The sequence below is a fragment of the Aquila chrysaetos genome, chromosome 4, assembly GCF_900496995.4.
Source record: "Aquila chrysaetos chrysaetos chromosome 4, bAquChr1.4, whole genome shotgun sequence".
NCBI classification, from domain to species: Eukaryota; Metazoa; Chordata; class Aves; order Accipitriformes; family Accipitridae; genus Aquila; species Aquila chrysaetos.
Window position 1 is genome coordinate 8,463,640 of NC_044007.1, and position 121,896 is coordinate 8,585,535.

General features: G+C 44.6%; 1 protein-coding gene across 3 annotated transcripts; it reads left to right on the forward strand.

The window, feature by feature from the left end:
• The first annotated feature begins 41,462 nt into the window (after positions 1-41,462).
• ST3GAL1 (ST3 beta-galactoside alpha-2,3-sialyltransferase 1) lies at positions 41,463-120,680 on the forward strand. Of its 3 annotated transcripts, none has more exons than XM_030012872.1 (8): positions 41,463-41,631; positions 64,186-64,285; positions 95,216-96,055; positions 105,015-105,211; positions 108,396-108,575; positions 113,268-113,313; positions 115,849-115,968; positions 117,126-120,680. In XM_030012872.1, exons 3-8 carry the CDS (start codon positions 95,744-95,746, stop codon positions 117,297-117,299), a joined length of 1,029 nt encoding a protein of 342 aa, XP_029868732.1. In that variant the 5' UTR covers positions 41,463-41,631; positions 64,186-64,285; positions 95,216-95,743; the 3' UTR covers positions 117,300-120,680. The 3 variants fall into 3 exon arrangements, with proteins under 3 accessions (XP_029868732.1, XP_029868733.1, XP_029868731.1); XM_030012873.1 differs by lacking the exon at positions 64,186-64,285 and adding an exon at positions 94,690-94,910; XM_030012871.1 differs by lacking the exon at positions 64,186-64,285.
• Positions 120,681-121,896: the final 1,216 nt, after the last annotated feature.

Genomic DNA, 121,896 nt, shown 5'->3' on the forward strand with positions numbered 1-121,896 from the left:
AGCTAAGCAGACAACCAGCACCGCATCATCTCCCAGCAAAAGTAATTCCTCAACTCTATTATCATCCTTCATACTGCATTGCTGTAGCCCAGAAATCCACCTGGCTGACTGTCCTTCCACAGATATCACCCAACAGAGTATATCCTGTAGAAAAGAATGTCAGCCTGACATTTCAGTCTAGTTGAGAAAGCAATTAAAAGTTGGACAATGGCTGTAAGCAGCAAAGAGCACAGCCCAAAGCTTCACTTGCAAACAAGGCTGAGCTGGAGCGTGCCCTAGGAGGCATAGGATTTAGTAAATGTAGGATGCATAAACATATTGCAGAGCAATATATCCTATCGTCCCAAATACTACTATCTAGAAAGATAGCAACATAGTGCAGCTACAAAGAAAAGAGGTAATTAAAGGAAGAAGAGTAGTAGGACAACAGTGAGCTGCTGCTTTCTGAGTCACTGCCCCGATCAGTTCAAACAGTGAAGCAGAACTGCCTGCGTGCATAAACACCTTGGCCATTAAGTTTCAGTTCTTTGACCCTCCTCTCTTATTTGCTGAATCTAGTGGCAGACACTGACAATTTCTCAGCCATTTTTTTCTCACCATCCATTATAATTATTCAGGTTACCAGGTGCATCTGGAATAAATATGTCTAGTGTTGTACTTATTATAATAATTAAACATAGTCTCTTCACTATTCCTATTTTTTTCTGTGAAGAGATTGACATAAAAGATGTTTTGAGATTTAAATTCACAATCAGTTTAGATTCAGGTGCTTCAAGATTAAAAGTCTTAAGGAACTGGAAAGATATGTCTGAATTACATTGCAGGTTCTGTCCTGCCATCTCTCTGCAACTAGAGTTATGAAGAGTGTTTACACATGGAGTGGAATCTGTAGCATCCTGGACATACAATGACAAAAGAAATTAATTAAATTAAATCTCTAAATAAGTAACTCAGGAACTGTCCATTATTTTATTTGGAAAACAAGCAAACCCCACCCCCCACCCCTCCAACCCCCCCAAAATCCAACAACAACCACACCAAAAAAACAAAACCAAAAAAACCCCAACCATATTTTATTAAAAAGGGTGGAGATCCTAAATAGAATTCTTTGTCTTGCTGCCAGTTCAGACCCGTTGGGTAGCAGGAACCAGTGAGTCCTTGCTTGCTGCAGCTCACACAACTAGAACCATTTTCTAGGTGAGGACACTGAAGAACACATCAGATTTGTAGTACTTTGGGAAAGCACATGGGAGACTTTTCATTACCCAGTCCCCAAAGGACATATAATTGGTTTCAGTAATCATATGCAATAAATCCTGCTTCTTGGTTATTAATTAATTAACTAACACTTCTGTTTATAATACTTTGCAGTGCCTTTCCGTGTGTTGTTGCAATGGTAGTCCAAGTTTTGTGTGTTGGACTATTGGGGCGTTGACAGCCTGGCAGACTTAGGTATGAAAAGAGTAATGTCTCATACTGAGGCCAGAAGGTAGTAGTCAGGGGAGGTCAGAAAATGCCCTGCATCTTGCTTCTGTGCTGTGGACTGTACAGATGGCAAGGCAAAGCCTAAGGTGTTTCTTATTTTGGGAAGGCACGTGAGTAGGCAGTGTTAGAAACATCCAGGTACAGGAGGAATGGCTGGTTGTTCTGATTTGCTAGTATTTCTACTATCAAAGTAGATCTGTAAAGCAACTTACATTTGTGCCTCCCATTTTTTTCCTCCACCATTCATTCTTAATCATTTCCATACAGAAAATCTCTGTGCATTGCTGTAGACTGTGAAGGGTCTCAGTCACGGGACTTTTAATGGCTTAGGTTTTGAACAGAGAGCTTGCCCATGGATACCATATTCAGGAAAGCAATCAATTCCTCATCATATTTTGTACACAAACAGTCTTGCTAATCAGCTGTGGACTCTAGCTGCAGAACTATTAGGACATTTAACTTGGGCAGCAGATGATGCTGCTAGGCACTGCAGTTCAGATGAGCTGCTCAGAGCAGTTTTGTTAACACAGTGTGAGGATGGTCTGTCTCAATAAGAAAATCATTGTCCTTGTATACATTTTCAGGCCTTGAATGAAAGCACCTGGATTCAGCATGTCTCACACTTGATGTTTTTATCTGTGTCCCTGCAACTGCCATCCATTGATCCAAAAATGCATTAGTCTCAACCTCATCACAGGCTTATTAGATCATATTGTCTGCATCTGGATAGAGAGCGAAAACCCATGGGGCTGTGACAACAAATTCCATTCCCTTGAATCTATCCCAGAGGGGATGCCTGTCATATGCATGTTAGCACTAGCTGTTGGAGAATGGCTGGGGGAAGGAAGGAAGGAAAGAAGGAAGGAAGGAAGGAAGGAAGGAAGGAAGGAAGGAAGGAAGGAAGGAAGGAAGGAAGGAAGGAAGGAAGGAAGGAAAGACAGACCTGTCAGACTTCTGACTTACATTGTGAATTCCTAGGGAGTCCACAGGGCACTGTGCACCATCTTGGCCCATAAATATCTCAGTGCCTCACAGACCCTGGTTGCATGTTGAAGCCCCAGGTCCCGAGGACCTGCTGAACTCCAGGTGAACAAACAACAACGTTTACACACCACCAAGCTTCCCAAGTGGGGTGAAGACCACCCAAGTCACGCTCTGTCTGCTCTTCCTGTAAGGGTTAGGTGGAGCCACTATCACAGAGCAAAACCCCAGCAACCACGGGTGATCTTCAGGTGAAGAAAGAATGGCTTTGCTATGGGCTTAGCCGTTTCCATGTGAGGAATAGTTCCCACCATTGTCATTACACCAGCAGGGAATCACCTCAGGGATCAGACATGAGCAGCACACAATTAGTCAGCAAGGCAATCCTTTACCCAAACAGTGGTTTAGATAGTGGTTTAGAAAATAAAAAAATACAATGAAACGAAGGTTAGATTCAAGAATGTTTCCTCAAAAAGCTGATTCCATGAAGGTTTTGAGTATCCTGAGTTACTAAATCACTTATTTGTAACATTCTGCTACACCTATAGCACGCACTTGCCAAATTTAGGCTAAAAGGTGGCTTATATTTTATAAGAAGTTACAACAGGGCAGGCAAAAACTGTATTTTGGAACTTATGGTGAGTTACAGCCTTAGATGGTTTAAAAAACACCAGAAGATAAATGGATGATACGTGCCTACCACTGCACATCGATCACTGCAACCCAGCTTTGGGAAAGGGTCTCACTACCTCCACTTCATTCTCTGCAGCCCTTTTTCTTTGAATGCTGCACAGCCCCTATGTGTAATAAGAGCCATTCAGAGTGATAAAACAGCAAGAATTTTACTTACCAGAAATCTAATTTATGGCTGCCAGTGGTGCTCTTTCACTAGTGAATCTTTTGTTTAACTTATGTTGGAAAGGAAAGAAATCAACAGCTCCCTGTGCTGCTAGACAGACGCTTCTTTGAAAGAGGGAAGGGAAGGGAAGGGAAGGGAAGGGAAGGGAAGGAAAGGAAAGGAAAGGAAAGGAAAGGAAAGGAAAGGAAAGGAAAGGAAAGGAAAGGAAAGGAAAGGAAAGGAAAGGAAAGGAAAGGAAAGGATAGGAGAAAACTAGAGGAAATTTTGTCTTCGGGGAAGGTATATTAGGGAATTAGTCTCTCCAAATAAGAGCAATATTATGCTTATTGGCATAATATGAAGGACACATCCTCTCTTATTGCCCAGCTGTGTGTGGACCATCAGTCTCCTTTGCTGCCCATTCAGCATTACATTCATTTTTAGAAAAGCCATAGAAGAGCAGCAGTCATATTCTCCTTCAGTATCAGATGCTGCTTTTCCTTTGTTCCTCGAGGCATATAGTTTGGATTTGCTTGCCGTATGTGACTGAAATCACCTAAATGTCATCTGACGCTTCAGTGTGAAATGGGCTGGAAAGACAGCCTTCAAGCACACCGATGTCAAGGGACAGGCAAAGGAAGAAGAACATGCAGCTTCCATACAAGATTCTCATACCATTCATTCCTTGTAGTGCAGCTTTGCAATACGTTTGGAGGTGAGCTGGAGGTGAGCCAGAAAGGTCCTGCCAGGATCCACCTTCAGCCCAGAGAGGAGACCCGTGAGGAAGGTCTGAGTAACCTGGCTCCTGAGCTGGTAACAAGACAGTTGCTCCAGCCTTGCCTTCAGCGTATTGAATGTGCATTAGCAACGGGAAGGCTCACAAGGGCCTGAGCTAGACCCAGTGGTCATGTTGTTCAGCTATATCAGCTGACTTGTTCAGACAAAACCTAAGCCACCTCCAATAACTGGTGGAAAGAGGGGAGGGGAAGAGGCTAAAATGGACCTTGTTTTGGTAAAGAAGTTGAATGTTAAAAAAACAAACTCTGAAGGTTTAGTCAAGCCCAAAGCAGATGGGCTTTCTCCGGACAGTTGTCAAATCCTGGTCCTTTTTTCACATCCACATCAGCAAAGGAATTGTTAAGTGCTGTCATCCGCACCCTGAACCACATCAGTAGGTATCACTTGCAGCATTGCCTCCAGCACCTGAACCAAGCAGATCTGTGGGGAGGTGACGTTTAAGCCTCTGTCTAATGAGCCGTAACAGCAGAGTGCTCCATTTTCTTCAACCATAATCCAATTTCCACACAGAGAATAATCCACTCTGCCTTCAGACAGGAACTTTATCCATCAAGGGGGAGAGAGAGAAGCAGATTATTGCCTTATTGAATGAAGCAACCTATTGCTTCCTAAATAAGCCCTTGTCCATGTATTGCTCTTGCTGTTGGCTGCAAGCAGAGAATGACTCTTTGTCACTGCTGCTGTCCTTTAATGTATGTCTGTATTCCTCTTCCACTGTGATGCCACTGTCACCTATTTCCCAGCCACCCTTTTAATCTTATTGTCAGGAAAAGAGCTTGATCACAAACCCCTAAAATGGATTCTGGCTCCTCACTCAACAGAATTCAGGAAGTTACTTCATCTAGTTTTGCTCAAGACAATTAGCAGAACTTTGTTTACGTATTGGCTAAGAGCCTCTGAAAACCCTCGGACTTGTGAGGGTTGATAAAGTGACTCAATGCTAATAACTTACAAGGTTATTTTATTTTCTAGGGTTGTGTTGTGCACCTGCTGTTCTCATGGTGCAGACATTGCTGTTTGTCCTGGAGTTTATCTACTGCTGTTGTATTGACTTTGTACTGGGCACCAATCAATTACTTATAATACAACAAACACATGCACTCCTATTTATATATCCTCCCTCTGCATAACAGGTGATGTAACTAGGATGTGGAGAGTAATCCAGGATCTTCTCCTTCAAAGAATGACAATGGTTTACAACTGCCAAGAATCGTCTCCAAGAGGCTTTGCTACAATTGCTATAGCAATTAAGACAAGGGCTGTACTGCAGACAATTCTCTTCTTGACAACGAACATAGACACATTTCTGGGGTTTATTTTAAGGTGTCCACAGAGAACTACACCTAAGCTAGTTCAGGCTGTTTCTAGTGACCTGGACGTATACCATGGTTTTAAAACCTATCGTATTCCTTCCCCTTTGTGTATAACAACATGAGTGCAAGAAACCGGTCACTGAACTTTGATTCAAAGAGAGCGTAATACAGATTAAACTTGGTTTGGTGAGGTTCAGTATGAAAGTCTGTCACACAGTTGTTCAGGTTCTTGCACCAAGACTCAGCTACATCCCTGGGAACAGAAGTCCACTGTGTTCTTTTCAAACAGTTAATCTATGTCTTTTGAAAGAAGGGAAGTACTCATAAACTTGGTTTGGGCTCTGTTGGTACCTAGTATGAAATATAGTAATATCCAAATAAGCCAAAATTTATAGACAAGATGGCTGGAGAGACTGAGTTATGAAGGGATGTACAGAGATATGAGCTACATGTATACATACACATAAGTATACATATAGATATTTCTTTTCCAAAATGCTCATAACTTTATTATCAAAGTATGAATTTGATTAGCATCAATTCCCTTGTGTTATAGGGCAGGCTGAGAGACAAAGACCTGCAGAAGGAAATAGGGGAGAAGAGTGGAGGTTTCAGTGACTTCCTGGAGGACATGGAGAGAGTCAGTAACAATCACCTACTTCTCATACTGTGACAACAGGATGATTGTCTTGACCATGAAGCTAATATAGTTTGCAGTTTATATTAGTAAAATTACACTGTGGTTGGGGTAACGTAACCCTGTCCTGATCTAGTGCCGGTAAGTATGAGCAGTGTAGCACACCAACCTAATTAACAAGTGAGAAAGTTTCTCCTCAGTCCATGTGCTTTTTTTACATAGGAACCTGGTCCATGCAGAGTCAGCTGGGCCCAAAGCAGTGGTGGAAGCAACCCTGGCAAGACTTGTAGATGGAAGATTAGATTTAATTAAACGACATTTTGCTTCGTAAAGATCACACAGATGGAGAGGCCTGTTTTTACGGAAAGCTAAAGGTCATGCACCGCTTAGGCAGAAGTGAAATTTGTCCATCCTGTTAACTCTAAAAATAAACTGTTAAGAATATAATAAAATTGGACTTAGGACTGGAGGCATTTTGATTATTTTGAAATGCTTATGCATGAGCCATGTGGGACACATGTACATAACCAAGGAAACAGGGAATTTACATAGTGATTAAAAACATGGGCAAAAAGACTGTAAGTCTGCAAGATAGAAACCACATTGCTGTCCCAAGTCCATCTATAAACTAGGACAATGATTTCATTGCCCCTCATTTAAGACCTCTCAGAACCAGAGCAAGAGCAATGTCGGTAACCTCAGAAGAGTGGGTGCATATGGACAAATCACTGAAACTGGTAAGGTTTATAGGGCCTTGTCCATTGACTTCAGAGGGCTTAGGAAAAAAACTTGTTAGCTATATATTTTTCCTAATTAAACTCCCTGGTAGATAAGATTTTGGATAATGAAAGAACCCAGTCTTCGACCCCCAAAGGAAAATATATGTCCCCGTATCTGCATCAGTTTCAATTAGTTTTAACAGGGAAGACGAGCCCTTCTAAAAAACTGACTCAGGAGTGCTGGTTTCTCTGTAATGGGTAATGACCATGTGATTTGGGTTTGTGTGGTGGGGTTTTGGTAGCGGGGAGGGACTGCAGGGGTAGTTCCTGTGAGAAGCTGCTAGAAGCTTCCCCGGCTCCAAGTCGGACCCACCTCTGGCCAAGGCCGAGCCCATCACCGATGGCGGTAGCGCCTCTGGGAGAACAGATTTCAGAAGGGGAACCTGCAGTGAGTGAGGGGATTGGAATGGGAGAGGAACCCCTCTGCAGATCCCGAGGTCAGTGAGGAAGGCGGGGAGGAGGGGATGCCCCCACAGCCCGTGGTGAGACCAGACGGCAGGCTGTCCCCCCCCAGCCCAGGGAGGGCAGCGGGGGAGCAGATGCCCACCTGCAGCCCGGGGAGAGAGGAGCCCACGCCGGAGCAGGGGGATGGATGCCCCACAAGATGGCCGCCGCTCCGTGGGGAAGCCCGCGCTGGGGCAGTCTGTGCCTGAAGGACTGCGGCCCGCAGAAAGGACCCACACTGGAGCAGCTTATGAAGAACTGCAGCCCATGGGAAGCACCCATGCCAGAAAAGTTCGTGGAGAACGGTGTCCCGTGGGAGGGACCCCACAGTGGAGCAGGGGACGAGTGCGGAGTCCTCCCCCTGAGGAGGAAGGAGCGGCAGAGACAACGTGTGAAGAACTGACCCCAACCCCATTCTCCGTCCCCCTGCACCACTGCAGGGGAGGAGGGAGGGAAAATTTGGAGTGGAGTTGAGGTGGGGAGAAGGTGTTCTAAGGTTGGTTTTACTTCCCATTATCCTTGTTTTGATTTAATTGGTAGTAAATTAAATTGATTTTGTTTCTTCCCCAAGTTAAGCCTGTCTTTTGCCTGTGACCATAAGTAGTGAGTGATCCCTCTCTGTCCTTGTCTTGACCCACAAGTGTTTCTTTATATTTTCTCCTCCTCATCCCACCGGGACCGGACAGGGAGGAGTGAGCGAGCAGCTTCATGGGGCTTTGTTGCTGGCTGGGCTTTAACTACAACACCATGAAAGAACTCAAATCTCACAAAATTAAAGCAGCTCTTTTTCTGAGAGAAATATTTTCAAAGATGCTGCAGCTTGCAAGCATTATTTTAGCCACGCACGCACGGAGTGACCGTATGGATATCTTCATTTCTCATGCGTACTCATCTCGCTTGCCTGCTTCTGAGCCCCAGGAGGGTTGCCAAAGGCACCAATGACACAGGATTTGGTGGGATTGTTGCCTGAGCCACCAGCACAGGTGTCACATGAGTGCCACCTACCTCCTTGCAGGTCCTATAGGGGATGGAAGAGTAGGAGATCTTAAAACAACTCTCACTGTCATAATAAAATATCAAGCAGTCATCACGTGAGGTACAATGCTTACTTGAAGGTTATCAATTTAATGTGATATTTTGAGAAGACCACCTGCTACAGAAAAGCGTTAGATATATTGTATCATCAGAACAAACTTCCACCCTAAGGGAGGCATATTGTTCCCAGTTGTTTGAGGAAAGAATAGCTTAATGCAAAAATAAATACTTTAAGGCCTTTTAATACACCAGCATGAAATGAGGCCTCATCCTACAATACTCCAAGCAAATGCCAAACGATTTTCAAGCCCTGAGGACTCCGGTGAAAGCTAAAGGTCTCAATTGCCTTGAGGAGCTTAGTGTGCCTAAGGAGGAAAGTCACCAGTGTGAGGATGGACATGTGCTCACTGTGGGAGCTTTTGTCATCAAATAACCTAATTTTGTTTCTCAGATGCAGAAGACCTTTTCCTACATAAGCAGGATTTATCCTCATCATGATTTGAAACCCAGGAAGCAAATGCCAGTGAGAGAAACTGGGAAGTACTGTCTTTCAGTGGGGTTTGCACACATCACTGTAGGGAGAAGGCTGATATTTTGAGTGGTACAAAACTGCCTACAGACCTCAAATATACTTCTTTCACCGCATTATATTTTGTCTTGAACTGTACAATTCAAGGAGTCACTTGCCCATGCATGACAGTAGTCGTACCAATCAGACTGTTTCAGGGGCAGGTCTGATGTGAAATGATGTTTGAGATTTGGGCAATAGAAAAGATGGCATCCCAAAGCAATTGCGAATACTTACAAACTATCCAAAGAAGAAATTATACATGGGTAAGTCAAACCATCCCCACAGTTTTGCTGTATAGCAGCAAAACTTACTGAAAGTCTTTCTGTGCACAGCTTCAGTCCGCAGAGCCCAGGCTGCTTCACTGAAAACATCTGGCATTTGAGAAGACACCTGCAGTAACCCAAGGCAAGGCTTTGAGCCCAGTGGGCCTTCTCTGTGTCCCTGTGACCCTGAACACACAAAGCTCCCTTTCACTGCAGTTGATCTTTGCTGTGAACCTGACAAGAACATCAGTCTGGTGGAGAGCAAAAGATTGGAGGGCTTCCAGGTTCAGAAATCATAGTTTTAATCCAGAGTGGACCCAAACACACTAAAAGCAAAACCAAAGAAATTAGAGCCAACAGGAAGTTCTCACCATCAGTTGGCTATATTTATCAGCTCCTCGGGATCACAACACAGATCCTTGCGTGTAATGTAACACTAGTCGTCATCTGCCAAATAATTAGCACAGACAGGCTTTATGTGTTTTGCTGGTTTATGGGGACTTGTATTTCGTGATAAGGATTAGGGCCTTTGGGGAGCTCTCAGACTTCTAAACTAGCAAATTCAGAACTGAATTTAAGTTTATTCAAGACTGGATGTTCCTTATATGATGGAATTGTTTTAGGGTCTTTACCTGTCTGGTTTAATGCAAATGATTCTCTTTTTGTTTTGTTACTCTCAACAAGGCTTTTAGCCCCAGAAGTGTGATTGGCTCTAAGGAAATCAGAAGGTGAACTCCTCAGTCTGTTGGTCAGTTGACAGTGCCCCTACAAACACACAAAAGAAACCTAGAACAGAGAACTAAGATGCATTCCTGTCTTCACCACTCATGACTGCTGCTTTGGGGTGTGAATAACACCCCACTTGCTGTGCTATGCTAGAGCAAAGCATGAGATGAAGCAATTAATTACCAAAGGAAAGATCTTCTTGTAAAACAGAGCCACTTCCTTGCTAACAGCTCCCCACAAATCTCTTCTCCTGGGCTTATTGCTGGGGAGCATGACCTGCATAGAAGCACACCAACTGGCAACCTGTTTACAGGGAACTGGCCACTTGATCCCCTTTTCCCTCTACTTTCCCACACTTGTTCCTCCCTAAACCAGTTAGATCCCTCCTTTTCCTTGACACTGGTTCCTCCCCTAACCCACTCCATACTAGATTCTGTGCAATCAGCAGATGCTCTTCCCCTGCATCCTGTAATGTGTCCCATACCCAGGCAGTGATACCTCTCTGACCTGGGAGGTGAGCTGGGAAGCTGCTCCTGTTTCCCCTGGGGAGGGTCCCACCTCCAGCTCATGAAGCTGAAGCTCTCCTGGGATAGCCCCAGCCCAGCTCAAGGACTTGTGTCTCTGACTGGGATATTATGGGTCCCCTGCTTGCCCTTGTGCCTCTGGGTTCCCTGTATGTGTGGAGATGAGGCTTTCATCACACAGCCTAATACAGTTCTTCCAAAATATTTCACGTCAGATGAAGGAAGATCCCAAGAACAAACCCCTGGAGCTGTCCTACTGCTTGCTGAGCTCTGCATCTGTGTATTGCAGCCTTGCTGTACAGCTTTAAGTAAGAAAGACACTTACTTGGTGTATACCATGGGGCATCATATACTGGGTGAGTGGAGAAGGGTGATGATGTTGTGCACTTTTTTAATGGTTGAGAAAAGGCTTAAAGAAGGAAACACAGAGGGCTGTGTTCTTCCAGGTATGTTAGAAATGAAAAGGAAAGAGAGAGACAGAACTGTCCTGGGACAAGGATACTGTCTGGGGACTTGGGACATCTGGGTTCAGTTAAAGAGTACTTGGAAATCTTGGTCATATGGAAATGATCTGTGGTCTCTGCATCATGGAATAAGCCTCCAGGGGTGCATGGGACAGAAGGCCAGAATCCTGGATGCATGCTACCATGTGCTACCACACCCCCTTTATCCCATACTGCCCGTTTTCCTCATTTTGGGCATTAAAGCCAGGTATCGATGCTTCTTTCATCCTCTCCCTTGAGGCCAAGGGAACGCACTACTACACTTGCTGAATTCATCACTGTGTGCAAACTATATTTATATGGCAGCAAATCTATATAACTTTCCTGTGTCCATTTACTCTGTTGTTCAGCTAGCAAGAAAAGGAAGCCCATCAGGTCCTTGCCAAAGGGCACAGTAGTTGCCTCTTTCTCATGGTTCAGCAAGGATCCTTTGCCCTGCATGAAGCCAGACATCAGAGCAGCAGTTTCCTTGGGAATCTTTTTTTTTTTTTTTTTTCCCCAAAATAAAATGAAAAAAAGGAGCTGGATTCTAACAAGCGGTTGGTTTTCTTTCCCTCAGTAGTTAATCTTTAACTTTTAACAATCAGTCTGGTCCCCCTCTATATTCCATGGTGTTATGGGTTTGTGTGGCATGGTTTTCTTGGCAGCAGGGGAAGGGCCACAGGGATGGCTCCTGTGAGAAGCTGCTAGAAGCTCCCCCGGCTCCAAGTCGGACCCGCCTCTGGCCAAGGCCGAGCCCATCAGCGACGGTGGTAACATCTCTGGGAGAACAGATTTCAGAAGGGGAACCTGCAGTGAGTGAGGGGATCGGAATGTGAGAGGAACCCCTCTGCAGATCCCGAGGTCAGTGAGGAAGGCGGGGAGGAGGGGATGCCCCCGCAGCCCGTGGTGAGACCAGACGGCAGGCTGTCCCCCCCCAGCCCATGGAGGGCAGCGGGGGAGCAGATGCCCACCTGCAGCCCGGGGAGAGAGGAGCCCACGCCGGAGCAGGGGGATGGATGCCCCCCAAGATGGCCGCCGCTCCCTGGGGAAGCCCGCGCTGGGGCAGGCTGGGACTGAAGGGCTGAGGCCCGGGGAAAGGACTCATGTTGGAGAAGTTCCTGAAGGACTGTCTCCCGTGGGAGGGAACCCACAGTGGAGCAGGGGAGGAGTGAGGAGTCCTCCCCCTGAGGAGGAAGGAGCGGCAGAGACAAGGTGTGAGGAACTGACCCCAAACCCCATTCCCCGTCCCCCTGCGCCGCCGGGGGAGGAGGGAGAGAGAACTGGGAGTGGAGTTCAGGCGGGAAGGAGGGAGGGGTGGGGGGAAGGTGTTCTAAGGTTTGGTTTTACTTCTCATTATCCTTGTTTTGGTTTGATTTGTAGTAAATTAAATTGATTTTGTTTCTTCCCCAAGTTGAGCTTGTCTTTTGCCCATGACCATAAGTGGTGAGTGATCCCTCCCTGTCCTTGTCTCGACCCATGAGCTTTTCTTTATATTTTCTCCTCATCCCACCGTGGCTGGGGGGGAGGAGTGAGCCAGCAGCTGCGTGGTGCTTTGTTACCGGCTGGGCTGAAACCACAACAGATGTTTTCCATAATCCATAAGCATGTATAAGCCAGGCAAGTTAAAGGAATGGAAGAAAATTATAACGCGCAAGCACAGCTAGTAACATACATAAGGGAAGGAGTGAGGATCTTGGTCTATCTGTACCTTGCAGTCATGAGGTGATGGCAAAACGTTACTGTGAAGGCAGGCTTTGAGCAATCTAATGGAGTGTTTGTAGGGGCCTGGAAATAGAAGTAATTCCAGAATAGCAATCTAAGACTGTCTGATAGCTCTAGATTGGAAACAGGACTAACAGATCTCAAATTACACACTGAAGACACTTCTGTTCTTAGGAGATTCATAAATTCCTAGAAGACTTCCTAATTTTCCTAGTTGTTAGTCATCTCGGTCTTTACATACCATAATGTAGACTTTAGACAGATAGGACTTAGTGTTGTAAACTGAGTACAACCAGGAGACAATAAAGATAATGCAGTCTATAGAACTGAATTTTGCTAGAAAATGCCAATTTGAAATATCCATGGAAATGGATCTGTTGCAGCAATCTTTCATTAAACTGTAAACTTGCAGGGTATCTTTGAGTTTGGAAACCATAGGAGATCCCAGGGCTCTCTGCTGTACTAGTAGGTACTAAGGTCTTTAATCAAACATCAGTTCCCAAGCAGTTCCAAACCCTTAAAAACTTCATCTTGAATTTTGGTACCACTCCCAAGTCTACTGTAAAAGTTTGGAAAACTTGAGATCCCCATGTTGACATGGGATTTTCATACCTATGCTATCTGAGGTGGATGGAGATTAAGAGACAAGATTCCAATGCTAGGAGCTCTGGAAAAAAAAACAACAAGCCAACATGTGTCCTTGTATAACAGACATTAATTCTTCCCATGTTGCCTGACTTCAGGCTGAACCCTCCAGAAGCACAGAAGCCCTACGTCCCCAGGCAGCCTGGGAGGATGAACTGCCCAAGGGTCACAAATGAATCTGACTGAAAATCATATGCTGGTCAGATCTGACTGGCTGACTTCTGAAGAGCCTCTCTTTCCAGCACACCACCTGCCAGAGCTATTGAAATTAAAATTTGGTAATATCAAAGCAATTGGAAATTCAGTTTCAGCCAGCAGTATTTTTTACCTTGCTTACATCCATTTTACTTATGTTGAGAGAGTCATCCCTGACATCATGATTGGGGAATGATCAGCAGCAAAATCAAATTAGGCTGGAGTTGATTAACCTGAACATTACCCTGATAATTATATTTATTATGTAGCATAACATTGCTGAACCCTTATACTGGATTGATAAATCCATCCTGTGCATAAGTTGGAGATATCTGAAACAGTTTATTTTCATTAAAATTAGTAACCATATCTTTACAATTTTTCTAGTACCACTTTATGGGAGAAGATGCTGGCAGGACAGTAAATGTCTCGCTGTGGAGAGAAAAGCAACAGATGTGACCCAGCAGGCTGCTGATCCCTTTTTCCGCTCCTTGTTATCTTGCCCGTGTCTCACAGCTCAGCAAAGGAGTCCCACACAGACGGGATGAAGCAGAATTTTACTGATGGCCAAATCTCTTCTTATGCAATGAAGAGGACTCAGAGACAGCTTTTCAAAGCCAGTTTTTTCAGTATGAGTTTAGTATCTAAACATCCTGAAAAAATTTGCCCTAAGTATTATTCAAGCTAGTGTGAAAAATGAATGTCAGTGAACCCAAGTGTTAACTTTGGCTTGTTGCAGCGTGTAAGGGGATAGTGTAGTCTCTAAATGCCAAAATAATTTTGGAAGAAACAATACCGCAGTCCCCAAACCTCAGCTCTGTTCACAGTGCCGTCATTACTCAAGGGTTTCCCATTCTGCTCGTTTTCATGAATGATTTTCTCCATTCACCTCACAGCAGCAACAGTTGCAAGCAGGATGGGAGGAAGCACGTTTGCGACAGAGGCAACACAACACTGTAAAGGTGGACTTGAAAGTTGTCATTTAAGGCCAAATGGAATAGTGGAGGCTGAATGGATTTGGACAGTCAGGACCTTCCCTGAAGCCCTAATTCTTCATGTAAAATTTTAAAAAGTGTGCAAGCATGATTATTTTTTTTTTTTGTCCCATTTCAGGATAAAGTACTTCAGCTTGGCTTTACCATTATGGTGACCCCTGAGCTGTGTAGAACCACCATGCAGGGTCACCCCGTCCACTCCCTCTTCCAGCTCCTCCTCATAACAGTTACATGACAAAAGCTCGTCTCCACACACACACAAAGGAGCCCACAGGCACGTGGGAATTGGGAGACCCCCAATACCCCAGAGACACGAGCCCCTGCCCCAACACCTGCCAGGGCTGTCCAAGAGGAGTTTTGGTTCCATGGGCTGGGGGTGGCACCCACGCTATGGGGCAACGTGAGCAGCTCTCTGGGGCTCCTCACTGAGCGAGGAGGGTCGCTGCCTGCGGTATGGGACACTGCGGGATGCAGGGAAAGAGCATCTTTGTATTGCACAAGGCTTATTAAGGGACGGTTAGGGGAGTAACCAAAGGCAGGGAAAGGAAAGTATTAGCAAGGACTGGGAAGGAACAAGCCTGGGAAAATAGAGGGATGATAAGGGGATAAAGTGGCTAGTCAAGTGTAAATGGGTTGCTGGACAGTACGCTTGCCTGGCCATGCCCTGTGCCTCATGAGTGCTGTCTGTTCTGTCTTCTCATTAAACCCTACTTTAAACCTCATTTAGGCCCTCTTTTCCTGGATGAGAGAGTCTCTGTGTGCATGGAGGGGGGGGTGTGCTCCGAGTGCAGCAACTGGAGTGGAACCAGGAGTCGTGGGGCCCCAGTGTCTGTGGTGCAGCAACTGGAGTGGGTGTGGGTGTGGGACTGAGTCTGTGACCACTAGTGAAGATCGAGCTGGACCAGCCAGCAAGTGGGTGACACGGCCTGGGAGCAAGGGGGTGAGGGAGTCTCTGAGGGAAAGACCAAAGGAGACTTGGAGAGTCCGGGGGAGTCCCAGACAGCTTTCTGTGCGAGTGAGATGGTCTGTAATAGCAACTGAACTGCGGTGTGGCCTCAGGGGTTTGTATCTCCAAGTGCCAGCAGCCGGGGAGACTGGGATCCAGGGGCAGCTACTGGGCAGATGGAGTGTCTGAGCCCAGCTGCTGGAGGGATCCAAACTGTACCTATATGTGTGTGTGTATATATATATTCCCACTTACTGACCGTTGTCCTGCTCAGAATGAGAGGGGAGCAGGATGAGGCCATCGGCGCTTTCTGTGTTCATATGAGTTCTCTGTGTGTCTGTAAGCTGTGTGGCCAGCCGTATGTATGTATATATGTATAGTGTGTAGGTGTGCTCTCTGTGTGTGTGTCTGCAGGGAATAAGTGCTGAGCTACTGGTGGGACCTGGGGCATGGAGCTGCCCCAGCTTCACCTCCCTCAGGCTCCCCTAACAGCAACCATCACCACTGACATGACAACACCTCTAGGTACAGGTGGGAGCTGCTTGCCATCTCTGGCAGCCCAACATCACTGCCCCAGCAGAAAAGGCCAAGGAAAGAAGGAAAGGGAAAGCACAGCTATAAAACCCAGGCCATGGTAGCAGCTGTGTCCATCAGCCATGAGCCCACCTGATCTGTGGGTCTCATAGCCCCTCTTCCCTTCCTTGCTCCTCCATCTGCATTCTAGAAAGCTCCTGTCTTCATAAAGGAAAATCTGTAATTACTCCTCAAATCTAGCCAATGCTTTACTCCCTCCCTCCTTCCTGCCTTCTCAAACCTAATCTGTGATCAAATCCACCCACCAAAGTCAGATGTCTTTCCAGGGATGAACTTTCACACAATCTTGGAAGCAATTTTCTAGTTCTGTGGTTGGTGAGAATAAAAAATTAATGCGGCTTGTTCCATGTAGAAGCATCAGTCACGCGTTGTGTGTACACTAGATTCACAGGGTCATAGAAATTAGAGATTGGAAAGCCCAGGGGAGAGAGCTGCTCCAGCTAAGGAGCTGCGCAAAATTGTTCTCTGCATCGTATTAAAGTGAAGAAGGGCTTTGGGCATTCCTGAACTGTCATGTCGTCCTTGTTTTCTTGTCACCTTCTTCCTGAAGCATAGGTGTGGGTATTGTCTTTCCCAGAGAAAGTATCTTATTAATTTTAATGAGCGAGCAAGATGTGTGCTGTTGAGGAACAAGCTCAAATTAAAACATTATTATTACGTAATCTAAAATGAGCCTTTCACAGTGACATTTAAAGAGCCATGTCCTTATTTTTGGTTAAAACCTGCACTGAGCTGGCTTAAGATCCATCAACATTCCTGTCTGAGGATCTGACCCAGGCTAGATATATTTGATTCAATTCTCAGGCTATTATATACTCTTTCATTACAGATCTAGTCTTAATGCCAATCAAATGGTATTGAAAAAGCTCCAAATAGCTTCGGTTGAGCAGGACTGGGCCCTGTTCAGACCATATGCTTAAGGTCAGTGTCTGCTCTCAAGTATAAATCCAGCGGAGTGTCACTGAAATCAATTGAGATATAACTGATTTATAAAGATGACATTGGCAGCAGCAATCGACTCACTGCAAGAATCTGTCTGTGGCCTCAACTCAGCCCAGAGCTCCAGGGATACTCACACAAGTGCTGAAATCAATGCACAACAGGACCTGTTCTCAAGTTATCTTCTGACCCTCGTTTGAGTTCCTTTGGAGTTAATTTTCTAACAAAACAGGCATTGGATGTGCTAATTCTGAGGTGGAACCTCACAATGTGATTGAAAATCATCACGTTTGCTGTAAAATTATCGCCGTACGTTTGCCTCACCCTGTGCAAGTGGCCAGCAGCAGGAAGAAAGTGTTCTCCTTCACTGTGCCTTCCCAGCTGAACGTCAGTCCAAACTTCCCTGTACTTCTGCATGAAAACCAAGACTTGCCCTGTGGCATGGCTGTGCTCTTCCCACCATCCCACACCTTCATTCGGTCTCTGCAGAGATAGTGGCGGTGCCCTGAGATGTTCCCTCTGTTGCATGATGCCTCCTCCAGACTTCCCAGCACAGGGTGTGACTTTGCTGCTCACCTTGTTCATGTCCTGGATTCACCCCCCCCTTCATGGAATTAAAAGGTCAGCAAAGGGGCAGCCCCATGCAAGGATTTAGAAGGTTTCTAAGCTGCTGCTGCAACAAATCTTTCACTCCCACTCCAAGTAGTGGCGTGCTGGACATGAGAAGAAATCCACAAGGAGCAAGAAAAAAACATATTCATTAGCATTGACTTGCTGATGATGTGGTTTCTCTGTCACAACCTGTGACCTGAATTATCACCGTCTGTGCTGCCGGAGGGATTATTGGAAAATAGATAGCTTTGCAGGGAAAAGAAATCAAACTGGTGGGCAGAGCATTTATTAAAATAAAAGGAAAAAACCCCCACTTCTTTATATTGCACATAAGCAAAGAGGACATGATCAGAACATCCTTAATGATGGATCAGGCTGCAGAGTGTAACTGGTCCATGTGAACCACAGGGAAGGGATGCTGCAAACTGCCTTCATGCCCTCTTCAGCTAAAGCCCGCAAAAATGCATTCCCCAGCCTGTGGTTATTTGGATGCAGCTCTAATTTCCAATAAGCTGAGAAAAAACCCAACCAAATAAGTGTCACGGCTTAGGGTTGTCCTCAGACCATGGCCCATTTTTTGTGATCATCCTCCCAATGGGGTTCTGTGGAGGTTTAAGACTGCTGGCGCCCGGAGTCCTTCACTCAGATGATGTTCCTGAGTCACTGCCAAAATACGAGGGATGGAGGAGCTTCTGGAGCAGCTGTGAGCATGACAGCCTGTGTCCTGCCCCACTTCTGGATGGATGCATTGCCAGGAGGACAGTTAACAGACTCAGCCACTCAACCCCCTGGGTCATCTGGAGGTCAGACTTGGGTGACCTGCCAGTCCCATGCTATAAAAGCCATTTAAATCTGACCTGGAGGGCACCTTTGCAATCAGCAGCATATTTATCACTGATGCCAATTCTTCTGTTCATCATCTTCTTCCTTCTTTTTAATCCTTTTCTTTTCTTCCTTCTGACACCAAAGTTCTTGGATTAGTCAGACTCTCCTTTTTATAACACTTCTGCAAACTTCTGACTAAAGGGGAAGTCAACACGCTGCCAGACACCGATGCATTTTGGCAGTTAGAGTGGCCAACAAGCCATGTGCTTGCCTGCTCCCCTCCCAGCAAGGCTACCTTTAAGTCAGCTCAGATGAATCAGAATTTTGTACCTGTGTTTGCCCCTGGTGAGTATGTTTGTTTCATTTCTTTAAAGAAAACAGGGTGGGCTTTTGGCAACAGCAGCGAAATGAGGATCCCAGCCCATCCTAGCTAGCTTCTTGTTTTCCCTGTAAAGAACAATTCATCCTGTCTTTATCAATATGTAGAAGATGCTAAGCAAACTTCACCAGTGAGAAGGGGAATACTAAAACCTGCTAAATTCTTTTATCACAACCACAGTTTCTGAAAACCTGTCCAGTACTGTAGAGGCTTTTTCATACTTCTGGTTGGTCCTATATGGCTTAATGCAGTGCTGTGCAGATATACCCAAGCCGTATCTGAACACACCAGCTCAGATATTGAAAGCAGGCTAACCATGCTAATGAAGTCTTCCAACCAGGCAATGAGCCCTCCTGAAAACAGGATAAACCAGACAGGAAAGGCTGGCTGTCTCATAACTGTTGCAGTTTTTTTATGTGCTATTGCACTGCTTTGCGTAGATACCCTTTGACTTACAAGCTTCATTTATTTCGCTGAAATTAATGCAACAGCATGCAGTTACTATGGTGATGTGGGCTACCTAACTATCTTAGGCTACATCTATACTCATGTGTGAGCTGGTTCTTGCTGTGCCTGAAGTTTGCTGGCTCCTGTCTACAACCAGACTGCAAGCCAACATGTCAGAATGGCTGGATGATCAGGGAATGTGAATATAGCTTAAACAGACACATTTGCTCTTCAGTAACTATGGACTTGTTCGGGTGTCTCTGTGTTCTTACATGTTCCATGTACATATAGGGGACAAGCACAAATGACCTGTGCTCTTTATCAAGAAAGCAGTGACACAACCCATGTCTCCTAGCCTCATTGTTTGTGCACCAGTGTACGCCGCTTCCATTTTGCCAGGCTCCTGCCTTCAACACAGGAGATAAGGGTACTTCTGAGTTATTGCAGTCTCTTGACTGCAAAAGACAAGATTTCAGAGTAGGTGGAATTCACCCAGTGACAAGATCCTCAAAGTCTCTGAAATACCTTGGATGCTGAAACACCTTCTATCTGCAGGGCTTCAGGAGATTTAACAGATACACAGTACTTACATTGGTCTTCTGCATAAAGGGCTCAATTTGTAATTACCACAAGCAAGTAGAGGACTTCTGAGAGCTTTAACAATTTGTCTGTGGCTAGGAAAAGGGTGAACTCAATCAAAACCTGATTGTCAAAAAACATGATTTGCTGTGAGTTACCCACTCAGCTGTTGATGGTGTGTGGCTTTACCCTGCTGCTTGTTCGTAATCTCTGGAGCCTCAGATACCTGAACATTGCCATGGCGATTTTATCTTGCTCAACTTTTTCTTCAGAAATAAATCTTTGTGTCCACTGATGGCTTAGTCAACAAATTTGCTTGCCTGGTGCAGCTCACCGTGCCACACAAAGTTGTGGTGTAGCACACCTGTAACAAGGACGGTCGTCCTGCTAGGGTGGCACAGAAATGTTTACACTGTTCAGAGATTAGAGGACATCTGTAGAGCTTTCTGCTGATAGGAATGTGTCACTTCACAGCAGGCTATTTGCAGAAGCACCCTATCATTGCCCAAACTGCTCTGTCTGCAGCTGTGTGGTGCCCAGAGAAGGAAAAAGAGGTGAGGCCCATTGCACAGTTGCTGTTGCAAAAAAGCAAAAAAGCATAAGCATAGCTCTGGGTAATGGTAGTGGTGATGTTGAGTCTTCCTAGCTTCTGCTTCTGACTTACCTACTGCTTGGAGCACTAATCAGTGTCAGACCAATACAGACTACCAGTCTGGAAACATATTTATGGGTAGATTTTGAAAAGTGTCTATAGATGTAGAAATTTTGCCAAAATTAGGGGAAAAAAAAAAAAGAAAAGAAAAAAAAAAGGAGACTAGGAGGATAATGGAAGTTGGATGCCTAAGCAGTTGGGGATTTTAAAAATCCCACTTTCTTTCTGCATTTGTGGGTATTAAGTAACTTTGAAAATCACAGCTGAGTTTTATGGATGTATGTTGAGGACTTAACCTATGGAGGGTTATATCTTTGGATGTTCTTCCAATTCCCAATGAGTCTGAAGCTCTTCAGGTGCTCTGCGACACCCAGTGCAGAGAGCAGAGGGGGTTGTGAGCCACAGAGACAGTTCCCCGTGGAGACCCATGAGGGCAACAAAATGCTCATCCACACTTACGGGGAGGAAGGGGAATGAGTGGCTTGAGCTGGAGATGGGACAGGGGCGAGAAAGTGGAAAGCCTGTGAAGAGGGGAGGCTTCAACACATCAAGTTTTTTAGCAGCATCAAGCCAACAACCTTAGGATAAATTTGCAGATTGTTTTAACCAGTCTAAAGAAGCGCAGCGATCGTGCAACAACAAGCCCGCTGGGATATGCACTGATGTATCTGAGTTTTCGGCTCTGTCACACCTCTGCATTTCGAAGCAAACAGTCTCCCATGAAACCTCCCCTTGCACAGGATGGAACAAGCCCAGCTGGTTAACATGCTGTGCTCCCTCACACAGGCTTTTCTCTTATCCTTCTTTGTTTTGTTTTTTATTCAACGAAAGAATTTATTTTAATGCCATTTAAGCTGAAGGAATCTGGCGGCTGTTACTGTGCCCTGTAAATCTGCTGCCTTCCCAGCACAGCACAGCCCTCCCCCACCTGTGGCAGCAAAAGAAACTGAGAAGGAGATGGGAATGAGATCTGAGCTACACTAAGAGGTGATTATTTTAAAAAGCTCATTGGGCAGTCCATTTGGCAGTACAGGTGTCACCTGCCATTAAAACAGGAAAGGAATTTGCTCTTTTCTCTAGCACACAACAGTGGTTTTTGTCTCATTGAAATATAATACAGGCAACTGCCCAGTTCTGGATGTACTTGCCTGCTCCCAACACTGCAGATCAGGAGTTACAGCTGTATTTAACTGCTTCAGCAAAGAAAGAGAAAAAAAAGTTCCCCAAAATAAATAAGAAGCAGAAGACCAGACCTCCAGGCAAAAAAAATCCTATGTAACCATGCAATTCCTCTCCCCTTATCCCCGTATGTCCACATTCTTTCAGTGTGAGTGCACAATCACCAGTTCATGTCACTAATACAGCAAATTAGGTAGCTATGACTCTTCATGTACACTGACCAGTTCAACGCACCCATGTCAGAGAAGAAAAAAAGTGAGGGTTTGGTTATTTAAAACACTTCATTGCCATGAAAGTGTGAACTTAAATGGAAAAGCTCATTTTTGAGGTGCAGGAACTAGGCTACAGCTAAAAGGCAAAGTATTTAAAACCCAGATCCAAGCAGTCCTAAAGCTTTCTCAAGGCTGATAGGACTGTGATGCTTGAGAAACCGAGAAGGTCTGAGGAGCCCTGAGTTGGTGAAAGCTTAGCTGGTAGCAAGCATTACGTAGGGCAAAAAGAAAAGTCATAGTGGCAGTAAGACCAGCAGGAGTCATCACGGTCATCACTGCTGAACTCCTGCATAACGTACACCAGTGTTTCACCAATGCTTCCCACATCAAGCCCATGGCTCATGGCTGAGCATGAGTCTCTTTAGGATAACACAGAGTCAGCCTAAACTCTAAGCCTTGGGTAAAGATGTCAAGTGACGGATAACACCCCATTCCTCTCAGGAAGGATACGTTAGAAGGTAGGTTTGGCTTTGGCCTGGAAAACCTCTCAACCCACTATGGCAGGTATACCCACACCAATAAAGACCGAAACTTCTCAACCACTGACAGGAAAGAGTTAAACTAGGAGCCAAGGTGGTGACTCAAGTCATGTACACGGAGTGCCCCAAGTCATGTACCCCAGCTACCTGAGCCCACCAGAAACACCTCATCCAACGAAACACCTCGGTTAAGAGAAGCTTCTAGACCCCTGACCATATATGAACACGAGCCCCGATCCAACCTAGGGTATAAATGGATTCCACTGGAAGACCCCTTTGAGCCAATCTTCCTCAGAGCAGCAGGTCTCCAGTCAGAGACTCTCCCCTTACACCTTAGATCGGGACGCCATCTAAGGAAACTCCCTGGCTTTGAGTGCCTTGCCTTATCGGTTAGTGATATGTGTGTTTTGAATCATCATTCTAAGCTTGGATTTGGCCACAGTTTGTGTAGTGATAGTTCCCAACTGACATCCTGAACATGTAAATAAGTTGTGTTTCTTACAGTGTTTACAATCTAACATTCCTGTTCAATCTGGCTGTTACATCTCAATACCATATAACATTCCTGTTCAATTTGACCATTGCATTTTGATACCATTAAAGAAAATTCACTTTTGAAACAAATCACTGTCAGCCTAGTGTTTCTGTGACACCCACATGACCCAGACTGGACAGAACAGGGAGTTGTGTTTAATTCGAAACTCCCTCGGGCTAAATTAAGGTGAAATGACAACAAATGATCAGTTAAAGATTTTATTTATGACAGAAGCAAACAGAACTTGGGAGGTGTGGTAGTAGGTGGCAGGGTTTCTCACAACACAAGTTGGCATAAGACTACTTCTGTAAACTGTGTAACCATATACATCGATTCAGGGAATAAGGAGAGCCCTCCTGTCGAGTCACGAAGTTCAGAGCAGACGCCCTTGCTTTCCAGACTCCTCCTCAGAGAAGGGTCTAGGGGTGGCTGGATCCACTCTTAGTCTCAGACTTGATCAACAGTTTATGTCTTGAAATGAATGAGGTGTAGGGATTGTGGAAAAGGAAAAGGAAAGAGAGAAGAAGACAGAGAGAGAGAGAGGAAGAGAGAAAGATTTCACCGGTCCTGGGTCCAGCGTTGGTTCAGTCAGCCGAGGCGTCCAGTCCCAGTGGGCTTGCGCACCTGGGGCTTCAGTCTGTGTCCTTTTATCATCCTTGCCCCTCCTTCGGGCGGGCATCCGAACTCCTCAGGTTTGTGAGCCTTTGGGCTTGGGGGTCATTTGTGGAGTAACTTCTCCTTCCCTGCAGCCACGGCCGTTGTTTGATCTTTGTATCAGAACAGCTTATCAGACCAGGGAGCTGCGCACCCTCCAGCACGGCCTCCCCCTCCTGTTGCTGATGCCTGAGCTGATGGGCTTTTCACCTTGGCTCCTTGCTGTGCAGGGTTTGTCTTTAAGCAGAACTTGCCCCACCACAATGTTTGAGACATTAACTCTTTCAGTCTCTCACACCACTCCTCTCATGTCCTAACTAGGACTAACCACCTGTTGCGGTTTAACCCCAGCCAGCAACTAAGCACCACGCAGCTGCTCACTCACTCCCCCCCACCCAGTGGGATGGGGGAGAAAATCGGGGAAAAGAAGCAAAACCCGTGGGTTGAGATAAGAACAGTTTAATAGAACAGAAAAGAAGAAACGAATAATGATAATGATAACACTAATAAAATGACAACAGCAATAATGAAAGGATTGGAATGTACAAATGATGCGCAGTGCAATTGCTCACCACCCGCCGACCGGCACCCAGCTAGTCCCCGAGCGGCGATTCCCCGCCCCCACTTCCCAGTTCCTATACTAGATGGGACGTCCCATGGTATGGAATACCCCGTTGGCCAGTTTGGGTCAGGTGCCCTGGCTGTGTCCTGTGCCAACTTCTTGTGCCCCTCCAGCTTTCTCGCTGGCTGGGCATGAGAAGCTGAAAAATCCTTGACTTTAGTCTAAACACTACTTAGCAACAACTGAAAACATCAGTGTTATCAACATTCTTCACATACTGAACTCGAAACATAGCACCGTACCAGCTACTAGGAAGACAGTTAACTCTATCCCAGCTGAAACCAGGACACCACCTCTTGGCATAAAAATTGGCCTAGTTCCTGTCTCAGAGGGAAGATGGTAGGCCTTGAACTTGTTCAGAAGTTATGCTGTTAGTTGATGTCTTTTAGCCAAGAGAAAAGACTTCAAGTATGTAATGCACCCCAGCCCTAAGGAGTTAATCCTCCTTGAGGAGGATGTTCCAGAGCAGAGGAGGGAAGGGAGAGTGGTCTCCATCCATCAGCCTTGCTAAGGGGCAGCAGCCGATGGCACCCTGTCACAGCCGCTAATTGCTCTTTGTGTGAGTCACTGTCGGTATCAAGGGTGGAACAAAACTTTCTTGGTGACTACTTTGACCTTTTGGTGAGCCTTTGTTCTTTTTCTAAAGCATTTTCAAGTCTTACCAGGGAAAGAGGGAGTGCTGTAACAAACGTTCAAAGATGCTTAAGCACTGAGGGACATGAGTCAGGATCCAGCCTCTGTCCCAAAGGTATGTCTAGCTAGCAGCATAACTCCCGGATTTGTCCTGCTTATTAGCCTTGTTGTGACAAACTTTCACCTTATTTGTGTTGTAAATATGTTTAGGTTCACTTTCCAGACACTGGCCCTCGCTGGGTATGGTGAAGCTGTGGTTGTACATAGGAAGTATAAGGTGAGCTGTGCCTCCAAAATCTACACCCATACCTGGAGAAGGAGTGGTGCAAAAAGGGTGGGTCAAGGTGAATTCAAGAGCTCCAAGGCAAAATCTGATTTAGCTGGCAGGATGTGTGAGGTACTTGGAGCCCTGTGCTTTGTCTGGTATGGTTTCTGCTTCTCAGCTGGAAGCTGAGCAGCTGAAATCTCTCCTTAGACCCTCAGCGTGCAGGCATGGAGCACTGCCCGCTCCACGTGAGCTCTCTGTAGCACTGTGCGGGGCTACCAGTCAGCCCACATGGCTTCAAAGCTGTAGCAAGGGCTGGGAATCAACCTGCATTGGGGTAGTTTTGCTATGGGATGAGGAGGAAGCTTCGCTGTGTGTTGGGTTTTCTCTTGGGTTTAGCGTAGCCAAATGCACTCAAGAGATTCTCACTGACTTCCACAATAATGCCAAATTCAAAACGGGTGAGTCATCCCAAAATCTCCAAATCAATGTTAAAACAACTCTGCATTCAATGCTATAATAAATGTTGGAAAGTTTTGAATTGCCGCCTTCTTTCTGAACCTTCAGGGCACATTCAGTACACATTCTTGCCAAAATTAGAATTAGTATATATAAATAAAAATGCAATTAATATACATTTACATTATATAAAAGCATTCTTATATAAATATAAAAGTTTAAATACATACATATTAATATAGCTCATCAAAGCTAGAAATATTATTTTTCTAAGTTTTGAGATATTCCCCTGTACTGATTTTTGCTGGAATAATGTCAATTTTCTTCCTAACAGGTCATATGCTGCTGTGGTTTTGATTTGTGACCAAAACAGTATCGATAACACAGAAATGTTTTTGTTACTGCTGAGCAGTGCTTACACAGAGCCAAGGCCTTTTCTGCTTCCCACCCCACCAGCGAGGAGGCTGGGGGGGCACAAGAAGTTGGGAGGGGACACAGCTGGGACAGCTGACCCCAACTGACCCAAGGGGTATTCCAGACCATAGGACGTCATGCTCAGCAATAAAAGCTGGGGGAAGAAGGAGGAAGGGGGCACATTTGGAGTGATGGTGTTTGTCTTCCCAAGTAAAGAGTGATGGAGCCCTGCTTTCCTGGAGATGGCTGAACACCTGCCTGTCCATGGGAAGTAGTGAACGAATTCCTTGTTTTGCTTTGCTTGGGCATGAAGCTTTTGCTTTACCTATTAAACTGTTCTAATCTCAACCCACGAGCTTTCTCACTTTTACCCTTCCAATTCCCTCTCCCATCCCACCATGAGGGGCTGAGCTGCCTACCGGGGTTAAACCACAACACCCTCAAATCAGCTATTTCCAGAAATGGGTGATTTCAGTGAAACCTTGATGAGAAGTCCAAGATAGACAGCAGTTCTATGCAGTGTGTTTGCTCAAATAGTGGCAGTGATTTTTCTCCCCTTTAGATTTTGCTACAGATTAAGTCATAGCACAGACCAGTTCTAAAGCTGCCACAAAAATGTTGCATGTCACATCAGTAATTTGAATGCTGGGTATTCAGAAATGACAATTCAGCTTTCTAAAGATGAGCATTAAAAAGTAAAAGCTATTTCCAAAAGTCCAGGCGTAACTAGTGTATGCATTGACATCCACAAATCCAGTGTCAGAGTTAAAATTTGAACTCCATAGTCTTTAATTTGCAGAAACACACTCAGCCTCTGCATATGCTACCTTGGGAGATGAAGATCCATCTGAAAAAGTCTATAAATTTGAAAAATAACTCTCATAAAAACTAATGTGATTTATGTAAGCACATTAAGGGGAAAATACCCTGAACAGTTGGTTTAAGTGCTTAGACTTCCTAAACTTAATATTTCCATATGGTTACATTGTAATTTTAGATTTTTAGTGGCTTCGTACCCTTCTTTGTTAAATTTGAGAAACAAATCAAGGTACTGGCACAAAGAAATTAAGGAACAAAGATGTCTGCAATGAGTGTTTGATTGTTCCCACATGAAGCAATGATTCTTTCTACAAATTCCCCTAATCCTCTAGGAAACATTATTCCGATTGTCACAGGGTTGTTTGTGTGATGTTGTGAGCAGATGATTACAAAAATCTTCTGATATAAATAGCAGAAAAATAAGGGAAGAAATTAACACCCTACTTTTTTTTTTTTTTTTTAAATGCAGGATTATATTAGCTAAGTAAAGATTAGTTTCAAAATACCACACATGGCTTGAATTCTTACTGAATTATTTCATGCCTCTAACACTTCCACATTTATCCCACAAGATTTTCACTTTTGGCTTGTCTTTACTACCCCTGCAATGAACCACCACTAAAAATACTTGTTTTATCTGTAGCTCTCAAACTGGCTTATGTGCCATTTTTTAACTAAAGTTACCAAACATTTTGAAAATGATTATTTAAACCATCACAACCCATTGTGTGAACCTTCTCAAATCAATAGAAACCCACATTATATTGATTTAACTTGATTCCTACCAACTAAAACTAAATGGATACAAATCACTTTTAGAGCAATGTGGAGGGAGACGCAGGGAGGTTTTGCGGTCTCACCTGAATCGTCTTGGCTCACTGACCGCAATAGTGTGCAGCAAAATGTAACAAGAAAAATCAATCCTTTGGAGGAATCTCTTTGCTAGCATGAGTCATTCTTGCTTTCCCAAAAAGAAACCCATGGTGTGAGCACATGAGAAGGCAACATCACAAACGGCCAGTACAATCTGCCTTCATTATCTGTATTGGACCAGTTTACAGGTAAAGATGAGGTCGATGTGAGATGGTACAGCAAGTGTAGGCTGAAACTTGGTTCTCTAACATGGCCTGTACATCTGTGGGGACACAGCCACAGGTAAGAAAAAATGGCAACACTTGTCCAAAAGTGCTGTCCAGTTTCCTGAAAGTGTCTGCAGTCAGAGCTAGTAAACGTGATGGAGGGAAGAAGGCAAGGATCGAGAAAGAGTGGGCAAGACAGAGGGGAGAGGGGGACAGACAGGGATAGGACACGCCTGAGCTGTTCCTACAGTTTGTGGTAGAAGACCCCCAAAAGGGAACAGCAGGACTCTGATGGGAAAACTTCTCATGTCTCCCAGACAGAAAGACGTGCAAGTTCCTACTCAGCCATGCCGGCTGCTCAGGCGAGTAAGCAACATATAATTGTATTATACCGATCATATTTATCACATGAGAGCATTACAACCAGCCGTGCTTAAAACAGGGATAAGGTGTTGGGCAACGGAAAGGGTTTTCATTACATTTCTTTCCTTCAGACCTAATAAACCACTATGGAGTGATGGTTAACACACCGACACTTGAACATGCTTTGTAGAAATTAAAGGGAACCTGCTCAGATACACGAATCCTTTGTCTTTTGTTACAGAGTTTGTGTAATTCTTAGCTCGTCTTCTTCAAGTGGCAGAGAAAAAAAAAGCCATCAAGAGTGTATTCATTGCTCTCTGCTTTATAACTCGACAGATGTAAGTATTTATTTAAAAATAAAACATCTGGCAGCTGTCTGGCTGGGCTAGTGGCTGAGCCTGGTATGATTACATACAGCTGAATGGCTAATGCTGGAAACCAAGCTGGATGGAAGGAGCTGAAGTCTGTGATGCTGTAGGGGTTTTTAGTATCAGAAAAATGTGAAAACAGATATGGAACAAAAATATCAAGATTAATAGTTACATAATCTGGTCTTTTTCCAGGGGGACCGTAATTATTAAGGCGTTTTCTCATCAGTGCCACGTGCATCTCATTAAAAAGGTACAATCAATAAAAAGTACAGGGTATGGACAACATACATATTGAAATCCCACTATACCTCCCTAACCAGATTTTCAGTGAACTGCCCCAGTGTGCACTCCCAGCACTTAAGAGTGAGACCTCCTCATACATAGGCGTTAATGTCATGCATCTGCTGGAGATGCTGCAAAGTCTCATCAGTGTGATGTGCACAGGACGAAGGCAAGGAAATGATTCAAAGCTGGGAAAATGACTTAGTCGAAGAGTCAGATTCATCTTGCCTAAATGCAGAGGTCTATAATGCAGGCAGTGACGTGACAGGTAGTCAGCACAGGCTTCCTTGATTGTTGCCAGAGAGAAATAGGAGTGCTGCAAGGGACATTTATCTGGTCTGTTTTAAACATCCACTTTAAGATGAGATGAACTTCACCCTGGAAGGGCTCGTTTCTCTGTGCTGACTCCAAAGGGATGGTGACTAGTGCTGTATAGCCATCTGTTGGGTAGAAGTTCACATCTGGTCAGATATATCCCACGTGAGAGATTGAAAAAGCTCAATCTACTTAATTGATCAGAAGCAGATCATAGTGCTAACTTGATTATAGCATGGAGCACCTTCAAATGAAGACAATTCTGTTTCCAATGGGCAAATGTATTGGTTTTGTTGGCAAGGTTTTGGTAGCGGGGGGGGTTACAGGGGTGGCTTCTGTAAGAAGTTGCTGGAAGCTTCCCCTGTGTTCGAGAGAGAGAGCCAATACCAGCCGGCTCTAAGACGGACCCGCCGCCGGCCAAGGCCAAGCCAATCAGCGATAGTGGTAACGCCTCTGTGACAACATTTTTAAGAAGAAAAAAAAAGTTGGGACAGGCAGATTCGGCAGCCGGAGAGAGGAGTGAGAACATGTAAGAGAAACAACTCTGCGGACACCAAGGTCAGTGAAGAAGGAGGGGGAGGAGATGCTTCAGGCGCCGGAGCAGAGATTCCCCTGCGGCCCGTGGTGAAGACCATGGTGAGGCAGGCTGTCCCCCTGCAGTCCAGGGAGGTCCACGGGGGAGCAGATCTCCACCTGTAGCCCGTGGAGAACCCCACGCCGGAGCAGGTGGGTTTCCCGAAGGAGGCTGTGACCCCGTGGGAACCCTGCGCTGGAGCAGGTTCCTGGCAGGACCTGCGGATCTGTGGAGAGAGGAGCCCACGGAGCAGGTTTTCTGGCAGGACTTGTGACCCCGTGGGGGACCCACGCTGGAGCAGTGTGCTCCTGAAGGACTGCACACCGTGGAAAGGGCCCATGCTGGAGCAGTTCGTGAAGAACTGCAGCCCGTGGGAAGGGCCCACGTTGGAGAAGTTCGTGGAGGACTGTCTCCCGTGGGTGGGACCCCACGTTGGAGCAGGGAAGAGTGTGACGAGTCCTCCCCCTGAGGAGGATGAAGCGGCAGAAAACAACGTGTGATGAACTGACCGTAAACCCCATTCCCCGTTCCCCTGTGCTGCTGGGGGGGGTTGTAGAGAAGCCGGGAGTGAAGTTGTGCCTGGGAAGAAGGGAGCAGTGGAGGGAAGGTGTTCTGAGATTTGGTTTTATTTCTCATTACCCTACTCTGGTTGATTTGTAATAAAGTGAGTTAATTTCCCCAAGTTGAGTCTGTTTTGCCCGTGACGGTAAGTGATGAGTGATATCTCTCCTGTCCTTATCTCGACCCACAAGCTCTTTGTTATATTTTTTCTCCCCTGTCCAGCTGAGGAGGGGGAGTGATAGAATGGCTTTGGTGGGCACCTGGCAACCAGCCAGGGTCGACCCATCACAGTTATCCAGCAGAGAGAAACAAGAATTAAGGCTGAAGCCAGATACATGCAAAGAGCATAGAAAGTGAGATTTTTTTGTATAAGTGAGACAAACCATTGTCAAACAGTAGCAAGAGAAGATGTGGCTTCTTGGTCTCTGCGAGCTTCTGATGTCTTTCTGAAATGCCTGTTCTGACCAATGGTCCTTGTTCCACTTAATAAGGGTTAACTGAATAAACCCTTATGGACTGTGTTGCTCCAGAAATCAGATCAGTTGACTTGTCCAGATCTTCTAGCTGATACCTGTCTTGAATTTATTTTGAGGCTTGCATACTTTTCTATACCTAAAAGTCCACATTCTCCTCTGTTCTGCAGGGGAAATAAATAAATAAATAAAAATACAGCAGGTTATTTTGTTTGCTAAAAAATAGAGCTAATCCTTTTTGGACATGACTACATTCTACATAGTCATGGGAATGATCACAAGGATTTGGTCTGCACAGATAGGAACAATTTTGCAAGCAAAACAGGACAAGTCTTCTGAGCTGCTGCCCCTGGAAGCAACGGTTCTTCAGTCTTATACCTCCTTCAAATGAGGGTTTGAGTTTGTTTAGCCCCCTTCAGGTAGTACCAGTGTCCATAACCATCTAGTTTCTGATCTAAAGAGAAATATTTGCGCTGAGTCCTGCATTTCAGGCTCAATTCAGATCTTAGAGAATTCCGTAGAACATGTTCTACTGCCTCACGTGAACTGCTGCCAACCAGCTCTTCTGACTGCTCTGTGGAGCAGAGTTAATGCGTCACAGGGGCAGCTGGGAGGTGATGTATGCACTGTGCTCTGTCCTCCTGTCTTTACACATATTGTTTCCTGCTTTGCTCATTTTCCTTGGTGTAAAACAAGAAATAGTTTTGTGGGAAGCTGCATCTCTCTTCTCAGTGCTCAGAGATATAAGAACATCCCATAAGGATGGCATCTCAGCTCCTAATGCAACTGCTTTTTGGGAAGGAGCGGCTGGAGTATGAGCCAGTTGCAGTAGGAAATGTGTGTTTGTACTAAATAGGTCCTTGACCCTTGATGGGGACTGCTAGGAATGATGACAGTGTAAATGATACAGATATCATCCAATGATGACCATACATAGGATTTAATACAGTATAAAGAATGGAAGTGGAACAGAGCAACAGCATTTTATATGCATTAGGATGGGTGTATTTCTGAAGTAAAGAGTTGCAGGGTATATCACTGAGAAAATCTATGAAGATACCATACAAAAAAAGGGATTGTAACAGCCCAGTGTTTTATTTCTTAGACAACTGTATATTTTCAGCTCCTAGTCTACGATCTATGTTCCTATGATGTATATTCTACCTAGGGTTAATACTTGGATGGAACTGTTAATGATGTGAATGGTAGAAGAAAGGAAAGACATAATGAGTGTCCTACAAAATAAAAGATGAAGGTAGATCCTTGGATGGCACAAATCATCATAGATGTATGGAAGGCACCAAAAAGCTGATTTATACTAGCTGAGGATGCAGCCCTTGTGTCCGAAGTTATCGATAGATCAAGTTTCAATGCTCAGGCACACTATGTGGGAGAGTTCTCAACCACGGAAAAATGTCCTCTTAAAGAAATAGTAGAAGACTGGGACAATTGCAAATGCATTGCAACCTTGTATGTATTCATGAAGCTGACTTTGAAATGCATCCTATTTAATTAACAGTGATGAAACTGGAATGTCAGCCTGTATCACAGCAGGTTTTTTTCCTCTCTGTATCTTGAGCAAAACTCATTTTGACTTCTCAAACTGCTCAAAGTACAATCTAAGTAAGGAAAAAGATAAAAAGTACATTTGATGACACAGACTAGCAGTAACAGAGGAAATGGAACAGTAGCTCATGTTATACTGTGGAAACACTACTGTGCTGTACCAGCTAGCTGCTTTTTTTAAATGAAAAATCCTTCCTCCCCCCAAAAGCAAACGTTTAGAAACTGCATTCGGGAACAATTTATCTGTGAGAAACTTTAACGTTGCATAGTATGTGACTGTGTGAACACATTAATAATATCAGATCTCAACAGCACTTCCCACGACAAGCAGCTCCCTATTTTCAGCTTTCTGTGGCCTGGTCATAACCTCAGTACTCTCATGGGAGCAAACCAGGCATCCCTTTGCCCATCTGAGAGGTTATGAACGGGTTGTGGATGGTGGCCTTTATAGAGCCAGCAAAATCTCTGCCAGGCTGTTTAATGTCTTTGTTTCTTACTCCTTTTGGGACAATATAACTGGTGCCACTTGCTAGTGATCCATATCTTTGAGCACATGCAACATCAAGCTACATTTCTTTATACAAGGAGGTGTAGGTCTAATTCTTTAAGGTAGGTTGTTTTCTCAGACAGGAAACCATATAAAATATTCCCCAGGAATGCATCAAGCCACATATGTAAACTTCAGAGGATCTGTTCTCCCTTCTCCACTGGAGGCTTTCTTGCATCTTTTTGTCTCTTTGTATGATCGTTAGTAACATATTTTAATTTACAACCTGAATACCTCCACCTGCAGCTGATACTCGTTCCTCCTTTAGCTGCTATACTTTTCCCCCCTTCCCTGACATTTACTTCCCAATCAATCGAGAGCAATCGGATTCCCCCTCAGCTTTCATTTTGCAAGGCTGAGCAAATCTCATTTGCCCATTTCACGGCTTCATCCTGCTGTGAGCTTAGAGTCATCTTGTACACCACAATCTTTCCTCTCTTTAATTGGAAGCAAGTAAAGAGCTCTTATCTCAAGGCAGATGGTTTTATTAATTCCTAAGGGTGAGGTTCACCTCACTCTACCGAGGTCTAAAGTGCACCTTGACAACTCACTCAAATTTGCTGACTGCTTTCCAGCCGTGAAGCAGGTAACCTCTCAGCCCAGGTAACCCTTCCTACACACCCGAGAGCTGTGCTTTAGCTGGCTACCTCCTCTTCCTGAGTGGTGGGCTTATCTTCTTGCTTGGCTCGGATGACAAGACACCCTTCTGCCTCTGTGATAGCATGGAGATGTGCTATGAGGCATTTTAAACTACAATGGACATGCACCCTGCTCCACAGCTGGGGGACAGACCCATTTCTGCACCCTGGATGCATGCAGAGCCTTCTAGATCAGTTGAGATGCTGCAGTGGTGAAGATGAGCACCTCAACACCAGGCAAAGCTGGTACATCCAATGAGATGGTAGGAGATAGGCAAAAGTGCAAAGGTTCCCATATTCTTAAGAAGCTATTTTGAACCCACTTTCACATAAAGCACCAAAGGCTTTGTCTGTAACTTCTAACAGTTCATGCTCAGCACACATGGAGGTTGGACCACCAGTCTTAGCTTCCAAGAAAACAGCCAATTGTCTGAGTAGCACTATCTTATTTTCTTCATCAAAGACCAGTTAAACTCAGTCTACTACATTAATCTTTTCCTCAGAATCACTTCTTGTCTCAAATAAACTTACAAATTAATCTTGTTTAATCTCCTTCTGGTAAACACAGGATTGCCTTTTATCCCATTTTGTATTTATCTCCAGATCTTAAATTAATTTTTCTTTCTCCAGATCTTAAATTAATTTTTCTTTCTAAATTTACTCTAAGAAACCACACTGTATTCAGCTTAGATTAATTGTTCTCTGATTTTCCAGATCACTTTTTTTTTCAGTTTCGTAGATGTAGGTTATGTTCTGAATGTAGCACCTGTCTGGTTTACAGAAAGACCATTTTCAAGTCTTTGAAACCTTTTGCCCAGCTCTCATCTCTAACCATTAAATGAATTCCTCATTTTACCCAACTTTGCTCTTCTGTAATAGGGGAACTGCATTTGTAGTCTTGCTTTTGTTTATCATACCATGCAACTTCAGCAGAAAAAAGTCATGATCAGTTACTCCAAAGCCATCTTTGATGACAAGCTCTTCTCTAAGCACTGATTTGTTAATACCAGATCTGAAACAGCATTACAGCTGACTTAGTTCTGCTTTAGTGAAGAATTTTGCTAGCTTTTGCACACAGAAATAATGCGACCTAAGTATTTTCCAGTCTACATCTGGGAAATTTATTTCTAGACCTATTTTTTTTTCTCTAGTAACATCTCAGATACTCTGTCCTACACTGTGGGTTAACAGCAGGTTTTCAGCACTACCCCAGCACAACTGCTCACTGTCCCTCCCTGGAGGGATTCTGCCCACACCATTTATCCCTGCCCAGCCCATCCCACCAGCTGCAAGGGACTGCAAAATGTTATTTTAACCTATATATCTAGCAAGAAATTTTTTTTTCTACCCTATCTAGTTTATTATATTACTTTTCTATGATTCCACAAATGCCTTTCCATACTAAATTAAGCTATGTGACTAACATCTGCCAGGTGTGGTTCATTGTTTTACTCATAATTTTCCCAGAGGATGACTTCCACATGCAATTAGTGTTTTGTTTTGTTTTGTTAGTGTATTTAACGTAATGCAGCATGTACAGCCCTTGGTATATGTGCGATGTCCTTTGAGGAAAAACATTTATCTTGAGAACTGCACGGTGCACAGCTTGCGTGCTTCTGTGACATTCAAGAGAGATGAAACGGTTAGCTGGTGCTGATCAGACAAGCACATAAGCCTGACTTTGAAAAGGTTCTTCTGCGTTACTATATTTATTTTGTTTGAGCCACAGAAAAATGCATTCTTGTCAAAATGTTTCTTTAACAGGCTTTGCTTGCCATTCTTCTTGTGGGCTGGAAACTCAAACACAAGCCTAATAGACACTTCAACCTAATCAACAACATTAATTTTCTGAGTCTAAGTCTAATTTCACCTTCCGGTTTATTCCTGACTGCCCTGGGGGATAGCTGAAATGAAATAAAATGAAATTATGCTAATAACTTCACAATCAATTAATGCACACATTTTCAAGTCTTTGCTTGGGAAAAGCTGAGGGTTTTCAGCTGAAGTGGCTGGGAATAGATGCTACTCAAGGCCCTGCAGGGTCAAGATGCACAAAGGTGAATCCGGTGAATTTTACTGTTGTGACTTTCCGTTGGTGACTCCTGAACTGCCAAGAAGGGTCATTTATGTTGGGGAGATTGAACATGCTACATGTGTATGAAACACCTAAAAAGTATACTATATTTGTGCCTCTTTGTTGTATAGTTACTCACCTTTATCCTCATTTTATGTGCTTATGCCATTCATTTATTCTGCAGTAAATTATTGATGGCTGATGAATGTTCCTACATGAATTTAACTTCCTGTATCCTGACAGAGGTACTATGGTTTTATCTATTTTAATATCCCCACAGTGTTTTATTCTTATTTAGTGTTTATTATTCCTCTCAGGCTTTGTATTGTCCTTATAGAAAAAATTGCATTTATCTAAGAGCACAAAAGCAAAAACTGTTTCATAGCTCGGATTGTTTTTTATGTGAGTTTGCTTGAGCTCCAGATTTGCTGAACATTTCTGCAAATCGAGCTTTTGGTGTTTACTGTGTGTTTTTATGTGCTGCAATACTGAAAGGTTTTTCTGACTTTCTCAGATATTTATTGAGAGCAGGTTACGCCATATCACAACCTTCACCCACAGCCGATGCTCCCGTATACAGCACTAATGAGTCCTAGAAGGTAAAAACATCTCTGTGTAATAGTTTGGCCTCAAAAGAACCCGCTCTGATGTCAAAGCTATCTCAGATATCATCCTGCACCTAGGTGCTGCAAAGCAGATGCTGAGAGCACTGCCCATATGTCAGTACCACTGAGCTCTTGCAGCTCCTCACCATTTAAACTCCAAGAGCAAGCAGGGAAGGATGTTGGATGTTTTTTTGTTTTATTTCTCTTTGCTTTTAACACACCTCAATGCCAGAGTGTGGTTTGGTGAAATATGGAGGCTGAGGACGTGATCTAAAAGCCCATTTTAAACCTCTGAGCTCTTACCTGTTGCCTTTAGTAGGCTTTGGATCAGGGGAGACTATCACAGTTCTGCAACATCTGTCAGAAGTGCAGGGTGTTGTTTGCAAAAAAAAAAAAAAAAAAGACGACCAAACCGGACAAGATAAAATGGTCTATCGATTACGGCAAAGTCAGTTGCCATCAGATAGCATTACAAAGTTGGTTCTCACTGTAAGTAACATGCTACTGTAGCAAGTTATGAAAATAAGGGCAGTGCCTCTTACACGTTCAAATACAGAATAGCTTTTATCTCTTCAGTGGAGGTAAGATATATGTAGACACTCTGTCTCTCTTACCAATCAGAATAAACAAATTGCGTAGAGTCCATTTGTGGCCAATATTCTTAGTTTCACGTTTATAAAGTTTTGTTGGAAGTATTTAATCTCTTTCACAGCTAGTCGTGCCAATCAATAGATGTGTCTCTGTACAAGACGTAATAAACACAAATGATTAGCTACATAAAAATATATAGATTTACCAGTAAATCACTTTGCCTTGTAAAGGGACCCACCTGTATGGAGCTTGGTCCTGGACTGGGGACATAACTGGAAGGTCAGTAATCACTCTCGCTATGTTAATTGAGACAGCAATTATCCAACAACATTTCGGCCTGTCCAAAGAATGGTCCCCTTCAACAGAACTAGTGGGGAAAGCTGGGGATGGGGCATCAGTTGGCCAGGCTCCTGGATCCTCTCCTCTTTCCTCCCATTGGGAGCGCGGTGCAGCGGTAGCACTTAGCCCATCTTTTAGAGCAGGCCAACCATTTCTGAATGACAATTTATTTACACAGGCGAGGAGAAATAGCTTCTTGGCAACTGCATACACACCAAATGCTGATTTTCTATTTTAACGTCTTCTTCTTGGCCTAGACACAATGGCAATTGGCTTGTTTGAAAGATGACAGATTACCTACTGAAGGGAGAGAAAATGAGGGGAGAGCAAACGCAAGCCCAAATCTGCACTCTCCCAGTGCGGTGCCTAACCTTACATCCTGCTGAAATACTTGAAATTGATTTGGGGCCCAAAGAGCTTTTAAAATAATCAAAGTTATTTCTTTTTAATTGTAAATCTGAAGTAACTATAAAATAGAAATGAAAAGCTGGACAATCCAGGAAAACAAGGAAGAGTGTGGAAACCAGTCCATAAGGCTGAAACCCGTGGTGATTTTGAGCATCCGCAGAGTAGGTGCCTCGTCCCTTTGCTGTTGCAAGGATTTAGGAAGGGACAAGAGGTGAAATCTATAAAAGGTGAATCATTGGTTATTTACCAGCAATTAGCATTGCCTATTAAAACTGCCAAGAGTGACTAAGCCAGCATTCCTAGCACAACATTTTTTATAAAGTTAACAGGAGATTGGCAAAAAAAATAGTCCAGCCAACCTTCAAAAAATAGCCAAAAGCCAACATGTTGGGAGCATCACAGTCTAAGGCCTCCTTCTCCAACACCACCTGGGTGCAGCCCTTTTGTAGCTTTAGGTTAAACAAATTACAGTTCCTCTGTCTCTACCTTGGGATGAGTTTTTTTGAGATGGGAGAGCCACAGTCCTGCCCACATCTGGTTTACCGGTGTGTGTAAGAGGAAAAAGCAGTGAGATTGCTTCATTCCTCCTCTTTTCTGATCAGTGCTAGTGATAATGATTTCCTTGTTATGGCTTGTAGACTCCAGCATGCTGCTGTGTCGATGCATAGGAGGGCTCAAATCTGAGTCTTAAATAAGAAAGGGGTTTGGTTCCAGCACAGCATGTTTGTAAAATATCTACTGACAAGACAAAAAAAAAGTTGTTCTACATGGCCTGTAAAACATATGTTAAAAATTCTGCATCATAGACCAGCTTTAAATTATTCATTTTTAATTCCTTCAGCCTTGAAGGGCCTTTAAACATTGACTAAGAGAAACAATCCTACCACTGAGGGAACAGCCATAAAATAAAATACTGGCTACTTAAAAATATAGAGAAAAATGCTTTACTTAGACACAGTTTCTGAATTTTAAAATATGAATAAAGGGCTGGATCCCCACTTGGTGAAAGCTGATACAGCTCCTTTGATGTCTGCATAGCTATTCCCCATCAGCAGCTGAAAGCCCTGGCCCAGAGTTTAGAATAGATATCGTTTCTCTACATAAGAAGACAAGCGAGATTTGCATGGTTAGTTCAAACTATTTCATATTCACTGAGCTGTTGAGGAAATACTGTCTGTGAAACAAATCCTGGATTCTTTCCCAAAAACATCTAAATGACACTTGCTAGGGAAATGCTACAGTATAAAGGGGAGCAGATCCAACCCTCCAGGTTGGACCCTGCTGTAATTACTGCGGAATTATCGGAGAGCCCTTGCTACCTGCGCTCTCATTGGGGTCCATCGGTGAAGTTGAGAGCATGCAAAGGATTTAACTGAGTGTAACAGTGGTTATTAAAGAGGAATAGGTGCCACGCTTGCTGTTTCAGGAGGATTTGTTCTTGTTCTCTGTTCCTGGCTTAGCCAAGCACTGGCAGAGACTTGAGGAACTTCTCCATGTTCCACCTGTATCGCTGTGTCATGCCTCCCTGAGGCTCCCCTGGGGCAAGCACCCTCCTCTTCTGCCTTGGTCTACAGAAAGGAGCTTTTCTGACTAAAACCAGCCACTGCAGAGCTCAGTTCCATATCTCCTCCTTGCAACTTGTAACCAAAGCTGGTGTGGCTGCTTGGAGGGGGGGCACCATGTCTTAGCCCTTGCGTACTCCAGAGAAATGATGCAGAGATAGGACTGAGAATGCAGAGAAAATGCCATGTTATCCCCTGCTCCCTTTGTTCAGTCATAGAATCACAGAATGGTTTGGGTTGGAAGGGACATTAAAGATCATCTAGTTCCAACCCCCCTGCCATGGGCAGGGACACCTTCCACTAGACCAGGTTGCTCAAAGCCCCATCCAACCCGGCCTTGAACACTTCCAGGGATGGGGCATCCACAGCCTCTCTGGGCAACCTGGTCCAGTGTCATCTTGATTAACTATCATTAATTAGGCCACTCTTGACTGCAGGGTGCTTTCCTAGATACAACCTGTAGACACACTAGTAAAAATTTATATACTGTAAGATGAGAAATCACCTGTTTTGCTAGAATCATCCATTTTCTCTGTTAAACTCAGGGACAGACAAGGTGTGGTACGACAGGTAGTGAAACGCAGGGTGCTCAGACTCTTCCTTCCCCAGGCATTGTTGCTTTCACAGGATCTTCTTCGGAGCCCTCATCACACTCTCACTCCCTCCGTCACCTCAGAAATGCTTGGGAGAAATGCTCTAAACCTGATGCACAGCTTTTTTGCTGATGAGCTGTTCCCCAGTGATATTTTCATAAACAGACCCACTCACCCACAATCATCAGGAAGGAAATGAAGCAGCAAATTCAACTAATTTGCCCGAAGGTATGAAAGTGTCAAGTCGAGAGGGTTACAGAAATTGTCACAGGTGATCAAATTGGAGCTCCTCAAGGGCCCTATCCCACCTCCAGCAAAGTGGCAAGCAGCTCCTGGGAAAAAGCAGTGAAGAGCTATTTAATACGCTGTTTCCCCCACACACTAATTCCTTGTGTTGATACATTCCTTGTAAAAGAAGGCTAGGTTTTTTTACCCTCATTACTTTAGATTAGATCCCTTCCAAGCCCTGTTTACGAAGGACATAATACCATGTCTCTCTGCGGTATCCAGGGGCAGGATTTAGCGATGGGGTGAGGCCCTTGAAGGTTTTGTACGGGCTTATGCTCCTAAGCAGAAAGCTCAGCCTGTCACAGGTACTCACACCCAAATGCAAATATCTGCACAGCGCGGTACACGATGTGACACCGGTCTAAATTCACACTTAAGCTTTTACTAATATAACTCTATGGAAACAAGCTCAGTGATGATTGATGACTTACAGCTCCTACATAGTGCGTTACAGTTTCCAGTGGAAGTATGTTGTGCTGGATGTAATAAACCAACGACGTGGGCAGTTTCAGTAAGTAGATTAATAACCTATAAACTCGTCCACTTCACAAAAGGAGTTATGCACCGGCTGTCCAGCGTTAAGGAACATGTTTTTCAGAGCTCAGGAATACCTTCTCCCCCTGACGTCTGCTGTGGAGGTTCACGGTGCGTGTTACGCTGCCTACGGGGGCGGGGGACGAGGACTAGAGAGAAGACCAGAGAGATCATTTGCTTCTTTGGAGGTGCTCTAACCTCCCCGCTTCTCGTCTTGGCTCCAGTCTTTACACACCGACACTAAAAAAGCCAGCATTATGTTGTTAAATAGTTTTAGCAGACACTTTATCAGTTGAATGTATCTGTCGGGGAGATTCTTTAATGATGCTGTATTCTTTTTAATTCCACAGCGTTTTATAGTCCCCTTAAAAATCTCTGACGCCGGACCGAGAGAAAGCATTATTTACTCTGTGCTAATTTTTATTATCGTTAATGATGCAACGTACGCTTTCTCCTGCGAGAAGCACGGCATTTCTTCCCACTTTCCCTGCTGCGCGCTCACCTTTCAGGATCCACACAGCCCCATTTCGGGAGTTTCGGGGTAGCGGGGAGGGGGGGGGAGAGAAATTTCTGGGCGGTGACCCTCTCGGGGCTCCCATCGGGAGCAGGCATTTCACCCCTTCAGGGTGGGAAAGAAACTCGGCTTGGCTGCCGTGAGCCGCCCCCCCCCCCCCCCCAATCCCTCGCCCCTCAGCCCCGACGGGCGCGGCGCGCACCTCTCCTCCGCGCAACCCCCGCGGGGGTGCAGCCCCGCTCCGCCGCCCGGTGGGATGGGACGGGATGGGATGGGAGTGGAGAAGGGAAGAAGGGAAGGGAAGGGAAGAAGCGGGGGGGGGGGGGGGGGGGGGGGGGGGCCGCCCCGGCACCGCCCTGCCCGGCTCCGAGGAGGAGCCGCCGGGGGCCCCCGGCGCCGTCTACGTGGCTGGGGGCGCGCTATATGAGCGGGCAGGAAGCGGTGCCGGGGAGGGAAGGGGAGGGACGGGGCCCCCGCCCGGAGAGGCTCCGCGGGCAGCGCAGGCAGAGAGAGCGAAGAAGCGGAGGCGGCGGCGGCGGCACCGGCACCGGCAGCAGCGACCGCCCTTCCCTGGCCATGGGGCTTGGCGGCCCGCCGGCCCCCCGCGCCCCGCCGTGAGTACCGCGGGACCCGCCGCCCTCCTCCTCCTCCTCTTCCTCCCCGCTTACCTGCAAATCCTCCCCGCTTTCCAACACCCCCCCCCCCCCCCCCCCCGCTGCTGCTGCTGCAAAAGGCGCGGCGGGAGCCCCCCCCCCCCTTCCAGCTCCTCGTTCGGCCGTTAAGTTGGTTTCTTTTTTAATCACTAGTCTGGTTATTTAGAAGCAAAGGGGCGGTCCCGGCGCTGGCGGAGCTTGCAGCATCCTCCGGCGGGTGCCCCGGCACTCCGGAGCGGGGGAGGCTTCGCCCCAGCCAGCCGGGATTTCCCCGGTGGAGGGGGACAGAGGGGAGGCTGCGGGTACCGAGGTGGGCTCCGGAGCTCAAGCGCACCTCCGGGCGATGCCCGTGCGGGGACACCCCCCCCCCCCCCCTCCGCCTCCCCAGGTTGCCCCACGGCATCCCCCGGCCCACGGGGGACCGGTCCTGCCCCGTGCCCCGCGCGGCGGAGCCGCTCTGCTGCAGGGTGGGCGCTGGCAGGCGGGAGGGACCAGCCCGGCGAAGTCCTGCACCCTGCTTGCTTTTTTTTTTTTTTTATTGTACTTGGTTTTGGTTTTCTTTTTTTTTTTTTTTTTTTTTTTTCCCCTGGGGTAGACTGTGCGGCGAGAGAGGAAAGTCAGTATTACTCCGTTAGAGGGGAAAAAAGCAGACTAGCTGTCTTGGGTACCTGCTCGCACATCTCTGCTTGCAGAATTAATTTCCAGTGAAGTATAAATAAATAATCTTCGAGGTCAGCAGTTTGGTTGTTAGGTGTGTTTTTATTGCACTTGATATATTTATCTCTATAGCAAACATAAATCCCAGGTCCTTACCGTGATTGCTTTTAGTCTTGGCATAAATGAAAACAAACCGGTAAAAAAAATGCCTTGATGCATATTTACTCATTTGAGACGCACAAGGTTTTTCAACTCTTTGTAACGGTTGGGCTTGTATGTATCCAATACACTGAAATAACTCATTGTATATATAATTGTAAGTCCGAATTATATATTTGCCTGCTGGGCACACACGTTAAAGGGAAAACCTCCCTAATTATGGATCTTTCAGAGAGATTGGAAGGGTGACAAAGCCTTTGTAATCTTTTGGGTCAATTTTCATAAGCTCTAAAAGCTCGCTTTGAAAAGGAAATTAAATTTCGGTGTGGAAAAGGGACAGGAAATTCAAGGATATAAAAAAGTAAGTCCCTATTCTACTTTGATCCTGTCCTCAGGAGTTCGTGTACGTTGGTGTTCTTCAGTGACATAAGTTAAAATGAAGAGTTGCCTTTAACTGGAGTCTTCCTGCCTCTTGGCAGTTCCGAAGATACTCAATTAGCAGCACGCTCCTCCTGTATATTATTTACACGGCTTTAGCTGGAGGGGTGGCTCTGTGAAAAGCATCTGCTTGGAAATATTTGGATTGCTACATCCATAGCGTCCCGTGCTATCCATGCCAGCCAGTGCCTTCTGCAGCCGATATGTTCACCCTTCCTTAATTTTTATGGCTCGATCCAAAGGTGGTGGTGCTGCTCTCATGTTAGAAGAAGTTGGCGTTGGCCCTGGGTCCTCCTCCCTGGTTTTGGCAACAGCACGATGGTTTTCTGCAGGGCAGAGCTGCGCTGGAGGTCCTTTCTGGGCTCCTCTGGGAGCCTGACGGTTTTTTCTGTTTGAACGCATGTTCAGGTGGTGGCTGGGGGTGGAGGAGGGAATGGTTGGATGTGAATAAAAAAGGCGGATTTGTTTATTAGTTAAAGGCACTTGTTTTCTTGATTATCCTGGAAAGAACAAAACCCCAGCGTAGGTCTATGGTGAACTTGGCGCTCTGTTCCTCTGCCAATTTCTCACTTCATTTACTCTATTTTGGTGCTGCTGTAGGGTAACATTTCAGCGGCAGCAGGTTTAAATCCTGTGCCTCAACAGTCCCGGTCTAGGGTCCTGCCAAAGCAGCTTTAAAGCTACCACTAGATTTTTAAAGTACACTTCTGTCTAATATACATTTATTTCACCTTTCTGCTAGTAGCATGTGAGAGCATAGTCTCTGAAAGAAGAAAAGAGAAAAATCCAATTCCTTATTCTTTTGGCTCGCTCACTCGGTGCGCAGTCTGATTGTGCGGTGGAGAGAGTGAGTTGCCCTATTTGTATGAATTTTTTCACACATCCCGGCCAGAAAGGAGCTTGCAGCCTTGGTCGCAGCTTTTCTTCCAAACTTGATGATATTAGTAATGGTGATGGCATCTCAATTGAGGAAGGTAGCTTTTAAAACTAAACATCATTTTGTATAACACTTTGTATCTGCTTATCAATTTGCTTTTTTGTTTATGTAAAACTGGGAGTAATTTGAGGGGAAATTAGGGTCATGCAGATGGTGGTTCCATCTTCTAGGTTATAACAGTATCTTTCATGCCAAGTGCATTGCAAACACTTCTGTTAAATGATCGTAGCAATACGTTTTTATTTGGAGCTTCTTTTAGAAGTATTTTCAAAAGCAGGGTGAAGCAGAAATGTGCTTTTAAAAGCAAAGGAGTAAGAGCAAATCCAGCTCCATAGCATGTTTCAAGTGCTGTTAATCCCACCACCTGGTGGAGCTTTTCATGGCACTGGCTGAGGGAACTCTGAATAAGGATGTATTTTTTGTCTCGTTTCAACACTGTCAGACGCTACATGTAAAGTTTCTTTAACTTTTTTCTTTCTCATACCAGACTTAATTAATTTCCTGTATCTTCTATATATTTTATACTTTGCAGAAGGCAGCACAGGACTATCTGAAAGAGCACTCCTCTGTAGACAGACGAATCAGTGAAGTAGGAGATAAATTTCTTCTTTCCTGTCCTTGTCTTTCCCTTGCAGCATGCTTTTTTTTTTTTTTCCAAAGGCAATACGATGCTGGCATAGAACATGACTGTAACCTGGGCATCCAGAAGCTATTTGTTTTCACCTAGGAGCACTTCTTAAGTGGAAGAATTATTTTTAATAGCCAGCCCCTCTTCCAAGACACTCTGATGAAACCTTTCAGTGCAAGCCTGGTTAGCTTTGTACTAATAACTTTGATATAAATACGTGCTAAACAGCCTGCGTATACTCAAACTTGCAAGAAGAGAAGCAGCTGCATTTTTGACTGATCTGAGATTACTGGTACAGGTTAAAATATGGGCATAAATGCCACTGAATGAGGCGTACTTTTACCTTTCTCTGAAGTATGTAGTTCTGCCTAACTGCATCAAAACCTGTCTGTCATGTTTGTTATGCCTAATATCTGCTAAATGAAAATCTAAGTAAGTCAGAGGTATGCAAGTTAAAAATAACTTTAGGACTATCTGTCACTTACAATTTAGAGCGGAATTATTTACGAGAAACTTCCTTGTCCCATACACGTGTTTCCTGAGAACTATGACTAATGCTAGAGACACAAACTTGCAGACAAATTGCTGTTGTAAATGTTTGTATTGATCTTATGGCCATAGTGCCTGTGTGAGTCTTTGACTCCTTGTGGCATATTTGAGAGCCCAGGAAGGTGACTTTGATGTCTAGGGCATCTCCAGTGGCATCTGAAACCTGTGTTTGGCAACTGAATTGACCCTGTGGGAGCTAGATGTGGTTTCTGGGCACTAACCTTTAACTTACGAAACAGGTAACAACATCAACGCAAGTGGCCTCTATTTAGGAGGCAAGTTCATTAGAGAGGAGTTGTCTCCTGCCTCCTGTGACTCCTCTTGTTCTGACAAGGGTTCTGGGCCACCCTGGCACTCATTGACAGCAGCCACAGAGGAACTGCCATCACCCATCTGGTCACCTTTCCCACTCCTACCCCAGCTTCCTCTTTCCACTGGTGATGGGTGTCCCGTCCTCTAGTTTGTAAGTAGCAAACTCAAGTCACTTTGTGGATAACGTCCTATAAGGCTTTGAAAAGCTCCTGTAAGTCAGGGCTGCACAACACCCACAGCTGTGAAATAGCCGTGGAGTGTGGAAAATGGGGGGCCTTGGGGGACTCTTTTTAAAAGAAACTCCCAATAACATCGGTAGAAGCTTGCTCGGAAGCATGAGTTAAGATTAGGGATGTCGTCAATTGTAAAGACTGTAGTAATTGTTAAAATACAATTCTGGGGGGAAAGGAGGGCAGAAAGCGATTCGTTCCTGGCTCTGCTGTGCTTTGAAGTGCTCTCGATTAAGTTCCTTCGTCTGGACTGACGTGCGCATCCTTCCTCTGGGAGAAGAAGACTTGTGCCTTGCGTACAAGATGACAAAGCCTTTGGGCAGAGAGGGGTTGTATTATTTCAGGAAATCTAAACATCATAAAACCACAGTCATTTGTCGGCCGATCGCGAGGTATCGCAGAGTGCAAAAGAGGCACAATGTAAATGGTTGTACCCAGTGTCTGGTGACAAATGTTTGAAGTGTAGCTTTCTTGCTCTGAGGACATCATCTCAATAGAGCCTTTGTTTTTTGTAGGAGCTTTTCCGTTTCTTTGGAAGTCCTTTCTCCCAGCAGTAGTTTTCGATGCAGGCTCAGCCCTCTGTAGCTTTCCACCCCAAAGGGTTTGGGTAAAGGAGAAGTGAGTGGCTGTGGTCAGAGCCCACAGGGTCCAAGCATGACCTTCCCCACCTCGCTGGCGCCTGACACAGGACTGCTGCTGGCATGGAGGTGACCACGCATACTCTGGGTATCCCTAAAACTCTGCCGAGCCAGATCAGTCCTTCTCCATCCCTTTGGAGGATCATTCTGCAGAGCAAAAACTGGCATGGTGAAGCTGAGGTATTAAATTGGATGCAATTTTAAAATCTCTCTGGACTAGATAATTGCTACTGACATTTTCCCAGGATCGGTGGATTTTTTAACTTTTTTTTTTCAGCTGTGGCACACCAACACAAAACAAAGGTTGTTCCTTTTAAAGGACACTACATTATTTCTGGAGGCTGGATCTTCAATCAATGACTTAATCTTACTTATCTGAAATGCTGTGTGTGCTGACACATCACAGCGCTGTACCAGCTCGACAAAGAAATCTAATTCTATCAAATCTGCCAGCTCAGTTAATATGACCCTGCCAGGGAAGCATAAGGCGTCACCTCTCTGGTTTTTTTAGGTAGGAATCAGGTTCCCTATCTCCAGCTCAAATTCAGTGCACACTACACGTGGCCAGATTTGGATATTTTTTTTTAAGGTACCTGCTTACATCCTGGCATCTAAAACCGTAGACCAAATTTGAAGATGTCATCTGAATATTTGGGTTGAAACATACCTGTCTGAGTCCTACAGACAGTCCTTTGGGATTAGTCTTGAAGCAGAGACCTGTGTTACTTCATCCTGAGACTTCTACAAAGTCATGTGTAAAGAACATGGTATAGGGCTACCTGCAACTTAAATCGGAGCTGACCTTACAGTATTTGTCTCTTTTATGACACTCTACAGTGCATATGAAGCTGTCGGTGCAATAAGGGCATCCATGCCTATATCTTAAATTCCTTTAGTCTGATGGGAAATGGTGATGCCTTTTGCATGACCTGCCCTTGAGCAGGTATACAGGCTGCAGCCTGCATTAGTGCGAGACTTTAGCTGCTAATGCTGTCGCACCATGCATCTAATACTTTCTCTTACTAGATCTTGATTTAAATCTGTTTGTGCAGATGATCTGACTCAGATTTTTTGGTGACAAAACTGAGGAAAATGCTGGTGTACACTGAATCAAAGCAAACTTCAATTAAACAAAGGCAGGTCAAGTTAATTATGGTTTTGATCAAGCGAAGCATTCTTGCTTTTTGGTTTATGTAATCTTAATTCCAGGTCCATTTCAAACTCTCAGGTAGTTAAAATTAGTAATTTTGAAAGACCCAAGAAGAAAGTTTGCCTTCAGAAATGTCAGAATGATTCCTCTGAATTTGATGTGACCTGCATCGACACAGTTTATGTCAGCCGATGGCAATATTGATATTATACCTGAATTTGGGTTTTTGTTTCTTGTCTCTTTGAAACTATTTTTGTATTGAACTTACTATTCTTCAGAAGGTTCACCCAGCTTTTCTCTTCAGGGGCAATTCTGTGCATTTCAAGTAAAGAAAGATCTCTCCTGCTTCTCAGTCTAATCCTTCTTAGAAGAATTAGAAGTCTTCCTTCTTGATCTTTCCCTTCTCTTTCCCCCTCCCACATCCTTTGCTTTTTCCCTTCAGATAAAATTTGCTCTTATTGAGAAGTGAAGACTGTATGAGCAGGTCTCTTGTGGCTTCACTCTGTGTCTTACAAACAGACCTGCTGCTATTCCCAAACAGTTGGCTTAATTCTAACCTAAAAAAATCACCCTGAAAAGTAAAAATGAACTTTTGCTTGCCCTGTATCCCGTTAACAAAAGTTCAGCATCAAACTTCAAATGTTAATTCTGAGGGCTACCTAATAATATCCCTAGGTGATCAAGCAGTAGTACTGGTGGAAACACAAAGCAGGCAGATACTGAGTTTGCATACAGGACACGGAGGTACATACAGTTCAGCAGCTGAGACATAACCTTTGCAATAAAGTTGTGCAAGTTAGGAAGTTATCTCTCATGCTCTGGAGGTTGTGCTGTAATGGCAACACAGAAATGCAAGGAAAAATTGCATTAGCCTTTCTAAACAGCCAATAGTTAAACAGACTCTTGTGAAATCTTCTTTTGCTTAGGAAGGCAATATTCAAATGTAAACTAGTTCTTAGAAAAATATAATATGAAAATCAAAGTCCTCTTTTATTGTGATAAGAGGAGGGAAACAGTTTGGAAGGATAGTGTGGGGTTGCTTTATAAATTTGGCAAAAGGCAGCTCCTTTCTTTTGGGCTGCCAGAAATGCCTATGGTGTGGCTTACCCTTGTAACTGGGGAATCTGTAATGGATTCACAGGGAGCGCCTGGGCAGGAGGTGCAGCTGTGGGGCCAGAGGATAGGGCTTTGCTTCAAGATCTCATCTCCAGGTGAAAAACTTACCTCCACTGATGTTATTCTGCCGGCTGCGATGTGGTGACTTGAGGTGCCCGTAGAAATACAAAGTGTACGTGAGATACTGAGAGCTTCTTCAGAGCTTCAGGGAGAGTTTTCCTAGTTTCATCTACATTTCTCTCCTTCCTGAGTAGACGCTGAAATGTCCTTCAGCCCTGCTGTTCTGGTACCTTTCTGTGGCTTTTGTCCTTCTTTTGCATGTGTTCTTCCTCTTACCAGTCCCGTTTCCACAACTGCTGCATACCAGAGGAGAACAGACTACTTCTGTGGCTCCCACCACTCCCCTTCCTCTGCCGTGCTTTGTTCTCCGTGAGCCAAGGTCAGAGAGAACCAAAACATGGGGAGAGCTGGGGACGCTTAAACTTTGCATCTGAGGACAAGCGCGTGGTGGTGGGAGGACACGCTTGCGGCTGAGAACCTGGGGTCGGCTTGGAGAGCTGAGCCCTGTCCCGTCTCAGCTCTCTGCTCCAGTCTTGCCAGCTGTAAATGACGGTGTTTCTGTTTCCTGGAGGTTGGGTTCCGCCTGTAAAACACGTGGAGACTCCAGTAAGGACATAAACATTGCTCTTTTAACCAACAGCTTGATTTTGACATAGGAAAGGTAAAAGAAAATCTTAAACTGCGTGGACAGAAGAGCTTTAGAGATGAGACGTTGGCTTTAGCGATTCACTGTCTGCCACTCCATTGAGTAGTGCAGTCATCAGTGATGTGCAAAAGCACTGCCGATGCAACAAAACCCACCTATATTTCTGCTTTGTCTGCTGCGATGAGGTTATCGCTGTAGTGCTGCAAGGATGGTGCGGTTTGGTGCTTTTTCCATGTGGCTGTCGGTGCGCTGCTTTTGCTTGCCTGGTTCCTGAGACCTTACAGGGGAATCTGCTGTCACAGGAGATTTTCTGTGAATATTGCAAAAATATGCAAAAATAGATATGCAAAATTAAAAACTGCTGCAGACGACAAATGATAGAGGAAAAGCCTGTATCGTGGTAGCAGGATGCGTGAAATAGCAGCAGCTACACAACTCTGTGATAAAACTGCGGGGACGCTGGAGCATAGCCATCCTGCCATCTCAAATGGCCACTTCATTAGCTTGCTAGGGCAGCAAGATGTATGTGTAGTCAGGGAGACAACCTAATAAGGCAAACCTATTAAAAAGTGTACTGATTACAGACAAACTTCACCCCAGGCCACCAGATTAGGTTTGATAGGACTAGTTTAACTACATACATAGTTGTGTGCAATATTCAGGTGCTTTTTGGCCCCTTTGAGAAACTGGAAGTGTTTCATTCACCTGTAGGATACGTGCGCTGTAAAATATTTGAGGACACTGGAGAACTGTCATGCACGTTCCAGACTGAGGAAAAATGGGGTGGGTTAGGTCTCTTACAAGTGGGAATTTCACTCAAGTTACAGGAAATAAAAGTGATAGAAATTGAGACACCTTCTTCTGTTTTTTTTTTCTTTCATAGTCCTTTAAAATCATGGAAGCTTTCAGAAAAAATATATATATTATCAATATATATATTTGCCCTCCAGGTATTGCTGTGATGTGACATAATGCTCACAATTCAGACAGTTAAATTACACCAACAAGAGTTGGGTGTAAATGCCCAGTTAAGACACTGATTTGTGCCCTACCTGGGCTTCTCCAAAAGCGCTGTAACTCTGCCGTGTGAAATGGCCAGTGCTTCAAACAGAAGTAAGCCTCGAGCAACTACGTAAGTGGTCATGAGGCCAAAGAGCGAAGGAGCAGGAGATAGATGTTGGCTGTTGAAAAAATACAAGGTTGTTGAAAATTACAAGGTGATTCAGTAATTGCAGAAGTGGCTAAAACATTTGCTAGTAGCAACGGAACAAAGGAGTTTAGAGTAAGCTGCCTCTCTGCAAGGCAAGAGTCTCCTGTCGATACTAGGTTGAGTCTAAGTATTGGCAGAGGATGTTGCTATGTAATTGCAATTCATTTTTGGGATTTTTTTTTTAATAGGGGAAAAACCGGAGGTTTGGATGGAAAAGAATCGATAGGTTAGATTTACATTCCCAGATCGTTCAGAGGGGGGTGTCTCTGCCTCACAGAGCACCAGGAGAAGAGGCTGCTCGTTTCTTCCTCTGCTGCCATCTGACCCGCTGCTGGCGTAGTGGAGGGGTTCATTTCTCGTGCTTTGTTTCTGCCGGCTTAAAAGGAGGATACTTGCTTTTCCTTTACCTGTAAAAGCTCTGGATGAAGAATGCTATATAAAGCTAAAATTCTACCAGATTAAGCCAGAAGTGCTCAGTGCGGTCACTGCCTCTATTGTTTCTTGGAAAGGAGCTTCCCCCACCCCAGTTTAGATAGTAGCCCTTTGTCCCTGTGGCTTAAAATACCCAAGTCCTGTCTGTGGGGACTGTCATCACACTAATTGACAAACAATCCTAAGAATTTTGCCCCATTTAAAGTTGTTCTTTTGGAAGAAAGACAGTTGTCCGGTGGGAACAAGCCTGACCAAGAGTTAGATGTTAGTGCAGCAGAAAACAATCCTTAGATCCTCCTCAGGCAAGCTGTCAGGGATCCACACATCCAACCTTTCTTCTTTTGTGTGTGTGTGTGTGAATTCTTAAAGACGCTTTGCTCAAAATGTCATTTCCCTGATTTATCTTACCACATGTAAACTTAGAGGTTCTCTGCATTTTATGAAAAAAAAAAAAAAAAAAAAAAAAACCAGCACAGCTTCGTTTTGGAAAAAAGGCATTTTGTCAAGGTGTAACTCTCCCCTGAGGTTGGTCTCAGAGCTGCTAACCACACTTTTGGCACGTTTCTGAATTTGGAAAATAATATTATGAGTCTTGGCTGTTGTCTGCCGGTAAAGATTTTACGCCCTTACTGTCTTGCTTGGAAATTTACTGGCTGCGATACGCAGACGCAAAAGATATCGGTGTGTGTCCTCAGTAAGGTACTTCTCATGGAACAGACTGGAGGTGGAACAAGAGACCCTGAGGCAACCTGGTTTGCTTCCTACGGGATTTTCAGGCTTGCTTGGCAGAGGTGCACTCACCGCGGGTGGGATTACCAGGGTGGCGTGTAACCCTTCCCACTCGGAAGAAACCAGCCGGCTTTGCAAGACAGCTCTTCCGCAGGGTGAAACTTGGTGCCGTTGAAACTGGTGCCACCTGCTCCTCCGCTGCTGGCACCCTCCTCACTTAAATTGTGAACTGTGGCATTCTGCCATCGGTGCCCGAGGGTCACGTTGAGGGTAAAACCAGGTGAGACTTGTTCGTTTTGAAAAGTATCTCCTTCACAGTCCCTCACCTCTACAAAGGAAACTGTACTGAATTTGTCAAAGCCCAGATGCCTTTTTTACTTTTGTATCTAATCAGGTTTCATTTGACAGGTGTAGCTCTTAGAGACGGAAATTTTGTTATTAGGGCACTGACATTTTTCTGAATATTAAAAACCCTCTTGCTTTTATAGCTGTCAGAATCAATCTTTCAGATCTCCCCTTCCAGCTGCCATGCTCTCTTCTGAGCTGATTGCTACTCCTGAGCAGGTATGTGGCAGCATTGCTTTGGCTGGCACCAACAATATTGACTTCCAAGGAAATTAAGGTGTTTCCACATCTCGGACCAAGTGCCATGTTTTGGTTTTAATCCTCTCTTCCATCAGTAACAAATGCTGCATGACGGTTTCACCTTTCTCCAAGAGAGAATAGGGTCGTGCACAGTAACCTTGAGTATAGACTTGTCATATCTAATGAGCTCATTAGGGCTTGATCTGCTCATTACCTGGAGACTGTTGAAGGCAAGACCAAAATATCTCACAGAGTCGGAGTGAGTAGCATGGTTCCCTCTGAGTCGGCACAGGGATGTTGCTCAGCACGTGTGTTTGAATCGATTGCTGAAGCTGTCATCTGCTTAATGAGACTTAACAAAGCTTGTGACGTCTCATAATCTTTAAAACACATGGCAGTTGTACGAACAGACTTGTCGATGGTGGTTTCCTTACCCAAAGCCAACAGGACTCTTCAATCTCTATAGCAGAGTACTTTTCTTAGAGCCATCAGTCATCAACATCCGAAAGTCCAGGTGAAGGTAAATAAAGATAAAATTTTCTTTCTTACAAAGTTACCTTCCCCTTCCCAAAGGAAATTCTTTCATAGGTGTGACAGACCTTTGACAGTCCACTTATAGCTTCTATTGAATTTCAACTTCCTGTCCAAAGTTGTTGGGACATGAGAATGTTACAAGGCTGTTTTTCTTCCTCAAAGGCCACAGAGTAAGGGATCCTTGTCAACTTTACGTGGTAAAAGATTTCAAACCTGATGAGTGATCTTTGAGGCATTCAGTGGGAACCTGCAGAGTGACTTGGGTGTTGGGACAGTTAAAATTGGGGTTTTTTTCAGGAGGTGCAGAACAAAGCAGCGCAGCTGGCATCTAGAATTAAAGGTGTCCTTCAGTCTGCTCAATAGGCTATTTTGGGAGGCATAAACGATGTAAGCATCATGGCAGAGAGACTAAACTACTCCACATCAAATGAGAATGGTATTTATGCAGGCTCATGCTATCCTTCTCAGTGGGTAACTTCATAGTTCCCCATCACTTGTGATGTTTGTATCTTGAGCTAAATAGGATGGAGACTTTTATCTTAGCCTCTTTCACCATGATTCTCTAGGTGCACACTCAAACGGGTATGTTAGCAGGGATGTACCACAAGCACGATGAATGGCAAAAGTTACATCGTTTTGGTATAGTTGCACAGTGACGCACAGTTTCATCGAGGTGGTGACTTGGTTTTTGACCTTACCTAAAAATAAGCAAGGTACTCACTGGCATGTTTGTCTTTTTATTGCCTGACCTTTCAAAGGCGACGGTGGCAGGGGAAAAACACAAATGACTTTCAGATGACATTGCATTCATTTAACAATGCTGGAATTCCTGTTGAGATGCTTCCTAAGGATGTTGCATGCATCTAGCAAAAGCTCTGCTTATATTTTCCTTTGATATATAGCCAGAACCAGAGACAGATGCTGCAAATCAAAGTAATTAAATGTGTTTGTTTCTTGTAAAAGATGGTTACTGTAGTTCATTTCATGGTTCAGGGGTCAGGAGGGATCTTTAAACACAACTTTGCTCTGCCTGTGTAATTTGAGGGGGGGGGGGGGTGTCTCTTTTTTTTTTTTAACTGCAAGGCTTATTTAATAACATTGTAGGCAAAAGTATTTTGCAATGACAAACGTCTTCCTTTGGGTGTTATCAGCAGCACTTCCTTTGCTCCTCAGCTCAGAGTGCTTTAGACAGAATGGGAGAGGGACATGCTGAAGGAGAACTGCTTTGTACTTAGCAGAATTAGAATAAGCCCAGCAAGCACATGGTTTGTGCTTAATTCCAAGAGCCTGAATCTGATCTCACTCCTACTAATCTCTAAAGGGATTATTCCTGATTTACACCGTGCTGAATGAAATCAGAATCTGACCCTGAAAGCCTATTTGTACTTCAGACATTGTCTCAAGGCAGCTGACCTGCAAATATGAAAAAGAAGCTTGGCTTCCCGCAGGTTAATTGTTTAAATTTGTCAAGCTAAGTGGACTATAGCTTGTTTAGCAGGGTTTATTTTAAACTAAAGACTCTTTATCCAGGAAACTGTAACGCGAAAACTCAGGCTAGAATCCATTTACCTCTATTGGACTAATAAGAGATGGTAATCAGAGGACCCTCTTTGGTACAACACAGTGCTTTTTATTTGCATGGTACCTTTTGTCTGAGAATATTAAATAGCTACTTCATTGCAATTCTGGAAGCTGTTCAGCCAGACAAGTCTCGTTAATGACCTGCAGTGACTCTAGTTGCTAGCAGTGAAGTAAAAATAAGGTAGTACACTAGGTTTCTGGTCATGAGTGGCATCTGTAAGAAAAGGTCTGCAACCTAGAACGGGGTGAAGCTCTTAGCTGAAAATACTGGGGTTTCTGGAATAAAGGCTACAGCATACCTATCTGCTGTGAAGAAAATTGATCTTTATTAGCACAAGTTAAGCTAGTGTTCACTGAGACAAGTAGCAAAGGCAAAAGTACAGTTTTGGGGTGGGGAAGCACAGGTTGCCTTCAGATCATCATGGCCAACTCCTTTACAGCCCCAAATTTATATACTTTTTGTTTACGTTTTGATTGTCTACATGCTTATTTTTAAGGCTGTGTTTATATCATACTGGTCTGTATCGTGATAAAAGGGAAGTTGAATATACCTTTTCATAGGGCTGCTCTAAAGGGAACTGGTACGTTATTATACCCCTACATATTCTAAAATGAACGAGTCACATTTGTCATTGCTGCAAAGCACAATTTTGGTGTAGTGACACACTTGCACAGAGTTTGAACTACCTAAACACAGCCACATAATGTCAAGGAGCAAGATGGGTGGCCTCATGCGATGGCCCACCTTATTCCCTTTGCAAATTTTATTCTTGCATTCTCTTGTCAGCTTTGATTTCCCAATAACTGTCGCTTTGCCATGACTATTTGAGATGCTCCAAGCTTTAAACTACAGTAGTGCTATATAGCAATCGGGGTCATTAATATTTATAAACACTAAAAGCATGGGGGACATGAGTGACTGAAGCAAATGTCTTAATTACTGTCTTTGAGAAGAGGTGGTAAATGGCTGTCTCGGCAGACTAGCAAGGTGTATTCGCGAAGGGAGATGACAAGGCACATACAAGGTTGTTTAGATGACTGTGGAGGGTCCTGTGTTTATGGACCATAGGATACCTACAGCCCATGATTCACCCAGTGTAGTGAAAAACCACTGAATTCTGGGACACTTGTCAAAAAGGCGCAGTACAGGAAGATTTTGCTCACCCTGGTTCAGTGATCCCATACAAACATCTGCTCCTGCTGTGGAGCTGAGCCACCTTTTCCTGGCTGAAAGTGTGGCTACGATGTTAAATATATTGAACCAAATTTGCCAGGCACAGCTGTTTGACTGGAGAATACCCTTAATTTTCTTTACAATGAGGTAGGGAAGTCTGCTACTTTGTCAAAGGCGTAATTTAGCTTTATTGCAAGTTGCTCCAAGTTGTTAGCCATGACTAATGTAAGCCCTGCCTGTCTATCAGCAGAGACTGGAGGAGCTAATGACTGTATTCCTGGAGAAGAGACTTCATTGATTCAAACTGAAATAGCTGGTGAGTGATGCTCTGAGGAGTTTCCATTAAGAATAAAAAAACCAGTTGGCTTTGTGTCTATACTTTATATAAGGAAACCAGAAAACCCTGTAGTGAGCTCTCTCTATTTTTGTTTACCACAAAAAAACCCATCATCATCATCATCATCTTCTCAGGTCCACGCCTCTCTACTTTTCTATATTCACCTGATATAAACCAGAGTAAGTGGCACAACTGTGTAAGCAAATGTGTGATTTAGCGGGGGAATGAAACCTCCTGGTTAACCCCGCACCGCTCAGCAAAGCTCTTCCCCTCCTGTGTCCTCTCCTCTGCGGCAACGTGTGCATCAACCTGGGTCCGCTTCATCGAAAAAGAGCGATGCTGGAGCTTCCTTTGGAGCTTTTGCTCTAAAAATTCTCTCCATCTGTGTCCCCACTGTAGGGCACGAAACATTTTTTCTCTATTCGTGTCTGCTCGTAGCTGGTCCCACTAAGGCTGTTGCCACAGCACGTGTAGAGGTGGAGAAACTTCCAAATACACCATGTGCCAGATATAAACTATACTGCCTTACTGAACTGGTTAATGTCATTTCTCTAATGTAGGAAATGCTGCATATTATTGGCCAAGCACTTTGTAATTTTCTGGTATTTCTAAAATGGATGCCAGCACATGGAAATATTGAGTAATTTTTAATTGAAGGGATATGATCAGTAGGTGATTAGTTTATGAAGTGCCTTGGATGTATGCTGTGTTATAGAGACAAGCCATCTGGAGCGAGCCTGTGGTTTAGCTTCTGTAATGAGTACCCATAGATTGCAATGCCAAAATGACCAGCTTTATTATGTCGGTGAAGATCTTGAGTAATTAATTTCATTTTCACAGATCTAAATGAACTAAAATGAGAACATAATTTGGCCCAAAGTTTTAGTTTGATGCTCTTAATTATGCAACCAGGATCATCAATGCATTTTCCAGTATCCTTAATATAACCAGCCACCGCAAATCAGACTGTTGAGTTCCTTCCTCTGTCTGCAGCTTTTACAAAATTTGCCATGGCCAGGATTTCACCCCATTTTGCCTGGACAAGCAGTGTGGCTCCCTTAGGTATTTCTTGTATTTGCTGCTCCTCTAACCAGCAAGCATAGTCCTCTGCCTCTGATCTTGGGGATAGGCTGGCAGGATAAAAGAATCATAGAATCATAGAATGGTTTGGGTTGGAGGGGTCCTTTAAAGGTCGTCTAGTCCAACCCCCCAGCAATGAGCAGGGACAAATTCTACTAGGTCAGGTTGCTCGGAGCTCTGTCCAACCTGACCTTGAATGTTTCCAGGGATGGGGCATCTACCACCTCTCTGGGCAACCTGTTGCAGAAATAATACTGTCTCACTAGTGGGGGTTGCTTGGCAGAAGAGTCCCATCATAAATCTTAGTTACAAAGCCGGTAGCTTGCCTTGCTGCAGGGAACCTGGGTGGTACTGTTACTGGGTACCTGCGGCACTAGTGTCCGTGTTGCCAGTCTTGTAGCTGCTGGAATTAATTACTCTAAAATGAAGATTGATTTGCAGTATCACACCAAAAGTAATCCTCCGTCTTTCCGAAATTATTGTTGCACAGTCTTTTTGCTGAAGTCCGATCAATCATGGTGATGTACAGCATTAAAACTCGAATCCGAAGTGCCGCCCTGTATCTGATGTATCAAGAGCTGTAGGAAGGAGTGAGGGTGACTGGAGGAAGTGACTGGAAGTGGCTGAAAGAAAAAAAAAATCCTTGAGAATGCTTTGATCTGAAGTTGAGTATCTGTGTACTGAGCAGGGAGTGTACTTTTAGGAGAAGGGCACAGTCTGCATGTAAGTAGATGTATTCTATTTGATGTGCCGAGATCAAGGTGTCAGAGCCTTTAGCGGCTCATCTGGCCATCTTACCTTGCATTTTCCCTCTTAATTTTTCCCTTGTGTTTAAGAATTGTTTTTCCCTCTTGTTCTGTGAAACATTCTTATGCAAAGCCAAATCTCCTGCAACTCAAGCAAGCTGTTTGTAGCACAACAAGGCAAAGAGGTGCAGGAGTTTTGGCTTTGCATGAAAACGCATCATTTATTTTTCTTTTTTTTTTCTTTTTTTTTATCTCCCCAAACTTGTTATTAAGTGAGCAGTACTTTAATGAAGCATTTCATGGGGGAAGAAAAATGCAACTGCTGCGTCCTGTAGATTGTTCCCAGATCCCTGAAGGAAAGATTATTTACAGATTAAAGCCGTTACTGTTTCCTGTGTCATTGCAAAGCAAATAATGAGCAGGACTTGAAAAGCTCTGGTATCTTCTGGTTTGGAGTACCAGCTCCTCTCAGAACATCAAACCACCATGCCAACAATTTTTCATGGTACCAGATGACTAAATTTCATAGCAGATTCTCCCCCAATTTAATGCCGCTAATGACTATGTGAACGAGACTTAAAATGTAAGCACAAGTTTAAAATCTCAGCTTCAGTATTTGAACTTAAGTCTGTGATGGAAGAGTCTGTTGGGAAGGGAAGCATCAGTTTAAAATCATTAAGTTTTCTAGTTTTTATCGCTATTTCCCCAAAGCCATGCTATCCACAGCAGACCCAGGAATAAATTGCAGGAGTCAGGTTCTTGCTGTAAGCATGGACAAGTGGTGTGCTCTGAACGCTGGCGTGTGACGAACAAGCTAGCGGTCTCTCTCTCAGCAAGACATGAGTCACTTGGGTAATTCCTTTTTTAAACAGCAGAACTGGATTCATGCTTCAAGCAGCCTCCGACAGCCAAAAAGGAATAAACTTCAGGTTACAACTTTGTGTTTCGTGTCATTACCACCTTCTCCTTCCTTTTTCCCCTGCAGTGACAATGTGTCAGTGGATAACAACAGGAAGGGGAACTCTGCCACATGCGGGAATAATAAAAACTAGCAAGGTCTACATTGTGAGGTCCCAAACTACAAGAAAAATGGGAGCACCTCTCTTGCCTTCTAATGTACAGGAAAGAAAAAGAGGCAGGTTTAGATGGAGCATTTGGACAAGCTGAACACAGATTTTCCCTGCACAAGGTACCTCTTAGAGCAGGTGAGGAGGTATACATATATATACAATTATCTATCAACCCATCCTTAATCAAGGAAGAACACTGCTGGCTGACTGAATTCTGTTATTTATGAAATATCCAGAATATGTCTGTAACACATTCTGCTGATACAAGCCTGAATCACTAGCCTCCCAACTGCACTTTCCAACAACGTCTGGTAACATTTGGCCCCTCTACCTGCAGTGCTGCTATAGCCACTGCTTTGAAAAGATGGGTTTCAGTGACAATATTGATCTGAGCTTATTCTTAACTACCGCGTAATCACAGGCTGAGCACTGGTGACCTACAGTTTCAGGGACATTTACTTTATCTTTGTTCCAACAAAAGTCCATGATACGATCTCGGATTCCAGCCTTTGAAGGGGTCCTGTTCGTAGAGATTAGGTAAATCGAGACTGCTCATTTTTAAAGTGGGCAAAAGGGGATAGACTTTGGATAGGACACTGGATTGAAGACAGGGTTTCATTTCTGTCTCTGCCGTAGAAGAGCTGGGAACTCTGGTGTGGCTTTGGCAGCTATAGACTGTAGCTGCTATTTTGCACCTCTTTCAGAGCTTGTCTGGTTTTAATTAATATTTCTTTTCTATCCCTTTTTTAAATGTGCTATCACACTAAAACTTTTTGGAACAGCGCTGGATGGGTCTGCACAGTATATTGAAGTACTGACAATCCTTAGGCACCTACCGCTGAAGAGCTGAAATGCAGATGGCTTATTCCGTGGGGAAGTCACAGATGCCAAAAGTTTAAAGTAATGAAGATATATGGGGAACCTTTGAATTTGCAGGATAAGGAGACTCCAGTAGGATAAATAACACTATGGGCTCTTTTTTTCTCTCTTTAAGGGTTCTCCATATCCCATGTTGTGCAAACATGACCGACGAGATGTTAAAATGCACCAGAGTAATATTCCTAGAGACTCCACTGGTTTGGATGGGGAAAGGAGAGTTTAATGCTTACTTGATCCTAACTATACCTATTTGTAAAAATAAAAGTGTGCTTCCTTTTGCTGGACAGGTAGTGAATGATACCTAAGCTCTCAGTATATGAGAGTCTTAACTAAGTGGTTTTGGTTTTGTAAGCTACAACGTTGTAACCCTTAATATACTAGATGAGAAAAATGAATGTGGCTCATTTACTGTGAGGGTGGTGAGACACTGGACCAGGTTTCCCAGAGAGGCTGTGGATGTCCCCTCCCTGGAAGTGTTCAAGGCCAGGTTGGATGGGGCTTTGAGCAACCTGGTCTAGTGGAAGGTGTCCCTGCCCGTGGCAGGGGGGTTGGAACTAGGTGATCTTTGAGGTCCCTTCCAACCCAAACCATTCTATGTTTCTATGATTAATAGCTCTCAATAGGTAGCAGACATGGTTGCAAATGACAGCATGTGATTGGCAGTGCGTTGAGAGTAGGTGCCCCTCGGCAGGATTTTGTGGCCCTGCTTGGCAGAGAGGTGGAATATCCCTGGAGAGGGTATCAAAGTGGGATGCTGCTGGCTGCCTGCCCATGAAAGCAGAGGTAAAATCCAGCCACGATGACTCTTGAACAGTGAAGGGTGCATGGGTATGGGAATTAATCAGTCCAGGTGCACAGTAGTGCCCTGTGGGAGCGTAGTTTAGAGAGCTGCCAGGCCTAAAGTAGCTGCAAATGTGTCAACCTTTCAAGCAGAAAACCTTGATGGGCGGAAGAATTACTGCTGCCCAGGCAACTCTGTAATCTGAGGTGCCTTAAGGACTGCAATTACTCTGGTACCTACTGAGAGATGTTCCTCTCATACTTCACTTGACATGCAGTGATGGAGAGTGGAGGGAGCCACTACCACAACACTCGTCTTTTCTTCTCTGGCAGGATGAAACCTGAACAGTGTTATGTCTCTCTCCTCTTGGTCACAGTGCTGGGAAGGGGGATGGAGATGTGGCAATTGTACCTATGCTGGGGAAGGTGGTTTTGGGTTCGCAGGGCTTCCCAACCGTGGCAGCTCCAGTATATTTTTTTTTTTTTCCCAGGCAAGTCTTTATTCTTCATTTCTGTGGCTTTTCAAGTGAGGAAGCGCTGAGAGCGCTGTCGTCCTGGGTGTCCTGGGTTGGCGGTGAGGACAAAAAGGGGCGAGGGAAAGCCGTCAAACCGAGTCAGTGCTCAAAGGAGCCGAGAAAACAAACAGCTAGGAAAAAAGCTTGGCTTCTGGGACTCTTTTCCGTAGGAAGTACAATGGAAGCAAAAACATGTGGGATGACTAAGATATGAAGGAAAACCATGCTTATGTTTGGCAACAAGCCCTGCCTTTCAGCGCTGAGGGTAGGGCTTGGTTTCTCTGTCTCGCTCCAGGTCTCGCACACGTGTGGCTCTCGTGGGCAGGACTCCCACTCCACCTGCCCACCTCAGTGCTGCCGGCTGACAGAGCTACTGGCAGAATCAATACTGGGAATAATAGGCTGCTGCAACCCCATAATCTAAAAACGACCTTGCAGAAGGGAGTATGTTCTCGGCGTCGCCAAGGGAATTGGCGCTTCATTTTCTTTTAAGAAAACTCCGGTTTCTTTTAATTGGGAGAAAACTGCTCGCCTTATGAAATGAAAGGGAGCGCATGGAGGACAGGCATGGGGAGGGGGAAGCAGTTTGTGCTCCTTCTGGAGCAAGGAGTGTTTTCCTGTGCTGGGAATTTGCTTAGAGTGCAGGAGATCAGTGTGGGATGCATCCGACCGAGTGCCAACATCTGCAGTGCATGCGCTGCTGTCAGAGCTGTTTATCTGTCCTCCTTTTGTAGGTGGCAAAGAGAAATAGGTACTTTAGTATGTGATTTGTCTCATTTTAGAGGAAACATCGAAAAAATAGGCTCTGGAGGTGGGACTTCAACCCTGTTGACACTTGAAGAAGCCTTGATGACTTGCTCAGGCATGGAGGGGTAATGTTAGATCAGATGGGTCCTGCCCCAGCATGGCTAGGAGCGAGATCCCATTAACCTCTTTGCCAGGGAGGCAAGGGCCAGAGGGTAGAGGCTGGGGCATTTAAACCGAAGGAGCTAATACTGGTTTTGTGATTTTCTTCTTCTGTGGAGAACTGAAGTCCTGAGGCTGTGTCCCTCAGGTAAGCTGATGGGAGGCTTTCAGAGCCCAAACAGCACTAAGTTGTCTGCACTTTACTGAAAGTCGGTGAGAGCTGTGCCTGCCTGCTTCTTTAAAAAAAAATAAATATATATATATTTTGGTGTTATCTATTGAGAAAACATCCAGCACATAGGTGTTGTCCCTTGTAAATGAGTGTGAAAGAGATGGAGAAGCATCTTTATGGTCCAAATTAACAGGATCTGCTCCTCTTTCTGTAGGAAGGAAAAAAAATTACTGGCCTGATTGACTCAGAGCTGCCCTGCAGATCCCAGGACCCAGACTCTTTTTCATAAAAGCTTACTACATAGAAATAGAGTCAAACCCCAAATAATCAATCATACTAAGATGCATGGCTTAGCTGAAAACTAACCCAGCTGGTGTCTTCCCCCTGTGTACACCTCCTGTACCCTCTCATAGATGAGAGGTCCAGACTGACCCGATCCCAGGCGCTTGCATGTGCAGTGAGTGAAGCTTTTTGCAAAATGTTGATTTTCCACGTGTGAAAGCAACTTCCTCAAGTATTTAATATTTAGCCTTGTCCCCTGCTTGAAAGGATGCTGTGAGCCCTCTGCCACAGGGCAAATGTTAGCGACTTTTTTTACTGCAATGAAAGAATAGCAACATTTAAGTTCCAGTGAGGCGTTGCTGCTTTGTCAAAGTCCAGTTGACCCTGAAACGTGCCACTGCGCTACAGTTTTGAGTAAGCCCGAAAAGCAAGGTTTCTGATATGCCAGATGTTGTATCTCGTGCTTTGGGCTGTATTGCTGTCTCCAAAAGGTTGAGGAGGAGATGGCTTTTCCTATCTTAAAGAGCCTTTCACAACTTTCTGGTGGTCTTCTGAAGCACCAATTGCCGGTGATAACCTCAGGATGGAATTTTTCCTGCACAAACATCTGATCAGTTGTAATTTGTGGCAATTTCCCTTTGTTCACACTGTTCAGATGCTTTTGCTGATGTTTTGTAGCAGAGGATTCATGAGCTCTTTTTTCAGTAGGATAGCTCTGCCGTGTATGCAAGTCACCGTTGATATTATAACACGTTTGCCTTTAACTTGATAGCCCATTGCTCTTACACGTGTTCACCGTCATTGCAAAAAAAGTGCTTTTGATGGCTTTTCTCAGGAAGGGATGAGGGGATGCAGAAGTGAAATTTCTTTAGTAGAGAAACATCTTTTCTGTTCTCTAAATATGTAAAAGAATAAAGCTAAAAATATTGGTCATTCTGTAGAGAAATAAAAGTACCACTGCCTTGCAAATGCAGCTGTGGGATGTGAAAACATGATTCTCATTCAGAAGATTTTGGATTGTAATTCTGCATCACACCTCTGCCGCTCGGTGCTCTGCTCTGTGTCTCTCTGTGTGTTCAACTCATAATATTTTGAGTATTTGTGACTAGCTGGACAGTTATAGCCTTAGATACGATGTGATCTAAAATCCTCTGAGACACAGAAATACTTGGAGGCAAGGAAAGATGTTGCTAAAGAGTACATGATGTAACTGAAAAGTCTGACCACAGAAAGCCCAATGTCTGCTAGAGGCACTATTTGCTTAATTACCTAATTTTGGACATTTAAGGAACTGTGTTAAAAAACCCAAACCAACAACTAAGTTGCAGGCAGTTCTTTGGAGGTCTAAAATGACTGTGATGGATGATCCTTAGACAGACTTTCAAAATACAGATGCTTCCAGAAAACCAAATGAACCTCTAGTCTATGCCATTTTAGCAGGCTGATTTTTTTTTTTTTTTTTTTTTTTTTTAGCTTTGGTAGCTTTTAAATCAAAAGTTGCATTTCAGGTTGCTGGGAATGCTCAGTCTGTTTCGCAGTGATGCTTTCCTTATTTCCAAGGTTTGTGCTGAACCATTCATGAATATCTGGTTTCGCACAGTCCCCCAGATTACTATCCGCCTGCGTGCAGCTTTGCACTGGGATGGCTCTCCGGTGCTCTGGCCGCTGCCCTTTCTCAATGCCAGCCCTCAGGGAGCGATAACTTACCAGCACTACGCACTGGCCCTGTAGTTCTGCTTTTGCATTGTCATATTCCAAATTTTTTTTACCTTTTTTTTCTCCCTCTGCCCTGCTGCTGATGACCGTGCTGAACCCGTGTCCTGATATGTATCTTATGCTACCCTGAAATGTCATGCACAGGAAGCATCTGGCTCTTCCCCTGCTGTATGGGGCATTCTTTCAGCAGATTATCTCTGTTTCATTCTGCTTCGTTCTGGCACAAAGCCCTGAAAAAGTCATTTGACTAACCCAAGCTCTCTGCAGATCCAGATCGCCCATCTCTCGCCGCTCTTGAGACGCAAGTGATTCCTGCTGTGTCCACCTGCTTGGAGCTGGCTGTCTTGGGGACGTGGGCATGTGTCAGGTTTGCTTTTCCCCTTTCTCATTGCTTTATCATTCATATCCCCTAGAAGATGAACTGCAAGTGGCAAGGAGAAGGTGAATCAAAATATGCTCAACTTCAGGAAGTGAAGTTTGCGATGGGGGTGGGATTTTTAAACGTCCATTTTGAGTATTCACAGTGGGGGGGGGGGTGGTTTTCTCCCAAGGCTCTGCATTTGCAGGTTTTCCATTGAAAGAAAAGGGAAGTTAGCTTTGGGTTTGCAGGTGTAAGAGAAAACAAGTGTCTGTGACTTCCCTCTGATTTTACGCTGGCTTTTTTTTTTTTTTTTTTTTTGCATTTGGCGCAACTGCTCTGCACAGGCTTGGCAGGTACTCAGCTCTCTGTGCTTTCTTTTGTTGAGTCAACAATAAATCCAGCCAGAGGAGAACAGCTTAATGTCTATAGTAATCATCTAGCCAAAATCTGGCTAAAATATCCTCATCCCTCCAACCTGTGTAGCTCCTGGGCTTGCCTCCTTTCATCCCAAAGGGGACAACATTTGTGTGTGTGGTGGGGTATTGAAGGGTCCTTGTTTTGTGGTCAAGGCAAGACTGGATGAGGCTTTGAGCAACCTGGTCTAGTGGAAGATGTCCCTGCCCGTGGCAGGGGGGTTGGAACGAGATGATCTTTAAGGTCCCTTCCAACCCAAACCATGGTATGATACTATGATTCTATGCCATGAGCAGGGCAGGTGATGTTGGTCCAGCAGAAGTGGCCGGGACCCCTGGGATCCCCACATCCCTGGTGAAGTATGTGCCTAACATGGTCCCTTTAGGAAATCAGGAGAGCATTCAATCAGGATGTAGTACCTTTTTTCAGGGTAAAAAGTAATCTACTCAGTTCCAGACAAATGGGTTTCACTGACATTGGAGCTGCAGGCTTTAGTCTTGTGTTTATTGCTGTGTTGATAAGATTAATGATGTTGTCATGATTATCTTAATGGGGTTTCCCCAAAACGCCTCCTTTTCAGGTTGGGTAGAAATGTGGGCATCAATTCCTTCACCTTTTAAGTTGTTTTCTAGCTTTCTTATTAGCAGGAGAAGCTTTGAGGTGTGATTCCCAGTGCTGAGACCAGAAGGTCTGTTCAAAGAATTCAAAACCTCCTGATTTCTGAGGCCTGACTGAAGGTTATTTAATGGTTGGGGCTGCTGACTTGCACCAAACCCCTCAGGGTATTCCTGCAAGAAACAAAAGCCTGAGAGACATACTTATTCATTACTGTGTACACTCATTATAAAGCTTAATGTTTGCTTGAAGCCTGGGTGATAGGGGCTCCATTTATGCTGTGTTTGGCTCTTAATCATTATGATAATTTATTATACGTCATCTCTAAAAGGTAGATTAAGTCCAAGCATGACAAAACCTCCTATTGGGTTGCTGCTGAGATCTGCCCGATAAAACCAGCCTTGGGTATATTTTAATTTTTTTGAAGCAAAGTTTTTATTTACCTATTACCAGACCATGCAATTACTTAAAGACATTATTTTTCTGGTCAATGGTGAAATAAGCCCCAAAGTCGTATCAGTGAGGTCACCCGGATACCTGCAAATGAGATCTCCGAGCTTAGCAGCGGTTTGCTAATTACTGCTGATACGGTGCCCTGTAAGCAGCAATCATTAGCAAGATGCTGTTCAGCTGCTGGCAGTTTCCAGCCTGGATGCACAGCACACTGGTGGCTGTGCTGTTCTCAGCATCACGGAAATCCTGAAGTAAGTGATAACCCTGCCGTCAGCACGGGTGAATATAAGCAGAGCAGACATCCTGATGGAGGCCAGGCAATGCTGTTTAGTTCACAGGGCAGTCTTTTCGAACCGCAAGAATTTATTTTCCCATTTGGGGCCCCTGGGCTTGACTTTCAAAACAGAACCATATTCTGAGCTTTTTGTTCCAGCAGCAAATGAGCTTGCTTTTTCCTGCTGAAGCTCTCTTAGTGCTGCAAAGGTGTAAAAAGAAATCAGGTTCTGGCTCACGCCTTAAATTTAATTTTTTGCATTTGCCAGATTGGCTCTTTTGGTTGGCCCTGTGTTCCCCGTACAGGCTGTGGCTGTGCAGGGAAGATCCCACGGTATTAGCACATGTTGCCGAATGCAGATCCACTCCTCGTGTGTGGCTGCTTTCGCTGCCTACAACTGTTTCAGCTCACTTTGTGTGAGATGTCTCTCTTCCAAGTGAGTAAACCACAGATGCGACTTCCCGCATGATTACCAACTTTTATGGAAAGCTTATGGCTCCCTACGAGGTCTCCTCCTCCGCTCCCACTGTGCTGCTGCTTTTCTGAAGGCAAATTAAACAGATCTATTCCTATCTGACTGAAGCCATTGACTTACTTAAACAGATTGACCTGACTTAGGCTTATCAATTTCTTTAATGAGGTATCCTCTGCAACTTCGGCTTGGCTTTTCGCCATCCTTCTCATTAAAAAAGTTTATTTTGGTATCTCTTTGTTCCAGGTGGAGACATTGCCAGCTAGTTGGCTGGGTATATGCCTGACCCTTAGCCCCTAATAAAGCTTTAATTTTAATTTTTAAATCTAGAAAAGGCACTGAGAAGTTACCTTGCTTATAAATGTATGATTTGGAGAGCATTTTAACTCTACCCAAGGAGCAGCAGTGGAGACAGTGCTTCCTACCTCTGGCTCCATGGAACTAATCCTGCAGAACAGAAAGAGTTTCAAGATTAAGATGCTGTTTCTTGCAGCCTGGGTGAGATGCCTTCTCACGATCGCCTTTTAAAATGACAACAGTGACAGATTCCACCCAGGCTGGAGGATAACCACCTCCCACTGCATCTTCTTTACGAAGTCGAACCTTCAGGATCAAATGGTGGGTATCTGTGAAGAGCTTACCCGAAGTGTAGGAAAAAAAAACATTATCGATGCATAGAGAAACTGGTGTGTTTCTCTGGGATGAGTATGAACCAAAAATGGCTGAATTAATCCAGATTTACTCTGATAAAACTGCGCTCTGCCCTGGAGCATCTCTCCATGGCCCCGTCTTAATGCTGAGCGTCCATCTCCTATTAAATTGGCTAATGTTAGAGGGTGGTGGGGTTTTTTTCCTTCAGCCTTCAGTATCAGATTCCTTCAGTATCATTTATGTATCATACATCAGTCAGGGCCAGATCTTCCACAAGACCTGTATGTGGATGAAGTCATGCCTTTCTGAAGGCCTTATTCAAAGCCACAAGGATGCTACCTTGTGTTCCAGATCCCTCACCTTGAACCTTCACCCAAAAGTACCTCCCAAGCTCTTCCTCCCCACCAAAAAAACCCACCCAACAAAGCAGTACTGGCTACCTTCTTTCAGGGCACAGATTATTAATCCTGCAGGTGAGATCCTGAGCAGAGCACTCAGCAGTGAGTAGGGAGGATGTACCTTAGTCTCCTTCTCAACAAAACTGATCTTGTGGCTGACTTTTCTGCAAAAGCCCATCTTGTCCATGTGTGTTGGGCACAACACATACAATGTGGAGACCCCAAGGAAGCACAGACACAGGAATGCCTGATTTTTGGGTGCCTGTTGTGCGCAGCCATGAGATAGATGGCAAATACATACTCCTGCAATGTGCAGGGACATCACCCCTGGTACCTCTGGGAACATTACTACTACTACTACTACTACTACTACTACTACTATGATAATAATAATTATTATATATTAAATAATAATAATGATAATTTTTTTCCTTTAAGACAAAGTCCTTGCAGAGTTTAGGAGCCAGTGTGGGAAGAGGGCTGCTAACTAGAAAGGGTTAGATGTGCAAGTTTGCACTCAGGCATCCAGAGGCAACAAGAGACTAAAATCTCTTCTTGTTGTCTCTCTGACCCTTTCCTGGAGCAGAGTCTCAGAGCTGAGCAGGTTTAGCAGGGACTGGTTTTGCCTTTGTCTTTGGCATGCTCCATGTATATTGTTAGTGGGGGCAGGTTCCCAACTCCAGTGAAGTGTCGGTTTGGTCTTTTATCCTGGTAGAAATAAAACCAATTTAACAGAAAGTTGCTGCAGAAGAAAAGCCTTCTGCTCTGGCAAGTAAACCGTCTCTGCTTCTGCCCCTCTTGCTTCAGACACCCAGCCTAGGCGCTGACAGTATTTTCATCTCAGATGCATGGTTAGAAGAGCGGGGCAGGGAAACCCAAGATAAATCTTGCATAATAGATACCTTCAATACAGAGACATATCTTATTCCCAGACAGAGGGAGGAGGAGGAGTGTGTGTGGCTCTCGGCCCAAGGAATAGAGTGGGCTGCGGCGAAGCGGGGGCAGTCCCATGGCACTGGTGAGGACACTAGATCACAGATCCCAGCAGTGCGCTCCAACCTCCTGGCTGTGGAGCAGAGATTGCTCTTGTATGTCACAGTATTTATTACTGACTGCTATTGGATTTTTATAAACCTGATTCAGCAGAGCATTTGCATCTGCATTATTTAAGTGAGTGGGAAACCCACTCTGTCTTTATAAAGTTAGATGTTCACTTAAGTGTCTTGCTGAGCTGGGATTAATTTAGAGAAAATAAATAGCTGCTTCCTGGCTTGGGTAGCAAGCAGTCTGGGGCCAGCATTTGCAACCTGATTAGATTTAGGATGTTTCAGTTCTGAGTGCCTAACTTGAGATACCTCAGCACACAAGTTTATCAAAAAACACAAGCACCCGTGAGAAAAGCAGAGCTTTAACTGCATTGAACCACATTTAACAGCCCAAACACTAATTTACAGAGTGTTTTCCAAAGTGTGCGGTCCAAACAGTTGGATAATGAATGTAAAGCTGTCCAGAGGGCCATGTATATTGGATTTGCAGACAGTATTATTGAGTTGTGGTCAAACCGACCACAGATAGACCTGTTCCGACTCAAATAATCGAGGAGCAGTCTGCGTGTGAGCCACAGGAGTGTGGAGAAGGTGGTTCTTGTGTCTGTGTGTGCCCAGTGGGCCTGACCCTGCATTCCTGTGCTGGGCTCTGAGAAATTGCCCATTAAAATCAAAGAGTTTTTTGAGTGAATGAGGAGTTCAGACTGTATTGCTGTGGATTTTAGTTCCTTCTATTCATTTTCCTTTGATTATCAGTACAACACTTTATTTTCACACAGTGTAATATTTTATTAAAGGCGCATTTGTAGCTAATAACATTTATGAAGAGGCAGCTTTGACCGAAACTGCATCTGAACGTCACTTAAATAATGAATGGGAATGCCATATATTCATTAAAATTTGAACAATGATAACTGTATGTCTGTTAGAGTCCCCTTTTTGATGGATATGGCCAGCAGCCATTAAAATACAGTGGGAATTCTTGTTCAGCCAGCCTCACAGTGGCTGATAATAACACTCTTGATAAGTATTTGCAGCTCAGGACACTGCATTTACAAAAGGGATTCATCACAGCTAACAGTGGCTCTGAAGATTGAGATGTTATCATCATTCAGCTCTACTTTTTCTTTTCTTTTTTTTTTTTTTGTCTTGTATGTGTAAAGAGTATTTCACTTCCCTGTCAGTCTGTAGAGTTGGTTTTCTGCTGGCCCCTATGAGAAGCTACTCACTTTTTGAATTTAAAATATTCACCAGTATCCCCAGCTGGTGCAAACTGGTCTCAGCACCACAATGGGAGAGGTGGAGTCTCGGTGCAATGAAAGTACGCACCTTTCCTAGGTTTTTCTGCCCCTCTTCCTTTCACAGCAAACCATGCGTAAGCAGAAGAAAAGACAGCACGTAGGTTACATTGAGATGTTGTTTCAAATGACTTGGCACCTGATTTCCAACCACTGTGACTAATATGAACTTTAATATAAATGAAGCCGTCCAACAGATCTTTAAAACATGCCCATACTTGCAAAGGCAGTGTTTAGCACCCTGTCACGGACACATTCTCTCTGCACAGACAGAGCATATATAGTCACTTGTGACCTTCTAATTGCTCTCAACCTATAACATAGCACTGGTGTAAAGAAAAAAAGATCTACTTTTCATCTGATTTTTAACCCAGAGAGTTTGTAGAATTTAGAAATGAAAGTGACCTTCTGGGTCGTCTAGTCCATTTTCTACACCCCTCCACTCCTCTTCCAAGCCTTCACGTTTCTGGGCTTTTTAATGTTTACAGATGCATTGCTGCTGCCGCTGTTTCTCCAGCTCAGTGATGTGTGGATGTCACTCAGCTCTAACAAGGAGACTCACACGGCACTTTGAAGTCAGAGGAAAATATGGAAAAATCCTCTTAACAGCATCTATTCCAGAAAGTGACTTTGCTTAGCTTACAGTAAATATGAGGTACTTCAAAAAATTTATTAACTACAGAGTCTTGTAACTCTTTGCTTAGACCTACAAAGCTGATCCAACAGAGGCAGTGTAGTACAGTGGCTAAGATGACTGGCAGATTTATATTCTTCATTTTGACCTTGAAAAAGTCACTTAATAGAGCTTTTCCTTTCCGTCCTTGTCCATTCTGCAGGGCAAGGTTTATCTGAGCAAAAAGTGCTTACTAAGCATCGGTAGAGTACCTACTGTGCCAGGACCCTGAGCTTTATCTCTCAAGCCTGATCAAATAAAAAATAAGTTGGTCTTCTGAAGAAATAGATCTTTGAAAGAATCTTGTAGGGTTGGGTTTTCAACTGGCACAAAGCGTTGGAGTTCTTCTTAAGGATTTGGGAAGCTGTGTGAGTTTAGTTTTTCCTCTGTCATCAAGGATATAGTCTGTTGACTTCACTCATTCTTTCCCTCATTCCTGTGTTCAGTTCCGATCTGGCAGTGGGAGCTGGAAGGCTCACATCCTTGTGCATTAAACAGGATGCAGCGCCTAATTATTATCTTGATTAAATTTTGTGATTAAGTGGTCTGTAATTGTCTGTAGGCTCAGACTTTCCAAGATATTACTCAGAGCTGCATTGACTGATCATCTGGTCAGGGTTGAGGTGGCACACTGCTTTTATTAAATCTTTAAGGGGAAACGGCACACATCTCTGCATGCGCTTAAGTTCTGTGGAATTTCGTTATATTTCTCTTTGCTGAGCAATACGTAAAAGTCTATCATCAAATGCAAGGCTAGATACATAATAAATGTTGAGAAAGTATCTATAGGGGGATGGATGTGTAACAGATATTAATGACTTCTTGTTTAATTTCAGAAGACAGAAAAATACCAGATTCCTGATAAATTTCCAAAGTATGTACAAAAAACAGAGAAAATAGATATATGATAGCATCTTAACTTCCCCTCGATGACTAAAGCTACAGCATTTTTAAAGCTAGGGAAGAAGCAATTTTAGGGGAGATTAAATTGAAATCTCTGTCTTTCCCTGTCCTCTCAGAATAAACCATCCATGCATTTTAAATTTTACTTCTCTAATATGCTATGGCATATTGATAAATAATAATAATAAAAAAGCAATGCTCCTTTTAACAAAGAAAGGGCAGTCTGGTAGTCAAATGTTGTTTTTCAAGCTCGGTGCAACTTGGACTTAAAGACTTGAGTATCACCCAGCAATAAGACTGTGGAGATGAAATCCACTTGGATAAAAAGCACAGAGCAATGCAACTTGACAGGCTGAGTCCTAAAGGGCAGCACTCTTGGATCCAATAGTCTCTCTCATTTTGAATAATTGCTGTGCAACATGGAATCAAACATTTATTGCTGAGTACAGGCGCATTTGCTCTCCCTGGTGACCCTCTATAAGCAAATGTGCAATACGATTTTATTACCAGGAATGCATTTCACACAAACTGTTTGCTTTACAGAATTAAATAAACCCGGACAAAGGACAGTCAATACTATTGTTTTGCCTTCTTGCATTTAAATGCTGTCTCCTAGACAGTTCAATAGCAAGCCAGAATAGAGAATGGTTCTGTCTAAATGATTCACGTAGAGAAATTCACCTTTGAGGAAAAGCTCATAAGAGCACCAAAATCAAGGGGTTACTTCTCTGTAGACAAAGCTTTCAGACTATTGCCTTCATCTGAGCAGACCGTTGCGATTCATGGCTACTGGGAATTAGGTTGACTGGAGAAATCTTAGCCAAAAAATTTGATTCCAAACTGGAACGGCCGAGCAGTGGCAAAGCTTTGATTTTGCTGCCAATGCAGCATTTGAAGAGCGAAACCATATTTGTGGCTGTGGCTGAAAGAGCTTCTGGGAGACATTTGAACCCTCGCCATGAATTTATGAACTAGAAACATTTTTCAGTGCGCAGGAAAAGGGCATCTCGGAGCAGCACTTGCCTGGGGAGGGGCTGTGACCAGTCTTGCCTTTGGGCAGAGCCTGCGATATAAGACCGTATCTCTTCAGTGCAATTAAAAATAAAGGCATCTGGTGCCTTGCTTGTCATGATGACAGCACATTGCACTGTTGTGGAGGGACGTTAGGAGCCACTTAAAGTGCCAACTAGTGCCTTATTTGTTGTGCTAATGTATTCCTGCAGTGTTGACTCTCCCTTGCTGGGACAAAACTAGACTAAGCAGAGTCAGAAAGGTTAATGTGTTTGGTCTTTTTCTTTCTATCAGCTTTATGAGCACGAGAGGGCTAAGGCATCCTAAGGCATGGAGCAGGGGCTTTGTTGTCTTCATAAAAACTCAAGAACTCCACTCAGAGATACAGATCCAGCACAACACCCTAAACTCTAAAATCTTGTAATTGTTCATATTCAGATACATGCTGGTGGTGTTCTCCCCCTACAACACTGTGCTTTGTACAATAATATGGTTAAGTCAAAGGGAAGTGTATTGGGTTTGAGTGTCAAGGTTTTTGGTAGTGGGGGGGCTACAGGGGTGCCTTCTGTGAGAAGCTGCTGGAAGCTTCCCCCATGTCTGATACAGCCAATGCCAGCCGGCTCCAAGACGGACCCGCTGCTAGCCAAGGCCGAGCCCATCAGTGACGGTGGTAGTGCCTCTGGGAGAACAGATTTAAGAAGGGGAAAAAAAAACTGGTGCACAACAGCAGCTGGGAGAGAGGAGTGAGAACATGTAAGAGAAACAGCCCTGCAGACCCCCAGGTCAGTGCAGAAGGAGAGGAGGAGGTGCTCCAGGTGCCGGAGCAGAGATTCCCCTGCAACCCGTGGGGAAGACCCTGGTGAGGCAGGCTGTCCCCCTGCAGCCCAGGGAGGTCCACGGGGGAGCAGATCTCCACCTGCAGCCCGGGGAGGACCCCACGCCGGAGCAGGGGGATGCCCGAAGGAGGCTGTGACCCCGTGGGAAGCCCGTGCTGGAGCAGGCTCCTGGCAGGACCTGTGGCCCTGTGGAGAGAGGAGCGCAGGCTGGAGCAGGTTTTCTGGCAGGACTTGTGACCCCGCGGGGGACCCACGCTGGAGCAGTCTGTTCCTGAAGGACTGCAGCCCGTGGGAAGGACCCCACGCTGGAGCAGGTGAAGGATGAGGAGTCCTCCCCCTGAGGAGGAAGGAGCGGCAGAGACAACGTGTGATGAACTGACCCCAACCCCCATTCCCCGTCCCCCTGTGCCACTTGGGGGAAGGAGGTAGAGAAAATCGGGGGTAGAGTTAAGCCTGGGAAGAAGAGAGGGGTGGGGGGAAGGTGTTTTAAGATCTGGTTTTATTTCTCATTACCCTGCTCTGACTTTTGATTGGCAGTAAATCAAACTAATTTTCCCAAGTCAAGTCTGTTTTGCCCATGACAGTAATTGCTGAGTGGTCTCCGTGTCCTTATCTTGACCCACAAGCCTTTCATTATATTTTCTCTCCCCTGTCCAGCTGAGGGGGTGTAGTGATAGAGCGGCTTTGGTGGGCACCTGGCATCCAGCCAGGGTCAACCCGCCACAGGAAGCACTGTAAAATATATATTGGATGTGATTGATAGCACTACATGGAAGCAAGAGTAAATTCTGAAATGCTGATTTATTGTTCCAAGACCAGCAATTGGTCTATTTATGAGACAAACTAAGGAATATAAACACTGGATGACAGGCACAGTGGGATTGGCTACTCGGACTATACCACCAGTCTGTCCAGTTATCAAGAGCCAGCACAGAACAGCAGAGAGAAGCCATCAAAACATTGCAGGAAGTCATCAGCTGTTGCAGATGTGTCGGTGGTGCAGGGATGAGATGTCCTGGGGCTCAAGCCCAATCAGGGTATTCTGTGGTGTTCATCCTCTGCATGGTCCAGGATCAAGCCTCCAGATCCAGGGAGCAGAACCGGCACAGGGTGCAGGGTGATAGCCATCGTGGACCATTTTCTGAGAGTCTAACCCCGTGTTTGGAGCGACAGGTTTTGTCCTGAGCAAAAAAAGGTGGGAGGAGGTATGTCATCTCAGCACTCTGACTGTGTGATCTGGCAGAGGAGTCCTCTCTACCAAAATTGTCTTTGTAATCGTGAGATAAATAAACTGCAAGCATCACACACAGCCAAATGAAATGGAAGCTACAGCGAAGCTGGTCAAGGGGACTATAACAAGGAACTTCTAAGTCAAGGAGACCTTCTCTTTCAAAAAGTTATGTAATTGGTGACCCAGACTTTCAAGACAAAATTTTGGCAAGTGAGTTTGATCTGAAGAAATTCTCTTACTCACTCAAAAGCTCCTGCCTTTTGCCAACTCAGTAATGTGCTGTTGGGACAGGTATAAAGGGCTGCTTTCCAAAAAATAAGCAGATATTATGCAATAAGCTTAGTTATGTTAATAACTAAAAGACGGATGTACTATTTATTATCGGCTTTCAAATCCAAGTAGGCAGTCATGCTGATGATTACTGATTTTTTTTCCTCTTATAAAGGTAAATGCGTGGGGAAGGGTAGAACTCTGTATTTAGCATTCTACTTTTGACTCTATGTTGCAGCTTGGTAACTGATTAAAGATCCTGGCATGTGTTGCTAGAAGCTTTTCTTTTGGCTTTGTGCTTTGAACCAGGTCTGAGAAGCCACATCAGGCATCCTTCACAGGATGGTTGCTCTAGCTAGAGTAAGATCCTTCTTGCAGGACCTGCTTCTGGAGTTTTCATTGAAGTGAATGGAGTAGATCTGGATAGAAAGCGCCTGTCCCCATTCTGTTACTTTGTATTTTTTGGTCTTGATTCTGTTGAATATAGGAGCTGTCCTGAATGTAATGTCCACTGTTGTAAACAGCAGCAATCTTAAGATTCATCCTGAATTTTGAAAAAAGGGACTTTTTAGATAAAACAGCTGGTGGAAATCATTTGGAAGACTCAGCTGGCTGTATGTGAACTTGGAGCAGGCTCAAAATACACTAAGTCCAGCAGTGAAAAAAATCTCTGTGTTTGTTGTCAGCTAATGTAACCTTCCCCTGCCCTCTGGGTTATTCGCACTGCCTCTCCTTAGGCACTTAATTTTGATGTCTAAATCAGGACCCAGTAAATGAGAAGGCAAGGCTCCCCACATTGCCGATGGAGGGAGCGAGCCCCTGCGCCACGGTCACTCAGTGGAGGAATTTAACTTGGAAATTACAAGTGTGAGTTGAAAGTCTGAGATCGAGGCACGTGTCCCAGCGCCAGCCTTGAGCTGCACGTCCTGGCTCTCGTCCCAGCTGCTCGTGAGGAGCGACCCAAGTGCTTACCTACCTCCATTCACCTGCTCCATCATCCCTAGGTGATTTACATTACCCTCTGCAGGAGCACCACTGCGTAAGGAACCTGCTGGTAGTATCACGCTAAACACCAAATTCACGTCTCTGCAACCTCAGTGACCTAAAAGGGGTTGTGCAAGTGTGAGTAGATGCACATGGCTTCTCTGCCCCAGAGAAAGGCAGTATGTAAAATTTGGGCTTGTATGCCTACATGGAGATACACAGCTAGAAAACAAATAAAAACCTTGAGTTGATAATATGTACCCCTATCACGCTCAAAAATGCTCTTGAATAGGGTGGGTGACAATTTCACGGTATCTCCTAGATGCAGGTGGAGGCAGCGGGTAACTGCGGTGGCGGCTGCTGGGCAAACTGGCTCCTGCGGCCAGGACCCAGCCTGGGACCCTGCGGCTCCTTTGCAGGCATCGCCACGGGTCGCTGAATCGCAGCCAGCGAGCCAGCTGGTAACACGCTCTCTCTCTGCAGTTTGCTTTATCCCATAAAGTATTTCAAATGCTTCCCCCCCCCCGCCCCACCTCTCTCTCCTTGCTTTTTAACAGATGGCATTGAAGGACTTTTACCTTTTTTTCCCCGAGTCTTTTTTAGGCTCTCCCTGCCTCTCATCATGTCACGGGTGATGCCCCTGACAGCTGACTGCTGACTTCTGCGCCAGCAAGCTTTTTTCTTGTCCAGAAACCGATCTTTTACAAGGCTGCCTAATAACCCCTTCCTCCCGCCACCGGCACCAAGCCCTCACCCCACCTCGAGCGGCTTCTCCATCCTTCTGCCGGAGGCGTCAGGGATGGGCACATAAAGACCCCAGGAGCAGCAATCCCAGCCTCTCCACTCAGCTCCCGCGATGCTGCCTTTGCCAAGCAGCACTGCAATCTGGGCTAAATTACCGAAGCAAAAGCCAGCTGAAGCGGTGCAGTGTTACCCTCTTCGGAGACCGGCTGCTCTCACCTGGCATCTTGCAGCTAATCATATTGACAGGAGCCATTGTTTATTTTCCTCCGTCCTTGTCTTCCTTGTTTTATGGTAAATTAGAGCAGGCAGGCAAGCCATCCATCAGCCTATAAATGCTGCGGAGTATTTTGGCTTTGTGCTAAATAATTGTGCATTTTATTGCTATTTACACATTCATTTTCCTAGGCAATAAAATGCAAACTGCAGTCCCCAATAGTTTTTATATTTTGTATCTGTATTGTGGCAGCCGCACAGGCTTCAGCAGCAGCAGCGTGCAGCCTGCTGCCGTAAATTCCCTCTCTTATTTTAGTAGGTCTAACATTTATTTATAATTAATGTCAGGGACCTTACACAGTAATACCAATTATTGATTTTTTTTTTAAGAAAAAGAAATTACTTTTTTTCTTATTACTGCCATAGCAACACAATCAAGTTGCAGGGGATAATCTTGTCCAGAACAGTGAAAGAAAAGGCTCTTAAAAACTGAGTTGGTGGTAAACTTATAAAAAGGAACATGTGACTCCTTAACTCTAGGGTTCATATAGATGAGGATTATCATATGGGGGTCAGGGGGAAGTAAGTCAGATTAGCAGCTCTGTTGGTGTCAGCGAAGGCGAGTGGGAATGGGAAAGCTCTGCAGCAGGAGCCATTGTAGCCACTGCAAAATGAGCGCCTTTGGAACTGGCAATAGGGCTTAATGTCCCAACACAGCTGGGGATGGGGTGGAGGGGTACAGGCTCTCCGGTGGACCCCCAAACTCCCATCATTAATGACGGAGTGACCGCTGTGACTGCAGGTTGTGCACTGCCAGCCGATGGGATGCAGCACTCTCTGTACAATGAACGTAAATGAAACTCACCTTGAGTCGCCACAAACACATGCACAAGGATGTGAACTGGACCAAAGAAGCCTTAAAATAAATTTTTATACTTTGAATCTTCTATTACCTTCTTGGTGTTAAGATGGCTAGCCACGCATTTGCAAAGTAAATTGCCCTTATCAGTAGCCCTTGCATGCATTGTGCTTCTTTTTCCATCCGACTGTGGCCCATTATGCCAGAAATTTGCTGAGGGCCACATCAGACTTGGCAAAGAGCGATGGGAACAGCAGCCAACTCCATCTTAAACTCATTTTTACCCCTGCCAGGGACGGCTGCCTAACAAGTGCTCGGAGGACCCAGGCCGAACACACAGCCCTGAAAAAGCTGCGGGTCGGAGGCGTGAAGGGGGCTGCAGAGGGCAAAGTAACATTTCTGTTACTGCTCCAGCTTCCCACTCCTAATAATTTACATTTGAAATGCTGAGCAGCAGTGGGAAAGGGAAGAAGCGGAGTCAGGAGCAGAGTCGGGAGCGGGGAATGGATGTTGCATTTCTGCCTCGAGCTCTGTAAGGGTGAGAAAAAGATGGATGCCTGCAGGCTCGCTCAACCCTTCCCCATCTGTAAAGCAGAGCTGGAAGCAGCATGTCTTGTGCATGGTGGTATTTGGGGGATCATGGAAAAAAAAGGCTTGTGGTGAAGAGTTGTCATGGGGGTTGGATAAGCAGCTCGTTTGTCACCTCCCCCTCTGAGGGTTTGGCCCCAGGTTAACCTTCCCATAGCAAACCAGCCTCGGTGGGTCAGGAAATGAAAACAGAGATGGTAAATCCTTTTCTGTGACACCTTTCTAATGTGCTCTGAAACCAGTAGCGAAGCCCTGTCTCACCTGGGCTGTTTGTGATGTCTGTGTATGAACGTGGGAAGAGATGCTCTCAGCCCAAAGCTGGATGTTGCTCAAAACGGATAAATTGGGGGTTTCTCAGTTTGAGGAACAGCAATCCTGAGGGATTCTGCTCTGGCTTCTTGAGGTCATTGAGTGGCTAAAATTGTGGAAACCAGTGAGGGGTGGATGCTCAGCATTTCTGGAAACTCAGCCCCCAAATGTCTCAAGTGGACTACCCTAACTGTAATCAGTGAGTGCTTTGGCTGGTACTTGGTTGTCAACATGCAGCCACAAATGCCACACGGATTTTGTCACTTCAAGTCTGCTGTTGCCAGGGATTTTTTTTTTTTTTTCTCTAGGACTATTAGGGTTTTTCTTTTTTTGCTCTCTCATCAGGAAGACAGCTCTATTTTCATTTCTTAATTAGCCTGGTATTTCTACAGTCATTTAAAGATGTCTAAACAACTTGAAGTAATGTGCAACACCTGTCAAGCCAAGGGATTTATATATCAGGGCTAGATAGCCTGGAGTTGGGAGAACACATACACGCCACATGTGCTCTCACAAAGCTGTATTGTTGGGGCTTGGGCAAGTATCGTCCACAGGAACCTCACCTGCATGCAGGGGAACATTGCTGATGGGCATCTGGGCAGCAAAGGGGCTTTATTCCTCCCCAGTAGCACTGGTGGGCTGCAAAAACTTCTTCATTCCCTCTGTTTGCTGTGATGATGCTGTGGAGCCCAGTCACCAAACATGCAGCTCACCTCCATGATTTTCGTAAAGCTGTTTTTGAAAGCAAATCCCATTTTTATCCTGCCTGTGTTGAGCAGGTTGAGCCATAAATCATGTTTCATCCCATGGATGCTTTGCAGCCTCAGCCCTGCTTTGCAGAGGATGAGTTGGAGAGGGTACCAGTAATCTCCAAGGGCCTGTAGCGGTAGTACAAGGGGTAATGATTTTAAACTAAAAGAGGGTGGATTCGGACTAGATATAAGGAAGAAATTTTTTACGATGAGGGTGGTGAAACACTGGAGCAGGTTTCCCAGAGAGGTGGTGGATGTCCCCATCCCTGGAAACAATAAAGGTCAGGTTGGACGGGGCTCTGAGCAACCTGATCTAGTTGAAGATGTCCCTGCTCATGGCAGGGGGGTTGGACTAGATGGCCTTTAAAGGTCCCTTCCAACCCCAACCATTCTATGATTCTATGATTCTGTGATTCTAATACAAGCCATGGGGAGGAAAAGGGGTGATATCCCTCTCGTTTGTTTCAGGCCTTGCTGTAGAAGAGGCTTTTTATCAGGGTGGGAGGTTGGCTTGGTTCAGACCACCAGAAATTTTGACAGTGGCTAGATCCTTGCGTGCTCCTCAGCCTCCTTGCACGCAGTGGTATGATCCATCTAAGGGTTAATTCCAGCTGTAAGCCCTGTCAGACGGGCAGTAAACCTGCTCCCAGACCCCTTCTGCTCCCAGCTGATCCAGGCAAATCCTCTTTCCTTGTACCTTCTCCTCTTTCTTCCACTACCTTGGGGTAAAAAGGTGAGGACAAAGGGAAGTTACGGAAGCACACTTCAGTTTCCACGTAGCCCCTGCTGTCCCTGAAGGCTACGTGCATACAACTACGTGCAGTTTACTCAGCCTGCGTGGTCCTCCCCATTTGGCCACCTGGCCCACAGCATTCCGGGATTTTTCCTATCGTTCCCCGGCATAGTGTCGTGTCGTGTAAGTGAGGGATGGGATCACAGGCTGAAGCTGTTTCCCAGGACACCTGTATCTGGAAGCAGGGGGACATTCCTCCTGGGGTTGTTTAGTCTGGAAAAAAGGAGGCTGAGGGGAGACGGGTAGACCTTCTCGCTTGCTTTCTACAGCTGCCTGAAAGGAGGCTGTAGCAAGGTGGGGATCACTCTCTTTTCCCAGATAACAGGTGATAGCACGAGAGGAAACGTCCTCAAGTTGTGCCAGGGGAGGTTTAGATTGGATATTAGGAAAAATTTCTTCACCGAAAGGGTTGTCAAGCATTGGAACAGGCTGCCCAGGGAATTGGTGGAGTCACCAACCCTGGAGGTATTAAAAGATGTGTAGACGTGGCACTTAGGGACATGGTTTAGTGGTGGACTTGGCAGTGTTAGGTTTACGGTAGGACTCGATGATCTTAAATGTCTTTTCCAATGTAAATGCTCCTATGATTCTTGCCCCCCTGCACCGCTGTGCAAGCGGGGGTGCAGCTTCGGCAGCAGGTGGATGCTCACAGATGCTACAGGGCGATGCTCTGAGGTGTTCCCAAAGAATTTGGTTTTGATTCAGGGCTGAAAGGTTTGCAGCATAGCGTTTCATCTGAAGGCTGGACTTGTTTCAATTTCTTTCTTTAAGACTAACTCAAATGGGAGTTTGGGGAAGGGCTTTTTTTGCTATTGTCTGAGCCAGGGATGGTCTTGTATGGATAACAAATTGCTCAGAGAGGCAGGAGGATTTCCTCTACTGGCTGTTTTCAGAAGGAGTTAAGACAAACTTCTATTAAAATAGTTACGTGTAACTTGTTGGTGCCGTCTTTGCGCGGGAGGAAACCTCTTAGCACCCCACCCAGCTGAGCATCCTAGGAGTCTATGAACAAATGTCCAGAATTAAAGCCAAATCGTGTCAGTTTTGGGTGTCAGGCAGGAGCTGCACCTTGCTGAGTGGCTGCGGGGGGTAAGCAGTCCTCTTTCTCTTTCTGGTTGATAGCTCTGTGAACAGAAATGAATGCATATATTTGTAAAACTCAGGCAAGATCATTTTGCCTTCGTATGCCATGTGCTGTCAGTGTGAGCCCCATCGCCGTCTGTCTCCCACACCTTCCTCGCTGTTTTTCATACAAATCAGCGATGCACCAAATCTGCTGTGCACGTAAATCAGAGCAAGGTCAGTGAAATTCAGAAGTACGAAATACAAGAGGCTGTAACATGAGAATGATTTCCATCAACTGCAAGTTTGGAAATGTCTCTGCAGCAGCCATGCTGGTCACTGGAAACTCATCTTTTAAACAAAAGATTTAGGAGCAATCCAGGAATCTGTCGAGGCACAGGAACCCCTTGTATCCACTCTCTTTTCCTAAGGATGGGAACACCCCAGCAACAACAACTACCACGTACTGGATCAACCCCTTGTAGCTGAGTGTGACAACACTTCTGGGGCTGAGGACTCTTGGCCCCTTTTAGAGCAACTTAAAAGCAATGATACCCTTCATTTGATACTACATCTCCTCCATAAGAAGTCATAGGTCAGTTCTCCTCTGGGAATGTTTAAGGTCTATTTGTAATGACTTCCCTTTGGATGCAGTCATTATTTTTCAGCATTCACTTTGGGTTTTGAGCAAGAGAGACCTAATAAAAGAGATTAAAAACGCATCTCACCCTGTTTAAAACCTAGCCAAGCAGAACAGCGTGTTTTCAAGTCTTTCTTGGTATACAGTTCCTGGCAAATCCTTGAGAGGTTTTAATTAAAGGTGAAATGACTTTTCTTTTTCCTTTGCTTAATAAAGGCAAAACACAAATAAAAATCCTGTAGCTCCCACTTGCAGAGCAAACTTTTTGACACAAATTGGTGGCTCATTTAAAAGAAAACCCAAAGCCCCAGGGCTCCACTGCCTGCGGTCATTGAGGACTGTTAGTTTTTAACACTGTGCCTATTAAAACGTGCCAGGAGCTTTATGGCTAGAGCAAGTGGTGACATTTTTGTAACTCCCATTTTAAAAGTTAATGTGAAACTTTTCATCAGAGTGGGAATGGGGTGCCACATTTATTGCAATAGTAATATGCACAAAAGCTTGCAACAGAAAGAAAAAGAGTCCCTGTGCCACTGAAAATGGAGGGATGTTTTAGATAGGGAAAGGATATTGCAATGAATTTGGGATTCCTGTTCTCAGTGTTTGAAAGGGAGACATGATCTTGAACCCAAAGACAGGATTTAGCTTTAGATGTTGCTCCTCTGTGGGGTTTGTGCTGACATAGTGCTGATATGGTTATGGTCACTTAAGGATAGTGACCCCAAGGCTGAAGTTGGGATTTCTGACCAGCACCAAACCAGCCTGTGTAGGACTGGTGTTTATCTTTTGGTGATGCAGGAGAAAAAGTTCTTGGTTTTCTAATGCACCACCAACTGGGCAGATGTTGGAAATTATTGTTGGGGAAAAGTAAGCAGCAGAGGCTTCCCCAACCTGGTTCGATAATCAGAGCCGAAGGACAGAGATCCTCTCTCTTCCACTCTTTGTCATCACTAAAAGAATAAATCCAGGCTGATGTTTCCAGCATCTGGCCTGCTATGGCTTGATTTCTAGGTAGGATGTGGTTGGCAGCACTGCAGAGGGCAAGACCAAAGCAATATTGAATTGATCACCACTTTCTTGTGTTCAAATTTCTGCTTTTACAAAATCAATGGCTGATAGTATGATGCTATTTTAGAATTTAAAATCTTAATACTAAATAAATTAAATCTTCCTCTGCTAATTATTTCTGTATGGATAAGTGATACTCTGAATTTCTCTTTGAACCAGAAAGCCCTTAAATATTCACGGATTGCTGTCTACCTTAGCAGTCTCCCTTTTTATGTTTTATCCATCTAAGTAAGACAAGTGGAAAAGATGCCATGGTTTTGTGCATGTCTGTGTATGTTTCTCCAGCATTCAATTATCAGCATCCACATAATTCAGTATTAACATTTTTAATGCACTTCAGGTTGCCCAGTCAAGCAGCTGTATGTGCAGTTCTGATGTATGTAAATCCATTTTCCATGCAGCTCTTGACATATTTTCATATTCAGGATTATGGGAAGCCTTTTCTGTGCCACTCTGATGTATGCTAATCTTTGTTTCTCTCAAAACACTTTAAAAGTCCAGAAAAAAAGACAAATTTCTTCTTCACTGAAAACCTGTGGTTTTTCTGTACCCAGGCTACCACATGGTCCAAAGCAAATCTGCCACCAATGGAGCACCAAAGGGCCATATTCATATTGCCTGCTCCGGGCAGCTACTTCTCTCCATCAGGTATCAGAGACAACCTAAGATCTGGCACTCCTCTGGATAAAAGGCAGTCTGAATCATTCATTTCTTTCTTGACTGACAACACCATTGTAGATGTAGGGCAAGAGCTGGAATGGGACCGTCACCATATGCACAGAACCTGGATGATGCCTGGGCTTTTAATGTATTATTTATTGACGCCTTATAAACTTACTGTCACTGCCAAACTCTCAGAAGTGTGCACGTAAATGGAAAACTCGAAGTATTATTTTGTACTTGCCATAGTTTGCACTGACTGCCAAGTCCAGACTATGCAGAGATGCTAAAACACCTCTGAATTTAATTGTGGGCAGTTTGACACCTTTGTAGCATGAGAAAGACTAAATGTAAATCACAGGTTAATGAAGGAGAAAATCCCTGTGGTGTCATGAAGCCTTCTCCAGAGTGAATTCAGTCTGATAAATAAATGTTTAATGCAGAGCCGTATCAGTTGGTGTCATCGATTGTAAGATAAACGCTGTTGGTTTAACGAGGAGCCCATCAGTGTGAACATGAGTTAACAACCTCACAGTGCCAACAACTGCTTGGTATTGCTTCAGGGCAGGAATCCCAGTGAAGAGAGTCAGAGATGCTCACATGGGCACGGAAACATGTTTCCAAGATTTTAGGGTTTATTGAAAATACCATCAATATTATCATTATCATTATCATCTGATCTTTCTCTGCATTTAGAATTATAATGCCATGAGGGTCCCTGTGGTGTGTTAATCACTCTCTTAATATCAGAAATCAGGGTTCCTCGCAACATATCCTTTGAAGTCTGTTCCACGTGAACAACTGTATTTATAGTCACATATGTTTCCCTACAGTTTTAACCAAGAAATAAGATTGGTGAATATTTTTGAGCTGGATACTCATAGACAGTCTAGGAAAACACCTGCTGTCAATGTGATTGAGTTCCACCTTTAGTTTAGAGTCTCCTATAATCTGAAATAATCCTATATCCTCACCTGTAATCCCGTAAAACTGAAACTAATGCATGTACAGGAATTCACTTCTACAATACTTTTAGCTTGCCTCTATTTCTACTGTGACTGTTGCCATCGTTAGTTTGTCTTTTTGTATTTGGATTGCCTGAAAGTAGCATTCTTACTGTCTCTGGGGAATTAGAAAGACTTTAAAAAAAATACATAGCCAGCCCAATATGAAGGTAAAACCAAATAGAAGAGGTGGTAATTTTTTTCACCCTTCTCCTAGCAGGAGTGAAAATAGAGCTTTTTTTTTTTTTCATATTGAACTTCTAAATGTTTTCCTTTCCTTTAATTACCATAAATTACACATTTTCTAGAAGTTTTTTTGAAAACTAGAATTTTTTGTTTAAAATGTCGAAGAGCCTTCTTTTTTGAAAGTGAGAACATGTAAGAGAAACAGCCCTGCAGACCCCCAGGTCAGTGCAGAAGGAGGGGAGGAGATGCTCCAGGTGCCGGAGCAGAGATTCCCCTGCAGCCCGTGGGGAAGACCCTGGTGAGGCAGGCTGTCCCCCTGCAGCCCAGGGAGGTCCACGGGGGAGCAGATCTCCACCTGCAGCCCGGGGAGGACCCCACGCCGGAGCAGGGGGATGCCCGAAGGAGGCTGTGACCCTGTGGGGGACCCACGCTGGAGCAGTCTGTTCCTGAAGGACTGCAGCCCGTGGGAAGGACCCACGCTGGAGCAGTTTGTGAAGGACTGTCTCCCGTGGGAGGGACCCCACTCTGGAGCAGGGGAGGAGTGAGGAGTCCTGCCCCTGAGGAGGAAGGAGCAGCAGAGACAACGTGTGATGAACTGACCCCAAACCCCATTCCCCATCCCCCTGTGCTACTGAGGGGAAGGAGGTAGAGAATTCAGGAGTGAAGCTGTGCCTGGGAGGAAGGCAGGGGCAGGGGGAAGGTTTTTTAAGATTTGGTTTTATTTCTTATTACCCTGCTCTGACTTTTGATTGGCAGTAAATTAAACTAATTTTCCCAAGTCAAGTCTGTTTTGCCCTTGACGGTAATTGGTATATGATCTCTCCCTGTCCTTATCTTGACCCACAAGCCCTTTGTTATATTTTCTCTCCTCTGCCCAGCTGAGGAGGGGGAGTGATAGAACGGCTTTGGTGGGCACCTGGTGTCCAGGCAGGGTCAACCCACCCACCACCATGGACTTTGCTATCAAAGGTTGTCAACAGGAATCAAACAGCAATTTTTATATGTCCAGTTGTCTGCTTGGATGTTTTTAAAGAACTCTTCGAAGTAGATCAATTCACAGAGATAGAGTGAATGTTTAGTCAGTGAATTTTAGTTTAGGATTTTCACCATAGTTATTCTTTCCATTGCCCCAACTTTGGGCTCTCAGTGTGCTGGGCTATATAAAGACAACACAAAACCTCTCATCCCAACCCATCGGTGGATATTGGCCCACCACAGGAAAGCTCTCATAGACCAGCAGGTTAAACCTATGTGTCTGTCTAGCATTGCAAGCTACAGGATGAGGAAGGAAAAGCATATATTTAAAGAGCTTGTAGTGATATATTTGCTATTTAAAACATGAGTGTGTCTGTGGGGAAGGGGATTTGGAATATATGGAAGAAAATTAAGTACCACCAGGGAAGCAGAGGTGCCATTTCTTGATTAATAGAGTGTGTGCAAAGAGGTATGGCTCCTCCAAAATCACCTTCTAGCAAGTCAGAGGCTGTGAAAGACATTACTACCAGCAGCTTATTTTTCCACTGTTGTTTTTCAGCACATCCCTGGCGAGACCTGGCAGCCTCCAGCCTCTTGGCCGTAATCACTACTGTTCATGGCTTGGCTGGACAGCGCTCTCGTTCTGGTGCTCCTATTTTGTCCTGAAAATACTTGATCTGAGGCTTGAGCCAAAGGAATGGACCATAAACAGGTCAGCAGTGGAGCTGTCCGTTAAGTTTGAATTAATCGCCCTTTTCACTGGCCTATTCCATTTTATGCCATGAAAAAGACACAGAGGGGCCAGTTTGCAAGGGCTGGTTGCTTCATGGTCTGCAGATGTGACTGAGCGCTCCCTTGGCACCGTAATAACCAGGAAAAGTTAAGACTAGGCTTACATTGGCAAGTTTTGGTGCATTATCAGTGGGGTTTTTCACTGAGCCTGGCATGATACCAAGCCTGGCCTCCATAACAAAGGGCTATTATATAAACAGTGACTTATTTACATACTTATTTACTTAGTCCCACTGGAAATAAATTGATCATGAGGTTATCTCCACAGTCACAGTCATCCATGTGTTTCTCAGTGATAAGTGGCACCCAGGTGAATGTTGTCCTTGCATAGCTGCTGCCACCAGGGGAGGCATCTGGGCTCCCCACAGCCTTGCCCTTCACCCCAAGCCCAGTTTCACTCCTCTCTCAAGGCTGAAGATCAGGTGCGGTAGGAAGAGATGGCAGTAGGGGACACAGCGTTTAACAGAATGGTGCCAGTTTGATTTGGATCCTGGAATGAATTTGCAGCATCAGCGTTTTTTATTTATAGAATCATAGAATAGTTTGGGCTGGAAGGGACCTTTAAAGGTCATCTAGTCCAACCTCCCCTGCAATGAGCAGGGACATCTTCAACTAGATCAGGTTGCTCAGAGCCCCGTCCAACCTGACCTTGATTGTTTCCAGGGATGGGGCATCTACCACCTCTCTGGGCAACCTGCTCCAGTGTTTCACCACCCTCATTGTGAAAAGTTTCTTCCTTATATCTAGTCTGAATCTACCCTCTTTTAGTTTAAAACCATTACCCCTTGTCCTACCGCAACAGGCCGTAATAAAAAGTTTGTCCCCATCTTTCTTATAAGCCCCCTTTAAGTACTGGAAGGACGCAATAAGGTCTCCCTGGAGCCTTGTCTTCTCCAGGCTGAACAACCCCAACTCTCTCAGCCTGTCCTCACAGGAGAGGTGTTCCATCACTCTGATCATTTTTGTGGCCCTCCTCTGGACCTGTTCCAACAGGTCCATGTCTTTGCTGTGCTGAGGACTCCAGAGCTGGATGCAGTACTGCAGGTGGGGTCTCACCAGAGGGGAGTAGAGGGGCAGAATCACCTCCCTCAACCTGCTGGCCACGCTTCTTGTTATGTAGCCCAGGCTACTTATGGCTCCCCAGGAGCAGAGTGAAGTTGTCCTGTAGCCCCAGAGGAGAGGTGGTTGGAGCATCTACCCTTCTCCATGCTCAGCTCCTAAGACAACTTTGCCATAGACATGGTGGACCTGCGAGGGCAGAGATTTTGGAGCCAGACCATCTTTCATGGCACTTCCAGCCCCATTCAAAGCAAAAATTCCCACTTAGCCTGAAGACGTGAGTAGGAACCCTAGTCCATGGAGGACAGCACAATTAATCCTGGATACTACCACTGCAGTTTCTCTAGACCAAACACTCCTTGCAGGAATCGACTTTTGGTATGTGAGCTTTTGCTACTGCAAACACCTCTGCAGCGGTGGAGAAAAAAACATCTTCACCCCAGTGGGAGGAAGCAGGGATGGCAGCTCTAAACACCCAAGGGTACGGGCAGGCTCATGACCCTTTCTGAGCCAGAGACTCCAGCCCTTTCCTCAAGCATTGCGAGGGAATTTTCATTTCCAGACCGCTCAGCAACATGCCTGATAAAGTCTGCCAAGATAAAGATTTATTTTGAGGCAACAGAATGCAAATTCTCCACCCAAGTTTCTCTTAATCATATAGACATCTTGCACAAAAAACTGTTTGCTTACCCTGACTACACAGACCTGTTATGCACGTAAGCAGGGCAGGCTGTGTAAGAGTACCAGGGAGATCTCCTATCTACCTGGCCAGCCTGAGCCTGCCAGCAAACCTGCCCGCTGATAAAAGTCAAATAGGTAATGATTTTTTTTCAGATTGCTGGCACCTAAAATGCCATGCAGTTACATTCCATAAACCACCTCCAGTTTTTCTTCTGTTCACTGTGATGGATGAAACACTGCCCAATAGCTGGCTCCAAATTCAAGAAGCATGGAGGAGTTGCTGCCTTCAATTTTGTCTAAAGCTACCTTTTCTCGTGTCTTAAATGTTCGTGAATGGTTTTGTTTTCTAGGCAGTGTTGATATGATTAGTTGGAGTTGCTTTGGGTGAGCTTTTTAATAAATCCAAGAGTGATATATGGACTGGCTTGCCTGACTTCAATGCTGTGACCCTGTTTGACAGTAACAGTCAAACAGATTTATGCCTTGCAGCATGGTCAGGGATGGGGAAGAAGAGTTACAGATCATTTTCTCCCTGATTAAATGGCAGAGGAGGCTTGGGGCTGCTTTTCCGTGGCTGTGGGCACACGGGACAGCAGCACCTATGTCATCCCTCTGAGGATCTAACGATAGACAGGAGAGCAGAGTCAGTTAGCTCTGAGAAACAAAACACAGTCTGATTTTAATTCAGTTATGGATGTGTGCTGGTTTTGGCTGGCATAGAGTTAATTTTCTTCATAGTAGCTAGTATGGGTCTATGTTTGGGATTTGTGCTGCAGTGTTGATAATACAGGGATGTTTTCGTTACTGCTGAGCAGTGCTTACCCAGAGCCAAGGCCTTTTCTGCTTCCCACCACACCAGCGAGCAGGCTGGGGGTGCACAAGAAGTTGGGACGGGACCCAGCTGGGACAGCTGACCCCAACTGACCACAGGGATATTCCAGACCATAGGACGTCATGCTCAGCAATAAAAGCTGGGGGAAGAAGGAGGAAGGGGGCACATTTGGAGTGATGGTGTTTGTCTTCTCAAGTAACCGTTACGCATGACAGAGCCCTGCTTTCCTGGAGATGGCTGAACACCTGCCTGCCCATGGGAAGTGGTGAATGAATTCCTTGTTTTGCTTTGCTTGCGTGCGTGGTTTTTGCTTTACCTATTAAACTGCTCTAATCTCAACCCACGAGTTTTCTCACTTTTACCCTTCTGCTTCTCTTCCCCATCCCGCTGTGAGGGAGGTGAGTGAGCGGCTGCGCGGTGCTTAGTTGCCGGCTGGGGTTAAACCACGACAGGATGGAAAAGGGGAAAGTCATGTGGCAGCTGGTGCTTTTCCAAAATTGCATTCTGTGATGGCTTTTGGTGTCTGAGAAGGACGGGGCTCACCTTTGCCTGCCAGTGCCATGGGGCCAGCGGCACGTGAGAAGTCACACACGAACAGGCTGAAGTGGCAGAGGCTGTGCTGGGGCACAGGCAGCACCCCCTCGTATCTCCAGCCCTCATGTGGCCTCCGATGCTTGGTGAGACTGATCTCCTGGAGCTGAAGGAGATGGACCAGAGGTCTTGCATGGGTTCCCGGCATCATATGGTTAAGGGAGATTCACGTTTCTGCCCTGTGTTTAACTGACGGGCTGCCAGGCCGTCTCGTAATTGCACAATCTATTTCACGTAGCAAAAGCCTCATGCTCAGAAGTCTCTGGCAAGGTGTCAGCCCAATGAAGTGTGTCTTTCTAAATGTCAGCCAGCTCCGGGCAGTGGGAGGCAGCCAGCGATGAGCCAGGGCAGGGCAGACAAGCCTGTGGTTTGGAGTGAAACAGTCCCCTCCATTGTTCCTCTCCAGCCCTAAGCATAGACCTGGGGCGGAAATTTATGTGTATTTTTCCAGGGACAGGCTTTTTGCTGCCCCAGGATGACATCCTCCGAGACTGCTCTGGGCCTTTGTGGGTGCAGTAAAGTAAGATTTAACATTCCATCCTCTCCCAGGCCAGGGCTTTGAGACTGAGGGTTGCTCAAGTAGTTACTCGCGAGGAGTGCGGATGGGAAGAAAGTCCCAAAACAGCAGGAAGGATGCTTGAGGACATACTGTTTGTGTTGCCAAAAGGCTTTATAACAATATAGCTGTCAGTGGCTTAGCTGGGAAACTAATTCATCTTTGGAGGTTTTGCAAGGCAGGGATCTGAGCTGTGCTTCTGAAAATGAGCACTTGCAGTTCTGCTGCTGAGACCTTTCTAGCACAGCACAGTCTCTTGAAGTCAAATTGCAGCAAATCTCTACTCCTTGAAGTATACGGTTTCCAGCTGTAAAATACTATGGGTCGTAGAAGGGTTGTATGATGGCCACCATCAGTCATGAGAGAGCTGCAGCGGGTCACATTGTCCTCCCCATCTTCCATCAGGGCAGGTGGGTATGTGGGTTTTGAGTCTAAAGGACTTTGGGACCTTTGAACTATTCAAGCAGTGAATGGAAAGCTGGAAATATCCCTGTACAGGGATGCTGTTCCCTGTTGCCTTTGTGCTGTTCTGCCTGACATGCTGTGTCTGGAAAATGCTGGCAACTTCAAACTAGAGAAATGCGTTTCACAATGGGGTTTTAATGTGAGTTACGGACCAGAAGGCAAAAGCTGGATCCTGAACCGTTAGCATCTAACATGAGCTAACAAAGATCTCCTCAAGTGGTGCTGGTACTAAGTACTTCTTTGCTAGCAAAGTAGGCATCAAAAAGGGGTCAAACTCTACCTTAGTGTAGTGGGACATTTACAAGTTGGGGGGGATGAGAAGTGCCGTGATTTTTTTCTCAATGTTTTTTCACTATTATTTTCTACATGCTTTTTGTTTAAGACCCATCTTTAAAAAAAAAGAAAAAAAGAAATGAAGTATTCTGCTAATATTGTGTGGCCGACCATACAGATCTTGTGCAATCCCCAAATGTTCTTTCACCGCACCCCATAACATGTACCACGTCCCCAGGCAGCAACCCATCTCACTCCCAAAGGTGCTCTGATGTTGACTCATCTGGGTGAGTTTCATGCCTTGGGCTGAGGCTGTCCTGGGCCAGTCCTGGGAGGGACCCAGGCAGGGTGTCCCTTGTTCGGAGTCCTTATTTCAGGTTCCCACCTGCCTTTGTGCCCCTGTGCTCCTCTGGGCTGGTGCAGACGGGCCTTTGATGGGCTGACGGCTCCTGGGACTGGCCTGAGAGCAGCTGGGGCAGGGTATTATTTGGGATCCCCCTCCTGCTGTTGTCCCTCTGTGCTCCTTTGTGGGTGTGCACATGAGTTTTTATCACATAACCTAACAAGTGCAGTGAGAATACATTGCATTTGTAGGTGCGTTTGTCAAAAAAATATTTTCTGAAGGTGTTAAGAATTGCTTTATACTAGTTCTTGTCTGTTAATTGCCACATTGGCAAGGGACCAGGAACATTCTTCAGATTGTGAGTTTACAATACAAAAAAGATCTACCCAGGGGAAAAAAAGGAAAAAAAAAGAAAAAAGAAAGTGCTCTTTCTGTTCCTTCTTTCTAAAATGTGAAAAGACAATGAAGACAAACGATTGCAATAGATTGTACACAGTATATTTTATAATATGTAGACAAAAGATTAAGCTCTGCTCTCCTTTATGGCCATTTAATCACACTGGACCCACTCCTACACTCAGGACAGAGCTTGGAGGAACCTACCCCTTCTTCTGAAGCTGCCCCCCTCTGCTCTTGCCTGGGACACCTCAGTTCACATTTTCCCTGCATTGCACATAAAATGAGTTATCCCAGGGTATACAGGAGTGTCTTACATGGAGACAAGGGTATATTATGTAGGAAGGGGGAGGAGGTGGGAAGGTAGCAGGAGAAGTCCAGACCATAAATAAGACCTTAAGCACCCAATCACTTAAGGTAGCTTAACCTGCTGCTTGTATGAGCTGAGCTGGGATAGCTGCCCGAAGGCTTAGCCACAGGCATGCTGTACTTAAACTCTGTTTAACTCTCAGGGGACCATAGCTGGGACGAGGGCTGGGCACGTAATTTAAATCTCCATACCTGAAGTCCCCAGAAGTTGTTTCTGGGTTGAGGCCAAAATCGCCTGTTCGCAGATGTACTAACACCAAGGTCACACCGAGGTATGTTGATAAGGAGCGTGGCTAGTATCACGCTACTTACTTGTAATGGCTTAAATTAGCTATCACAAATAGTATCAGGAGGTAAAACATTCCCAACAGCTGGGGTTGGCAGGCCTGCATGGTTTTTCATACCAGCTGCTGCTTTGGCATGGTCCCTGTCCTTCCCGCTTCCCGGCACCTTGGCGAATCCTATGGAAACCCTTTTGCAAAGATTTATGACACAGGGACGGTCTGAGATGAGGTGCAAGATGTTGGGAAGAGTGAAAGTACCGATGTCTGGGTTGGATCTGATGTGTGTTTTAAGAAAGGAAAAAACCAGTCCCAGTCCAAGTCACAGTGAACTCGATGAAAGCATTTTCCATTTATTTCAGCCTTCCTTTTCCTCAGGCCCTAAATCACATTTATAGTCCCCAGAGCCTTTCTGTCAGGTTAAGAGCCTTTCTGTCAGGTTATATGTATTTTTTTTTCCTATCATGAGTATCCATAGGAAACATGAGCATTCAAAGGAAACTGTAAGTAGTGAGAATTAAAATAGAGTATCTGGTGTTTATTTCCACACTGGAGAAGGGCCTTGGGAGTTCTTCTGGTTTCTCACCTTCTCATCACGTGCTATAAAAGGCGGGATGATTAGGAGTTTGGAGACACTGCAGTCCACTCATAAACACTGGTTTGGGGTTGGGTTTTTTTTCAAATTCTAAGTATAAGTTTAACCTTAGCTCAGTTGCAAAAAAAAAAAAAAAAAAACAAAACCAAAAACAAAATCTGGTGAAATGGATGTTTATTTTGGAGGCCAGAACTGTTTCTTTTATGAACAATACTCCATTTTATAGGCTTTCCCAAGAAAGCCTGGATAATCCCCCTCCTTCCTCCACTTAAAAAAATAATAGAAAAGCAGGAGCTGTGTTTACAAATACTGAATTGGCCCAGCCATAACAGCAGTAGGGGTTCGACCCGCCAGCATCACAGCTCTTGAATTATCCACTCCATAAACCGATCTACTTCTGGGGTTTGGCATATTTTGGTGGGGTTTAGAGGTTGTGTTTTTGTTTAGAGTAACAACTACATCCAGGCTAGTAAAGCAAATGCATTTGGGGCCACTCCGGCACAGAGGCCAGCTGGCGTGGATGGGGCTGTGCACGGGGTCCGTGCTCTTAAGCTCCCTGTCTAACTCTCCAAGGCACAGTAGCAGCATCCCCACCACCCTTTGGGTTGCGATTCCTGAATTTTACCCGGGAATAGTTTGGAAGATTTCTGGTTAGCCCCAAAACTTCCCTCTAAAAAGTTAAAGCGAGCGCAGGATTGTTCCCTGGTGCGGTTTAATTTACTGGTGCAGGCGAGCCCGAGCAGCTGGGGTTAATAAAGCCTTTTGTTATCCAGCCTGACCCACTTGTCAGCCCTTGAGCTCCTGTAAATGCATTTGTAGGGGCCAGACTTAAAATAAATCTCAAGGCATTTGGCAAACAGCAGCTAATTGAACGGCACACACTACCCATCACAGGCTGCAGATGTGAAACCTGAAGCAGAGCAAAGGCTTAAGACCACGGTCTGAGGCTCCTGCCTTCGGAGTTGGATTTACAGGACTCGGCAAATATTTACACGCCGCCTTTAAAAACCAGGCCTGTGCTGTCTCCAAGACACCATGTCAAACCCCTTGGAAAAGCGCTTTGGCCTTGGGCAGCTCCTCGCGGATCCCCAGGAGAAAAGCCAGCAGCAAAGCTGGGGATGCTGCGCCCAGCCCAGACCTGTGGCCACCAGATGCCTTTCCCCCACGTCTGGGTACGCCTGGGATTTGAGTGATGAAATGAGGGGATCCTGCATCAATGTAGTGCACAGAAAGGGTTAAAATGATGGCGTAACAGTTTCAGTTTTGCTTTTTGTTTGCTGGCCTGAAGCCCACAGCTGAGCAGCAAATGAGACTTCTCTTGCTAGGCTCTTGCTTGTTCATAAATTGCATATATTCTGACACAGTTGCTTCTCTGATTTCTTTCTTTTTTCTTTCTTTTTTTTTTTTTTTAACTCAAAAGAGTGTTATTTAAGCAATGACACTTTGGGGGCTTTTTGCAAACATCTGAAGTTTTAAAACCCACATGTTTTTCTTCCCACGAAACAATGGCATTGTGGGAAGAAGGGATCCATTTTTCGACTTTTAAAAAGTTGTTTAAAACACTGCTGCCAGGCAAGGGACACCAGGAGGGGAACGGAGAGCAGCCCCGGGTCCCTCTGTGTCCCCCGACTCGCTGAGGCAAAGAATCTTCCTGCCTCTCTGCCTGGCTCAGGGTCTCACGGGAACTCTCCGAGATCACTGGCTGCCCTCACCTACCCTTTCTTGGCAGGAAAAATAGCAATAATCCACGTGAAACAAAGGCCACTTATACTTTGATTTCCCCTGTTTGTCCCAGAACATATGAGTTGTTCTTGCTTGGCGCTCTCTGAATCACGAGTCCAGCCCCAATCCTTAAGAAATTAAGCCGGTTGAGGGGAGGAAGAGAAAGGAACCGATTCCTCTTCCTCCGTGTCCTGCTCCTCCCTCTTTTGCCGAGTGCTTTTTGTTCAGCTGCTTTGGGTTATGAATACTTTGCTGTGTATCTTGTGGCTATCAAGGTCAGCCTAAGGGAAGGAGGTGAGTCATTGCCATGGAAAAGGCTACAAACTGTAATTCAAATAAGGCCAGAGCACCGGGGCTGATTCGATACAAAGGGACTCAATGTCTACAGGTCTATGCTCTGCCCTTTTGGAAATTTCACCCTGAAACTTCTCAGAATGCAAATACCACAATAGAAATTGCAGCCAGTGCTACTGTGTCAAGGGCTTTGAGCTGATCAGAAGTTTGGGGATGGGCAGAGAAAAGCAGAGAAATAAGGTTGGGAGGAATGCAAAAAACTTTCTGACAATAATTTTTCTTTCTTTTTGTCTGTGTGTGTCCAGGCTGCAAACTGTTCTCCATGTCTTAAATGGACGTCAAAGGATATCTTTCTGCTGGCATGTACATCCCCAGATGATCTGATCCTTCATGAACTAACTTCCAAGAAAAAAAAATAACCACCCTCTTCTTGCTACAGTTCGCTTGCTTTAATTTATGGCTTGCTCCCATACAGAAAACCTAAATTTTAATGCTGGGATTGCTCCCCTCTAAATCTTCTGGTACGTAGAAGGGCAAGGGTCCATCTTTGCTGAACCCTCATCGGGAGAGGTTAGCAGGAGGTCAGGGAGAGGTGGAAGAGACTGGGAAGCACTGTGAGAAGGTGAAAGGAAATACCCAGCTTTGCCTTTTTTAAGCCCGTTTGGAGGAAACGAAGCTTCTTCCTTTATGGATGGAGGTAGTGGAGTTAGTATGTTCAGCCTAAGCCCGAGGTGGTAACTGGCAGGCAGCTGCAGCACCCTTTCCTTTTTGCCTTACGTTGGACCCTACATCGTTACTTGGTCAGCAGCGACGGCAGAACCCGAGCGGGAAAGATGGTCGTCGTAAGGAGGAGGAACGTGAAAGTGTTTACCTTCGCCTTTTTGCTCATCACAGTAACGTCATTTCTGCTGAACTACACGCACCAGGTGACCATGACTACCTGGGATCTGAGACATCTCATCATGCAGTTTTCAGAGCAAGTCCAAAAAGTCTTCAAGCACCCCAGGAGACCGTGCAGCTGTCGCACATGCATTTCTGAGCTAGGACATTCCCTCTGGTTCGACCAGAGGTTTAATTCAACTATGCAACCTTTCCTGACCTCACAAAATGCCTTGATCCCAGAAGACAGCTACAGGTGGTGGCTGGTAAGTGGAAGGTGTGGATACGGCCCAGAGTTCGTGCAATGGTTGTGTTAGGCTTCGAGTGATGCCGAGCAGATAGTGGGAGACGGTTCCTGCCAAAAACATTTGCCGTCTTAGCTGACGAGGCAGGCAGAGGTGGAAGAAAACGGGTGTTTGTGCTGCTGTTTAGCTTGCAGGCGCTCGGAGTGCACGTTCACTTGCTCCAAGCTAGAAAAGTCCCTGGCAGAGTTAGGTGGTGAAGCTAGAATTTGCAAATGTCAATATTGCCTTTTTCTCCCTTCTCTTTGAAAGACTAGACTTCGTCAGCTGGCTTGTTTCACTTCAGATGGTAAAAAGGGCTTTTGCCATCCATCAAGGTAGCAAAGCAAACTTGTTGTGAAGTGTGTAATTTCCCCAGGGCTCTCCCTACCCTAAGACATGTAAATAATTAGCAGGATTAAATAGAAAATTATTAATTCCATGTGTATGAGAACAATCTCCGTTGTGGCTGATGATGTAAAATGGGTCTGTAAAGCACAGGGGCGGCTGTGGGTCACTGGAAAGGAGCAGCCCCTGCGTATCCCTAAGCAGGGTGGTCCAAAGAGCCCGATCCAAGCATCATGAAAGCTAGCGGATACCTTGTTCAAAAAGCACAGAAAGGAAGAAGGTGTATCCTGATGTTTTGCCTCATTAAAGCTCCTTTTATGTTCTCTTGAAACAAGGCATTGATTAAATGAATTGCTCATGGCCTGCACTGGTGAGGTGCTAAAGCGCAGGTTCTGGCTGCAGCAACCCCAGTCAGATCACAGTTTCGTTATGACTTGCTTTCCCACTTTTGAGAAAAAAATAGTCTTCCTGTGCCTTTCTTTGAACACACAACAGCCTGCAACTTGGTGTGCTGTGGCGAGCACAACCCTCGATGTTGAATTTGGGGCTTTCAGCCCTTCCCTGGTGCCCTGGGGAGACCCCTGCGGCAGGCACCCACTTTTTGCAGTTTTGGAGGAAGTGTCAAGTGCCGTGGGAATGAGGCTGTATCTGATTTATCACTTCTCACTCCAGTGGCTGTTGCATTTACTGGTAAAAAAGAGATGCCACTGAACTCCGACGTCTTCAACTGTTGCATAAATGATATCCTCGTTTTATGATGAAACCCTCCTTTTTGCTGAGTCTCACATAATCCAGGCATTGTATCCTTTCCCCTGCCCCTTGGCCATGACTCAGATTTCCCATTCCTTGTGTTTTTTCTTGCAGCCCCCAGACATTTTTGCTTCTGATCCCCACATTTCCTAGCTGGGCTTTGCTGGAGCCATGAGAAGGGAAGATGGCAAGCTCAGGTCCTAGTTTCCCTTGCCCCGGGGCGAGGTTTCACCAGGGAGCTGATCTGATCTAACAACTGGCAGTTTTCGGAGAGGGGGGGATACCCCAAATTGAGCTCAGTAGATGAGAGGATGAGGTTGTTCACAGACACCATGAGTGTTGAGGCTGGTTGTGAAGTGCCTCCTGGTTGCTTCTGAATACAGAAACCAGGAGCACTGAGCACCTTGAGGAGGTGCCGAGGGGAGGGTGGGATGATCAATCCTAAATCCTGGCATCGGTGCAGGGGTTGCACTCCTGCAGCACCTAGGCTGAGGAGGAGCCCTGTGAGCAAAGCCACGCTGCATTCTGCACTCAGACACCACTCTGATTTAAACATGATGTCTCAATGCATTCTCTTTAAAAAAAAAAAATTAAAAGGAAGAAAAAGCTTGGGACTTTCAGTACAGAAGTCTGAATTTCTGATTCTCCTTCTTGTAGTGAAACCGAAAAAAAAAAAAAGCACAAATATCTCACTTCAACTCAAGCTGAAACAGATTTTTTTGGGGGGAGGGTTGTTTTGTTTTCAGCTAAATTAAAAACTAGTGACTTTCAGGACAGCCCAAAGTCTTCTTTTTCTTCCCCCCACCCCCCAGCCCAAATAAAAGCTGTCCATTAATTTTCAGGGCTGTCTAACCGTATTTTTAGTGTTTTCATTCATTTTTTGAATTCAGGTCAAGTTCAAAGGGAATACACCATTTCAGAACACAAAATCAAATCATTTTTTTCTTAGATGGTAAAAATAAATCTTCTAAGATTTCTATCCTTTTTCCACCATATTTTTTTCAGCTAGAAGTTATCTTCAACCAGAATGTGTGCAATATTTTGGTGTCCCCCAAAACTGCATTGTGTATTGGAAGTCAGCTACATAGTGAAAATACTTGACCTAATCTGTGATAGGTGGAAAAGGTGCCCTGACTCCTCTGAAAGATGCTTCTGGGTAAACCCAGGCATGACATGGCCTCAGGTTCTCATTGCGATGTATTTACTATATACTTGTTGCTTTGGGTAAGCATTTCCGAGACAGTCAGTGTCATTTCTACAGTAAGTAATTCCCAGGTGTGTCCTGACTGTGCTCCCTTTTTGCTGTTCATTTTTAAGCTCGTCTTCAAAGTGATTCTGAGAGTTCAGCCAGTCTTAAAGAAAACATTGCTCATGGCCATGTTTTACTCTTGCTTGCTTTGCCAACTCAATAATTTGTGACTTTTTACTATATTTGTACTTAAAAGATGACGCATGAAGAGACCTGAGAGTGCTTAAACTTTGTTTCAGGGGAGAAATGACTGTGCATTCGTTCTCAGGAACTGACTTGAGACAGCGTGGTTGTTTTGTTATGCTGTAACTGAGACAACGGTGACTGCACTGGAGCTATTTATTATAAGGCTGGGACTTCCCTATCACAGGGACACCCATGTGATGTGCTTGGACTAAACAGAGGCGGAGCCCTTGCTGGAGAGCTGTCTGTCTACCAAGCTCAGTCTGCCCTCCCTTCCCATTAACCCTGTTGCTGTATACGTGAATAAGGATTATTCATCCAAATAATCCTGTAGCATTAGTATCCCTCCACTTCTAGGAAGGCAAAGACTGATTTCAGAGCCTAATGACCAGTATTTGAGAAGAAGTGACATTCGGGGCCAAAGGATGGGGTGGTTTCACTTGCTTACAGCTCTTCACATGGTTGCCAGGCTGCTTCGTGGTTTATTTGGAGAATACATGGTTTCAGCTCTTCCAGTTTGGTAGGATGTGGCCTTTTGGAAGGAAATATTCCTGGCTGCTGTGAATAAAGTTGCGTTGTCCATACTGGAGTTAGTGGTGCCACCTGTGCTGGTGGGAAGGAGCAGGGAAGAGAAGGTCAGTGCCACCATCCCTGCAGCAGCTCATCTTGCTGCACGGGGCAAGGCTGCTTCTGGAGAAGGCACCTGAAAATGTACGTCTGTGTTCACGGAAACAAGGGGGCTGTTGTCAGGGCCGTTACTTGCTTTTCATTTGCTTAAACCTACCCAGCTGATAAACAGTCCCCTGGTTACTTTAGTTGGGTAACAAGTAATAGCCAAAATTCTTCTCCTGGGTATACCCCTGCAGCTGCTCTGTGCTTTTTGTGACTTGAATTGGAGTCCTCCTCTCTTGGAGATGATCTGGGCATTAATAATACTCCAGACTGTAGCCAGCTTGTTAGAAATTCCTTCCTTCTTTCCTTCCTTCCCTCCCTTCTCCCTCCATTCCTTCCTCCTCCTCCTCTCTCTCCTCCTCTCTCCCTTTCTCTTCTCCTCTAGCTGCGTGTGTCTCTGTCTGTCTGTCTGCCTTCCCTCATCTTACGCTCAGGGACTGTGAGAGTCTCAGTGTTTTGGAAGTTAGCACCTTATGTTAGGTGATGCTTTTCTTTCTGCTTGTATTTTCTTCCCCGCCTCCCTGAGCTGGTTCACCTAGAAGTTTTTCATTGTTGTTCCATGACACACATGCTTTGGACATTTCCACTAAATTTAGTAACCTGTATATAAGGAAACAGGGCAAGAATTATATGCTGTAACACAGCACAGCATTTATTTATAGTTCTCTTGTTTTATTCTCAGGGGGTTTTGGCATTGGTTTTGGTGGTCAGAAAGTATTAAAAATAGGAGATCAGAACCTGCTGTTCTAAATTCAAAATAACCCTGTTGAGGTTGATGGATTAAAGCTGTGATAAATAAAATCAGGCTCAGAGTTCCTTGGCCATCTTATCTGTAGCACCTTGTTCATGAACTACCACTTTATAACAATTTTTATCTCAAGTCTTATGATATTTGAAGATTTTGCTTTCCTTTTTTTTTTGGAAGAAAGCTCAGCTCTTGGGGCCATGTGATCAGTGTATCTAAAAGAAAATGTTAGCTTTTAGTTGTTACGTTTGTAGGAAAAAAGTAATTAAAAGATTTGCTAACCAGACGGCGAACAAAAGGGCATCCCCAACATGTACGCAGGGGAAGTCGTGGAATCTGCACTTATATTTAAGACAGCAGCAGAGCTACTTGGCACCCGAGTCATGCATTTTGAATGCTCTTTGTAGAAAATTTGCCCAAGTACTTTGATCACCCAAAGTCGTCTTTAAAACTGGGACGCTGTCTGTGACATACTTTGAAAGCAATACAAAGGGCTCAGCGCACTGAAGGTGGTGTGTAGCTACCAGATAGCTGCAGAAAGTGGAACCAAATCCAGCCCAGATCCCAGGCTCTAGTCCCAGTGCCCAGTCCCACCTGGGTTTGTACTGCTTGGGTGCAAGCATGACATTTAGACCGGTCTTGGACATACCGGGAGAACCAGACCCTGGGCTACCTGTTTCTCCCACTGGCAGCCCCTGCGTACGTCCAGCTGGGCTGCAGCCCCAGGGTCCCCTCCGGCGAGGACAGATGGATCTGAAGGTGGTCCAAGCTCATGGGTCCCTCTAAGCACTGCGATGCGCTCTGCCGAGCTGCAAGCATCCTGCAGCCAGAAACGAGGGCACACGGAGCTGGCAGAGGCAGGGTCTTTGCTCCTTAGAGTAGTGTGGAGGTGACCCGTACCAGCCATGGAAGTCAGAAATCATACAATTTGGCATACGCGTATTAGTGTATGTTATTTACATAATATATGCACATTACATTCATGTTTGAGAATGCGTATTTTTTGACAGACACAAATCATTAAACAAAGCCCGAACTCTTGAAAGCCCCTATATTCTTCCCCTTAATCTCTTTGATACATAGTAATCGCAGGACATTAAGTATAACAATAATAATTCCATATTTTCCAGACCAAGGAGGCATTTTTAAAATTGATGGTTTCCTTTTAACCTCTCCTTCAATCTGCAAAATGGAGATTACCTGGATTTGCCCCACCAGGCTGTTGCTAGGATTAATCTTTGTACAATGTCTTATAGCTGGGAAGTGCTGCGTGAGTATTAATGCCTCCAAACTGCTGCAGTGAGGCAATTAGTAGCTGTGCAAAAGAGATTCTCATGGGGCTTTATTCCCTCTTTATCTCTTAAAAACAGTTAAAAAAATTAGAAAAGCCACAAAACACAGTATTGCTACACCAACTTTCCCAGGCAGCCTGGCTGTGTGCTTGCAGGGCTGCCCCGGCAGTGCTGGCTGCTGCCAGAACCACAGCAACACCTGCCTGTCCACCACGAGGGTTGTGTCTTGATCCATCTGCATCCACATCACACCAATGATTACAGGTTAAGCAGGATATTTCCTACCTGCTAATAAGTTGGGATTTTGAAGGTGTATTTAATACGCTGCCAAACTTGTCCATGGATGCAGGATGCACAGTCACCGGGAGAGCTTTCCTTGGAGGCTTTCCTGGCTGTAGCTCTGTCCTCACCACTCCAAGCTATTAGCTCTGAATTCACACCCTCCCTTTGCGTCCCTTTAGCTGAGTTTTGGATATTGCTTCTTGGCAATCGCTGGCAATGTGATGGTACCGGAGAGCCCAGGAAAGCCTTCTGAGAAGGTTATGGAAGCAGCAAAGTCTCTTGTCATCCTTAATGGAGGTGTGCACGTAGTGATGAGAGAAGGAGCAACAGGCTCTTCCTTGGAAAGCCATTCATGGCTAAAGAAAGGAAGTGCAAAAACTTTGAGGGTTCTTTTTTCTTGGCTTCTTTTTTCTTGCTTTTTTTTTTTTAAATAAGAAGAAGCAAAAACAGCTAGTAAACTTCTGTATCTGAAGTGGGGAGTTTCTAAGGCTGGGAGGATGGTGTAGTTTGTCTTCCCTGTGAAGATGATTAGGAAACTTCTCAATCTGGACTCCCAACTACAGTTTTTAACAATCTAAGGTGAAGAGTTGACTCTCAAGTGCCAAGACAAATATTTTATGGAGGGGAGCTGGAGTTTTAAGTGATCTAGTGATATTTTATATGTGGACACAAGGTGGGTTAAGATGCTTTTTGGGCTTGGGCAAGAGGTTAAGCTGCATCATTAGACATGGCTATTGATTGCACAGACTTCCGAGAAAAGCAGCCACTTCACTCAGGACACAGGGGTCAGGTATTTCGGTGTATTTAAACCCACTTCTAGCAGCTATCTCCATACACGTATCCCTGGCACACATCTACGGCACTTGGAGGGAGGATGCTGTCCCAGCAGAGCCACATGGCACTGACACAGCTCTGCATGGACAAACTTTCACCCAGTGCTTTTGTTGATTTATGGGAAAGGCTAGACTGGTGGGAGCTTGTTAAAAAAAAAAGACAATATTACTCAAAAAAAGGGACAAAAATTCGGTGTGGGAAAGTGAACTATAATTGGCTTGTAATTGTAATGCTATTAAAATGGCCTTTTTCAAGAAGTCAAGTAAACATTGTGCAATAAGGAACTGGCTGCACATTAAGTCTGAACTTTTAAAAGCTGTATCTGCGTTGGAGTTAACCAGCGTCATTGCCTGCTCTGCTCTGTTTTGCTGAAATGTCAAAGACTAACCAGTGCTGATTGAAGATTAGGCCTGAAAAATGTAGTCCAATCAGATAATCACTGAGGAAATTAAAACAGACCACTTTTAATGAGTTAAGGACGGATGTCTTATTGTATGGAGTTCAGCACACAGTGCGATAAGGTCATCATCCTATTTGAGGTCATTGAGGGAATCTCTAACATAAGTAATAATCTCTGCTGTGGAAGTTGTGTACAACTGAGGGATCGTAGGATGACAGTGTCCTGCTTTCAGGAGTCAATACTCCAGGTTCTTTCCTGATGCTATCACTCTGGTTGAAAAGGCAATTTAACTTAAAAAGGGGGCTCAGGTACTTACAATTTTCTGAAAATTACCCTCCTCATCTGAATTTTCTCAGGCAAAATCATTTCAAGAACAGGTTTTTGGTTTTTTTTCGCAGAATAACTACGTTCTTAAAAATGTTTTGGTGCATGTTTGATGGTTTTCCCTTTAATTTCTTAAAGTCAGTTAAAGTCAGCTCACCTTTACAGAGAGACAGTCTACATGGGTGTATGTACATATGTGTTCAAAAAATCAAAATAAGTTCCTTTTTTAAAAGGTTTGGATTTTTCTACATTATACACCTGATACTACACTCTAAGACATCTATGAAGTTTCCATTTATTTTGAAGGCTGCAGGCTTTCTAACATTAAGTGTTTTTCATATATTGAGAGTAAAAACAGGTTAGATCGGATTCATAAAGAATACACAAGAGTTTAGATATGTGAACATGTGTTTGTAGCATCACACACAAATTTAGAAGATAACTTTTTTCACTTAGATAATTGAGCCATCCACTGAATAGTGACATACATGGTAATAATGACAGCGCTTGTCTGGTCATCCTAATTACCTTGCATCCTAATCACCTTGTGCAGTCCATATATGAGTATATAGGCTAGCAAGGATTAGCAGAACGATTAAGTCTATGTATGCAACATTTCTTTGTCTTCTTTGTTTCAAGTTCTTGGCCCCAATATTGTCTTGAAGTTCTGAGCTCCACAGACATGTTGTTCAATTCAGTGCAAATAAGGTTGCCTTACCTAGTTCTGCAAAGAGACAGCATGAAATTTAAACAAAAATTACAGTGATACATCTGTCTGTGTTTGTGAGAAAGAGAGCAAGCAGGACAAATTAACAGTTCCTGGTGCAGTCAAGGGAAACACATCGGAAACTAAAGCCAAATTACCCCAGGCCATTGCTGGGAGTCATGGGAAAAGGTGTTTCTCCTCTCTCCCTCCCTGTCTCTCCTTGCCCTGGGCTGGCAGAGCCAGGGCAGAGCCTTTTGGCAGATTTTGTGTTAGGAGCCGTTCTCCCTTTGTCAGCTTGCAAGCCAGCGGCACCACAAGGGTGGGCAATGCTTTTTGTGAGCCTGCCAGCACTCCCAACCTCTTTTGTAGCCCTCAGAGAGCAGAGCCCCAGAAAGGGAGTGTCTGACCATCACCTGCCCTGCACCTTGCCTGTACCTTCCCCATCCAGCCATTGTTTCCACCATGCACCACAGAGCTGCTACAAAAGAGTTTCCCTCCATGGCAACAGACACAATGACCAAGGTCCGGGTGGTTTTCTTCATCCTGGAGAATTTTTTCGGTGATTTTACATCCCAACTCTCAGGGCTAACTCTACTTTACTGTAGTTTCCTATTACACTAGCAGCTGGTTCCTCCACAGTCCAGAACAGCAGCAATAAGATCTCCTGCTCCCACTTCTGGCATATGCCAAAATTTGTGGAAGGGATGTCAGCCACTTTTGTGCTCCATCGGGTTCCCTGAGACTCTTCTGTCCTTTCTAGGAGGGTTAAAAGAAATCTTATACGTATCCTAACAGAAGATAGTTGGTCCAAGGTGGGATTAGGCTTATAGACACCAGAGGAACATTTATTCTGCTAAGGTCAGCCTCGGGGAGAACGCATGATCTGTTCCACCATGGCTAGATAGAGACTGAGGAGTTGTGGGAATCCAAGGAGAAGGAGGGGAAGAGGGGAACCAAGTTTAAAAAGTTAATGGGAAGGTGTTTTCTAGGGTTTTTTTCACACTTCTGCTCCCAACCCTAAGCCTTGTAATGCATACTGCAGGAGGCAGAGTCTGCAGGTAGATGCAAGAATAGTCTTTGAGAAGACATTTGAAGCTACATCTTGCTCACAGAGAAGCTAGCAGTATTGATAACCTGGAGTGATTTTTCTCCCTAACAGAAATTGCAAGGAGAGAAAACTCCAAAGAATATTAATGCTACTCTCAAGGAATTGTTTGGGATCATTCCCGGAGATGGGGATCCACTGCAGGAGAGAGGCACCTACACATGCAGACGATGCGCCGTCGTGGGCAACTCTGGGAACCTTCGGCAGTCTCAGTATGGCCAAGATATTGACTCGCATGACTTTGTGCTCAGGTGAGTAGGCACCACCTCAGCTTCACATGTCTGTTAAGATTCACTGGTGTTTTTGGGGACAAGTGAGCAAAGAAGATTTCAGGGGCTATCTAGTGATATCTGTACTTGGGTCAAATCTAAGTTCCAGGGATGTAAATTATATGTGTTGGAGATACGACCTCATGTTTTAGCTTGGGAAAAAAACATGAATAGATGTTGATACTGTAGCTTGTCCTGCACTGTCCATAATTGCCTCTGTTAAAAAATATAGCTGAAAAAACATGGAGTTTTGAGTAAAACATATTTCTGCAGCTAGTACTCACAAGTGATCTTTTACACACTTAATTGACTGTATCAGATTCGACTTTCTTGCACTGGTTCATTCTTAAGCAATGGTGGGTTGGGAAAGCCAAAGTCATTTTGCAATGGACAAGAGACAACTGGTTGGCTGCAGCTACTTTGTAAAGAGTTGCATTGCCTCTTCCTTTTGAGGCCATGAAGGTTGGCTATTTTGCCCCACTGAAACGTAAGCGGGAACTAGGTAAGCAGAGCTAATCACCCAGCGGGCAGCCAAGATACCTGGGCTGACTAAATTCACCTCCAACACATTGTCCAGCTTTCACACTTCAGCAGCGAGTACAGCGCAATTTGGGGAGCAATGCAGGGTGGGTCAGAGGGCCTGGGAGGGAGAGATTGCTATTGAAAATACCACATGTGGGATTATACTCTCAGAAATAACGTAACCTTTAGTAGGAAGCTGTACACTGAAGTCAAGAGTGAATCACCAGAAGATCAACACTGTTTGAACTGTTGAGCCACCTTAGGCCACTTGGCTTCCAATGTGGCTTGGACATGCTGTAGAGTCTTCAGATGACATCTAAATGTTCACGATAAGTCATTTCAGGAGTTGATTCCTTCAGTTGTGTGCCTTACCCTCTGCCAAAAGTACCTCCCCAAAGGCAAAGGCAGCCAACCTGGTCTTCAGATCCGTGAAGGGAAGAGCCTTTGACATTAGTCCTGCAGGTTGCAAATGTAAGACAGCTGAGGTGCATTTATGCTTAATTCTGTGTCCCTTGCTATGGAGACAGCCCTATTCCTGTGTGGACTTTCTTATCTTGCCTGGCCTATGTTTCCAGATTCAGGCAGAAAAGGTTTTGCTAGCTTCAAAAGCTATTTTTTGGAGTAGTACCTAAAGAGTAACACACGGAGATGCGTGTTTCTGCTCTGAGGCCTTGCCCTTCCCGTAACCATGCATCCCTGGCAAGGGAGAAACTCTCTGACTTGGAATTGAACCTTCCAGTCTCGGATTTATATCTGAGCTATCTCAAGCCACATCTGAAGGGATGGCACAAGGTTTTAGGATTCACCATGGAAATTTGTGCAGAGAAGGTGACCCCTCTGTGTGTTAATCCAAAAACCAAAATCTCTGGTGACCTGATATTCACTTGCACGTGCTCTGGCAATACAGCCAAGTGCGGGAAAGAGCCAGGGAGTCTGAGGGGAGACCTTTCCATCCAAACACTGTGTTCCAGCCCACCTTTATTTGTTTAACTATCTGCTTTTATGACGGAAGGAAATTCCTGCTCGGTCCTTCCTGCCAAGACTGGGTGTGAACACTGCCTTCTGCCATGTCACGCAGGCAGCCCCACCACAGATGGTGGGGAAGGTACATGGACCTGAGGGCAGGTTGTGAGTAAGATAACTAAGGTGCTACCCTTGGCTTTGTCCTGATGGAAAGAAATGCCCATATTTTATACCTTAGACTGACTAATCTCAAGAAAAACATCATAAGTCTCATGCTTTACTAATATTTCTACACAGTACGATGTGGGTCACTGGCAGGGAAGAGGCTAACTCAATAACAGGTCTACACAGGCTCGCAGGCTATTCTTTGTACGCTAATAACTCCCTTCGAGGGAGTTAGAATAAGCTTAACTAGTTCACCTGGGGGAGCACTGCAATAACATAGCCTGGCATAGACTTGATAAACAGATGTTGCCTCCCCCATTATCAGTGACCAGGGCAGTATGTTGTCTGGCAATGTACAATGCTCCTTATCACCTCATCAGCTACATCGTTCCTTGTCCTCCCCGCATTTCTGCCAGGAGCTGAGCTAATGTCTCTGCAGAAGACTCCACTGGGCTGCAAAGAAATCCCATTCTGCTCAGAGCCAGTTTGGGGGCTTCTTCATGGTGTTGCACAGCACCATGGATTCATGCAACGTCAGTCAGAGCCACTTTGGGGATCTCTAATCTGCATTACGCTGCACAACAGAAACATGCAAATCTCTACCAGTGGGGAGCTAATGCACCAGGGAAGGAATTGCCGATGTGTCCCCAGATTTGATTTCAGAAGTGAACACAAGTGTAGAGGCCTTTCTGCAGTCCTGAGTTCAGAAACGCCCACTCTATTCCCTGATACACCCAACATAAGGTAGCCCTGTTTGGCCAACAGGTTTTGACCGAGCCCTGGTGGGCCCTGGGCAGATCTTCATGCACTGACCCCAGATCTACCTAAAGCACACCACATGTCTGGAGAGTGACCCTAAGTAGATGTATCAAAGTTGGAGGATATACTACAAAGTAACGTTTGAGTAAATGATGTGTCAGCAGCAGGTCCTGAATTTGTCTACTCTGGGTTTGGTGCCTTCTCGTGGGAGGACCATAAGAAATATTTGCTGCTTCTCATCACACATAACATGGTTTGTTACCTTGACCCTAGACATCCAAATACACCTGTACAAATGGGGGGGAATGAAACTGCAAGAAGTCAAGCTGATGGACTTTAGGGCAATGCTTTTCTCACCTACTGGAGGCTACAGCTTTAGGATGAAGGGAGATGTGTCCTTATGGACTCACCACTTTTTTGACTATCTCTCCGCTGACTGTAAAGGGAACGCAGGGATGTGCTCAGAGATACACCTGCTTGGTAGACACTCCCATTCAGTCCAAGGAATCCCACACTAAAGCTGAACTTTCATTTACTGCTAATTTATCCACATGGGTGATGGTCATTTCAGCCTGCCTGAGGACCCCTACCACTTGTCAAGGTCGTCTGAAAAGCCTGCATACAGCACTCTCCTTAGCCATGGGAGCATTTTCCTGCCACCTCAAGCAAATGATTTGGGGAAGATTCACACATGTTTGTACCTAGTTAATTCCTCTACTGCTTCTTCACTCTCTCACTTCTTACTTTTGGGCTGCAGAATGAACCGTGCTCCCACTGCTGGCTATGAATCCGATGTTGGGAGCAAGACCACTCACCACTTCGTTTACCCAGAGAGCTACAAAGAGCTGGCAGAAAATGTGAGCATGATCCTGATCCCCTTCAAAACCCTGGACATGCGCTGGGTTGTCACCGCTCTCACCACAGGCACCATCAACTTGTGAGTAACGGCAGGCTGAAAGGGTGGGAGCTCCCACACCTCATGTTGCTGTACGAGATAAAAGCCTACACTGGGCAAATCCTGGCTTCTGAATAAGGCCTAAGGGAGCTTTACAGAACCCCTCAGGTCAGAGTTCAGTCCTGAACACTTGCTTTCTAGGAAAAGCTTAATGTTATGGTGCAGTCTCTGAGGCAAAGAACCAGACCCAGCTCTTCACAGCCCCACACAGCGGTCTCAGAGAAATGAAAAGGGGAGTTTTTGCTGCTGGGGGCAGCCAGTTTGAGCAGTGGCTTCCTGGGCTTTGGGGTTCAGTGCCTCATTTTGGGCTTCTGCTCATCCTTCCTCCTCTCCGGTCCCTTGGGAGTATAGTGAGTGCAGCCAGCATGCCCATACCCAGACGTACCCATCAGAAAGCTATCTGCAGAATCCGGTGTTTGGTGGGTTATTCATTTAGTGGTGGTTCTAGACACCTGGATTATCCCACCTGAGACACTTGGGTGGCCAAGTGGTCCTCCAACATACATTATCCCACTTACAGAAGAGGACAAGGAGGCAGAGAAGTATGTCAGGTTGCTCACGCGAGGCAGTGAGAGCAGAAGCAGACTGCAGCACTTAGTCCCCCATCCACAGCATCCTCCCCTGGGCAGGTCGGTCAGGAGTTCGGTCTGTCTTTCCTGGTGGAACATGATTGAGCGCCGTGCAGAGGAGACACTGTTGTTTTGTGTGTCATCTGTGTGCCTTAGCCTTAAATTCACGTGTTCTACCTGGCAATAATGTGCCACGCTGGTATTTATTCTCCATTTCTTCTTTATGAGTGCTTTCAGAAGTAAATGTCCTGCTTAATACATTTATGGCAGCGCTAGAATTAGAAATGTGAATAAAACGAATGTTTCTTCTGGACGCCTGCTAGCAGATTCTCTCACTTCCTGTAAGCTGGTTTTTCCTAACCCAGAGAATGAAATACATGACATTTGTACTGTGTGTGAGGTTATCTGCTGGATGTAAAACCACAGCCTTGTGGGATTGCTCGGTGACACCCTGCTACACATAGACAACAAGAGCAGATCAGTTTATTCCAGAGAGAAGTATTTCAAGACATTTCAACTTTTTTTCCCAATTTCAGAGTCTCAGAAGATTAAAAACTTGGAAAAGTATGTCCCTGTTGACTGGGCATAAGACCCGCTTCGCATTTTTAAGGAAAACTTTTTGATGGGACAACAAATGGAGTTTTATTTCTTCTTTTCTTTTCCTTTTCTCTCTTTGAAAATGCATCTTAGATTCTTTTCACTTCTTATTAAGATTCTCTTAACTTGTAACAAATCTGGTTTAGTCTCTTTTTACGTTTTTTGCCACCAGCACTTAGTATAGACAGTCATAAGTTGTCTTGAAAAAAAATCCATCTTCAGGACACACTCGTAATTTGGAAAAATCAGCCCACTTCTTAGAAAATTGGATAAAATATATCACCTTTTTTGCAAGGCTTAGGTTTTTTTCTTTTAGAAACTGTATTGATAAAAAAGATTCAGAACCTCTGCCCTTAAGCCTGGATCCAAATCCTATCAGAAGCAACGGAAAGATCCCAGCTGCCTTCAACAGCCTTTGAATGAAGCCCCTTGCTGCATCTTTGTCTTATCTGTGCCTGCACTGGGAAGAGGAGCCCACAGAGGGCCAGTTGCTGCCGTCATCACCCATCCATGTTTCCATCACTGTCACTGCTCTGTGCCCAGATTGCAAAGCTGTTCACTATTTTTTGTCAAGTATTTACCTTCAGAAGTGGCAGCAAGTAGGTTGCAATGGTAAAGTTGAGTGAGCCCTTAGCCTATCAGGAAGATATAACTGCTTGACTACAAGGCAGTCACAGCACATGAAAGGAAAAACATCTTTGCTTAATAAATTACAGGATATATTATGTCTTTATAATCAGATTGTATACATGGGCTTGGTAAGCATCTGGTATAAATTAGTGTGTGAGTAACCACATGGAAGAAATATCAGTATTTTAAGATTTTTGCCATACTGAAAGTGGGGAAATTGCATAATTAATAAGCTGGTACATGGTGGAATAATAAAACCAGAAATTTGTAAGCACACAAATCATAACAATATATGTAACATAATTTTAGGCTAGCAGAATAAACCTATGAGCATGCATTAAACACACAATGTCAGATACAGTGTATAAAGAAATTGTTGACTGTACATTTGTAAAGGGGAGAAAGCATGAAATAAAAGTAAAACCCATCTGAAATGCAGTATTTTAGAAGAGAAGAAATACTCACCTCCTTACCCCAACCTACATGGCCATCATGCCTTGTGCACAGGCTGCATAGTAGCAACTGAGGTTAGGTTAACAACAACCTAAGTGCACTCATAGTTAAAAAAGATAAGCATCCTGTATTGATTAGACTTTTACACAATGTTTAATTTTCTGTATCCCATTCAAATGAAGTAATAATTTCCTAAGACTCAAAACCTGTGAATTAATCATATTCTTCTCCCAGTAGTACTATAATTCAAGCAATTTTTACAGCTCAAAACAAAAGCCAAACTGCAGATGGCCTTAATATTAGATTTAATTGATAGCTGAATGATTCTCTCAGATATGTCCCATTTGACTGATGGATGTCCCATTCCAAAGTTGCTCACTAAGACTGAGCATTATCCCAGAAAAGACCAAGAAAAGCCTTCTGGGACAGAAAACCTTCAGGCCGTCATCAGTCATATATTTAGCTTAGTTGCCTTAACTTGCCTTCTGCAAGTCTTTTAGGAATCTCCATAGTGAGAAAAGCTCCATGTATCTCCGCTTTGTTTGGCAAAGAGCAATTTTTGTATTCTTTTAAAGGTTCCATATCTTCCACTTGGGTCAAGGGTACAGTAAATGTCCTGTACAAGGTGGCCAGTAATGATGGCAGGCTTCACTAGAGCCCTGCAAAGTGGCTCATAGAAGATGTTTTCCAAATTATATGTATTCTGCCTGTAGCCACCTTCATCACAGGCTTCATTCTTTGTTCAGTTCCTGTGTAGTATTTACTGGGTTACTAACTCCCTGACTGCTATGCAGCCCAGGTTTTATATGATCATAATGGCATAGGTCTCCATTCATTCTTAATCAGTGTGCCAATACTTTCTGTGCGGGTGTATGAAATTCTGCAGCCAAGTGACAGCAGGACTTGGGTACTGCTTCTGAAAAAATGAAATATCCCGTGATTAAAATGCCTAACGTGTCATCTGACAAGAGCTACAATATTCTCCTGGTTGGAGCAGAGCTGTCTGCAAATACTGTCTTGAACACTGCATACCGTTCTCTTTGGTCTTCTACTGTACCTAGCTAGATGCCCATGAAGTATGTCCCCCTTGCTTCCTCCACACCACCTTTTTAGAAAAGATTGGCTGTTTATTTATATAATAATGAGATTTTACCAGCAAAGAAGCCCTTTTGTTTTCATAACCACGAAAACAACGTGGGATCACCAAGCCTACTTCTACTGACTTTGCTAATCAAGGTCAGGCGTGGGAAGCAGATGCAAGGGCAGATTTGCTGAGAGCAGATTAAGAAGTCTGCATGGTTGTTCCTTTCCCTGTGGCTTGTGTCTCATCTCGGGAGGGCTGGAACCCACCCGGCACCTATCCCACTGCATCCAGCCCAGAGCAGGGATCGCAGCTCAGGGATGCCCAGAAGTACTTAAGGAGATGAAGACGTTGCCAGGTCACCACTGGTTCAGGGAGACTTAGACTAATGTTTCAAAGTGGTGATGATCCATAGTTCAAAGAGAAATAAAACCGTAATGACAGGAACCTTGTTGTTATCAAAAATCAAGTGAAAACCTTTTAGATTGAACTAATGGAAGGCTTCTGTGATTTACCACAACCCATCAAAAAAGCATGCACGATATATTTTGGGATATACTCCAATTACAAAGCTAGGTCACCAGAATTTTTTCACTTGAAACAAAATCAGGGAGATTTTTTTTTTTACAGCACTCAAGATAAGCTGTGCAATGCCAGCATGCACTATGCATGAGATATGGGGAAGAAAAGATTTTTTTGTTTTCAAGACATGACTCGTGATTTCAACCCAGTCATAAGGTATGACTTGGAAGTTTTATGCTGGGAACTGCAGGAAGCCTTCAGCATCCCCCTGGGGAGGAGGGAAATAGCTTGCTGGTGAGGGGCTGTGTACTGGGAATGCCCAAGTTGCACATAACCACAGAAATTATGAACTCTGCTACCACCTACTCTGAAAATCATGCAGTAGCTACAAGTATTAGGAGGGGAAAAGTCTCCCCCTGGTGGGAAAAGGTTTTTCTGCCATGAAATTACGTAGAAAGCCCCATCATCAGAGTGCAACAGTTGTGATCCAAGAATTAGAAGTCATGGGCTCCACTTAATATTGACTCTACAGTATATTGTTAAATAGATCTTTGGTGTCCTACTGTCAATAATTAACTTGAAAATTTAAAAATGTAATGGCTTCCTATAAACTTGCTTCAGTGACAGCTCAGTTCTTTTCATGCTGTATCACTTAATTACAGCCTCATTTTCCAACAACTTCTTGAATTTTTTACTTTCAAATAATTTGAATTTATTACTGTACATGAAGAATATTCTTTTTTTCTTTGGAAATACCTAAAAATATGAATTATATTGAGCTTTTATTAATCTTGGCGTTGTGTTTTTTTTTTCTTTTAACAGCACATATGTTCCAGTTCCACGGAAAATCAAAGTCAAAAAAGAGAAGGTGAGCAATGCTGGTTTGTGAATTTGTTCTTCTAATCCACTTGTAGCTCTTTTGTCTCTTGGGGGAAACTACAAGAATCCAAGGAACCTCTTGACGTTCATAAAAACTGCAGCCAAAATACACACACTTTACAAGGCTCAGCTAAGCTAAAGGTTTAGTTCCTGTGTGCCATTCAGGCCATAGATCAACCACTAAATAACTGAGGTTGGAAAGAAACTGCTCTTGTGACTATGCCATTGCATTACCACTGTTCTGAGGGTTTCACTGCTTCCTCTGGTCCTGCTCAGGGAGATTTAAGGTGCACTGTTGGCCAACAGTGCTCACCCTTCACAGCAGTTGCTCTGTTCCCACCCGTTGCAGTCATTTGGATGCAACGATACTTTGAGCTGTGGAGAGCCTTTGAAGTTTTTTTAAAATAATTTGACTATTTGAACTCCAAGGATGTTCCTCACTCCTGGGTCAGTTCCTTGTCATAAGGAGCTAAGTGAACTCTGAACAAAAAGATGTGTGTTTTCAAGTCAGTGGAGAATTCATGATGCTATCAATGACTCTTGGGGAAGGCTCTTAGCCCACAGCTGTAATAATAACTACCTGCACCCAATTAAACAAGCTTGGAGACTGGGCTCAGGCCAAGTCCGTGCTGGTTTTGCCCCAGGTGTATTAATACTGTCCCAGGCAACGTTGAAGCAAGGTTTGGAGCATACCACAGACCAGGGAATATTCCCTGTTTTACACTGGGACAGAACTGAGCAACGTGGACATGATCTGTGCCATGCCACTTCCTTCAAGGCTAACAAAACACCTCTCACCCATTTTATTTCATAGTGTGGATGTGTAGAAGGCAATCACTCAGGGGACCTCACTTCTCTGAGAAGGTCAAAGAAAGATGGACAAACCTGGTGCCCACCCTACAGCAGTCAGAAGAGAGCGCATCCCACGCATACTGACTCTTTGCCCAAGTATGCTGTGGTTTAATAGACATGCCCTATGGCTGGAGGCAGGCTTTCCCATGCAGCAGGGTGGTCATTCCCGTGTCTCACCTTTAGCCACCATGCAAAGACTTTTTTTGTTGTAGCTGTATGCTTTGGGGATGTAACCAAGGCAGGCTATGGAGAGGAAAAATGTTTCTTCTTCCATAGACCTTCCAGCAAAACAAAAGTCTCATTCTCTCGGCCTTTCGAGAGGCTGATTTTCAAAGGAGCTCAGGCTCCTAATGTCTCAAGGCTTGGTAAAGTTTGATATTAGCCCTAGAGCATTAAAATTACAAATTAAAGCACATGTCCTTCATTCAGGAGGCTTGCTTTTGCCAAAGGCTTCAGATGAGACCTTTAACCAGTATCAGTTTATATCCCTGTGCTTCCAACCGTGGACCTCTAGGGGGTATTAAATAATCACTTAGCTCATCCCTACCTGTTGTGGGGAACACAATAACCTCTGAAAAACCCTCATGAGATGCACTATGGCAGGTTGTTAAACTCATGTCACAGTTGAGTAGCACCAGCCCAGGGTACGACTGGTGATACGCAGCAGCTTCCCGTGCAGGGAGATGAGAAGTTTGTATTTCTTATCACACCATGCAATGCAAAACACCCTGTGAGAAGCGATTACACACAGATACAATATCAGCAATTAACCTCTGACTTTATAAAAGGAAAAGCCCTGCAGCTAACCAGATAGCACTGAAACACTGTCACTCTAATTACAAACGCAGCATGGAGGGAAAAGCCTCTCTTTGCCACATTCAGGGAAGGGGGTTGAAACCAAGGGCTCCCACCAGTCCTTGGATTTACTGTACACTCAGGTCTGATCTTAAGTAAGTGCTCTGTCTTCATTAGACGGCCTCATAATTTCCCCAGGAGATAACCAAGTGCGATTTATCTTTTGTTAAAAAAAAAAAAAAAAAAAAAAAAAAAAAGAAATATAGCATGCAGCTGATACAACCTGATAGGCTTCATGATAGTTTACACCTGACCCCTGGTTTCCTTAGACCTGTACCTATAGACATACGAAGACATGGTTGGCGTATTGTGCAGAAGATACAGTTGCTCCTACATTCCCACCAAAATTACAGTTGAACTCGATGATGTTAAGGGTCTTTTCAAACCTAAATGATTCCATGATTCTGTGAAATCGGGCATGGCATCTTACGCTTGGCTTGCTCAGGCCTCCAACTCCCCAGAGCTCATCTGCATTACAGCAGGATGCTGCAGGGACAGTTGAATGTCTGATTTTCTTCTCACTTGTGCCATTTCATACCCATTGGTTTCAGTAAGAAGCACCCAAGATTTACATTAGTGTAAGCAGGTGAGGTATCAAGACCAAGGAAGGAATATTCTTGTGTAATTGTCCACGGGAAATATTCTTCAATGCATTTAACTATAGGACTGTATTTTTTCCTTTCACCTGCCCTCAGGGAATAACTATTATTCCTTTGTCCCCTACTCCCCTACCCCAGTGTCCTTTAGGGATGACATGCTACTGTTGTTTTTTCCTAGGGTATTTTATTAATGAGTCTTTCTCTCCAATTTTGCCTAGATCCTGGTTTATAATCCAGCTTTTATGAAATACGTCTATGAAAACTGGCTCCAGCATCATGGGAGATATCCCTCCACAGGCTTTCTGTCTTTGATATTTGCACTCCATGTATGCGATGAGGTAAAGTCTGGCTATGTTTGGATATATGGATAAAAAATCAGGGTGTTCCATACTGAAGTGCCAGGAACATGCCCTGGCCACTCACTCAGCTTTTATTTCCCCCCTCTCCATCTTCTCTGCCATTTGCTTCTTCAGACAGATGCAGAGTCCTCAGCATCAGTCCTCAGAGACCAGGTCAGCTCTACAAAATCCTGCAAGCATGAGTTTGTCAGCATGGGGGGTTAAAAATCACTATGCTGGAAAAATCCCTGGCCTGGACCCAGTTCTGCTGATGAAAGAGAGCTTTTGTCACCTAGGCCTGTGTTGCTTGGAGAGGTGATGGAAATACTCCTAATGATGCTGGCAGAAACTGTACCATAGTCAAGGCAGAGAGGAGGGGTGGCTTGGGTGGAATCTGTTTTCTGGTAAGCAGGCAATGCACAAGGCTCTGACATTACCAAAAATAACTTAAAACCAGCTAGTATTTGGGTGGGTCCAGGTGTGGGTGGGTTAGGGTGCTTGTTTTGTGGACTATGACCCACTCAAACCCAGCCATATCGCCACTCTCTGTTTAAATAAATCAACTGTGATGGTTGGACTTTTACCACTAGAGGAGACAGGCATAGCCATCGATGCATGAGCCTTTGGGAGAGGAAAGGCCATAGGTGTATACACACACAAAGAACATAATGTCCATCTGCCTCTGAAGTGACTGCAAATGTCGTATAATTAAGCACATAAGTGGGGGTCGACATGGGTCATCATTTGGAAGACTAGGAGCAAAACCAAAATTTTTCCACTCTCTATGGCCTTAATCAGCTAAAGAGGAGATTCACTTCCCAAGCCTCTGACCTCCTGAGGTCAAACATCAAGCTTAGGGGACAGGAATGTGTTTTTCATATTGCTAAACAAGAATTCATGGATAGAAATTTCCTTTTCTGTCTGAGTTCAGGTACGGTGGTGGTCTCAGCATAGCTTAAGATGTAATGTCCCTTGAGTAGGCCTTGGTCATTCTTCTGTGGTCGCATCGTCTCACGCAGCAGAATAGCCTGGCATACCACCGAGGTCTCCGGGTGCTGCTGCCTGTAGATAAACTGAGAATCAAGAGTTTCTTCAACATTTCAGATGAAGACCAATTGCTTTCCAGGCCATAAGACTAGTTCTCTCTTACTTCCTAGGTGAACGTGTACGGCTTTGGAGCAGACAGCAAAGGACACTGGCATCACTACTGGGAAAACAACGGTTCAGCTGGGGCTTTCCGGAAGACAGGTGTCCATGACGGGGATTTTGAGTTCAATGTAACTTTGACTCTTGCCTCCATTGAAAAAATAAATTTTTTCAAGGGCAGATGACCCTGGCCACGGGGAGAAGTGGGGGCTGCAGTTTCCAACATGCAGCAGAGCAAAGCTCAGTGAAGATGATCTGGGCACCAGCCAGGTTTCAATGCGTGTATCTGCGGTGGATTCGGAGCGTCTCACTGCTGCAATGCTCACCGCAGGGAGCTCGGCCGAGGACCGGCTTCCACGCTGCACGTGATTTCCTATCTACGGATAGCTGGAAACTACCAATCAGTTGTGGGAATAAATGAATCTCTGCTTAGGCTCTACGGCTCAATTCTTGAATTATTGATGAAAGATCTGCCTGTTGCAATTAGGGGAAACATGGGCACAGGAACTGCTGTTTGTGTGTCCGTTCTTTCCTCCAGTAAGGCAGGAGATCCTTGAAGAAGAGTGAAAATGACTTCTGGGACTTGAGACCCACTAGGGCAGCTGTGAACATCATAGTAAGGATTACCTCAAAGAAATGAATTCACTTCTGCTGTTGATCTTCTTTTTGAACTGTCTCTTCTGTTTCCTCTATTACTTCTGGTTTTGTGCTGTATTAAGCAAAAACATGATGAAGTTGCCTGGAGTAGTAAATATCTCAGCCGTTGCCTCATTCTGCATTGATAGTGTCTAGAAAATATGGATCAAATCATCTCTGATCATATATTATTTAATATTGCTTCCTATACAGCCATAATGAGAGAGAAAACAATACTGAAAACTCCAGCAAAAAACTGGCCTTTTTAGCCACTTGTTTGTTTGTCTTGTTTGATTATATATGATTTTTCTTTCTTTTTTTTTTTTTTTTGGTGGAAAGTACTCTGGAATGCTCATTTTTATTTAATCAGTTTAAGGTTGGAAAGTGGACTTTTTCCTTTTAGTCGTTTATATGTGCCTTTTATAATTGTGCGACAGATGTGATTTTTTTTTTTAAGATGACAAACCCTAAATTAAACTTTTTTATAAACGGGGGGAAAATTTACCAAAGTTTAGCCTCCATGTGGTATACTTTTGTAGTCAAAAACAATAATAAAAGCTCCTATATTGTATTTGAGCAAACACAAACAAGACTAATTTTTAAAGGTAGGTTTTACCTTTTTTTATGGGAAAATATTCAAAAGTTCCAAGGAAACTTTTCTTCTTATTTTTTTACAAATTGTATCTCTTTACAAGGTCTCTACCTGAAATGGAAGAAATGTCATGGGTTAGGATAGCAGCTAGTAATACAATAGGAATCTTTTGTCCTGTAGCACTGTAGCAGCATCTACAAGGACACAATCTACACAAGCTGATCCTACAGTGTAAGCCAGACTTCAAAATTATGTGCATCTCTGGAGGAATGAGTGTATTAATGTCAGTACCTCGAGGCTGTGAGAGGAGGGAAGTGACAGTGGAGATTTTATATCCACAGATTTTTGCTGGAATCAATGCATTTAATCCTCAAGGACAGATAAAGTATGAATCCAAGAGCAAAGTTTAGGTAGTGAAGAATGGAGAACAGTGTTTTTTTCTTCCTGATATCATGAAAACAGGATTCATGGATTATTGACCCATTTTCAGCTCTGGTGAAGCCAATGGAGTTCGTGCCACAGACTTCAAGGGACTTTAGATCAGGCTTGGAAAAAATGGCATATTTCATTTTTAGTGTATGACGATGGTTGGGGTTTGTGGCAATTTAGAAATCATCATCTAAATGACTTGTCTTTCATGCACCAGTTGTGGCAGCATGTCCAAGCAGGTAAGTATTTGAGCTCAGTGAAAGCCGAGCCCTTCGACAAGTGATGTGCTTCAGTCCAAGATTTATCTACCCCCATTGTCTTTCCGTGCCAGTTGTTAAGAGCGAGCTCCCCTCCAAGGCAGCAATTCACAGCACAATGGCACGGTCAGCTGGAATATCCCTATTTTGGGCCACAGCACCACTCACCAACATGAACTGCTTTACCCATGTGAGTGTTACTGGACTCGCAGCGTATAAAGAACCGAGGATGCCAAACGTCTGTGCAGGGAACTGAGCTCCCTTTGCTGTACACACGTGACCCTTCAGTTTAGCAATATGGAAAGGACAGGATTTTCAAATCCTTGTGCTGAGATCTTTCCATGATCCTCACGTCAAGAAGCCCTTTCCCAGCATGGTGGCCAGCAGAACTCACCTGCATGTCACAGGCGCAGCAAATTCAATGGTCTACTACATGTCCTTTGTAAAAGAATGAAACATTTCTACCTGAACCATGTTTGTTTGTTTGTTTTAAGCATTCCCACTGTTTAAACTGTTGTTAATCCATATGCTTCTGGTGAGATGTCACAGTAATACAAGCAAAGGAACTTTAAGAGGAAAAAGACTCCATGGAAGACCCCAGTGGTATCTTCACCCTGTGGCTGGATTTTGGAGATACTTTTTTCATCATGAGCTTCAAATATTTTATTTTTATTTCTCATGGACAGATGTCAGTAATTCAGAAATATTTCATTGCTGTTTCAGTCATTTTTAGAAAGACTTGGAAGAAAACTCCTAGTGGTTTGGTACCCAAATCCCATTGATTTTTTTTTTCTCACAGGTGGCAGCTTGGGAGCAAAGAAAGTGGTAAAAAAAAATCAGCTATCTTTTAGCCTCTGTTGTTCTGGAAGTTTCCTTTTGCTGTCCAAATTAAATTTCCAATTTTCCCCTGAATATTCTGCCTCTGACAGCACATATGAAACGTCGTGGCTCGTACTATTGTGGATAGATTTGGTGTCTTCATCATGGAACAAGCTGCAATTCCCATTTAATTTTCTTGCCGACAGCAAGCACTAACTGTGTACCGCTGCTGTCTATTTTTCAGAGTGTGAGGAGAGCAGAGATTGAACCTCTCCAGCTGTAGGTTGAGGCATAGTCTGTGCCATCACATTTCTATTCCAGAGGAACTTTTTCTCGAGTCCTTCAGGCAACTGACTGTTGTATTAGATCTTTGTCTCAGTTTCTCCACAATTTTGCTGCTCTTTCAAATGCCTTCAGAATAAGGAGATACCAACAGATGACGCTGAGGGAAGAATTAATTCCCACTGCCAATGTTGAAGACTGTCCTGTTTCCTGCTAGAAACTTTCTGGGTTTATTTTTTTTAAAAGAACAAAGGAAAACATTTAGCAACATGTCAAGGCTTCAAACTCTTGGACTGTATTTGCCACCACTGCAAAGTCTCTGAAGCACTCCTTGAGTGTGTGTTATGTTTTTTACCAAAGCCAAATCTCTTGAGCACTTTTTTTCTCCCATGACCAGATTTTCTTCCTATTTTTCTTTGACTACATGATTGATTATGTTTGGGGTTTTTTTCCCTGATGGTGGGGAGTCTCACTCAATCATTCTTTGACATATTATTTATTTAATTTTTCAGTATGATATGAATCAAAATAAATTTTTTATTGTAATCAAATCAAAGGTGTTTCTCTCTGTGCACACTTCTTCTTCCCACAATATTTCCATTAGCTCCTAGAACCTCCTCTGTCACATAACAGTGTAATGAAGCCTTATTCCACTTCCCTCCCACCCATCCCTCGGGTGACATCAGCATGCTTCAGGTTGCTGGAAAGCTTGTGGTCATGGGCATCACACTGCCCAGCTTATGGCAGCTCTAGGCCTCTCTGGAGAAAAAAATTAAACTTTATATGCCTGTGGTCTCCTGATGGATCTATGCTCTATTTAGGTGGTATATAAGGGAAATTAAGGCAGATTCAGAAATCAGTGGCTTGAGAAGAGATTCAACTCACCTCTTCTTTGGGACTGACAGACATGGCTTCTTTCATAGGGGAGGTGCTGAGGATTCACCCCAGGTCCCTATTTTAAGGGCCTAATTTAGCTGCTGTGATCACACAAGCACTTTAGTCATGGATGGCCTAGGCTGTCCATTAGAAGAAGCCCATCTATGAGATGGACATCTTTGATCAGTTATCACTTCAGCATGGCACACCACCTCATCTGCATGACCGTGGCTTTACATGGGAAGACTCCACCTTAACTATTTCTTGTGGACCTCATAAGCTGCTCAGTTTCTTTGTGCACCATTTCTATTCATTGTTTAAGTGGGTGAGTAGGGTAGATGGCCTAGCAGTGATGCAAGTTGCCCATTAAAATGCAACCACCCTGGTTGCTTAGTGGTAGAAGCTCAAGAAATCATCACAGGGCAGCTCAGGAAGCTCCCGTTCAGATAATGGTCTAATGGTCACCATAAGAGCTGCTTTCCAGTGGGACCTTCAGAAGACCAAGTTCTCGGGAACTGCTTCACACTTTGCTTTTCAACCCAGGCTCTAGGCAGGCTGCATCAGTGAGAGATTAACCACTGCTAATGGATACAACCCAGCCAGCGTCACAGTTGTTGAAAACAAGTGGGAAGTAGAGGCACAGAAGTCTGAGGAGCTATCCCAGTCACTTCAGGTCCCAAAGCCTGGATTCTGCCCAGAGCTATAACCAGGCTGGTCACAGGGTTGTTCCAGAGAAAGGAGTGCTAACCGGGGATGGCTGTTGAACTGAACTGTCATTCACAGTGGCTCTGTACCTGCATACTTGCCACTGTGCAGAGGAGATGCAAAGCATTTGCTCCTCTGTCATCCTCAGCAAAGCAAAATAACACTGGGGAACAGCTTGCTCTTGAA

What these genes read in the sequence shown, in the direction of transcription:
- ST3GAL1 (XM_030012872.1), top strand. Translation starts at nt 95,744, where the DNA reads ATGGTCGTCGTAAGGAGGAGGAACGTGAAAGTGTTTACCTTCGCCTTT. An exon ending in ACAGCTACAGGTGGTGGCTG is followed by an intron (nt 96,056 to 105,014) that starts GTAAGTGGAAGG and finishes TCTCCCTAACAG; the next exon opens with AAATTGCAAGGAGAGAAAAC. An exon ending in TCAAAGTCAAAAAAGAGAAG is followed by an intron (nt 113,314 to 115,848) that starts GTGAGCAATGCT and finishes AATTTTGCCTAG; the next exon opens with ATCCTGGTTTATAATCCAGC.